Raw genomic sequence first — 121,884 nt, forward strand, 5'->3', positions numbered from 1 at the left:
TACAAAGACAGACCCGCCCTAATCATCTCCCTACTAAGGCTGCCCTCAGGGTGCAAATCAGCGGCTTTGTGTGCAGGCCCTGGGCTTGCGTGCAGGGGCTCCTCCTCAGAGGCGAGAGGCTTTGTTCAGAGTCGTGCTGTAATCACCAGGTGTGGGGAGAACTGCTGATCCGAGGTCTTCAGCCAGCACAGGAGGAAGTGAGCGTTCTGTCCCGAGCGCAGGGCGCCAGGCCACCTCCTCTGCCTCTGGGAGCCCCCGTCTGAGGTCAGCGGCACAGCCGGCGGGCCAGCCTCTCGGGAAGGAAGCTCGAGGAGGCTGGGAGCCTCTCTCAAAGGAAGCAAGAAGCAGAACCACAGGCAACAAGGACCAAGACTGTGCACGGGGTCTCGGAGCAGAAAAGCAGAGGTCAGCGGAACTAGATGCAAAGCCCAAGACACAGGCGAGGTCAGCCCAGCATGGGGGGTGTTGGCAGGAAGTGGATGGGGGAGCAAGCGGCCCTGCTGTCATCCCCCAGGGGACTCACCACACCTGATCTCATGAGCCCCGAGGGCCAGGGTGTCAGATTCAGGGACAGTTCACGTTGATCAAGCTCCCACAGGCTGTAACACACAAATACAGGTCAGAAGCCCTCTTACTGATTTCTGAGGAAAAGTTCAACTGTCAAAAAGTAAAAAAAAAAAAAAAAAAAAAGTAAACCAAGGACTTCCCTGGTGGCGTAGTGGTTAAGAATCCGCCTGCCAATGCAGGGGACATGGGTTCAAGCCCTGGTCCGGGAAGATCCCACATGCTGTGGAGCAACTAAGCCAGTGTCCCACAACTCGTGAGCCCGCGAGCCACAACTACTGAGCCCGCGTGCCACAACTACTGAAGCCCGCACACCTAGAGCCTGTGCTCTGCAACAAGAGAGGCAACCGCAATGAGAAGCCCGCGCAACACAATGAGGAATAGCCCCTGCTCGCCGCAACTAGAGAAAGACCGCGCACAGCAATGAAGACTCAACGCAGCCAAAATTTAATTAATTAATTAATTAATTTAAAAAAAAAAAGTAAACCAAAAAGAGCATTTGACACAATCCAACATGCCTTCACGATAAGAACTCTCAGCAAAATAAGCTACGAGGACATATTGTACAGCACACAGAATATAGCCAATATTTTATAATAACTATAAATGGAGGATAACATTTAAAAATTGTGAATCACCGTATCGTACACCTGTAACTTATATAATATTGTATATCAACTAGACTTCAATTAAAAAAAAAAAAAACGCTCAGCAAAGTAGGAAGAGAGGGGAACTTCTCTCAACTCTGATGTTTTTCCAACCCCACAGAATGCACCACAGCAGGGGTGAGCCTCATGTCAACTCTGGGCTCTGGGTGGTGATGACGTGTCCACACAGCTTCATCAGTGGTAACAGATGTACCCTGTGGTGGGGTGTTGATGCTAGGGGAAGCTGTGCGTGCGTAGCGGCAGGGGTATGTGGGGAATCTCTGCTTTCTGCCCAATTCTTTAACTGAGATAGAGTTGACGTTTAGCATTGTGTAAGTTCAAGGGGCATGACACGGTGATTTGATGCACTTATATTGCAACATGATTGCCACCGTAGCGCTGGCTAGTTGGCTAACACCGCGGTTGCATCATACAATCATCGTTTCTTCTAGGGGTGGGAACAACTTTCTGCTCAGTTTTGCTGCTATGATGTTGTTCTTTCCTTAAAAACCTTACAAAGGCTTCTCATCTGCCCCAGGAACCTGTGGGACCCTACAGCCTCTGGCCAGTTTTCCCTGTGACATCATCTCCAATCACTGTCCCGGGTCCACTCAGCCGCAGTCATGCTGGGATACAGGCACACCCCTCCCTCAGGGCTTTTGTACCTGGAATTCCTCCACTCTACATGGATCACAGCCTCACTTCCTTCAGGTCTTGGCTTCGATGTCACCTCAGTGAAGTCATTCCGGGTCACCTTTTCTTAAATTGGGCCCCTCCCCCCATACTTCTTCCCTCCCTCCCAGATTTAGTTCCCTCCTTGGTCCCTGTCACTAGCTAACCTCCTAGCTATTTTATTTATCCTATTTATGGTCTGTTTCCCCCGCTAGAGAATAAGCTCCTCAAGGGTAGGCACTTTTTCCATGTCGTTTTCTCATAAACACTTGTTGGATGAATGAAGAAGTGAAGTGTACAGTGGATGAGAATGCTTGTATCAGGAGATCCTGCAAAGCCACCAGAGAGCCAAAGCCCCAGTGGTACTGAGTGAGCTGGACCAAAGCCAGGGTTACTCTCTGACCTTGGGTAACAGTGTTGGAGGCCCTCACCCATCGAGGCAACTGAAAATCCTAACCCTCTGTCTCCTTGACTCCACTTTTTTACTCTTCCTAGGTTCCCAGCCCCTCTTTGGTTGGCATAGGCTTTCTTTTCTTCCTTCCTTCCTTCCTTTCTCTTTTTTCTTTCTTTTCTTTCTTCCTTTCTTCCTTCCTTCCTTTCTCTTTTTTCTTTCTTTTCTTTCTTCCTTTCTTCCTTCCTTCCTTTCTTTCTTTCTTTCTTTCTTTCTTTTTCTTTCTCTCTCCTCCCACCTCTCTCTCTCCCTTCCTCCCTCCCTCCCTTCCTTCCTTCCTCTCTCTCTCTTTCTCGTTCTTTCTTTTTCAGGAACTGCCAAAGTTTTCGTGTTTAACAGCACAACTGACCAAGGTCCAAGATGTGAAGTTACCGTGTTCAGGAAACCTGGGGGGGCAGGGGAGGGAAATCACTCTATAAACTAACTATATCACATGTGCTGAGAAAAATGCACGCTTTAGAATATAAAACATGTCCACGCATAGTAGTTAGCTGCAAAAGCCATCTGGCTTCTCTTGGCTTGTGGAAAGGGCGCTCCAGATTCCAGCGTAAATGAGCACCACTCAGCTCTTCTGTGCAGCAGGGTCTTGTCTTCACCATCCAGCTCTTCCCCCCCAGCTCGTATCACGAGGGCTGCGATGTTTTTCTCCGGGTCATCCATGCGACCGCTCATGTCCTCAATTCTTCCAATGATCTGGTTGGACTCGGTCTGCCATTTACCTTGCATCTGTTGCAGGAGCGTCTGCACCACTGAGGTGAGATCCTGCACAGTCTTGGGGTCAGTCTCGGCCACCTCCCTGGTTCCTGGCTTGGTGGTACTGTCTCCGACCGTCACCTCCACTTCTGTGTGTCCCCACAGACTGGCACAGGCCTTCTTAAGAGATGCTCGACTTTACCGCGTCACTGACCCGGAGTCACATTTTTTCTCTACATCTTGCATGAACTCTGCCGTGAGCCACTGTGCTGACTTTGAACTCCAACTCTCAGGGCCAATCCTCCAGTAAAACGCCTACTACGCCTGCTTCCATCACAGAAGTCCCTGGGCCCAACGTAGCAGACGGAAATAAAAGGAATGCCAGAGACGTCGCAAAACAGAGGTGCTTCACTTAATCCATTATCCTGGGAAAATGAAAGAGCAAATTTTTTTTTTTTTTTTCGGTACGCGGGCCTCTCACTGTTGTGGCCTCTCCCGTTGTGGAGCACAGGCTCCGGATGCGCAGGCTCAGCGGCCGTGGCTCACGGGCCCTTCCGCGGCATGTGGATCTTCCCGGACCGGGGCACGAACCTGCGTCCCCTGCATCGACAGACGGACTCTCAACCTCTGCGCCACCAGGGAAGCCCAAAAGAGCAATTTTTAAAAGTAGAGTTTTATTTTTATACCTTAGGAAAAGCTAACTTTCAGATGGATTTAAAAAATTAAATAAAAAAAGAACTTCCCAACTAGCACAGGAAACCCAAAGATGGGGGAGGGGGGAAAAGAAATACATGTTTGCAAATTAAAAATGTGAAATGAGGGATACTGTAAACAAAGCAAAGGGTAAATTATGGATTTGGAAAAACAATAGTCTCAAGGCAAATGACAAAAGTGTGTGTATTATATAATTCCATAAAGAACTCTGACACATTCCATTAAAAGAGACAAGTCACCAAAGAGCAAATCCAATGGCCTACAGATATGTCCGCCTTAGTTTCCAGGGGAAAACATATTAAAGAAGAATAAAACGTCATTTTATTGCCCATAGACTGGGAAAATTAAAGAGGTAGAAATGGAACTGTGGCAGCACTTTAGGAAAGCAATCTGGAAAAATCCATTACATTTAAAAATCCATATACTTAGACCAAGCAATGCCACTCCTGGGAATCTATTCCAAGAAATTAAAGCACCAATACATAAAGGATTAATGTAATATAGCAGTGTTCATAGTGGCCAACACACACACACACACACACCAGGGAGCAGTGAATGTCCAACAACAGAGAATGAGTGAATATATTCTGGTGTTTCCACACCATGGAATGTTATGTAACCATTAAAAAGGGTTAACCAGCTTTGCTCCAGTTAACTTAAAGGAATTCCATCACTCAATACCTGAGAAAAGCAAAATTCAGGAAAGTGAATCATATGATCCCACGTTTGTCAAACTGACATACAGGAAGGATGTTTTCCACATACATGTTTATAAGCAACGGTCTGTATATATTTGTATATGACAGTCATTGCATGGGGAAAATCTGTAATAGGTTGCTGACATGGGTCTCATGGGAGGAGAGGAAGGGAGAGGTGAATGCAGATAAAAGGGAAACAAACAAGAAAGAGGGGAGGAAAGCGGGGGCCCCGATAGCATAGCACCATTTATACTTTCCTGAAATCTACATATGTGAACACACAACTAAACTTCAACATAGTTTAAAATAGACACACTACCAATATCCCTCTCACTCTCTAAAATTGTAAACAGATCGAGCAAGAGACTATGAGTATCTCTGCCAAGACTGGATGTCCCTTGTATTTTCAAGTTTGTCTACACTAATATGCCGTAGCTTTTGTTACAAGTAAAGGTAATATTAGAGGGGGCTTCCCTGGTGGCACAGTGGTTAAGAATCCACCTTCCAATGCAGGGGACACAGGTTCGAGCCCTGGTCTGGGAAGATCCCACATGCCATGGAGCCATGAAGCCTGTGCACAACTACTGAGCCCTCATGCCACAACTATTGAAGCCCACACGCCTAGAGCCCGTGCTCCACAACAAAGAGAAGCCCCTGCTTGCCGCAACTAGAGAAAACCCACACGCAGCAACAAAGACCCAACGCAGCCAAAAATAAATAAATAAATGTATTTTTTTAAAAAAAGGAAGTTTGAAGATAATATTAGAAACAAGAAAATCAAGGGAGGTTCCCTAATACCCACCAACACCCTGTCGTGGCCTGTGTAGCTGTACCAAATCCCATCTGGCCTCAGCCCCTCTCCCTGCTTTACCTCCTGCGTGTTCCCCGACAGCTCCCAAACCTCTCTCCCGTCCAGGTGCTAAACAAAGGCTTGTTGAATGAAGACCTGCTGTGTGCCCCCTCCGCTCTCCCGGCTCCGCCTCCGTCATCCCCTGCCCACTCCCTGCACCAGCCGCCCCGGCTTAGTCACCGTAGCTGGACCTGCACGCGGGGAACCCTTCCTCACGTGCACCCGACTCACTTTCCTGATTCACCTGAAACACCGCAGCCTCACCTGACTCCAGATTCGAGGAGCTGCTTCTCGTGCTATCTAGTTCTGCTCTCAACAGATCGCCCGGCTTGTGGGAAGCCCCAGCCGGCGCAGGACAGGTAAATCGAGAGACAAGATGTATTCATTCAACAAATTGAGGCTTTACTGTGTATCAGGCCCTTTTCTAGGCCTGGAGGCTAGAGCAATAAATCTCTACGTCCCAGTGGGGAGCACAAATGGGGAACACGGGCGAGAAGGAGGTGATGGGCCACACGGACGGAAGAGGGCTCCCGGCCGAGGGAACAGCAGAGGCAAAGGCCTTGATGGGAGACATGGGAGACATCCAGGAGGGACTGGAGAACCCCGGAGAGCCTTCCTGGAGGGGGTGTCTGAGCTGGGCCTTTGAGAGAGAACAGAGTCATGCCAGGCAGGATTAGGACAGCAGTGTGAAGGGGCGGGTGGGCTTGGGAAATGACTAGTCCATGGCACACCTGGAGCTGGTTTGTGGTGCGTAACGATGAGAAACAGGGACCTCCCTGGGGGTCCAGTGGTTAAGACTCCGCAATCCCAATGCAGAGGGCATGGGTTTGATCCCTGGTCAGGGAACTAAGATCCCGCATGCCCCACGGCACAGTCAATAAAATAAAACAGAATAGAATAAAATAAAATATAAAATAAACAAAGCAGGAATGCATCAGGATCCAGGTCTCCTGACTCAGGGTCTGGGGCTGCCACAGCCTCTGAGGGAACCCAGAGAACAAAACCACTACCCACGTCCCCAAATTAACTTCCACCGATTTTCAAATCACCATCTGTCCAACCAATTGCCAGGAAGCTGTGGTCCCTGAGGGCTGCTCCTCGTGGCTTCAGAGGTGAGGCAACTGGTCCTCCTCCAGTGACACCAGCCCCAGAGGATGTCCCTGGACTGTAGAATGCAGCTTATGACGTGCCAGGAGGAGGTTAAGACCGTCCTATCACACTCACCAAATGGATAAAAAGACTGACACCACCAAGTACTGGTGAGAATGCAAAGCAGCAAACTCATACTCAGCTGGTGAGTGCGACTGGTCCAACCACCCTGGAGTCCACTTTACTACTGTCAGTGCTGAGATGTGCCCTGCGGCCCAGCGACTCCACTGCTGGGTGTGAACCAAACAGAAACGTGTGCACATGGTCACCAAAGTCCACATACACCGGACACGGCCTGGGTGCTTGTCAAGAGCAGAACGGAGAGGTAACTCGAGGTTTCTTCACATCGTAGGACCTTGAGTAGCAGCCAGAAGGAGCGGATGACCGCAGACAAGAAACTGAATGTTTCTCTCATGCCCGTAATGCCCAGGAAGGAAGCCAGACAGAAACCAGACAGAACTCAATCCACAACCGAGAGAGTATTACTCTCTTGGGGTCAGTGACTAGATGGGGCACGAGAGGGTCTCTAAGTGAATCCAGCTCACCCCAGCTGGTCAAGCCATGACCCGGGAGAGGCACCAGACATTCATTCCAGTCGGACTGTGCCGGATCCTCCAGCCCCACCTGAGCCTTTCCTGACGCACCCCACCGGAACTCCTGACCCACAGAAGCCTCAACAATGGACAAAAACAAGCAAACAAAAAAGGGATCTTGTTTGAAGTCACTACTTTTTTCAAGAGAGCAATTGATTATCGAAACAGTTTTCATCCTTGAGGGGCTGCTGAAGACAGGGACCAAATCTTTCTTGTATTCAAAGTGATGTTAAGAACATTTAATAATATTTAATACAAACAATACTGTATGTTAATATACAAATAAATAATTTTAATCAATAATAAATAATAATATTAATTATTATTATTAATATTAATATAATAAATAATATTATTATTAATTATTAATATTAATAAATAATTTTCTTTTTTATTCTCTAAGTAAACTAAACAACATATAACATTAAAGCCTCTTACCAACGCATGTAAGATGCAGCATGCATTACTTATTTAATTACTTTGATAATTCCTGAATAATTTAATATTTTGAAATCGTTGGGTGATTATTTCTCTGATGTGGCTGTCACTAGTTAGATGAGGGCTCTGTCTGAAACATGATTTAACAGTAGGGAACTACGGCAAACTCTTCTTGAGACTTCTCCACGAAATTTGAAGTCGTAAGGTGTTTCAGCATTCTTAATTTCAGAATAATTTCAGTATTCTTAATAAGTAGTGAATGTCTCTTGATATTAACTATGCTGTTCTTGGCTCTGAATCTTTCTTAATCCTTGTAATAATCTCAGAGATTTTAAAATATAGTCAACATCCTTATCATCAAGTATATATAAAATAAGTCATTAGTGTGTCTAATTAGTTGGCATAATTTTGTTAGTTTTTGTTCATCTTCAATCCACGAGGCTAAAACATCATGTGGATGAGTTTCCATTTAATAAATGAAAAGATTTAAAAGTTTACTCTAATTTTCACTTTTGTCATTAGATAATAAGTTCATTATCATAGAATTAAACAATCTAAAATTCTCTCTTGGAATTGATACTTTGTTTTTTTTCTGATAGTATGCCATATCTCTTTATTTCTCTTTCTTCCACTCACTTTTCAGAGTTTCCCTTACTTAGTTTTCTTTTTAAATAAATTTATTTATTTAATTTATTTATTTTTGGCTGTGTTGGGTCTCTGTTGCTGCACGCAGGCTTTCTCTAGCTGCGGCAAGTGGGGGCTACTCTTTGTTGTGGTGCACGGGCTTCTCATTGCGGTGGCTTCTCTTGTTGTGAAGCACGGGCTCTAGGCACGAGGGCTTCAGTAGTTGTGTCTTGCGGGCTCTAGAGTGCAGGCTCAGTAGCTGTGGTGCATGGGCTTAGTTGCTCCACGGCATGTGGGATCTTCCTGGACCAGGGCTTGAACCCGTGCCCCCTGCATTGGCATTCAGATTCTTAACCACTGACTGCACCACCAGGGAAGCCCCCCTTACTTAGTTTTATGTTCAGTCACTTTTTATCATTGGCTCAATTAATCCAGCAGTTCTCAAACTTTTGTCTCAAGAGATGAGCCCCCTGACATGTTTACTGTATTAAAAATTAAAACTAAAATGTTAAAAATATGTTTATTCTTAGTTTATTTAAAAACACAATAATAAGCCCATTATAAATGAACATAAATAACATATTATTATGAAAAATAGCTATATTTTCAAAAACAGATTTAGTGAGAAAAGGATTCTGCATCATCAGTGCCAATATTGACACAATAAAAAAGGCAATTCATATCTCTGTGTTTTTATGAAAAGAGTTGTGAACTCACCAGAACCTCTGAAAGTGTCTCAGAAGATTTCAGGATACCACACTTTGAGGACCAGTGAAATGATCTACAAGCTTCAACAATATCTTGTAAAGATATTGCCTTTTCTATTATAACACATAATAGATAATGTATAATATCATTTATTAAATCCAAACTCCTAAAATTTTTCATTTATTTATTATTTATCTAGCCACTCCCATTTTACAATTTTTATTAAACTCTATAGAGCAGGATTGATAGAATTTTTAAACTGCTTTGTCATCCTAGGATAACAGGCTGCCTATCAAGTTTTAAGTCTTCATCCAAGTTCCATTATTTCAATCCCAGCTTTCAGATATTTTATTTCATTCTCCCTACTGTTTATTTGACCTGTGCTAGTAAATATAAAATCTATGAAGGAAAGACTTAAAGCAAGTTACCAGATTTGCAAATTTGTTTCTGTATTTGGCTATTTGGCTGAAATGCTAGACTTTCTCCGTAGCATAACACCGAGCACTGTTTGTACAAAATCCATTAAAATTTTCACATAAATATTTATGATTGAAACCATTTTTCTTGAGCACTGACCATCAAATTTAATGTATGATTTTAGATGTTGTTCTACTAGCTCCACATAACCCGCAAGGCCCACTAAACGATCTTCCAAGTGTTCAGTTTTGCAGTTTAAGTACAGTACGGTCAACCCTCTATATCCGCGAATGCACAGTTGGTTGAATCCGAGAACGCGGAATCCGTGGATGCGAAATCCGTGGATACGGAGTGCCCGCTGAACTACCCATTTTATGTAATGACTTGAGCATCTGCGGATGGGTCCTGGAACCAATCCGCCATGGATACGGAGGGACAACTGTATTACTTGTTTGTGGGGCCTACAGCCAGATGGGGAAAATTCGTGAGCACTCTGGGAACTAGTGACTGCACGGCGCTAGAAGCCTGGCGGGCCTTGCAGATCCGGGTGGAGAATGCCTTGGGGGCCCGCAGAGCCAGGGGAAGGCCACGTGGTGGGGGTGTGCAGTGGAGGAGTGCTTCTTCCACAGTGAGCACCTCAGTGAATAAAAGGCTCACTGTTTGGACCTTCACCCACCAACGTCGTGGACCCAGCAACTGACTTGGAGCTAGATGAGACAGACAACTCCCTCGGGAGCTCACGACCAAGGAGTGTGGTGTGGCTGGGGAGGATGGCGAGCCAGCCTCTGCAGACCAGTCCCACCACCTCCAGAGGGTGAGGGGGCTGCTCGGAGGGAAGTGGGCTCCCCATCTCCCAAAGGAAGTGCAGGGTCAGAGCCTCAGAGCGTAGGCCCGCCAGAGAGACTGACCAGGGTGAGGGTGATGTGGACCCCCAGCGGAGATGGAGTCACAGCTACAGGTGGGGTCTGCCCCTGGCCTGAACCCTCGGGTCCCCACTCCCAGACTATTAAGGAAGAGGAGATGATGGAGGATGGCCGGCTCATTGTGCAGAGAGAAAAATGATGGGGCTGGAAATGGTTGGGGCCCTTGTTTGCTGGTTGTCTGAGACTCCTTTGTAGGAGTTTTCTGGAGGATTGTGGCCCTCTGGACTGGTTACCGCCCCCCGCAACCCTTTCCCCATCCCCTGTCCAGCCTCCTCCAGGGGAGGAAGGGCCTGGTCTTGGGGTGGTGGGACCCCACCCACATCACCCCCTTGGGCCTTAAGTTACTGAGTGATGAGGCCTGGTTTCCCAGCGCAGCCCTCTTGGGTGCAGTCAGTGTGATGGGCGAGGCATGGGGTGTGGGTGGGGCCGGAGGGGAGCTAACCCTGGCTGGAGACAGTGGGCAGGTGGATTGTGAGGGGAGGGGACCAGCAGAGGACCAGTTCTCAGCGCCAGGGAACCAAACTCGGGCTGGGTTGGGAACGGTGAGATGAGCATGCAGACAGAAGGGAGACGCAGTAGGTCCCCTACATTCGAAGGGGTTCTGTTCCGAGAGCACGTTTGTTAAGTCCAATTTGTTCGTAAGTCCAACAAAGTTAGCCTAGGTACCTGACTAACACAATCGGCTATATGGTACTGTACTGTAATAGGTTTATAATACTTTGTGCACCAGTATATTATGTCTGCTGAAATAAATATAGGTTCTAGGGATCCAAAGAAATCATAAAGACCACACATAATATTGATCTCAGTTTTAACAAATGTGGTCACAGTGAAGTAGTTGGATTAAAAAGATGATGTCTGATTTTTATCTGTCAATCAATATCTATAATATCTAAAGTACATTCCTATTCAAAATTCTTCAGAGTGAAAATGGGTCTGATGAACCCAGAGGCAGGACAGGAATAAAGACGCAGACGTAGGGAATGGACTTGAGGACAAGGGGAGGGAGAAGGGTAAGCTGGGACGAAGTGAGAGAGTAACAGGGACATATATACACTACCAAATGTAAAATAGGTAGCTAGTGGGAAGCAGCCGCATAGCACAGGGAGATCAGCTCGGTGCTTTGTGACCTCCTAGAGGGGTGGGATAGGGAGAGTGGGAGGGAGACACAAGAGGGAGGGGATATGGGGATATATGTACACATGTAGCTGATTCCCGTTGTTATACAGCAGAAACTGACACAGCATCGTAAAGCAATTATACTCCAGTAAAGATGTTTAAAAAAAAATTCTTCAGAGTGAAATTATTTTATGGCTTTAAATATAATTTTTAAAGAAATATTTTATTCTAAGTTCTGCACTAGTACCAAAGAAATGAACACTTCTATTTTTTACTAGTACTGTACTCTATACAGTACTGCACAGTAAAGTACACAGAAGCACAACCACTTGTAGAGGATGCACACACATGACAATGTATGCCAGACATGTGAACTAACTTACGAGACTGGACATGCGAACGCACGTTTGCATCTTTGAAAGTTGCAACTTTGAAAGTTCGTATGTAGGGGACTTACTGTAGTTGAAGACGTGAACCAAAGTAACAGTGGAGCCCGCCCACCTTCCAGCCCTGCTCCCATAAACACACACACACAGGGCAGCTCTCACCCTGCCCAGAACTCAGAACCTCCCAGGAACACGCGCTTCCCGCAGCTTGGCCTCCAGCCCTGGGTTCCCTCAGGAAGCCTAAAACCTTGGCTACGTGGTGAGCTTGCAGGATCTGGGTTTGTTTTCTGTCTCCTCCAACCTCTCTCCAAATCTTCATCCCATCCAAGTTCAGGGATGAGGCTTAAAGCCTTAATAAATAGTATCTTGTTGTTTAATCTGTGTCTGGACCTGTGAGCAGCCCTGGAATCAGCCTTCTGGGAGTTCAGCCGGAGGCCCATTCCTGGGCCCATGCCAGCAGCCTGGGACGTGTGGGCAGACAGACAGACAGACGAACAGAGCACAGCAGTGCTCTGAACATTTCCAAGATAAACTGTATTTCTCTTTAAAAACAAAGCAAAGCAAAAATACTTGTCTGTGAAACTTGTCGTTGATAACGATAGAAACTTTACAGCCTGACTCATACGTTTTCCAAAGTTGTAGTCTGTGGTCGCCTAGGAGATGCGCCACCCAGACTCCCCTGGGAGGAAGGACGTGCTGTCCAGCTGGGGAAAGACTGTCAGTCCCCAGTTGTCTGCTCCTCCAGGACCTCAGCCTGAGAGCAGCCTGGCCACCTGGGGTCATGCCCTCCAGGGCAGCCCTGGCAGGTGATGGGTGAGCTGGGCTTTTTGGGCTCAACTCCAGAGCTTTCTGCTGGGGTGGCCCAGGCGTGGTCAAGTCTGCATCAGGGTTCTCCCTGTGCCAGTCACTGATGTCCTTCCTGTCACTGGTGTCAATCCCTAATGAGCATCTCCATTCCAACTCCAGGTCAGCATCCGTTTCTGCAGAACCCAGCCGGGACAGCTGTTTTCTCCTTTCAGTAGGTATGTGATTTACAAGAGGGAGCAAAAACCTAGGCTGCAATTACCCATTGATGTTGATCTTACTCTTGTCTAAAGTTGTAGTAAATCCATCATGGTTGAAGACGTGTTATTCTTTTTAAACCACGAAGTAGATTCTGTTTAAGAAGTTGTTTTTTTTCTGCGGTACGTGGGCCTCTCACTGCTGTGGCCTCTCCCGTTGCGGAGCACAGGCTCCGGACGCGCAGGCTCAGCGGCCATGGCTCACGGGCCCAGCTGCTCCGCAGCATGTGGGATCTTCCCGGACCAGGGCACGAACCCGCACCCCCTGCATCGGCAGGCGGACTCTCAACCACTGCGCCACCAGGGAAGCCCTGTTTAAGGAGTTTTTGAGGGAATTCCTTGGTGGTCCAGTGGTTAGGACTCCGTACTTTCACTGCCAAGGGCCTGGGTTCGATTCTTGGTTTGGGGAACTAAGATCCTGCAAGCTGCATGGCATGGCCAAAAATAAAAGTTTCTGAATAAAATTGTTTCAAAGTTAAAACTTTTTCATTTCCTTTATTGTCACATCAATCAAGTATTTCCTTTAGGAGTTTTAATATTTCAGATGCTTTATTTGGACAATGGACTCATGATGTTTTCTGAAATTTATCCTTGTGATGTTTGAAAATATTCTTTATTCCAACCATTAGCGTTAACAGAACAGTATAGCCATTCCTGTGAAATATATGCTTAGCGTTTTAACTTAATAATTCAAGTTTTGAGCACTGTTTGGGTCTAACAGTTATAGCAATAGCAAATATAAGCTGCTCAAATTTTTGGTTGAAATAATCAAATTGTTTTTCATTTTAGAAATGAAAATTTTATATTGATTCTTGCACAATATAGAAAGATGCTCCTGGGAATTCCCTGGCAGTCCAGTGGTTAGAACTCCATACTTTCACTGCCTGGGGCCCGGGTTCGATCCCTGGTTGGGGAACCAAGATCCCACAGGCTGTGTGGTGAGGCCAAAAAAAAACGAAAAGAAAAGAAACATGCTCCTTGCTGTTGCCATGTTATCATAGTACCAGAAAATTCAGGCTGGGACTTCCCTGGTGGTGCAGTGGTTATGAATCCGCCTGCCAGTGCAGAGAACAGGTTTGAGCCCTGGTCTGGGAATATCCCATATGCCGCGGAGCAACTGAGCCCGCGCGCCACAACTACTGAGCCTGTGCTCTAGAGCCCGCGAGCCACAACTACTGAAGCCCGCGCACCTAGAGCCCATGCTTCGCAACAAGAGAAGCCACCGCAATGAAGAGCCCGCGCACCGCAACGAAGAGTAGCCCCCGCTCACCGCAACTAGAGAAAGCCCACGCGCAGCAATGAGGACCCAATGCAGCCAAAAATAAATAAATTTATTAAAAAAAAAGAAAATTCCTGGCTGAAGTCTATTTTTCATATCATTCCAGAAGATTTGTGTTTATGATTCAGAAGATTTGTGGTTATATTTTCTAAAAGCTTTAAGAAATGTATCCAAACTTTGTTGTCTCTTCACTTTATGTGCTTATTGCCATATTTTACTCTAAAATCGTACACGTATAAACAACAAAGCTCTGCACACTAACGGTCCCAAGAATTTCAAAGCATCAGCAGTATGATCAAAGTAGAGACAATAGAACGAAAATAGAAGCAAACAGCAGTGATGCGATTTGAAGAGCATAATTAACTGGTGATTCTCCTGATCTCAGAACGCCTGCCTGCCTGGGAGATGGGGCCGTGAACACTGGTCACATTTACTTGTCACAGGAGGTCCTTTTACCGTCATAGCATCCCGTGGCATTTGGCTGATCAACTAAGTTTATGTTAGAATTTTTATTAGTAAGTGATTTCACTTCTCACTGCGGTTACTATTACACAATTTACTAACTGAAACATTTCAATAGTTTGTCAAAGGCATGTTTACACACACACACACACACACACACATATACACACACAGTTACTAGAACAAAGAACAATGAAAGTGAATCAGATTGGCAACTTTGCATGCTTTCAGAAGTAAAGTAAAAATCTCCCTTGCTTGCATTCCTGATTAAAACCTAAATTTGCCCCCCGGTCACCCTTCCTGAGTTACCCACCCAGCCCCTGCTTCTCCACCCTCCCTGCAGTACCCACAGCCTTGTCCGACTCGACCTGCCCCCCTCAACTCCAGTCCCTGGCTTGAGATGATTGCTCAGTGCACCTCTCCTAAGCGGGGCTGATCAGAATCCCTTTCTGAAGAATTTGGGGTTGAGACCGCTGGCTACTGGCTCTCTGCTCTTCTGCCCTGTCCACGGAGCCCTGAGGGGAAGGAACAGAGAAGCAGACTCCTCCTCCAGTCCCAGGCTCTGCTGGGAACCCGAGAGCTACACTGGTTTCTTTATCTACATTCCTCTTTTATGTTTCTGCTTTATCACATTTGATGTTGGGTATGTGCTTATCGACATAGTCCTAACTAAACATCTCCTTAGCAAAGCTCTCCCACCCCACATGCCCCCCCCACTTCTCCTCGGTAGTGAGCCCTGAGGTCAGAAATCCTTCTGTGCATGCTGCATACTTTATTTTTTAAAGCAATGGTGTGTTCCTGGGGCCCCTGTTTAGCCTGTGTGTACGGGATGGGATGCAGGTCTGAATTAAGGGCTTCTAGTGGCTTCTTTAAAACATCTCCATAAGGTCCTACCGTGGGGATATAATTTTAATGATATTAAATATAAACAGCTCAAAATTGTATATTGATTATTAGCTTCAATTAACTTCAATTCCTAGTGGATGCAACCATCTGAACAGGGCCGAGTTATGAATGATGTCTCATGCACTGGCTCAGCTGACAGAGGATACACCTGTCCTCACCTGGATGGTGAGGTGACCAGCAGGAAGGTCGAAGCACTGCTCCCGGAGGGTGCTGAGGCCCACGAGGCACCTCAGCGACAGATCCTGAAACTAGGAGCTTGGGCACCTCAGGACAGCCTGGGCAGCTCGCCCTCTGCTCCATGGAATGTTGGCTGTTGTCAGGTACTGCACGGGAAAGGCTGCCAGCCTTGGTCCAGGTGTGTTAGCCCTCCCCATTGCTTCCCTGCTATCCAAAAATTTTATACCCATTGATTCTTCACAGAAAGTTTATAGGAAGTGAATTCTCCAGGCGACAGTTAGATAAACAGCTCTTACAAAGGTGTAACGGTCCATCCCTAGAACTGCAAAGCTTGCATTCTGTTCACCTAAGCACCACCTGCGGACTGGACAGAGGAGGGAAGGGGGAGACCCCAGCACTGGGCCGGGGTCGGGGAAGGGTTGCCTATGGCCAGCTTTGATCTCACTTTACTTACCCAACACACACTGAAATAGTGCTTTGTAGAACCAGGCAATCTTCCAAGCTCTTTCCACATTTCAGTCCTTCAATCCTCTTAACAACCCAGTGAAGGTATATGTTGATGTTATATCTTCACTTTACAGATGAGGAAACCTAGGCAGGGGACATGAAGTGGCTGGTCCAGGGTCCTACAGCCTGTAAGATATTTATCCCAGAGAACTACTTTTCAGTGAATTTTGGCACATTGAATCTTATATCCTATTTAAATACTCATGTTTAAAGAGAAAGGAAGATAGAGAATCTTTCAAAGAGGTAAGGAATCATCTCCACATGAATTTTTGTGTGTATGTGCAAACTGGCTTCATTTGCTCTTAATTTTTGAAGGCTGCAGACTTTCACAGGGCCTAACATGCACCTGGGCCAGATTTTGAAGTAGGGAGGGAATTAGGTAGGTGTGCACAGTTGGGAGCATAAACCCAAGACCCCATATTTTAAGGGTTTCAGGAAGGGGCCAGTTCCTCTCCGGAGATTTTCTCTGCTGACTGCCTCAAGGTTGGAGGTTCTCAGGGTCCCTGCCTTCAGAGGTCATTGTGCAGGGATGGGCCTGGGGTGGGAAATGTAGCTCTGGAGGTGAGGGATAACCTGAGAGCAAATACGTTAAACCAGTGAACATACAGTGCATGATAGGACCTGAGATTTCTGACGTTCTCAAGCACGTGGTTTATAAAATGATTTCGTTAAGACACCTCTGAGGGAAAGGTGACAAATAAGTTCCTTGTCGCTTGAACGTTAATAATCGGGTGGAAAAGAAAACTCCCTTATGTGATTTAAGGTAAGTCTGAGGTCACACCGGCAGGACACCGGAGGTGGGAATCAAGCGTTCTCACTAGAACCTTGAAAGAATGCAAAACTGAGTCTGCGAGCATTGGCAATTCTCGGGGAGGATGGTCCTGAGCTGTCATCAGCTTCTCATAGAAGCCAAGCGACCCCAAGAAGTGCAGGATCCCTGCCCTACACGACGTCGTGAGGGACCCTGAGCAGTAAACGCAGAAGGGTTGGGACTTGGCAGCGTGACCCCTGGCTTTGGAGGGCGCGGGAAAGGCCGGGCTCTGGGAGATGCTCCCTTGCCCTCACCGCAGGCCCGGGGTCCACTCTGCACAGGGATGCCCTTGTCCCTCCCGCAGCCGGTGTTGGCGACCCGCTTCCCCGAAGCCCGTCTCCTAGCGGGTCCAGCCCGCGGCGCGCAGGCTCGCGCGCTCCCTCCCGCCTCCATCAGCAGCTGGGCACTCATTTTCCCGGCGGAGGGAGCGCGCCTGCCGCGCCAAGTGCTGCGGCAAAGAAGATGCGCTGACGTCGCGGAGGGCCGGCAGTCGGCGCGGAGCGGCCGACGCGCGCGTGCGGGGTCGCTGCGGGGCTGGGCGGTAGGGTATTGGGCCGGGCCGGCGAAGGGCGGCGGCCGGCGCTGTGCAGTGCCCGCGGGGAGACCGAGGCGCCGAAGGGCGGGGATGAGGGGCGCCGGGGCCTGCACCTCTGCCGGGCGCGCGCGCGGCCCCGGGGGCGCCCAGTGACGGAGGCGGCGGCGCCCCTGCCCGGCAGCGCCGAGCCCGCTTCGCCAGGGAGCCCGCTTCGTCAGGGGGCCCGCTTCGCCAGGGAGCCCGCGGCCGGCGGTGGCCGGCATGAGGAGCGGCCGGGGCCGGGCCAGGCCTCGCTGACCCCGGCCCTGCGCGGCGCCTCCCCGTTTCCGCCCGGCCTCTCGGCATGAGCGCCGGCTCGGGCCCGGGGCCTCGGCTGCCCCAGTTCGGCGGCCGGCGGGCGCGCTCGGGGCCGGCGGGCCCGCGGTGCTGATCGCCGCCCGCCCGCCCGGCCGCCCGCGCCGACCCCGGGGCGCGGCCATGGAGGTGGTGGGCGACTTCGAGTACAGCAAGCGGGACCTCGTGGGACACGGGGCCTTCGCTGTGGTCTTCCGGGGGCGGCACCGCCAGGTGAGCCCCGCCGGCCGGGCCGGGCGGCCGGCGGCGCCTGAGGCGCGGTCGCGGCGGGTGCGAGGGGGCGGCGGCGGGTGCGAGGGGGCGGCGGCTGGGCCGCGCCGGCAGCGCACGGACCCTCCCCGGTGGCCAATAATTGCAGACCCAGCGGAAAACCGGCCGGCGGTCCGCGAGCCCGGGGCTTCCCCGACTCGGTGTCGCCTTTCCCCACGCGGGGCCCGGACGGCCCCACCGGCCTCAGTCCCCGGGGCTGGGCGGGGCGCGGGGAGACCCAAATCGACCCGTAAGCGGGCTTAGCTTTTTTTTTTTTTTTTTTTTTTTTTAAAGCGTCTGCTGTTTCGCAAACAAGCCCCCAGCAGGTTTTAGGATCTAAAGAATTTGGAAAAGCACCTCGGGAGTGGAAATAATCCTGGAAGGCTTGGGGCAAGGGGCAGGTCCAAAGGGATGGCCTGGTTGCTTAGCCGATAAAGTAATAAATACTACGGACTTTATCATGAGAGTAACTTAAAACTCAAGGGAAAAAAAATAGCGAAAACACGTTTAATCCTACCTAGCTGTCAAATCCTGTTTTCAGTTAACTATACCACCTCCGAGGTTATCCTCCATAACTTTTAAATAGTTGTAAATAAACTGTGTCCTTTTTCCACTTAATGCTTGTTACTACGTGGTCTTCATATTTATTTTTACTGGCTATCTTGTAGGACATTGGCTTGCTACACCTTTAATTTATAAAATAATTTTCCTGTTAGAGATTCGGGTTGTTTTCTATTTTTCTTCTCAGTGCTGTTACATGAATTTGCTAAAAACATCGTTATGCTTATAGATTTTTTTTTTTGCTGTTGCATTGTTTCTGTGGAATAATTTGCAGGAGTAACTGTTTTTTCTTTCCAGAAAACTGATTGGGAGGTAGCTATTAAAAGTATTAATAAAAAGAACTTGTCAAAATCACAAATACTGCTTGGGAAGGAAATTAAAATCTTAAAGGTATGTTTCTTTATGTGATATTTCATACTAGATTAAAACTTAAATGGATACATGATGACATCCTTTGCAATTTTGGTAGTTGGCCCCAAGTTTGAGAATGTTCACCTGTCGCTTTCATTTTTTGCATGCTCAATTTTTTGAAACATTGAGTACTGGGAAGCTGTTTTTAAGAATAGATGTTTGTGGCTCTTGGCCAATGCTTAGAGGGATTAGATGAAAACTGCTTTTAGCTTCTCATCCTTTCTTTCCCTTAGTTATTGCCTTATTGTTTGAGAAGAGGCAGGTCCCTCTTACACATTATTTATCTCTTCTGCTGATTCCTTTCATGTTATAGTTAATTTTTTGGGGGGGGGGAGAAATGGGGGCAGTTGCAATCTTTCTTCCTTATAAATTGAACAAAGTTACTTTCCTTGGAAGTGGTCTTTTTATTTTTATTTATTTATTTAAAGTGGTCTTTTTAGATCACTCACAAGCACTGTTATCCAAGTGGGATGCTTTGAGGGAAAAAAAGAGTTCGTGGTCAAATAAGTGTGGAAAATCCTGTTTACTAAATACTTCTTGGAGAGTGACAAAGCACTTGACTCATTAAAGAAAGTCGAAAAAAATTATACAATGAAGAGACCAATTTAGGTGTGTTTAACCCAGTGTTTCCCAAAGTAATATAAACATGGAACCTTCATCTAACATTCATCAGAACTACTATTCTCTGGACAGCTCTTTGGTAAGAATTATAGCTTGTTGAAGTATACTTCGTGTTCTTTTAGGCAAATGGTGCTTTTTAAAAGCACTTTGGAATTTTATGCCTTTCTTGTTGTATATTAAATCTGAAAGACTAGCAGAAAGTATGTGGTCATACTAACTCTGACCTTTATTTTGTAAATGAGAGTACTCACCTTGTTAAGAGTCTAAAAAATTAGGACAGTAAAAAAATATTTAGGCCCCAAGTAAAGTTTGATCAGGCACATTTGTTTTTATTCTTCAGTAGACTGAATTGTTTTAATCTAGTAACAGAAGTATGGTATACTAGAAGTAGTATAAATGGATATATATGTGTGTGTATACTTAATTTTATTTGTGTATTGAAATATTATAATTATTAGAATAAATACAAATATTTTGAATTCTCGATTTTCTTAACAGGAACTTCAGCATGAAAACATTGTAGCGCTCTATGATGTTCAGGTACCTTATTTTGGATTTTTAAAGAAATATTTGTATGTTAATAAAGAACTTAAATTTTTTTCTATTTCATACAAATCTAAGTGAATCTTAACAGAAATAGAAAATTGCCTTATTCTTGTTGAAAAGATATATAGCTTGAGCTGTGTGTTTATTAATTAAGAATTTGTTTACAATAGCATAGGGCAGAAGGATAAAATAAATAATGGGCTGCATGAGTAAACTTACTGACAGATAATATACTATAGGAGTAGTGTTGTCTTAGGTCAAGTCCAGATCTAGCATCTCTGTGATAAATGTAGAAAGGACTATTTTGAGCTATTAAAAAAATCAGGTAGAGCTTTTTTCTTATTGCAAAAGCAACATTTGCTAATGGTGGAGATATTAGACAATACGTGGAATAAAAACAAAGAAACTCTGCATATTCATCTAGATTTGTCTGGGATTATCGCCATGGCATGCAGTAGAGTTGCATTGTATGTGGAGGTGGGAAGGCTGGGTTCTGAAGTTACTTTCTGTTTTTTTTCTTTTAATAAATTTATTTATTTTATTCATTTTTATTTGTGGCTGTGTTGTGTCTCCGTTGCTGTGCTCGTGTTTTCTCTAGTTGCGGTGAGCAGGGGCTACTCTTCATCATGGTGCACGGGCTTCTCAGTGCGGTGGCTTCTCTTGCGACTCGCGGGCTCTAGGTGTGTGGGCTTCAGTAGTTGTGGCTCGCGGGCTCAGTTGCTCTGCAGCATGTGGGATCTTCCCGGACAAGGGCTCAAACCTGTGTCCCCCTGCACTGGCAGGCGGATTCCTAACCACTGCGCCACCAGGGAAGTCCTCAGAAGTTACCTTCAAAGGCAGCATTTCTATATAGTCAAAATTACCCTTGGAAATCCTTTTAAAAAGGCCAACTTTGGAGAGGATTCCTGTTTTTTGGGTGGAGCACCAGAGCAAGTAGTTGGCTTATATTTGGGGGCCATATTGTGTTTTATAAATCCCTGAATACTGGAATCACACTTGGCCAGTGATATGCACCCAGTGAGAGCCCCAGGGGTCTGTTACTGATGAGCACGCGTGAGGTTTGAGGGGCTACGGTGGCCAGGCGTTTGTAAGTGCAAGGAACAGAGGAGCAAAGCCGTGAGCAGAACGAAGTCCTTGCTCTTAGTGTGCTTAATTTTAGCGGACTGCTCTCTATATGTCCTTTAAAAATATATATATATAGTCGTTTTTCGTGTCATATCATACCACAGAGTATTTATATTTAACTAAACCCATGTTATAAGATGTTAAGGTTTTTCCCATTGTAAAAAAAAAAATGCTACGAGGAGAATACATACCTGCTGAAGATACCCAATTATTTCCTGTAAGTTGAGTTTCTAGAATTGGAATTACTAGGAAAAATAGCATGAACAGTTTTAAAGTTTTTGATGACAGTGTGTGATTGTTCTCCAAAAATGTTGCAGTTTAAACTCCACACACAGAATATGTGCGTGCTGTGGGTATAGTTTATTACCTATTTAAATAGGTGTAATTTACTCCTTCATTTGAGAAATTTCAAAGCAGCCTAGAAAGAAAGGGGAGAAAAGTTTAAAGTAAAACTGATCTGATGTCAGAGTCCCTATTGAAATGTTGGTTCTCCTCAGAGCTGTTTGTGTGGTTGTTTTAGTCTCTGTAGATAGAGGGCACCACGTGGTACAAGTCAGCGCCTCGTACAAAAATTGTTAAATAATATTAACTCTTAATTTCCCATCTTTTGAGAAGTGCAGAAAACCCTGTCAATTTCCGAGTAGGTCTTGCTTTCAGGGTAGAGAGTGTAGTTGGATTTTTTCTATCAGAATGAGAAATATTTAAAAGTACTGGTTTTGGCTGCAGAATGAGGTAGCATCAGGGAGAACATGTACTCAGAAACCAGAATTAAGGAACAGTTGGGAATGTCAAGGTGACTGCATGAGAATGTTTACTGTTTTGTGCATTGTGTACTCCTGGAACTAATTTGTAAAAATAAACTTAAGAACCATTAGTCGAATGAATCTAGTCTTCAGCATTTGGCTGTCAAGTAAACAGAGTTCGGATTTGCTTCCTGGATTCCGACCGTTCATCAAGGGGTACAGGGTGTTGGCACCATTCTCACTGGCCATCTCTTGTGGAGGTCCACCTCAAGTTTGTGTGCACTTTGATGAATTGAGAACTGTTGACATTGTTTGTAGTGATCAGGTTTCAGTTTGGATGACACTTAAAAAGAAACACATTTTCCCTAATTACAAAAGTAATATATGCCCACAGTTAAAATATTCCAACATTGTCAACACAAATAAATTGGAAAAGACATGGCACTTCCCAGAGACAACCACTGTTTGTTATGTTTATTTTAGAGTTTTCTAAATAGATATATGAATCTATAATCAAGTGGGAGGAGGCCGGGCTCCAGTGAGGGCGGGGAGAACAGGTCAGCTTCCCCTGCAGATGCGGCCTCTGGGAGGAGCTGACAGGAGGGACGAGCTAGCATGAGGACCTGGAAGAAGGGATGTGGTGGGAGTGCAGACGGGAGGTAGGAGTAGTGCTGAGTGATGCAGGAGAGGGTGGAGGGGCCACATGGGGTGGATCTCTAGTTTGAGGACAGTGCAGAACCATTTGGGGGGTGATACCATGTCTGTTTTTCAGAAGATACATATCTTTGAGCATTCTGGGCATGAGGTAAATATTGTTAGTTGGGAATACTTCCCTGCATGAATGTCAGTGATCTGGATAAACATCCACCTCTTGGTAATTTTTAGTATAGTGAGAAAAAGATGCATTTCATAGAGGGTGCTGGCAAACTGAGACAAAATGAAGTTGGACGTCTATTTTCATCATTTTCCAAAATAACTTTTAGATGAATTAAAGGCTTAAATATGTAATCTAAGAGCTAGAAAGGTATTTTATATCAAGATAAACTCAGAAGCCATAAAAGTGGTAGGGACATACAAAATTTAAAAAAAATTATTTCATAGCAAATAATATTGTGAACAAATTGACAGCCATAAAAAGGAACAAACTTGATAGTTGCCATAACATATGAATCTCAAACGTTATGTTGAGAAAAAGAAGCCAGCTATATACAGCTATTGTGTGATTCTGTTTTTGTGAGTTTCAAGAGGAGACGGGACTCAGCTAGGGTGATAGAAATTGGGGAAAGCAGATCAGAGGTTGCTACTTGGTATCAGGGACGGACAGAAAAGGGGTATGTGGGAACTTTCTGGGCTGATGGAAATGTTCTGTATTTTGACTGGAAGCGTAGTTATGTGGGTGTATACATGTGTCACAAGTCTTTGTACACTTAAATCTATACCACAGTAAAATGCAAAAACATGGAGTTGACGAATGGCAGTTTGAGAAAATTTGTACAACCTGAAAGGTGACGGGCTGACACCTAAAATGCATAAACCTCGCAAATTAAGGAAAAGACAACCCAAAGAGGAAGTGAGCAAAGGATACAAATTGTTGGTTCTTATAAGAGAAATAAAAATGGCTAAGAAATACATGATATTCATGAACAAGTAGGGAAATGTAAATTAAGGTAACAGATGTCACTTCTCAGCCTTCCGGTGGGCAAAATTAAAAAGTGCAGTAATTCTTACTGGTGGGATTGGGGGGAGGTGTAAGCTATTCTCCTGTGTCACTGGCACAAATGTGAACCGCTAGAATGTTTTGGGGATGCTGTCTGGCGACACCTTGCCCCCATGCCCTGAAGAATAGTCCCGACACTGCGGTCAGAGCCCTCCCCCCGTAGTACAGGTAGGGCGTGTCCCTCCTCTGTGCGGACCCCATTCCTGTGAGTGAAAGCCCAACCCCGTTGCCCCTGGCTCTGGCTCCCCTGCTCTGTGCTTCGCTGCTTGTGTTCCGTCCACTCGGGCTTCCTTGTGGTTCCTGGAGCGCCGTGTCCCCTACAGGGAGACTGTATGCACAGGACGGTCTCCGTGTCTGTAGCCTGCACAGGCACGCCCCAGCCTCCTTTAGGTCCTTCTTCAAGCGCTGTGCTTTCAGGGACGCTTTCTTTAGCCACCTAAATAAAACTGCAGTCCCTCCCCAGCGCGGTCTCCCCTCCTCCCAAGCACCTATCACCTCTAACGAGCTCTGCAGACGTATTTCTTCCGTTTGTTGTCTTGCGCCTGACCCTCCCTTCTTAGAATTGAAGACTGGGGAGAACAGGGCATTTAACTCTGTTGGCTTTCTGCTGTATCCTCAGGACCTGGAATAGTGTCTTGTATATAATAGGTAGTTAAAAAATCTTTCAATGAGGAGAAATATCTGTCATCATTAGAAATACACACCCTTTTATTAAGCAACCCAGACTCCTGGGCATCTGTCCCAGAGCCATAAAAGCTTGAGAATTAGGATGTATGTCCAAGAACCAATATAGCTTTGCTTATAATGGCCCAAACTAGAAACAAGTGATGTTCCTTAGCAAGGGAATAGCTTAATAAATGGTGATATAGTCACACTATGACATATAACACACTTATGAAAAAGGGTTGTCTGTATGTAGTTGACCTGGAGGGATTTCTTTGGTGTATTACTGAGTGAGGAAAGCAAGGTTCAGACATCTATATATGATATCCCATTTTTTCAAAGTAAAGTATGTGTATGTTTAACCTATGATTGTATGAGTAAAAGAAAGATATGGAAGGATATTAAAATTTAAAAAACCTAGCATGTACATGCTTCCTTTGGGTGTGAATATGTGTACAAGTATTATAGATGCATGAAAGCAAGACCACTGAGATATTAATAGCGCTTCTTTCAGATGGTGAGATTAAGGTGATTTTTTAACTTTCTTCCTTCAGATTTTATGTATCTTAAGTTTTTGCAATAAGCACATACTTTTTTTTATAATCAAGAAAAAAAGCAATTTTCTTCTTTTGGGGAAAGGGGAAGACCTACTTTTGCTTTCTTTCTTTCTGTAATCCTTGGGCAGTCTTCTGATTATGAATTAGCATTCCAGGTATTTTTATGCCAGTTAGGGAGTATATATAGAGAGAGTATTAGACCTAATCATTATGGTTAGAGAAAGACATATTCTCCATTATAAATTAATAGGCATACGAGTTTCTTAAAGTGTGTAAAACACTGGCTACTCTGTGGAGAGTGGGCACGGGTGGATATGGGGCCACCATGCTGCAGGTGTTTGGGTGGGTGAAGGCACCGGTGGAAATGGGGAGGCCTGGACAGACTGATGGAACGTCTAGGAGGCCGGGTTGATAGGACTTGGGTACTGTAGGAGGTGAGGAAGAGGGAATCAGAGTTGGCAGCTCTTTGTCCTTTGTGCTGAAGTGGTTTTCCCGGCCCTCTGGTCTGCTCCCTGCCCCTTCCTTGGGTTCCATTAATTTGCTAGAGTGGCTCACAAAGCTCAGAGAAAACTTACCAGATTACTGGTTTATTATAAAAGAATGTAACACAGGAACAGCCAGATGGAAGAGATGCTTAGGGCAAGGTATCCACCCTGAGTGGGCCACTCTCACCAGATTTCATCATGTTCACCATCCTGGAAGCTCTTGGAAGCCTGTCCTTTTGGGTTTTTACGGAGGCTTCATTATAGAAGAGGAATTTCTGGATCATAGGCTATGCATAGGCCTAGCTTATACTGCCAGCGTATTGGCTTACACTCCCACCACATTTCGTCAGTTTGTCACGCCACATCCTTGCCAGCACTCAGCAGTGTTAGCCATTCAGGTGATGAGGTGTCTTATTATGATTGTGATTGGCGTTTTCCTGATGATTCCTGATTTGAGTACCTTTTGTAAGTTTATTAGTCATTTAAATATCTTTTTGAAATTACTGTAGAAGCTTGTTTTTCTATTGGGTTGTCTTTTTGTTATTAATTTGTTAGAGTTCTTTATATATTGTGGATATGAGTCGTTTGACAGATATGGGTGTTGTGAATGACTTACCCACTCTGACTTGCCTTTTTGCTATCTTAACCGTTTGTTTTGGTGAGTAGAAATTCTTAATTTTAATGTAGTCCAGTGTATTGTTTCTTCCTTTTGTATTTAGTGCTTTTGTATCATATTTAAGAAAACTTTGCCCACCCTAGGGTCATGAGGATATTCTTTGTTTTTCCCCAGAGTCTTTATTGTTTTATCTGGCACATTTAGCTCTATAATCTACCTGGAAATGAGTTTGTATGTGGCGTGAGGTAGGGGTCACAATTCATTTACTTTTACAAAGGGGAGCCAGTTGATCTGTTGCTGAACCGACATCCTTCCCTTCTGTACTGTCATCTCTGCATTGCGAGCTCACATGTGGGGGCCTGTTTCTAGACTCTTTTCTGTCCCCTTAGCCTTTACCTCACTGTCTTTTTCAGTATAGTTTTATGATATCTAGTATCATACTTGATATCTAGTAGTATAAATTCTCCAACTTTTATTTTTCTTTTTCTGCATGATATTTAGTTATTCTTAGCCTTTTGCATTTCCACATACATTTTGGAATCAACTTGTCAACTTCCACACATGCACAAAACCTCCTTCGATTTTGATTGGGACTGTACTGAAACTTAAGGAGAATTTCTTTGTGGAAAGCTTTTAAATTATAATTCAGTTTCTTTAACAGATACATACCTTTTCAAATTTTCTACTTCTTGTCAGTTTTAGTAAGTTGCGTTTTTCCTCAAATTGTTTTTTTTGTTTGTTTTTTGCGGTACGCGGGCCTCTCACTGTTGTGGCCTCTCCCACTGCGGAGCACAGGCTCTGGACGCGCAGGCTCAGCGGCCATGGCTCATGGGCCCAGCCGCTCCGCAGCACGTGGGATCTTCCCGGACCGGGGCACGAACCCGTGTCCCCTGCATCGGCAGGCGGACTCTCAACCACTGCACCACCAGGGAAGGCCCCTCAAATTGTTTTTCAGTGTATTCGTTTCATGCAAATTTTGGCATACTGGCATTGAGTTGTTCATAATGATATCCTTTTTTCCCCCTTCTTTTTAGAGAATAGGTGTTTTTTTTTTATCAAGTTAATAAGGACTTTGAGTAGGGAAATGTTAAAATGAAATTCATTATGTTTGGTTTTGTTGGTGGAAGTTCTGGGGAGTAGTTGAGGATGTGGATGTCTTAACATTAGAAGGAAGGGTAAATACATATTCAGCTTTGGAAAACCCTTGGTGTGGTCTGGCTCACAGGTATGTTGGCCTCACTTCTCAGCCTTTCTGACCCTACAAGCATTTCTTAGTTCCCTGGGCTCCAGTACCGTTTCAGTTTTGATTTGTATATAGATGGCTTGATTGGTTTTGCTAAAAAACGAACGTTTTTTTTCTCCTTCCTTTGCTGACTCTTCCGGGCTCTTGCAGCTCCTCCTGCTGCAGGTTACTCTGGTGCTTCATGTAAAGGACGGGCCTTTACGCAAGCGGGGTGTTGGAGAGAATGATTGAATCTGTGGAGATTTTCATTGCTTCAAAGGTGGGCAAAGGAAGGTCTGCCCGAGAAGTCAAAGATGTTAAAGTATTTCTGCCTTATTTATTGAATGAGTGAGTGAATGTTTGGGGAAACTAAGTGGTTATGTGTACCCCCAAAATTGTGAAAACCAAGATGGGAATGTGTCTTTGTCATATTGAAGGAACAGAAGTTCTTTGTGTCTCCTTAGCCTCCCCTTAGGCGTCCCTCGCTCTCTTTCCTCTGCAGTAGCTAGGGTATGGAGCTCCTACATGATTAAACAACACTGGTTTGAGATCAGATTTTTGTATTTTATACTTGAGAAGAAGAAAATTTTGTTGAAAGGTATGTTTAATGATTTCTCATGTGATAAAATGTCTTCCCTTTGCCAGCAATTCCCAAGTAATGTGATTGCCTTCAAATATACAGAAAAACAAAGAACTAAGCATCCTGGATCATGTATTCCAGAACTCAGATTGTGCATTTAGTGTTGCTAGGGAGGATTTATCAAGTCATTGCTCCAAATCGTAAACTTTTCAAAGTGGAAGTGCTTCCTTGAGGACCAGAGAATCCTTCCTTTTTTCCACAAGCGGTAAATTTACCATAACCATAACCAAAAGATGAATCTTTCTTCCAAAAGATGAATCTTTCTTTAGTTCTTTCCATGAATAGAATTGAACTTTTTGATGACTACATTAGTGTCATTGAAGCTGAGGTGCTATGTCATTGTTTTGGGGATTTTAAATTTCACTTACGAATGGATTTTGTGAGTTCATTTTACTTGTTTAAAATGGACACATGTCCTTTTTTTATTAACTGTCATTATTTTTAAAATTTGTGCTTAATTTTTTCTCTAATCTAAACCATATTTAATATGTTTACTTTCAGGAATTACCCAACTCTGTCTTTCTGGTGATGGAGGTAGGTAGTATACAGGTTTCTGTTTAATTTATTTCAAATTTCTTTTGATTAATAGGTACTTCAAAATTGATGGTAGGTTATTTGAAAATTTGGATTAATAAAGTTGATTCAGTGATTTAGATTCTATTTTATAAGGAATATAAAATTTTTAAATGTTGATTCTATAATTCTTATAATTTGTGAGACTTGATTTATATTATATACAAATGTATTTTTAATTAAAGTTAACTGAATTGAATTAAGCTTGAAGCAGTGTCTTATTTTAATTACTTTTTCTTTTATATATCAGTATTGCAATGGTGGAGACCTGGCAGATTATTTGCAAGGTAATTTTTTTACTTTGTCAGTGCTCAGTGTAGTAATGTGGTCTGGTTAGTCTTCATTTACTTCTGAAATATGCTACCCCTGTTTTCTGTACTTGTATAGAAACATTCAGGAAATATTTGTGTATGTGTAATTGTGGTCACTTTGCTGACTGACTGTCATTTGTTGTGGTTTTGCTCCTAAACTTTGCTTGTGTATAAGTACTTGTTTATGTGTGCCTCTCTCGGACAGTTTGAGAGGTAGGGCCTCTCCCCAAGAGAGAAAAACCAACAGAATTTCTCTTCAAAAGATGCTAGTGGGCTGCTGTCAGTGAACCTTTAGTCCATTTCATTTACTTCACAAAAACAAAACAAAACAAAGCAAACCAGAATGGAAGAATGTATCCAAGAATGTGTTTATTAATGTGAATGTTGCTCGTAAATTTTTTAAAATGTTATAAGGGATTAAGTGTAACCTTGAAATTATTATGTGGCCCAGAGGTAAGATATTTTGTGGCCCAGGGGTAAGATTTTAGTACTGGATGTTGCTAGTATCTAAAGTGTATTCATGTAGGACAGTAAGTGCTCAAATCAAATTGTGTCCCTCAAAAGTGCTTTTTAAAACGACGTTAGGTGAGGCCAGCACCTACTTTCTCTCCCCTTAAAGATACACGGGGAGTAGGCAAAAAGGGAGAGGCTCGTCACGCAGCCTAGAGACAGGCCATGACAGTTGCTTGTGAAAACACTAAGACAGCAGTAAATACACACACAAAGGGTATGGACAGCTTACAGAAGAGAAACAACATATTTCAAATGTTCAAGTAAACGAGGAGTGCAATTGAAAATGAGATTTTAAAAATCTTTAGAATATATTGCTGAGGTTTGGAAAGCCATGTAGAAATAATGTAAAGAACACAAGGATTACTCCTTCTAAATACAGCTGAAGCTCCTGTAGGCCCTTCTGTGATCCAACTCCGGTCCCTCCCGCTTAGAGACAGCCATTATGCTGAACTCAGGAGTTTAGTCCATGTGTGTTTTTGTATTTCTCTGAGATTCTTTTTAAAAAAATTCTCAGTTTGATGAAAAGATTTTTCAAAATGTCATTTCCTAGTGGATACCGTGCAGAGACAGGCACTTTCTTCACTGCTGGGGGAGGGGAGTTGGAGCTAGAAGACACCTTGCCTTTACCTTCTGGTCCGCCTCTGAATCTTGAACTCCTTGACTGCTTAGTGATCCTGATGAAAGCTCCTTTCCCTGGGGTCAGGTTGAGGGGCACCTTAGCCGTTTAGAGCCCTCATTGGAATATCAGTTTCCTTCTTTCACAGAAATCCTGTTGGACTGACATAGGTGCTGATGCTGCTGTAGCAGATTTGTTAGCTTCGACAGCACTTTTGTCTGTGATGTTGAGCTCTGCATTGGATATTCCAGAGCAATAGTGCTAGAACAGGAGACCCAAGAGTAAAGAGCTTACCAGAATGCTGCAGTCAGGCAGGCAGGCTGGTTTGCAGTAGTTCTGTTGTTCATATAACTTAATCACTATGCGATTTTGGTCATTATTTAACCTCTCCCTGGTCTCTAGCTGCCAGTTGAAGAGACATGTAAACTAAATTTGGTCCTTAAGGAATTGTCTAGAATTAAAGAATTGTCTACTCTTCAATATGGTACCATGGACCACGTGGGACTGTTGAGCTCTTGAAATGTGGCTAGTCTGAATTGAGATGTGCTGTGATATAAAACACACGTTGGATTTTGAACACTTCATAGGAAAAAAGAATGATTATATCTTAAGTTTTTTATATTGATTATAGGTTGAAATGATAATATTTTGGAAGTAGTAGATTAAATATATGTTAGTCCACCAGTTTCTTTTCATGGTTGAAAATGTGGCTACTAGAAAACTTGAAGGTACGTATGTGACTCACATTATATTTCTGTTGGAGAGCACTGGTCTGGAAGGTCTGGCGGCCGGAGGTCTGGATGGTCTAATGCCGCTAAATCACAAGACAGCTATTTAGTCCTTTTATTTGCTTTGATAAATAAAGTCCCTTTTCTGTCGAAAGATAGAAAACAAATTCTATCAATTGCAAGTTTTAAATAAGACAAATTGTAGAGTAGTTGGTAAGCTGTACTTTAATTCTAGCAGATATCTTCAGTGTGGCAGCCACAGCTGAGCCTGCCCTGCTAGGGCGAACTGCTCAAGAGTTCATTCATCTGAGAGTTTTCATGATAGCTGTGCCTTTAAAATGTTAAACTTTTAACGTGAGAATTTCAATTTATGGGATTGTGTTGAGAGTAGGCATCCTGTGTTCATAGAAATATGTGAATTTTTTACTGTCATTTGTGCCCAGAAGCAGCCTAAACTAGGTCATTAATTTTTCCCCACAGGAACAGTGTTAGAATTTGGACTCTGAATCAGATAAACCCTAAGTCTATTCCATAGTATGTCATGGGGCAGTGATACTGGTTCTAAGCAGCCGTAGTCATTTAAAGTAGCAAAATTTTTCTAAGCCCTAGAATGAAAATGTAAATGAATGAAATGGAAGAAACTGTACCATCCTTTTTTTTTTTTTCCTCCCCCCGCTGTACGTGGGCCTCTCACTGTTGTGGCCTCTCCTGTTGTGGAGCACAGGCTCTGGACGCGCAGGCTCAGTGGCCATGGTTCATGGGCCCAGCCGCTCCGAGGCATGTGGGATCCTCCCAGACCGGGGCACAAACCCGCGTCCCCTGCATCGGCAGGCGGACTCTCAACCACTGCACCACCAGGGAAGCCCTGTACCATCCATTTTTAAAATTTTATTTATTTATAATACATTTAATTAATTTATTTATTTTTGGCTGTGTTGGGTCTTAGTTGCTGTGCACGGTTGCTCTCTAGTTGCGGCGAGCGGGGGCTACTCTTCCTTGTGGTGCGCGGGCTTCTCATTGCGGTAGCTTCTCTTTTTGGGAGCACGGGCTCTAGGCGCGTGGGCTTCAGTAGTTGTGGCTCACGGGCTCCACCAGGCAGGCTCAGTAGTTGTGGCGCACGGGTTTAGTTGCTCCGTGGCATGTGAGATCTTCCCAGATCAGGGCTCGAACCCGTGTCCCCTGCATTGGCAGACGGATTCTTAACCACTGCGCCACCAGGGAAGCTCTACCGTCCATTTTAACTGTTTCAGTGTAATTTAAGTAAGACATTACAAAAATAAAGCTCTAGTTGTTGATTTGATGCTCCCACTAATGTGCAGTCATTTATGTGTTGCCACCTTCAGGAAAGTAGATCTGGAAGAATATACTCCAGAGGTAAACAGTGTTCATTCATCTCCGGGATGGGATTAGGGAAGATTTCACTTTTCATATGTTTTAGCGTATTTGGATTTTTATTTTTTAATAGCATCAGGAAAAGAACTCCAAAGAATTTTAAAAAGTAGATAGGTTAAGAACTACCCTCACAGAAAAAAGTATTAGATAATTTTTTTTAAAGTACATTTATTTATTTATTTTTGGCTGTGTTGAGTCTTTTATTCATTGTTGCGCGCGGGCTTTCTCTAGTTGCGGTGAGCGGGGGCTACTCTTTGTTGCGGTGCACGGGCTTCTCATTGCTGTGGCTTCTCTTGTTGGGAGCACGGGCTCTAGGTGTGCGGGCTCAGTAGTTGTGGCTCATGGGCTCTAGAGCACAGGCACAGTAGTTGTGGCGCACGGGCTTAGTTGCTCCATGGCATGTGGGATCTTTCTGGACCAGGGCTCGAACCCGTGTCCCCTGCATTGGCAGGTGGATTCTTAACCACTGCACCACCAGGGAAGGCCAATTTGGTAATTTTTAAACCAGGGGGATTTAGTTTATTTGAAGATGTTAAGGACATAAACTGTCACTTAATGTGTCATTAAAATGATTTTTAAAAAATAATTAATTAATTAATTAATTAATTTTTGGCCGTGTTGGGTCTTTGTTTCTGTGCGTGGGCTTTCTCTAGTTGCGGTGAGCGGGGGCCACTCTTCATCGCGGTGCGCGGGCCCCTCACTGTCGCGGCCTCTCTTGTTGCGGAGCAGAAGCTCCAGACGCGCAGGCTCAGTAGTTGTGGCTCACAGGCCTAGTTGCTCCGAGGCATGTGGGATCTTCCCAGACCAGGGCTTGAACCTGTGTCCCCTGCATTGGCAGGCAGATTCTCAACCACTGTGCCACCAGGGAAGCCCCTAAAATGATTTTTAAAGTAATATTTCACTTGTTCTGAGTGTTAATGTTATTTCTTTCTTAATCTTAAGTGCATATGGAAAGGTTATAAAGAGCATATTCTAGAGTTGTATGGGCAGGAAGTATGTTCACAAAGGCTTTAAAATGGGGCCATGGATATTAAATCCCTAATGTAGATTCAAGGAATGACTTTTAGAATCACTGTCTTGAAGTATATATTTGTGTACTGCCCACATTTGAGTACTTATGTGCCAGACCTTTTTCTAAAGTCTCTATTACTAAATATGCTGTCTTGCTTGATTGTTACAACAGCCCCGTGTGGTTAGTCTATTTTCAGCTTTTTATAGATGAGGATGGGCACAGAGGGGTCATCTTCCAGGGTCACGCAGTAAGTGGAGGAGCTGGGATTTGAACAAAGGCAACCTGACTCCAAACCAAGCTCTGTTCCATTACGTGCTCCAGTGTGCGCGTAGAAACACTGCTGTTTGCTGAACAGTGACTACCCTCAGATCATTCCTACCACCTCTTCGTAGTACCGAAGACATGGCTTCTTACGGGTGTCTTTAGTTAGGAGAGATGCTGCAGTGAGGCGGTGTGTTGGCAACAGGGAGATGGGAGGAGACAGGTGTAGGGCCACCAACCCCGGCAGGCCCACGTGGAAGGGATGCCCAAGTCTCGCCATCCAAGCAGTTCACCTGTTTTTAATTCGTGCTCAGGTAATGGTTGGAATTAAATGTGGACATTTATTCCAGGTATTTGACATGAAGGGGCCTTATTTTTGGCTTGTGGAGGAGACTCACATTTGTTGAGCACCTCTTGTTATGCTCATTCTTCCCAGTAAAAATGCGAGAGGAAAGCCAAAGAGGAACACCAGTGAAAATGAAAGATGCAAGTGTAAATCAGTTCTCTTGACAACAGATTGATTAAAAATTTTGAGATATCCGCTCTCTCTTCACAGACTTAAATTGTTAAAGTAAAAACAGTGAGAAAATGCGAATCCCAGTTCCGTACTCCCTCAGTGTTCTCCTCAGAATGTGCAGATGATACTTGAATGTTGATGGAGCGCCTTTTCTCCCAGCTAAAGGCACTCTCAGTGAAGACACCATCAGAGTCTTTCTGCATCAGATTGCAGCCGCCATGCGGATCCTGCACACCAAGGGGATCATCCACAGGGATCTCAAGCCCCAGAACATCCTGCTGTCCTATGCCAATCGTAGGAAGGCCACTGTCAGTGGTATTCGCATCAAAATAGGTACCTGGCTCTGTATTGTCTCATGCAAAGAACGTTTTTGGGACTTGGTATTTTTAGATAATTTTAGTTCAGCTTTGTTAGAATGATGGACTTTGTTGAGGCACTTTTAACATTTTTATTGAGTTCAGTGAGGTACATTTGGATATGGGAACCCTTTACATTATTGGCAGCAGGCACTAGACGGGGCCAAAGACCCCATGCTAGGAGCTCTGAGTGCGACTCCCAGCAGGAAATCCTGCTTCTCCTTATCACAGGGAAGCTAATGTATCATGGTTGCTGGCAGCAAATTAATAACCCTGATTCTTTACAGCTTGTTGGATTTTAACGTGAGGGACCTGAGAGATCGTTTAGTTCAGGCTTCTTACTTGGAAGTTTTTTTAGCACTCTCAGGATTATTTGAAGCAGTTTATAATGCTAGATTTTTTTAAAAGTTTTTCTCTTCGTTGGTGGAAAAATGATTATTTAGCAGTATTTTAAGAAATCTCTGATATTTTATGGGTTACATCGGGTATCTGGAGGAGGACAAAAACAGCTCCAGTTCTATACTGGTATTGATATTGGATGAGAGCTGTATTAATGGATCATGTGTTATAATTAGCATTTTCTCTTGCGAAGTGTGGCACTTCCTTCTTGGTTACAAAACTAACAGAGCAGTGACTTGTGCAGTTGGTGATGACTACTGTTTCCTAACTTGTTGAAAGTGAGGTAGCTCTCTTTGGTGGACAGTCTTATTCAGTAAGCTTTAATTTCTCACAGTTCTTTTGTACCCTCCTATATCTTTAAAGAATCATATGATCTGTGTTAACTGAGCAAAGATATCATTTGATTTTCTCCTTTTTATTTTGTGAAATAGCGGATTTTGGTTTTGCTCGTTACCTACATAGTAACATGATGGCTGCAACGCTGTGTGGGTCTCCAATGTACATGGTGAGTGAGTGTTTGCATCCTTGTGTGTTTACAGCACAGCAGCATAAGCATTGGAATTTAAGTATAATACTTGTTTCCAAGTAAGATGTGATTTTATATATAGTCTGAGTTTTTATTATATTACAAATGTTAATTCTATTACTGATAATGATATAATGCAGACGTCTTTCACTTTAGTATAGCGGACTGTGAAAGTCTGTCATCTTTGCCCATTGGCATTTATTTTTTAACATGATTAGTTAGTTATTATCGTAGAAATCTCCTGTTAGATTAAATTGAAAACAAAAGTTGATGAAATATGGTCATGCTATACATAATGTATAATTTTAGGAATACTTAAAAATAAACCTTTTGGGGCACGTACCTCTTCAGCTGTAGGGTGTAGTCATCTTCTGCATGTTGTCTCTTTAGACAGTATCCCTATATTGTAGAAGTGTTTTCCATCAGTGTCACACTTAACAGCTGAAAAAATCTTAGTTTTCCTCTTTATCCTCTCCTGTGGTTACTGTCAGGTCTAATAGGGTGAAGCTGTGAAACTTCTGAACTAATGTGAGGTGTTAAGCCTGGAAGTTCCTTAATTCTGGAACTTCAGAATCCTGTGAAGTAAATAAATGTACCTATTTCAGTTTTAATTTAAAATGGTTTTATGTTCAATTAGGGTTTCTTCTAATGTAAAACCACTTCGAGCTAAGGGAACTAGTAATCAAAGTGCAAAAAAAATTTTTTGTATTAGACTTACTTTTTCCTGATCATAATCTTACTGCTTATTTAGTAAATGTTATAATTTAATATAATTAAATACTATTTTGCACTTCTTGAGTGTGAAAGTAGTTCAGCCTTGAGCTAATAACCTTGAGGATAGACAGTGCTTGGGCTGATTATTAAAGGGAGGTGGCTCAATAAGAAATTTATTAAGGACAATAAATAAAAATGTTATGCCTGGAAAATAAAATTTCACTATCTTTTAAGTGTATTTGACATTCCTATTTAATGCTATGCTTGCCTTGATTGATGGTATTTTTAAAAAGCAACATCTAATGAGAGGGTGGGAAAATAGCTGTGACAAAGCAGCAGAGAAAAAAAAATTTTATTTTTTTGGCTGCTCTGAGCAACATGTGAGATCTTAGTTCCCCGACCAGGGATTGAACTCACGCCCCCTGCATTGGAAGTGCGGAGTGTTAACCACTGGACTGCCAGGGAAGTCCCAAGATAGTTTTCATTATTGTATTTTGCATAACAGATTTTCCATTATTTTAAAAGTTTTCAAATGACAGGAATAATATAGCAAACACTTGTGTACCTACCATCCGTATTTAACAAAGTTAACATTTTGTCATGTTTGCTTTGATCTTTTTTTTAGAAACAAATAAAGTATTTCAGAAACGGTTCATGTGCCCTCCGTAGCCTTCCTTTTTCCATTTCCCACTCTCCTACCCCAGAAGTAACCTCTATCCTGTAATTGGGGTATATTTTTCTTTATTATTATTTTAATACTCTTTTTGTAGTTTATGTGTCCATAATATTATATAGAAATGTTTGTTTCTGCAACTTGCTGCTTTTCATGCGCCGTTGTTTCTGAGATTTACCAGTAAGCCTCAATGTAAGAATGTGGTTCTGTATTCATTGCAGTATCATTTGATTAGGGCAATATCACAGTGTGTTGTTTTTATTTTTGTGGTTTTGTTAGGAGTATGACCTTTTCCAGCTAATTAATCCATACATATTAATTATGTAAATGACCTAATGCATGTCTCTTGAATTGTTTTATCCCCAGGCTCCTGAGGTTATTATGTCTCAACATTATGATGCCAAGGCCGACCTGTGGAGCATAGGGACAGTGATATATCAGTGCCTTGTTGGAAAACCACCTTTTCAGGTACCTTGACTTTTTTTGGATGTGCTCAGTTTGGGGATCTTCTCATTTTGCAGTTGCCTTTGACTTATAAAATGGGGAATACAGTTGACCCTTGAACGATGTAGGAGTTAGGGGTGCTGACCCCTTGCAGTGGAAAATGTGCTGTAACTTTACAGTCGGCCCCTTGTACTTGCCGTTCTGCATCCGTGGGTTCAGCCAACTGCAGATCGTGTAGTACTGTAGTATGTATCGAAAAAAGGTTCCTGCACAGTTCAAACCCATGGTGTTCAAGGGTCACCTGTACTTTGAAAGCAGTGTTTCTGTTTCCTCTGTGACTTATTTTGATTTTGTTAACAGGCAAAACTGCTGTAGTGAGCCAGAACATCTTTCGCTTTTTCCTTTTTTATCTGCCTTCCCTAGTAGTTGGACTGGGCCTGGGGCCGCTTAGGTTCCCCAGGCTCATAAAAGCTGGTGCAGCTTAGCTAACAACCTGGTGGGAAATAGGTGTGAACAGTGATGTCAGCGCTTCCTGCTTAGCCTTGTTTTGGGGTCCTGGAATCCACGTGAGGGCTAGGGCAGGTCTGGGAAGATCACTGGAAACTGTCCCCAGCTCTCTATTCCTGTCACTGCTGGGTGAGAGGTAATTATTTAGGCTTTATGGAAGTTACTTTGAGTAGGTCTTCCTCTCCCTTAACATCCTGCCAAAAAGAGGCCTCCTAGGGTATAATCACAATGATTCCTCTTGAGTTCATACTGCCCAGTTACAAAGAGGAGTTTTGAATCTGAAAACTGGAACAGAGTGAAATTATTTGCCCAACATGGTTTTTAAAAGTCGGTGACACAGCCAGGTTGAACACTTAATTTCCCAACCTAGTTTGGGCATAGAGACAGCTTCACTAATTCAGCAGCGCTTATTATGAGGGTGCTGCGCGTTACTATGGCAGAAGAGTAGCAGTCATCTGAGTTCTCTTCCTTGAATCCCTCAGAGGTAAAATACACCCTGATCTTACACAGTAAAAATACACCTGTGGGTAGGCCATGTAACCTCCAGAGTAGTGATTTTCAGGCCTTTCTGAGAATCTGACCTCAGAAAAGGTACATTATTATGCCCAGATGCGCAGAATTCACGTACAATTTCAGAAGTTTTTTAAGTTCCTGGTGCCCATCTATGGCTCCTTCAGCATTCCATGGCTTTCAGGTTCAGAGTCTCTGTTCTATAGCAGAATGTGAGCTTTGATCATATGATTTGGAATTTTTGCCCTTAATTGTTTAGGAAATTAAACCTTTTTCTTCCCTTTTTTTTTTTTTTTTTTTAAAAACAGGCTAATAGTCCTCAAGACCTACGGATGCTTTATGAGAAAAACAGAAACTTAACGCCTAGGTATGTGTTTTGATTACACTGGGTTTTACCATTTGTCGGTGCAGTGTTATCTATTTGAATTCTATGTGTTTTATGTTTTTCCGTTATTGAATCTTTTTTCAATTAACAGTAAGGAGAGCTTTCATTTTAACAGGAAATTAGAAAATTACTAGTGTATCGTAGGTGCCTGTGTGCTGTATCATTTTCTTTCTTTTTAAAAATGTTAAGTTTATTTAAAAGAAAAACCTACAGAAGTTATATGTGTTCTTTGAGGGGAGGGAGATGCAAACAGAATAGGTGTGCATAAAGTAGAAAATAGCTAGGCTTTCCCCTAGAAAATAGCTAGCTCTAAAATAGCTAGAGTCCCCAAGTTAGATGTAACGTATTTTGTTTAATCAGATCCCTGTTTTCATTTTTTTGGATACTACAAACAGGCTTTACTGAGGAGAGATTGTGTATGTGTGTGCGTGCGTGCATGTATACACACATTTGTGCATTCCTTTAGGATGGACTCCTAGAAATGGAATTGTTGGGCTTAGAGACACTCTCTCCAGCTCGGCTGGCCCTGTTTGCACTGCTGAACAAGCATTGCGCTCCTTTCCTGCGTTCTACCAGCAGGGGTTGTTACCAGTCTGATGCCTCCCAAGCAGGGCCAATTAGCTCTTCATTTAACTTGCATTATTCTCTTTACTAGTGAGGTTGGCTCGCTATTTGTTTAACATCCTTTTGTAGTTTTTATTCTGTGAATTACATATTCCTATTACTCACTTTTTTTTTTAATTGCCTTGTCCTTTTTTATTGGATTTCAGGAAGCTGTGTTATGTCTCACTTGTATTTATTTAAGCTCTGCCCTTTTGCAGATGGAATTGGAGGTGGCTGTTTGTCTAACAGAGAACTCTGTAGCAACCGTTAGTGCTAGGTCGACATTGTGTTAAAACTCAAGATGGTCTGTGCTTGTGAAGTGCTGTGTTCTTGCAGATATTCCAAAAACAGCAATAAGAAGCACGATGCAAGAATCTTCCCAAATTGATGCTGTTTTTCAAAGGCAGTTGCTTAGTGTTTGTTTGTTTGTTTGTTTTTTCCTTTAAGGAATGAAGGTCTACCATGGTTCTCTTGGTATAAAATGTAGTGTTTGTGAAACTGTATATACATTTTCATTTATTGTAATGAAGGCGAAAGTCGTGTAGTTAATATATAAACTCACCACTTAGGTGGTTTTTTTTTTCCTTTCCCCCCCCCAGCATTCCCAGAGAAACATCACCTTATTTGGCTAATCTCCTTTTGGGTTTGCTTCAGAGAAACCAAAAAGATAGAATGGACTTTGGTAAGTAATATTTTCAAATTTTGTATGTATGCTAGTTTCTAATTTTATTTTTGTGTATTCAAAAAAGTTTTTTTTTAATTTATTTTTTATTGAAGTATGGTTGATTTACAATGTTGTGTTAGTTTCTGGTATACAGCAAAGTGATTCAGTTACACATATGTATACATTCTTTTCATATTCTTTTCCATTATGGTTTATCACAGGTTGTTGAATATAGTTCCCTGTGCTATACAGTAGGACCTTGTTGTTCATCCATCCTATATATACTAGCTTGCATCTGCTAATCCCAAACTCCCACTCCATCCCTACGCCCCTACCCACCTTGGCAACCACATGAAAAGGTTTTTTTAAAAGACACTACAGATGTTTCAGAAGAAAATGAAAATCAGTTTTACTTTTCTTTCTATCTCTTTGTCTTTTTTCTTTCACATATTTTGTAAATGTATGGAAGGTATATAAATAGTTAATATAATCAATAATTTAGAAGCTATTATCCTATTTGTCGTTTCACTATTGGCCGATGTTTCTCATGGTCACAGAGCAATCTCAGTTTAATTTCTCCCTCGGAAAGATAAAAATATTTACCAAACTACATGACTAAAGTTTAATTCCAATTTTTACCACACTTTAAGAAAAGATATGTTTAGAGTATTTCATCTTTCCGCCATACAGAAACTATTAGAGCTACTGTCTACTGAGAACATTTACGGGGACAGTGAACCGAGTGCTTCCGAGTGGGAGGTAGTTTAGACTAAACCTGACTTCAGCTCATTCCTGATTGTGTATTACCTGGAGAACCTCCGTGCTGGGCTGTGCCATTCTCCTTGTCTGCTCTGTGCTATTTAGTAACATACAATTTGGAGACTTAATGAAGAATGAGATGGTCTTCGTGAGGTTTTAAAGAAATAACGCAATTATACATACAGGGAAAGAGTAAATTAATGAACTGCCATGTACTCACTTACTTATTTATCTTTATCTAATTAGCAGGCTTACTGTGTAGGTTTTATCCTTGGTGAATAGCTGAAGAAACTAAAAATCAAATTAATAGCTTTTTTAAAAATGTGAAACCAGCTGTAGGAATATTTCTTCTGGGACAGGAGAGTAGAGTTTATTATACAAATCAGCTGTCTAAGATTTCCCATTAGGACAGGTAAGAGCCATAGTTCACAGAGCGATGAGCGAGGGCCTGGTCACAGTTCTCCGTGCCCTTGTCTGTTTGAGGACAGCACACACTAGAGGACACATCTGCTTTAGTCGCCTCAGGGGTGCTGTGCTGGTAATGGACACTCTGAGAATTCACACCATTATTTTAAAATTTTCATTCATTAAGAATTACTTATAATTTGATGGGTTTTATGGATGATTTATAAAGTAACGTGCTTTTACATTTAAAGGAAATGGAGTCTATGTAAAGAAGTTAATAATAATTATGTATGATCTCAAGGATATTATGTTGACTACATTGATGAGGTTAACCTATCTGCAAAAATCAACATCAGTTTAATGGTTGCATTCTCATTTTCATTATAGAAGCATTTTTTAGCCATCCTTTTCTTGAGCAAGTTCCAGTAAAAAAATGTGAGTACCCACTTTTTACATTTCTACTTAAAGAGTGAATGCAAGCTTAAGGAAAAATTAGTATTTGGTATTATAAAATTAATTTTTTATGTGCTTCTCAAGATTTCATTGAGCTTTTCTTAAATATTTGTAGTTGTGTTTATTTAATTACAATTCTGTTTTTCCTTCCAAGTCCAAATTGAAAGAGTTTAGTAATTACTGCATTTTTGGTTTCACCCATGGGAGTTGTAATAAGTAGGTGAATGTAAATTTTTGGCCAACACAAAGCTGTAGTAGTTGTGACAGGTTTGCTAGTGGACAGCTCGTGTAATCGCACTCCATTCGTCGGTGTTTCTCCCCCAGCCTGCCCGGTCCCGGTGCCCGTGTACGCCGGCTCTGCCTCTGAAGGTCCCTGTAGCAGCTCTCCATCCTGTCGCTTCGCCTCTCCACCTGTAAGTCCTGGTTGTATTAAAGGTAACGTTAGAGCCTGTGTTATTGCATCTGCTCACAGAGCCTGCAGATACGGCGTGGGTATTCTCTTTATGTGTGGAGTTTCCTAGCGCAGCTGAGGCCTGGGCAAAGAGTGCTATTGTTGAGGCCCTCGGTCTGGACTCTGCCTTATCTGGCTGTGCACACTCCCCTCTGACTGGTGGACGCAGTACTCTCACCCTTTCGTGACCAGTGAGGTGGGGAAAGATGTCACTGTGACATGTAGATAGGTAGTTCGCATTTGTTTCATGAATGTCATAAACACCGGTCTGGACAGTTATCGTACATAGAACTTGCAGTGGTGGACGAGTGCCCTCTGAGCGGACTTCACTGCCTTAGGCCCCGTAGTCATGGTGACTGGCCCTGTGAGCCGGCTCCACTGCAGCCTCTTCCCTCCCCAGGGCTGCCCGAGCCGTGCACCCCATGGCCATCTTCCCTGCAGTCTCAGTGCTTCTTCCTGATCCTGAGAACTTACGGCCACTTCTGGTCATTCCTTCCTTCTGCTCTGCTCTCCCAGGTCTTGCCTTTCCGACTTCTGTGCTTTTCTGGACTTTCCCCCACATCTCTCTTGCTGCCTGAGAGGGCTGTGACCTTGAGACTTTTCACAAGCCAAGGTCCAGGGGCCGTTGTGTCAGCCACTGCAGGTATTTTCCAGACTGGCCTGGCAGACGTGCATTTCTTGAATTCTGCTGGCAGAAGGGTCGGGGAATTGCAGAGGGAGCTGGTTGGGTGATTAGCAGCTTGAGGCTTAAGAGTCTGGGGCTTGGGAGCGTCCACATCCCTGACTTGCCATATTACCTATGACAGGTGACTCGGTGTCTCTGAGCCTGTTTCTCATAAGTAAAGTGAGTATAATTTACCCACTTCATAGAGTTTTTTAAGGATAAATGAGCAAAAGCACCTGCTCCAGTGCCTGGCACACAGTAATACTCAGGAAGTGGCAGGTGCAGTTATTCTTACTTTCCAGGGAAACCCAGTACCCCACAGTGAAAGCAGATGCTGCGGCAGCCTGTTGCGAACGGATGAGCCCTAAAGCTGGCAGGAAGCCCTTCTGCACAGCCCTGCAGGCTCAGACCAGATAGACTAATAAGACTTACATTACATTCCCATGAATTTAAAAAAACTAAGAGGGGAAAAAAGTGGTGTGTATTTCCAGTTTCAGTCTGGAATATAGGAAAACACTGGATTTGGAGCGACTGGGGAGAAATGCAGAGGAACTGCAGGGAAAGACCGAAGGCTCTGTTTGGAGCCGGGCAGGACCAGCCTCAGCGCTGGCCCTGCTGCTTGCTCACTATATCCTACAGGGCAGGTCAGTTCCCAGGCTGAGCTGAGCTTCCTTGTCTGTAACGTAGGTTACAGAGGCCTGGTTAACCTCTGGTTGAAGGGGAGTGGGTGGTAGTATGTAGTGAGTGCTTGATAACTGTAGCTACCATGATGGAGCACATATGTGATACAAGGTGACACGCGGTGTGAAAAGCAGAGATGGTGCTGGAGAAGGACAGCAGGGGAGAAGCTGAGTGTGGGAAAGCCTGGGGGATGGTAGGACCCCAAGGGAGGAGAAAGAGAGGGGCCGCCAGGAGGGACGCAGCTGGGAAGTGCTTTGACTGGACAGAGTGTGCTGGGCTTTTGTTGGATGGGGATGCTTTGAAAGGGAGCGCAAGACAGCAGCGTGTCTTGGGCCGCTGGGAAGAGTGGAACAGGTGCTCGCAGGAGGAGGGGCGAGGGGCGGGGTAGGGGAGACATACTTAGATGCTCAGAACTTTGGTGGAAAAACCTTTTTTAGAAGGCCTTTATGACAAGCTAATGCTTGAAGTGAAAATAACAAGGAAATCTGGAAATAAGAGGAGAGCAGGAATAATATAATGTAATGTAATGTAATGTAATTTCCAGTTAGTGAGATTAGAAAATGGGATGATTTGTTAGGCCTTGCTTTCAACAGTCTGCAAAAGTGAGAGGACTTCCTATAGGCACTGCCTTCCTTCCTAGGGCTGCAGCAGACTCTTGTACTGAGGGTGGATGCATGCAGGCATGCCCACGTAACATTCTCTTTTTTACGTTCTCACACAAATATCCAGCCGCTACTGTTTGTGTTCTCACACAAATATCCAGCTGCTACTTCATTCCAGAGAAATCTTTGAAAGGTGAAAAACAAAAACTCTGTAACAAAAAGCTCAAATCACTCTTTTAGTTAGGATACTGGGTATAGGCTAAATGCTACTTAGATAATATCTCTTGAATATCTATTGCTTTAGTCACATTTATTAAATGCCTACTTTCTGTGAAGTTTTGGTTGATACCAGTGGAAGATATGACCAGGTCCCTTCACTGAGGAGCTTTTAGTTTAATTGTGTGGAGAAGAGGCAGGTAAAGCATCGCTATAGAAGCATATGTATACACGCCTTTACTGCCTGTGGGAGTGTGGATGAGGGGCATGAAATCAGACTAAGAAGCCAGCACAGATGCTCAGGAGAGGCACTGAGCTGAATTTTTTGTTTTTGTATTTTGTTTTTTTATTTATTTATTTTCGGCTGCGTTGGGTCTTCGTTGCTGCACGCAGGCTTTCTCTAGTTGCAGCGAGCGGGGGCTACTCTTCGTTGTGGTGCGCGGGCTTCTCATTGCAGTGGCTTCTCTTGTTGTGGAGCACGGGCTCTAGGTGGGCGGGCTTCAGTAGTTGTGGCACATGGGCTCAGTAGTTGTGGCTCGCAGATTCTAGAGCACGGGCTCAGTAGTTGTGGTGCACGGGCTTAGTTGCTCCGCGGCATGTGGGATCTTCCTGGACCAGGGCTTGAACCCGTGTCCCCTGCACTGGCAGGCAGATTCTCAACCACTGCGCCACCAGGGAAGCCCTTGAGTTGAGTTTGGAAGGAAGAGTAAGCACGGTGAATTTGTAGAAGAGTGGTGTTGTAAGCAGAGGAATCCCTGTGGAATGGTGACCCGCTGAAGGAATCTGTAGCCGTCCTTGGCCATAATGTTTATTAGAATTAAGTGAAGTATAAGTTCAGCTCGTTAGTTTCCCTGGCCACATTTCAAGTGCTCATAGCCACATGTAGCTGGTGGCCACCATGCTGGATAGAACAGAACTCTCCCATCGTTGCAGGAAGCTCTGGTTGGACAGGCTTCTCTGACGATTCAGTCTGTAGGGTGCAGAGAGCATTGGTTATGTGCTGAGGGGAAAGCAGAGCCAGAAGGGTAGGGAGAGGCTGTGTCTTGGCAGAATTTGGGCACCGAGCAGAGGAGGCCAGACTTTTTGTGGTGAGCCATTTGAGAGATCTTAAGTGGAGGCGTCATCTGATCCACTGTGTTTTAGCAAATAAATTCCTCTGTAAGCAGGTGGAGGATTGGATCGGAGACAAGAAGAGAATCCTCTCTACTAGATCAAAGAGAACAACCTGTGACCATTGCAGATTTTTTGGTTTGGTTTTGGTCTTGCTTTGTTTTTATTGAGAATGAGGGCCTGAAGTTAGTCAGAAGTAGGAAAGGGGAAGACGAGGGGCCAGGAAGTGCAAGGTGAAGAGTTTGTGGCGCTTGGCGATTGCTTGAACTTGGGACCTAAGGAAGAGGATGATCTTGATGGGACCCAAGTGGGTGGACTTTGATGGAGCCACTCAGCGAGGGAGCACAGAGGCGACGCGCTGGCGGTGCAGACGCGGGGGCAGCCTGGGAGAGGCAGGGCTGCAGTCGTCACTCTGGCAGTGGTAGCTGAGGCGGGAAGGTGAGAGTGACCCCAGGTGAGGCTACGAAGTGCGCCGAGTGGAGGCCCGGGGTGGCCCTGGGGAATCCCGCAAGCCACTCCTCTCTGTCAAGGGGCAAAGGAGACTAAGAAGCAGTGGGGAAAGCAAGAGAGTAGGGTCACTGAATGGAGGCGGTGGGTCAGGAGGAGAGCGGCCCACAGTATCGGAGTCGCAGAGTCAGGTCACTTAAGGCATAGAGGAGCCTCCGGAGAATGCAGCCACAGGGGTCCCCGGTAGGCTTAATAAAGGCGGTTTTGGTGGAGGGTTGAAAGCAGGAAGTGGATTATGGTGGGTTAGGCGACACACAGGGGGTGAGGAATTGGGGTCAGTGAAGACTGAAGTTTCAAGAAACATTGTTAAGTGAAGAAGGGAGAGAAGATGGTAATTGAGAGGGCTGATTGATTTGAGATGTGGAAAAATTCAACATGTTTGTGTGCAGAGGGGAAAAAAGCCAGAATAAAGGGAGAGGGTGAAAGTGTCAGGAGCAGAGGGGAGTGATCTGGGTCCTTGAGGAGGTGGGGAGAATTAGTGGAGAGATTAGCTTTGAATGCAAGAAGCATCTCTTCCACCCAAGTGGTTGTGGATGAAGGTGATTTTATAAATAGCAAAGGAGGAAATTGAGAGAGTTCCTGCCTGGAAAGAAATGGCACTGGAAAGAAATCATGGAGTTAGATACTTGGAATCCAGCCCAGCTCAACCGCTCTTCAGTTGGCAGATTTCCTAATCTTCTGAGTTTTGTTTATTTATGTATGAAATGGATTTCAGAACAGGGCTGAAGTTAGATAATACATGGAAAGCTCTTAACAGTGCCTATAGCCCATGGTAGGTGCTCTGTAATGTTAGTCCTAGATCTTCCTCTCTTTATAACCTTGAAGCGTAAGTGCTCTTCAGAAGGTGATAAGGAGAATTTATATCATGTGTATGTCAAACACACACACACACACACACACACACACACACACACAGAAGTGATAAGGAGATCTGAGACTGATTTCATTGCTCAGTGACATTCACAGGAGCAGTAGCAGTCTAACCCTGGGGTTGAAAGAGCATATTATGTAGTATTTTCCTTTTTCTTAAATAGAAACAAAGGTTAAACATGGTAATGGGGACGTAACACAACAAACTACGAAGTTCATTGTTTTAGGAAACTATTGTATGATGAAGACATTCAGTTAGAGTTGTCACTAGTGTCCTTGAAGTGGGCAAGTGTCAAGAGGTCTGTAGCTACTTACGCCCACGTATCTTTAAATATCTTTATATGCTTTTCTTCCCTTCCTGTCCTGTCTCCCACAAATCAACTCCTTCCCTTGCCAAAAAAGAACACAAAAGGAACACGCCCACGCCTGTAAGGTTTTCTAAATCTCTCCTTCTGGAAGTGTAAATAATCTCTGTGCTTAATGCCCTTATCCTTACTGTGAACATGGGTCTCTCGCTTTCCCTTTTATAATGTTTTCTTCATTGGAGATTTAAAACTTTGTGTGTGCAGGATGTCATTAATTTAAAGTCCCTGGACGTTTTGTTTTAGTCATGAAGTAAACAGGTATTGAGTATCTGCTTTGCTAGGCCGTGCGCTGAAACGGGGATGCGGAGATGATAAAAACTCCCCTCACCCATTTCAGGAGAGGCAGCTTGTACGTGTGATAACTGGTATGATGGGGTTTTTGCTGTTGTTGTTGTTTTGGTATGATGTATTTTTAAGTATCATTTTTAGAAAACATTTTAGAAGTCATTATGGAAAGACACTTTAAACTGCTTTTCTAAGGGAAAGATTTTCCAAAGAGATTTTTTTTAATCTTAAATGGAATTGAACTCTATGCCACTTTCATGAAAAAAATATTCCTTAGTCTGATGGCTATTCTGACTTGCATTTTATTATGAGGCCACTTTTAATTTTATGTTGTTAATTTTAGTCCCTTCCAGATGTGCAGCATATTCAGGAAGAAAGCTTACCCTCCCCACCGTTGGGTCCTCCCAGCTCCCTCCAGGTGTCCAAAGATTCCGCCAGTACTAGTAGCAAGAACTCTTCTTGTGACACGGATGACTTTGTTTTGGTTCCACACAACACCTCGTCAGACCACTCATGTGAGAATCTTTTCTGCTTGTACACATTATATTTCTGAATTTACTAGACTAGCATTTTTTAACCTTTATATCACGCTGTCTTGTGTAGGACACCTTTTCAAATGGACATTTTATTTAGTTGATGGAATCCCGAGAACTATCTACCTACCTTCCTGTAATCTGCTCAGTCATCTTCTATAAGACAGTAACCTTGGATTCTGAAGGTAGATGAAAACTTTGTAGGAAATGATCTCAAATTCTGTTTGTATCCAAACAGAAAGGAATAGAGAAGCCAACATAATGAGAGAAATTAAATTTAAGGAAAGGAATTAAAGGAAGACCTCTTCTGGAAAAAGCCTGAGAGTCAAAGGGTCTTAAAAACAGTCTGGATGGTGCTTCAGGAGCTACTGGCCTGAGTTCAGGAATGAGCCTCATAAATTTACAGGAAGAATTTGTATAAAGGAAGCAGAATCCAAGCTGACTGAATACAGTCAGGGTTCTGTGGAACAGTGAAGGGCAGCAGAAAGCCCACAAAAAGAGAAGTTAGACAAAACCATGAAAAAAGAGGGAAACATGGTTTGGAAATTCAATTACTTTCAACAAGTGAATAGTACCCAGTTGACTGTGTGCACATGAAGAAAGTTGGAGACGTTTGTATCAAGAGGTCTCTAGCTGTTTGTCAAATACGTATTTAGTAGCTGCTTACATTCACCCCTGCGCTGGCTGTTGTGAAGGCTGTGGCCCTAGACCAAACATGCTTCGGGGCTGATTGGCTGGGGCAGGGGAAACACACGCGGCACATAAGGCAAGCGGCGGGCCCTGATCGTGTGCTGAGAGCTGGCAGCTGCCTTTAAAAGTCATCCTGTGTGGTGGTTTTATTTCACTAAAAAGGTAATTAAAACTTTTTAAATTGTGAAATATTTCTAACAAAATAACGCGGCAGATACTCAAATCATCCACCGTGCTAATTTTATTTATGTCAGCATTTTGACATACCTGTTTTAGATGTCTTTTTAAAGGTATAAAATGCTGTAGGTATAGCCAGAGTACTTGCATCATTCTTCTCTTGCCAGAGATATATTCTTCCTCTTGATTTGTAATTCTAATATGCCCCTGTATCCATAAAGAAGATATAGTATTTTTATGATTTTAGTTTCAAGTAAATGTTATATAGACTATTGTTTTCTGTAGTTTGCTTTTTCATATTTTTGCTGTGTATCTAGATCTGTATCTAGGTGTGTATCTAGTTCATTTTAATATATGATATTTATAGTACAACTAAACCATAGTTTATCTATTTCCCTACTGATTATGACTTGGAACATTTCTATCTTTTTACTGTTCAAAATGTGTTATAACAAATGTCCTTGTGCCAGAATTTCTTCCAGGTGGATGCTCTAGATATGTACAACTTCAACTCTATAAAACATTGGTATAAGCAAGTTGTAGCCACTAACACCTCTGTCATGCTGCCCCAATGTTATCATGGTGCCTTCTAAAGATTTCCATCGTTTTTTTTCATATTTAACTTTACCTGGAATTAATTTGTGTAGGTGGAATAAGGGCTCTATCAATTACCCTAGCATTAGTTATTGAATATTCTGTCCTTTCTACACGGATATGCAGTTCCAGACTTGTCATATCAGGCGTATATAAAGGATTTGTTGCAGTGTGTGTGCGTAGATGGGGTGGAAGGTGACGGTGGGGAGACTCCTAGAATTCTGTGGAGTCACCAGGCTATTCTCAGCCCCCTTTCCTCCCCCATATAGTTTAATTTCAACTTGAAACTCCTACAAAAAACCATCTGGGGATTTTGATCAGCATTGTATTGATTCTCTAAGACCTATTCAGGGACCTAGAGAATTGTCTACTCAAGAATGTTTGTGTGTTTGTTCCTCCACTTAGATTTCTTTAGTGTGTTTTGATGCATGTTTATACTTTTCTATGTAAGGGACATTCGCACCTTTTGTTTTATTCAAGTTACCTTTGGTTTTTTTTGTAGTTGTATAAATGTTGTCTTAAAAACATTTCTTTTTTTCCAAAACTGCTCCTGTCGAGGTCTTTTCATGCTGCCAAATCCCAGGGGTCATTTCTCAGTCCTCATCTTTTTGATGTGTCCACAGCATTTGTTATGGTTGACCACACCCTGCCATGTAATTAGTAAAAATTTGTTATTGTGAAGTATATCATATGTATAAGATAGTTTTTGTTTGTTTGTTTGTTTGTTTTGCGGTACGCGGGGCTCTCACTGCTGTAGCCTCTCCCACCGTGGAGCACGGGCTCCGGACGCGCAGGCTCAGCAGCCATGGCTCACGGGCCCAGCCGCTCCGCGGCACGTGGGATCTTCCCGGACCAGGGCACGAACCCGTGTCCCCTGCATCGGCAGGCAAACTCCCAACCACTGCGCCACGAGGGAAGCCCAAGATAGTTTTTTAAAAGATTTAATTTTTCCTTTTTGGTCACGGCACACAGCTTGCGGGATCTCATTTCCCCAACCAGGGACTGAACCTGGGCTACGGTAGTGAAAGCTTGGAATCCTAAGCACTAGTCCATCAGGGAGCTCGCTAAGATTTAATTCTTTAGGGCGGTTTTAGGTTATACAACAAAATTGAGAGAAAGGTACAGAGATTTCCCATATACCCTTATGTACCCCTTATTTCATAGCTTCCCCCATTGTCATCATCAGTCACCAGAGTGGTACATTTGTCACCAACGATGAACCGACATTGACACATCGTAATCACCTAACGCCCACAGTTTACTTTAGAGTTCACTCTTGGTGGTGTACATTCTGTGGTTTGGACGAATGTATAATGACTTGTTTCCACCATTGTTATTATACAGAGCATTTTCACTGCCTTAAAAATCCTCTGTGGTCTACTTACTTATTTCTCCCCACCTAACCCCTGGAAGCCACTGGTTTTTTTTTTTGTTGTTGAAGGGGACTGCAGCTCCTGCATTGTGGGTGGGACTCGTGGCTCATCTGTACAGCTCCCCCTCCCCCTCTCCTACTTTTTTAAAAATTGAAGTATAGTTAATTTACAATGTTGTGTTATTTTCAAGTGTACAGCAAAGTGATTCAGTTATACATATATGTATATATGTATTCTCTTTCAGATTATTTTCCGTTATAGGTTATTACAAGATATTGAGTATAGTTCTCTGTGCTATACAGTATAGGTTCTTGTTGGTTATCTGTTTTATATACCAGTAGTGTGTATATGTTAATCCCAAACTCCTAATTTATCCCTCCTTATCCCCTTTGCTAACCATAAGTTTGTTTTCTATGTCTGTGAGTCTATTTCTGTTTTGTACATAAGTTCATTTGTATCATTTTTTTAGATTCCGCATGTAAGTGATATATGGTATTTGTCTTTCTCTGTCTGACTTACTTCACTTAGTATGATAATCTCTAGATCCAGCCATGAAGCTGCAAATGTCATTTTTCATTCTTTTTTATGAGTAATTTCCATTGTGTATATGTACCACATCTTCTTTATTCATTCATCTGTTGATGGACCTTCAGGTTGTTTCCATGTCTTGGCCATTGTGAATAGTGCTGCTATGAACATACGGGTGCATGTTATCTTTTTGAATTAGAGTTTTCTCCAGATATATCCCCAGGAGTAGGATTGCTGGATCATATGGCATCTCTATTTTTAGTTTTTTGAGGAACCTCCATACTGTTCTCCATAGTGGCTGCACCAATTTACATTCCCACCAACAGGGTAGGAGGGTTCCCTTTTCTCCACACCCTCTCCAGCATTTATTATTTGTAGACTTTTTGATGGTAGCCGTTCAGACTGGTGTGAGGTGGTGTACCTCATTGCGGTTTTGATTTGCGTTTCTTTAATAATAAGCGATGTTGAGCATCTTTTCATGTGCCTGTTGGCCATCTGTGTATCTTCTTTGAAATTTCTGTCTTTTAATTGTGCATTTAGACCACTGATGTTAAAAGTGATTATTGCTGTACCTGGATTAGTATCTACCATATTCATTACTGTTTTCTGTTGTTGTCCTTGATCTTTGTTCTTGTATTTGTCTTCCACTCTTTTTCTACCTTTTGTGGTTTTAATTGAGCATTTATTATGGTTCTGTTTTCTTTCCGGTCTTAGCATATCAATTATACCTCTTTTTAATTTTTTTAGTGGTTGCTCTAGATTTGCAATATACATGTGTAACTAATCCGAGCCCACTTTCAAATATGCTATACCATTCATAAATAGTGTGGGTATCTTATAATATCAATAACGAAATAATCCTAATTCCTTCCTCCCATCCCTTGTATCACTGCTGTCATTAATTTCACTTATATATAAGCTACATAAGTATGTATGTATATGTACACATAAGATATATAGGGAAGCATACATAGCTGAGTACATTGTTGCTGTTGTTATTTTGAACAAATTGTTACCTGTAAACAGCTCATGGAGCTCAATATCAAAAAAACAAACAACCCAATTAAAATACAGGCAGAAGACCTAAACAGACATTTCACCAAAGAAGACATACAGTTGGCCAAGAGGCACGTGAAAAGATGCTCACCATCACTAATTATTAGAGAAACGCAAATCAAAACTACAACGAGGTATCACCTCACACCAGTCAGAATGGCCATCATCAAAAAATCTACAAACAATAAATGCTGGAGAGGGTGTGGAGAAAAGGGAACCCTTTTGCACTGCTGGTGGGAATGTAAATTGATACAGCCACTATGGAGAACAGTATGGAGGTTCCTTAAAAAACTAAAAATAGAACTATCATATGACCCAGCAACCCTACTACTGGGCATGTACCCTGAGAAAACCATAATTCAAAAGGACACATGTACCCCAGTGTTCATTGTAGCACTATTTACAATAGCCAGGACATGGAAACAACATAAATGTCCAATGATAGGTGAGTGGATAAAGAAGATGTGGTACGTATATACAGTGCAATATTACTCAGCCATAAAAAGGAATGAAATTGGGTCATTTGTAGAGATGTGGATGGACCTAGAGTCTGTCATACAGAGTGAACTAAGCCAGAAAGAGAAAAACAAATATCGTATATTAACGCATATATGTGGAATCTAGAAAAATGATACATATGAACCTAGTTCCAGGGCAGGAATAGAGACGTAGACATAGAGGATGGACATGTGGACACGGTGGGGAAGGGGAAGCTAGGACAAATTGGGAGCTTAGGTTTGACATAAATACACTATCGTGTAAAATAGATAGCTAGTGGGAACCTGCTGTATAGCACAGGGAGATCAGCTCGGTGCTCTGTGATGACCTAGACGGGTGGGATGTGGCGGGGTGGGAGGGAGGTCCAAGAGGGAGGGGATACATGTCTACATATAGCTGATTCATTTCATTGTACAGCAGAAACTTAACAACATTGTAAAGCAATTTTACTCCAATTAAAAAATAATAATAAAAATAAAAGTTTTTATTTTACCTTCACTTCTTCCTTCTTCAGTGTTCTTCCTTTCTTTATGTAGATTCAGTTTTCTGATCCATATTATTTGCCTTCTCTCTAAAGAACTTCTTGCAAGGCAGATCTACTGGCAACAAATCCCCTCAATTTTTATTTGTCTGAGAGTCTTTATTTCTCCTTCATTTTGGAGGATAATTTTGCAGGGTACAGAATTCTAAGTTGGTGGTTTATTTCTCTCAACACCTTAAATATTTCCCTCCACTCTCTTTCTGCTTGCATGGTTTCTGAGGAGAAGTCTATGTAATTCTTATCTTTGTTCCTCTGTAGGTATGGTGTTCCTTTCCTCTGGCTTCTTTCAGGATATTTTCTGTATGTTTGATTTTCTGTAATTTGAAAATGACATGCTGACATGTAGTTGTTTGGGGCATTTACCCTGCTGGGTGTTTTCGGAGCTTCCTGGATCTGTAGCTTGGTGTCTGACATTAATTTGGGGAAATTCTTAGTCATTGTTTCAAGTATTTCCTTCTGTTGCTCCTCTTAATTCTCCTTCTGGAATCACCATTATGTACATGTTACACCTTTTATAGTTGTCCCACAGACTGTGGATATTCTGTTCTGTTTTTTGGGTTTTTTTTTTTTTAAGTCTTTGTTCTCTTTGTTTTGGGGTTTTCAAGGGTTCTCTTGAAATAATACTCTTGCTCAGAGATTCTGTCCTCAAACATGTCCAGTTTACTAATAAGCACACCAAAGACATTCTTCATTAATGTTACAGTGTTTATCCCCAGCATTTCTTTTTGGATCTTAGGATTTCCATCTCTGCTTACCTTGCCCATCTGTTCTTGCATGCTGTCTGCTTTCCCCATTAGAGCCCTGAGCATATTAATCATACTTGTTTTAAATTCCCTGTCTGATAATTCCAACATCCCCACCATGTCTGGTTCTGATGCTTTCTCTGTCTCTTCGAAGTGTGTTTTTTTGGGGGGCTTCCCTGGTGGTGCAGTGGTTGAGAGTCCGCCTGCCAATGCAGGGGACACAGGTTTGTGCCCCGGTCCAGGAAGATCCCACATGCCATGGAGCGGCGGGGCCCGTGAGCCATGGCCGCTGAGCCTGCGCGTCCAGAGCCTGTGCTCCGCAACGGGAGGGGCCACAACAGTGAGAGGCCCGTGTACCGCCAAAAAAAAAAAAAAGTGTTTGTTTTTTTTTTGCCTTTTGATATGCCTTGTAATTCTTTCTTTTTTTGTTGTTTAAAGAAATAAGATTCTTTTTTAAAAAATAAATTTTTTTTTTTTATTTTTGGCTGCGTTGGGTCTTCGTTGCTGCACACGAGCTTTTCTCTGGTTGCGGCGACCGGGGGCTACTCTTCGTTGCAGTGCGCGGGCTCCTCATTGTGGTGGCTTCTCTTGTTGCAGAGCACGGGCCCTAGGCGTGGGGGCTTCAGCAGTTGCAGCACTTGGGCTCAGTAGTTGTGGCTCGTGAGCTCTAGAGCACAGGCTCAGTAGTTGTGGCATACGGGCTTAGTTGCTCCGTGGCATGTGGGATCTTCCCGGACCAGGGCTCGAACCTGTGTCCCCTGCATTGTTGGCAGGCGGATTCTTAACCACTGCACCACCAGGGAAGTCCTGTAATTCTTTCTTGATAGGCGCACATGATGTACCGGGTGAAAGGACCTGCTGTCAATAGGCCTTTAGTGATGTGGTGGTGAGGAGTGGGCGAGTCCTGTGATTGGGGCTCTGCCTTGCGTTGAGCCTGTGCCTCTGGGCTGTGAACTTCACAGGTGTTTCAGATTCTTCCTCTCGCCTCAGGTGGAACAGGAGGACTCCAGGGGCCTGGAGTTGGGTGTTTCCCGCACCCCCCCCCAATTAAATTACTGAGTTTAAAGTCACTTGAAAGCATCCCCAGACTTCCCTGGTGGCGCAGTGGTTAAGAACCCACCTGCCAGTGCAGGGGACATTGGTTCGATCCCTGGTCAAGGAAGATCCCACATGCCGCGGAGCAACTAAGCCCGTGCGCCACAACTACTGAAGCCCACGCACCTAGAGCCCATGCTGCACGACAGGAGAAGCCACCACAATGAGAAGCCTGTGCACCGCAACGAAGAGTAGCCCCCGCTCGCCGCAACTAGAGAAAGCCCACGCACAGCAACGGAGACCCAACCCAAACAAAAACAAAAACAAAAAATCCTCAATAAAGAACTTAAAAAAGAAAAGAAAGAAAGCATTCATTCCCCTCTGGTGGTTATGCTACCAAGTTGATATATGATTAGGTTCTATCACTTCATTTTATTTTTGATTTCTAGGGCTTGTTCTTTTCTTTTGACTTAATTTTGTTTCATAATGATGTATGATTCCAAACTCAAAGCTACAAAATGAAGAGGTGAACTCTTAGTGAACTCCAGCTTCCAACCCTGTCCCCTCTGCCCCGTTTCCTCCGTAGGAAACTGTTGTCTTTAAAATCGACTCCTTTCTTGCCCCTCTCTTTATCCCCTTACCCTGATTCATTTTCCTTTTATACATCTTATCACTGCCTGGTACTATTACCTTCTTTCACTACTAGAATGTAAGCTTCATGAGAGTAGTGACCAAAGTAAATGTGTTTCTCAGTTCCATGTAGGGCCATTCAAAAGGATATTTGTGATTATTTTTTTCCTTTTTGAGTATTTTGAGGTTACCATAGTTTATTTTATTTTTAAAAATTTATATTATTTGGTCAACACTGCTATTTCACATCAACACGTATGAATTATACCTTTGCAGCCATGTAAAGGTCACACAGGGCAGTATGATCTAGTGGGTGTAGAGGCGACAGGCCCCTGTGTTCTGAGCTGTGCTCTATTCCCTTAGACGAGTGATATCTGAGCATGAAGATGGCCTGTGGCATCTGTGTCCAAGAGGCCCCAGTTTCATGACATCTTGTTCAGCTACCCGTGCAAGACACAGGAGAGTGTCATGCAGGAGTGTGGGTGCTCCAGCATTAGAGTGAATTAGACTTCGGATACAGGCAGCTGTACTAGAACGTGACACACATGTTCCTAAAAGTCACCACACCCTGCAAAGTAGTTCAGTAAAAACCACAGAGTTTATGGGCAAATTAGGATTAGGAGCACAACACTCAAAACCTTTGTCCATGGCACATGAAAAGGAACATGATAAAAACAGCACAGGTTTTGCACATGGTAAAAGGTGAAGAAAAATGTATACACTGCAATACACTTACCCTGAAAAGACCTGATGCTGGCAGCCTGTGAATCCAGCTGGGCGCAGTGTTCCGTGCTCACCTGTTGTTACTCATGGGCAAAATCACGACATAAGCAAATGGCAAATTCGTACTGTGATCAGATTGTTTCCTAATAGTCATGTTGGAACAATATATATACATTTTTTAAACAGGTGGTATAGCAGAACTGACTGTATTTTTCTCTTTTCCCTTTAGATGATATGCTGATGGGCACTGCTGGCAGACGTGCTTCTAATGAGTTCTTGGTGTGTGGAGGGTATGTTTGCATATATTTCACTAAACATTTTTTCATATTTTTTGTGTGTGTGAGTAAATTATAGAACTCTGTGTTCTTGATGTAAAATTTACTTTGTTTCACAATCTATTCTTTAAAAACTTTTTAAATTGTGTTAAAAGACATAAAATCTGCCATCTTAACCATTTTTCAGTTTGAGTTCAATAACAGCATTAAGTATATCCACAGTGTTGTGGAACAGATCTCCATATACTTATTTTTTTAAATATACATTTATTTATTTATGTATTTATTTGGGGCTGTGTTGGGTCTTCATTGCTGCACACCGGCTTTCTTTAGTTGTGTCGAGCGGGGGCTTCTCATTGTGCTGGCTTCTCTTGTTCCAGAGCACGGGCTCTAGGCGCACAGGCTTCAGTAGTCGTGGCACGCGGGCTTAGTAGTTGCGGCTCACGGGCTCTAGAACACAGGCTCAGTAGTTGTGGCGCACGGGCTTAGTTGCTCCGTGGCATGTGGGGTCTTCCCAGACCAGGGCTTGAACCCATGTACCCTGCATTTGCAGGCGGATTCTTAACCACTGTGCCACCAGGGAAGTCCCTCCGTATACTTTTATATGGTTATATATTATATTGTTATATTTAGATCTTTAATCTATTTTTAGTTGATTTTTGTATACGGCATAAGATAAGGGTCCAGTTTCATTTTTTGCATGTGGATGTCTAGTTTTCCCAGCACCATTTGCTGAAGAGACTGTCCTTTCTCCATTGAGTGGTGGTGGCACCCTTGTCATAAATCATGTGTCCATGTATGCAAGTGTTTGTTTCTGGGCTCTCTGTTCTGCTCTACTGGTCTATAGATCTGTCTTTATGCCAGTGCCACACTGTTTTGATTACTGTAGCTTTGTAATATGTTTTTTAAAAAATTTATTTATTTTTGGCTGTGTTGGGTCTTCCTTGCTGCGCGCGGGCTTCCTCTAGTTGTGGCAAGCAGGGGCTACTCTTCGTTGCAGTGCATGGGCTTCTCATTGTGGTAGCCTCTCTTGTTGTGGAGCATGAGCTCTAGAGTGCAGGCTCAGTAGTTGTGGTGCACGAGTTTAGTTGCTCTGCAGCATGTGGGATCTTCCTGGACCAGGGCTCGAACCCGTGTCCCCTGCATTGACAGGCAGATTCTTAACAACCGCGCCACCAGAGAAGTCCTGAAATATGTTTTTAAATAAAAAAGTATGAGACCTCCGGGAATTCCCTGGCGGTCCAATGGTTAGGACTCAGTGCTTTCACTGCTGTGGGCCTGGGTTCAGTCCCTGGTTGGGGAACTAAGATCCCACAAGCCATGTGGTGCAGCAAAAAAATAAATAAATAAATAAAAAGAAGAAGTATGAGACCTCTAATTTTATTCTTCTTTTCCAAGATTATTTTGACTATTCAGGGTCCTTGCAGATTCCACATGAATTCTAGGATAGATTTTTTTATTTTTCTATTTATGCAAAAATTGCCATTAGGATTTTTTTTTTAACATCTTTATTGGAGTATAATTGCTTTACAATGGTGTGTTAGTTTCTGCTTTATAACATAGTGAATCAGTTATACATATACCTGTGTTCCCATATCTCTTCCCTCTTGTGTCTCCTTCCCTCCCACCCTCCCCATCCCACTCCTCTAGGTGGTCACAAACTACCGAGCTGATCTCCCTGTGCTATGCGGCTGCTTCCCACTAGCTATCTATTTTACATTTGGTAGTGTATATATGTCCATGCCACTCTCTCACTTTGTCACAGCTTACCCTTCCCCCTCCCCGCCATTGGGATTTTGATAGGGATTGCACTGATCCATATAAAACACTTTGGGTAGTACTATTGACATCTTAAATACTAAGTCATCCAGTATATGGAAATGAGATGTCTTCTTTAATTTGTTTTAGCAGTGTTTTGTAGTTTTCAGCATACAAGTCTTTTGTCTCCTTGGTTAGACTTACTCCTCAGTATTTTATTCTTTTTGATACTATTGTTGGTGAGATTGTTTTCTTAATTTCCTTTTGGGATTGTTCATTTTTAGTAAATGGAAATACAGCTGATTTGTGGGTGTTGATTTTGTATCCTGCACCTTTGCTGAGTTTGCTAGCTCTAATATGTTTTGGGGTTTTTTTACATGTGAAATCTTTAGAGTTTTCTACATTTAAGGTCATGTTATCTGTGAACAGAGATAATTTTACTTTTTCCTCAGTTTGAAAGTCTTTAATTTCTTTTTCTTGCCTAATTGCTCTGGCTGGGAATTCTACGTTGAATAGAAGTATTGAGAGTGGCCATTCTTGTCTCATTACTGATCGTAGAAGAAAGGCTTTCTGTCTTTCACCATTGAGTATGCTGTTAGCTGTGGGCTTTTCATGTATGACCTTTATTATATTGAGGTAATTTCCTTCTGTTCCTATTTTATTTAGTGGTTTTATCATGAAAGGGTGTTGGATTTTGACAAATGCTCTTTCTGCATCAATTGCGATGATCATGTGATTTTTGTCCTTGTTCTGTTAATGGTGGTATACTGTAAATCCCATTTGGTCATGGTGTTTGATCCTTTTAAGGTGCTGTTGAATTTGGTTTGCTAGTATTTTGTTGAGGATTTTCACATCAAATTTCATCAGGGATATTCTCTAGTTTTCTTGTAGTGTCTGTGTCTGGCTTTGGTACTAGGGTAATGCTGAACTCATGGAATGAGTTGGGGAGTGTTCCCTCCTCTTCAAATTTTTGGAAGAGTTTGGGTGTTTGTGTTAAGTCTTTAACTGTTCGATAGAATTCACCAGTGAAGCCATCTGGTCCTAGACTTGTCTTTGTTGGGAGGTTTTCAGTTACTGATTCAGTCTCATTACTAGTAATGGGTCTGTTCACATTTTCTTTCTTCATGATCCAGTCTTGGTAGTTTGTGTATTTGTAGGATTTTTTCTGTATCTTCTAGGTTATCAGTTTGCTGGTAAGCAATAGTTCATAGTATTCTCTTAAAATCCTTTTTATTTCTGTGGCATTTTTATGTCCCTTCTTTCCTTTCTGATTTTGAGTCTTTTCTCTTTTATCCTTAGTTAATCTTGCTAAGGGTCTGTCAATTTCATTGATTTTGATAAAATCAATTTCATTGATTTTATTTTAAAAAAATAAACCAACTCTTAGTTTCCTTGATTTTTTTCTATTGTTTTTCCATTTTCTCAGTTTTCTTTACCTCTCCTCTAATCTTTATTATTTCCTTCCCTCAAGTGGAAGACAACCAGAATCTTAGAAAAAGAGTTCTGAATAAATCAAGATGCATAATCTGTATATGTTCTGCCATCTACCTGTTATTTCCTTCCTTCTGCTAACTTTGAGTTTAGTTGTCTTCTTTTTCTAGTTCCTTGGGGGATAGAGTTAGGTTGCTGATTTGAGATCTTTTCGAACATGAGATACAGACTTCATCTTAGCACTACTTTGACTGTATCCCATAAGTTTTGGTACATTGTGTTTTCATTTTTCTTTTTCTCAGGTTATTTGCTGATTTTTTCCGAGATTTCTTCTTTGACCCATAGGTTGTTTAAGAGTTGTGTTGCTTAGTTTCCATGTATTTGTGGATTTTCTAGTTTTCCTTCTGCTGTTGATTTCTAGTTTCTATCCTGTGTGATTGATTGGAAAAGATACTTTGTATGATTTAAATTTGTTAAGATATGTTTTGTGGCCTACCATGTGGTACATCCTGGAGAATGTTTCCAGTGCATCAGAGAAAAATGTGTTCTGTCAGTGGGGGGAGTGTTCTGCAGCGTCTGTTAGGTCCTGTTGTCTGTGGCGCTGTTCAGGCGGTTGTTTCTTTATTGGTCTTCCATCTGGTTGTTCTATCCATGATTGAGGGTGTGGGTTCAGCCTGTGATTATTTTTGTAGAATTGTCTTTTCTCCCTTCAAGTCTGTTATGTATGTGCCTCATATATGTGGTAGTGCTGATGTTTGGTGCATGAATATATATAATTCGTATGTCTTCCTGGGTAATTGACCCTTTTATCATTATATAATGTCCTTTTTTTGTTTCTTATAACAGTATCTGACTGAAAGTCTATTTTGTCTGATGTTAATGTAGCCACCCGTGCTCTCCTTTGGGTACCATTTGCATGGAATATCTCTTTCCATCCTTTCACTTCCAGCCTAACAGGGAAAGATTTATTACTGCCATTTTGTTACTTTTCTGTATGTCTTGTGGCTCTTTTGTCCCTCATTTCCTCTCTTACTACCTTTGTATCTTGTTGTTTCTTTCAGTACTGATATGCTTTGATTCTCTTCTCATTTCCTATTGTGTATATTCTGTAGGTATATTCTTTGAGGTTACCATTGAGATTATATAAAATAATTTAAAGTTATAACAATCTATTTGAAACTGATAACTTCAATCACATATAAAAACTCTACTCGTATAGAGTATAAGAGTATACTGCCCCCCACCTTTATGTTACTGATGTCCCTGATTACATCTTTATTCAGTGTACCCATTAATATCTAGATTTATAATTTGGGGGTACTTTTGTCTCTTAGATTCTTTTTTTTTTTAAATATTTATTTGTTTATTCATTCGTGCATGCATGCTGTGCTGGGTCTTAGTTGAGACATGGGGGATCTAGTTCCCTGACCGGGGATCCAGCCCAGGCCCCCTGCATTGGGAGCGTAGAGTCTTAACCGCTGGACCACCCAGGAAGTCCCTAGATTTTCTTTTTATTTAAATATGAAGTAATGGTTCCAAAAGTTCTAAAGTGACACTTTAGAAGATAATCATATTGTTTGTTTAGGTAACTAAATATATAATCTCTTTATCTCTGTAAGGTTGTAATTGGGCAAAAATGGGAGAGATTGTGGCTTTTTTAGAATTACAGAAGGGCAAAAGAAGGAAATAACTCATCTTTCTTAAGGCCCAGTACTGTCCCTGATGTTTTAAGGTATGTTGTAAATTGAATTGAAAGTCATCTAAGGACATGCTCTTTCTGAATTTATGAAAAGCAAGGAAAGAAACCAGCTACACTACAAAATGTGGACCTCAGATGGGTTATGTGCAGGGAGAGTCACACAGTGTATAGGGAGAGTCACACAGTGTATTTTCAGTCTGCATCAAAGTCCAAGTTCCTTGGGAATGCTTACTGCACTCATAACTTTGTAAACATTCCAGTCATCTCTACTCTTGAACTTCCTGTTCTTGTACCCAGCATATTTTCCTAGAAGTATTTTTCCTCTTGCATGAGGAGTGAAGAGCAGAGGGTGAGCAGATGAAGCTGCGTTTTGTGGCCTGTGGCTCTTCCTGTTGTTGCAGAGGGGCCTCTGTCCCCTTCTTCTTACAAGCCTTCCTCCTCAGTGTGCATGTGCAGACCAGTAGACTTCTGTAAAGGACAAGTGTGGTTTTTTTGGCTTTATGTATATTTTCAAGATGATCATTTCTTATTCACATTCAGAAGTGATCATTTGGCTTCTTACAGAACTTCCTCTAAATACCACCAATGCGTCAGATGAAAGGAAAGCGGTCTCACTTGTATTTCTTTCCTTTTTCAATGAATGGTGTCTGCAGGCAGTGTCAGCCCACTGTGTCCCCTCACAGCGCAGCCACCCCCATTCCCGTCCCTACTCAGATAAGGAACTACCAGCGCATAGAGCAGAACCTCACCTCCACTGCCAGCTCTGGCACAAATCTGCATGGCTCTCCAAGGTAAGCTAGCAGTTGCTTCCTTTCCCAATTCTTCTTCCTTTCTTTTAAAATTGTTGTTGTTGTGATTGAAACATCTGTTAATTTCCATGGTCGACTTAGACTCTTACGTATGTGTATAATGGAGATGTACAAAATTGAATAATAATAAATTTTTTTGTAATGGATCTATTTAAATGATATTTAAGCTTGGCTGGGTAATTAATATAGTATGATATATATATATATATATATATATATTTGTCCACAAGTATAATTATTTTTAAGAATTGAGGAAGAACTTGTTAAAAAATGAAATCTCACCAGTTTTAGCAGACTATGTACATATTATTTATTTCTCCCACATCCTAAAACCCCACTCAAGTAGAAAAGGAATGACAAAGGTATAAGCCCACAAAGACAAGTAAAACGAGAATAAGTATTGAGTGGGTGACCGCTTCCGACGCGTTTCTGGAAGTGAGAAAGAGAACAACGGAGGGGTGCCTGCTGTCGCCACCGGGCAGGGTAAGTGTGTGAGCAGGCGGGGCTCAGGCAAAACAGGGCAGCCGGAGTCATAGCTCAGGCGGGGTGGCCAGACGGAGGCGGACGGCTGACAGCAGGAAAGCTGCATCTGGAGGAAAGTGCATGAGTGCAAAGAGAGGAAAACTTACGTGAAGAACTAGTACCTCAGAGCTAGGTTAGAGACTGCATCTGTAAATAAGAACGAAATGCTACTGAAAACAAGCGAAGTAAAAAAGACCTCTTGGACATTACAAAACAGAATAACTGAACTAAACAAAAGTAAACGTTGGAAGACAGAGTTGAGGAAATATTTGAAATAGATAATCAAATCAAGAAGATGGAAAGTGTGAATTAATAATAATCTTCAAGGATTAATTAGTTTAGGCATTCTAGAAAGAAAACTATAATAGCGAGGAAGAAAATTTCCAGGAAATAATTATGAAATTTTTTTCCAAAATTGGAGGAGACAAGATTTTAGATTAAAAGGACCCACCAAAGGAATAGCTCAGTGAATGGAAAAGGATCCTCACCGTCTTGTGCGATGTAAATTAAGAAAACTTCTAGGAAGAGTATTTGGCAATACCTGTGAAAATCAGTAATGCATATATCCTTTGACCCATCAGTCAGCTTCTGGTAACTTATTCTAAGATATATATTCCTTGCCTGTGTATAAAATCGTATGTATACAAAGTGGTTAGTTGTTATAATAGCAACGGATGAGCAATAAGCCCAGTGCCCACCAGTAAGGGACAGATTTATTCTGATCCATCTGTGACAGTGGAACACCTTCCAGAGAGAGTCAGGAAGCTCTCTGTGTGGTGAGGTAGGGCGGTTTCCAAGGTACATTGTGAAATGGAAAAAGCAAAGTGAATAACAGTGCACTAGCAGTGGTTCTCAAAGTGTGGTCTGCAGCTCCATTTCAGAGGGTCCATGAGGTGGAGACCGTTTCCATGGTAATTCCAGGATACTGTTTGCTTTCTTCACTGCGCTGACACGTGCACTGTTGGTGTGAACGCTGTGATGGGAAAGCTGCTGGTGCCTCAGGACAGGTCACGGGAGTGGCTCCCGTTCTGCTGTTAGCCCTGGTCTCCTTACCTCCACACACTTATAGTACCTAGGAGTGTCTTTAGTGAAACAGTGAAAGGTATTATCTCTCTTTGAAAATCTCCACCTTGAGTGGAAAGTAGGCATAAAGCACCTTTGCTGCACATCGGAGTAGTGGTCCTAAGGAAAATCCCTTGTATGGTTGTTTTCATGGTGAGCTGACTTTTAGCCACTTTTTCATGGAACACCTGGTGCTTGAGAGGACAGCTGTGGCTGTGGTGTTGACAGCCATTTTGTCAAAAGTGAACTAAGTTGGTGGTGATATTTTGATATGAATGTGACTTTTTGATATTGTATAATGCGTCAGCGTTCGGAATATCTGCATAACTCTGTCAACCAGTATTTTCCAAATGACCAAATTTTTTAAAAAGCATATGTAGATATAAGATCCATTCCAAGTACAAGATATTTTTGCCAGAGAATGGAGTTTAATGGAACAGAGTACAAATTTTACCGATGTGGTTTCAGATTCCATATTGCAGCTGATCTTAGAAATGACCACTTGCTGAGTTTTGGGGTGGCATCAAAGAGGAGTGTCACAGTATCTGAAAGGCTACCAAAGTGCTCCTCCTATTTCCAGTTACAAATTTATAAGGCAGTGTTTTCTTCATGTACTTCTCCCAAAATAACACATGTAACAGACTGAATGTAGAAACAGTTATGAATACCCAACTGCCATCTCTTGAGCCAGACGTTAGAGATTTGCAAAATAATGTCATGCTTCTCAATAATTTGTTTTGGAAAATATTTTTCATAATCTTGTGTCATAAGTTTATTATTTTTAATGAATTAATAATTACAAAAATTTCTCAGTTTCAACTTCTAGTACCATAAAAATCAATAGATATAATAAGTTGCATAAATAAAAACTCTGGTATCTTCAGTAACTTTAAGAACATAAAGGGGGGCTTCCCTGGTGGCGCAGTGGTTGAGAGTCCGCCTGCCAATGCAGGGGACCCGGGTTCGTGCCCCGGTCCGGGAAGATCCCACATGCCGCGGAGCGGCTGGGCCCGTGAGCCATGGCTGATGAGCCTGCGAGTCTGGAGCCTGTGCTCCGCAATGGGAGAGGCCACAACAGTGAGAGGCCCGCGTACCGCAAAAAAAAGAATATAAAGGGGATCTAAGACAAAAATGTTGAAAATGATTGGTATGGAATCTATTACCTTTGTTAAAACAAGATGAAAATAAGATTATATATTCAGTTTGCTTGTTTTTGAATTAAGGAACTCTGGAAGGATACATTAGAAACTAAAAATAATGGTAACCTTTTGAGCAGGATTGAGGAAGTGTTGGGAATTAGGTAGACAGATACAAGGATGGGAGGGAGACCTCACTCTGTATAATTTTATAGGTTTTATGTTTGTTGCATATCACTACGTTCCATATGTTTAAAAAATCTACTCCACGGCATATTGTTAGGAAGTTTTAGGAGAAAAGATAGAAATAAAGTCCTAGAACCTGCCGGTGAGGGAGTAATATTATTTTTCCCTTTAGATCTACGGCGGTACGAAGGTCTAACACCAGCCCCATGGGCTTCCCCCGGCTGGGATCCTGCTCGCCGGTGCCGGCAGACGCAGTACAGGCGGTCGGACGAAGACTCTCCACGGGGTCTTCCAGGCCTTACTCACCTTCCCCTTCGGGTAAGGAGAATTTATAGCAGTTGTTTCCAACCTTTTTTCATTGTGACCAGTGCGACATGACACTCCCTTTAGGAACACTGGCTCACGATGGCAGTGAGTCCCAGCTGACTGGGAGCCACATCCCGCCCCTCCAACCCTACCCTTCTCTGATTCCCTCTTGAGAATCTCTGTATAAAGCCATTAAGACCGCTGTCGGAAACAGGATGATATAAATGGGTCTTGCGGATAAAAAGCATCTCCACTGGGTTTGGGCTCTAAACACAAACTCAGAAACCCTAGGTGAAAGTACATAAAATGCCTACCCTACTTGGCACTAGGAGTTAGGAGGATTAAAAGGCAGTAGAGTACGTGACAGCGCTGGGTTACGTCCACCAGAGGCCTTCCCGCTGCGGGGGCGACCGGGTGGCAGCTCCACTGCGGATCCTCCCACCTCTCCTGGACACCGCGGGGAGCAACACGGGGAGCTCGAAAACAGCCGCCCAAGGCACAGAGGGAGGCCACAGAACAGCCAATCCCAACCCAACAGGGAGACCTCGAACCACATTTTCAGGGGCTTAGCTAAGAGAAAACGCTCCCGCTTCAGAACACACGCGAGAGAGGCCAGGGCAACAGAGATCCAGAGACCGTGAGCAGCGGCCTCCTAGCGGCGACGTGGGGGAGAACGGGAGCGGGGAGGGCAAGCGTGCACGCGCACACACGCACGCGCATCCAAAGGGGGAGGCCCTACGCCCTCCATCTCCGCCCCGGAGTAGGACTGGGAGGGAGGGGCGCGCCTCGGAAGCAGGCGGAGCGAGCGGGACCGAAGCCTCGCCCAGCATCCTCGGTTCACCAGGCGAAAACCACAGTGATAATGTATTTTAAAAGTTAATGTCACCACTTCCCTGTGGCAGTGGTTTGGACACTACTCTTAAATGAAAAATCTTATTCAAGCCAAGTCTTGGCGTGTCCTCGCCCCCTCAGAGGCCCCCGGGCTCCCCGGAGTTTGCGGACGAGGCCCCAACACTTGCTCTCAGGGACGCGGCCCTCCCTCGGGGTCGAGTCTCTGCCCACTGCTCCGCCGCTGCTGGAGACGCACGCGTCTCGTCTACTTGAGCGCCTGGAAGCCTTCCCCGCCTCCCACCCTTGCTAATTCGGGTTCGCGGCGGTAGATGCAAAGAAGGGGGCTGCAGAAATGTGCACGGAGCGCCTGGGCAGCTGCTGGGAGGGAGGGCGGGTAGGAAGCAGGGACCGCAGGGCGCCCTTTCTGACCACCTTGTAGGCCTGACCCCCGGGGCAGAGGGCTGGAAGGAGGGGTGGGCAGGCTCTCGATGGCCAGTGAGTTCTGAGGAGCGTCCCCAGGCACAAGCCACCCAGAATCACCGTGACCCACACAGTCAGGCTGGGCCAGCCCGGGGGCAACCTCAGTGGGAGGGGAATGCGGCAGGTGGACAGGCAGCAGCTGGGCCCCGGCAGCTCCACGCCCGAGACCTCCGTCAAAGGTTTGCCTGGCTCTTACCCAGTCTCTGCCCTCCGGGCAGGTCCTACGGTGCTTTGATCTCAGCGTGCCCAGCACGCTGTGGCTTAGGACATGTGAGCTGAACTACATCTTCGCTAAATTGTGTCAACTGTAATGTACGATCTGTGCATGTGTCGCCTTTTCCATGCTATATTAGTTGTGAGCCATTTCTCCCTGCTTTACCCTTCCCTTCTTCACAGTTGGCACCATTCCTGAGCAGTTTAGTCAGTGCTGCTGTGGGCATCCTCAGGGCCAGGAATCCAGGAGCAGGAACTGGTCAGGTAGGAGATGGACTCGCAGTGTTAATAGTTTAAATCCCATCGTAAGTGAATTCAAGATATGTTTTTCCAGTCTTAACAAACCAACAGAGTTTACGTGAAGTATTTTCTCTGCTCTCCTGTCTTTTATGCTAATGTGCTCTAGTGTATCATTGCCGGTTGGTTATCGCCTACGTATAGGATTCTTTTATGAGACTAAGTCCTAGGAATTACACAACTTGGCTAAACTCTGGTTGTTGTCCCACAGATAATGAAAATCAATCTAGAAAATGAAATTTCATTACTTTAATACTGGTTTTGATAAAAGCTACCAGTTAGCATCAGATAAAAAAAAACTAATGGATGTTTATTTGCTTTATTATATAAAATATACATGCCTGAAAAGATCTGCGCAAATCACACTTTGATAAGTCAAATTTTGTATGTGCATTTGAGGAGTTGGGCAGTTAAAGGAATGCTCTGTTACTTAGAAAAGCACTCTTGGGACGTCTCTGGTGGCGCAGTGGTTAAGAATCCACCTGCCAACGCAGGGGACACGGGTTTGATCCCTGGTCCGGGGAAGATCCCGCATGCCACGGAGCAGCTAGGCCCGTGCACTGCAACCACTGAAGCCTGCACGACTAGAGCCCATGCTCCGCAACAAGAGAGGCCTGTGCACCGCAGCAAAGAGTAGCCCCCCATCTCCGCAGCTAGAGAAAGCTTGCGCGCAGCAGCAAAGGCCTAACGCAGCTGCAAAAAAAAAAAAAAAAAATCAATCAGAGGTTTTTTAGAGAAAAGAAAAGCACTCTTTTCTAGGTTTAGTGTTTCATATTTTGTGTTTCTTTAAAAATAAAGCTTGATTAACTTTCTCCAGATCATAACACTTTGTCAGTGTTTATTTGTGTATGTGTACGTGTATACACACATGTATGGCAGAACCCAGTTCTGAAAAGTGAAATGGTAGATTTAGGATGAGATAAGCCAGGAGTGGTTGGCAGCAAGAGCTCCTGTTTATTGCTACCTGTTTGGGGAAAGGTGATGGTTATCAGCCACTAAGAAGGTTTGTGTGTCTTTAACGTTATTGGTGGTAGTTCAGCTTGCAAGAAACTCCAAGGAATTTGTAACTGGAGCCCCAGGCTTAGTGAATGTTAAGTCAGCAACAGCAGGGTTTGTGGGGGGGAATCCTCTTGTTGTAGCCAGCTGTTCATCGTATCAAGACCCCATCCCCCAGAGTCCCCTTAAGAGGCAATAATATCTGTGGACAAGTGTTTTCTTTGTAGAGAAGATGGACACTTTAGGTTTTAAATGAATTTCGTGAAACTGACAAAAATATGCGTATGCTTGTTATTTTTAGACAAAATCCAGGAAAAGTATATTATCGTTCTAATTTTCTTTCCAACATTCTTTTTTGAATAAAGATCTATTCTAGTTTAGCTTGAAAAGTTTCTTTTAGTTGCTATGTGAGAAAAGAGAATAATTACATTGATACTACACACATACATGTCGATATAAAGAGTGAAAATCATCTCGTTCCATGTAGATTTTTGTTGTTTTTGTTGGCTTTACGCGCTCTTTAGCTCTCTGTGGTGCTGACTAGACGTTATGTTAATTGAGTTGTGTGCCTGCTGTTGGTAAAACAGCCGACAGACCCGTCGTCACTAACCCCTGTGTCCTGGGAAGGCCAACGGCAGTGTGCTTGTCACTGTTGGTAAAGGATGCCAAAAAATGTCTCTTGCCAGGTAAACAACTTTTGGAATATCTCACAGGAAACAAGACATTCATTGGAACTCTCCTTGAAGAGGTGTCTTCTTAACTCGCCAGTTTTTGCCCTGCACTTCTTCTTCCCTTTGGGTTAACGCTGTCTCTGTGTCCTCCGCAGGCTCTCCCGTGCCGCAGCCTCCGTCGCCCCAGCCACTCTTGTTGGGTGCTAGACTGCAGAGCGCCTCCACCCTCACTGACATCTACCAGAGCAAGCAGAAGCTCAGAAAGCAGCACTCGGACCCCGTGTGCCCGTCCCACGCCGGGGCTGGGTGCAGCTGCTCCCCCCAGCCCAGTCGGCCCGGCAGCCTTGGGACCTCTCCCACCAAGCACGCGGGGTCCTCCCCGCGGAGTTCCGACTGGTTCTTCAAAACTCCATTACCAACAATCATTGGCTCCCCTACTAAGGTGTGTTTATTAAGCCCTTTTGTAGATGTTGTGACTTTGCTAAATTAACATTTATTAACTGGGGCATTTTGTTCCGGGTGGTCAGCTGAGGTCCAGCAACGGACCACAGGAGAAATTGAAATAGAGAAGTTGGTTACTCACCGGTCCTGGAAGAAGCACCCAGATGCCACACGGGGAAGTCAAGTCAAAGTGCAGAGAGAGACAGGACCTGGGCACATGCCTTTATTAGGGTCTGTGGGTGGAATGCTCTGGGGTTCCCGGGCCAAGGCTGGATGGGTCAATCCAAACCAAAAGAGCAGGGTTCTGATAAGTTCCACGGGGGTCTTGTCTAAGGGGCACACAGCGGGAAGGCCCTGGGAGACGGGGGGAGATCACCAGGCTTGTCAGGGAAGTCGTATCCGGAACGTACATTTATTTGCGACTCTGTGGGCTGCTGTCTAGGGCGTGTGCTTGTACGAGGGGCTGGTGTCAATTTAAGGTCCCTGCAGGCCGCATAGCCAAGCACAGTGGATGTGGAAGCAGCAATACCATGGAGCAGCTTAACTCTCAGTAGTAGGTCATGCACTAGTATCACAAGTACTTTATAGGCAGCATTCAGGAAGAGGATAGCTGCAATTTAATCAGCACCTGCCGTGTACCAGGCGAAGTGTAAGTCCTTTACTTGCTGAACGCTTTATATACACGTTCCCATTTAATCCTGAAAAAAGGAAACAGGCCTAGCGTAAATGAACTGTCAAGGTCACAGAGACTGGAAGCAGAAGAGCCGGGATTTGAATCCAAGACTGACAGAGTCTGGAGTCTCTGCTCCAGCTACTGTGCCATGAGCCTGACGGTTCTGAACATTCCTACGTCATAACAACCAGTTTACATGTGTTCCCTTAGACCACGGCTCCTTTCAAAATCCCGAAAACGCAAGCGTCTTCCAACCTGCCAGCCTTGGCCACTCGCCGTGGGCCTTCTGAGGGGCAGTTGAAGGATGGGAGTGACCCACGGGGATGCTCTCACTGTCTCTCAGTACAAGGAGGGGAGAGGCACAAGTCCGAGCAGCAGGTCAGGGCAGCGTTTGGCAGGTAAGAGACGCCATTTCCTTCCAGCCCTAAACATGGAAACGGTAACAGTGCATCCATTCCTATCATAAAACAACCAGACCCGATTAGCAGCTGGTTTATGCCAGTGGTTAATGACACTGTACACGTGTAAGGAACTGCATACACTTAGAATCTCTGAAAACCATAGCTGTTGCCTATACCTGTGGGAGTCCAGAGCTCTTCCTGAGTTTCCTGAGTAGTCTGTTTCTGCCTTTTTGTTTATTTTGGGTATTGAAGTTTATCTCTACCTTGAATTGTTCGGTCTCTATTTTTTGTCTCCTTGTTCTCTGACTTTCCTTTAACCCTTTTATGGCTTGGCTTAAATCACCCTTATTACTGATAAGTCTGGATTTTTTTAAAGTATACATTTACGTTATTATCATTCTTCTTTTTAGATCTGTCAGTACTGGGAAATTATCAGATCAACCAGTAAAAACACCTTTAGGTGGACATCAGGGCAGCACGGACAGTTTAAATACAGAACGACCAATGGATATAGGTAAGAGAAGTCCGGTTTCTTTTTAGGCAGGTAATCTGTTTGTTAACTTTCCTATTGCTGCTGTAACAAATTACCACAAGCTTGGTAGCTTAAAAACAACACAGATGTATTATTTTACAGTTCCGGAGGGCAGAAGTCCACAGTGGGTCTCACTAGGCTAAAACCGAGGTGTAGGCAGGGCTGGTTCCTTCTGCAGGCTCTCGGGGAGGGTGCACTTCCTGGCCTTTTGCAGCTTCTGGGGGCTGCCCTCATCCCTTGGCTTATGGCCCCTTCGACCGTGAAAGCCAGCAATGGCCAGTCTAGACTCAGACCTTCTGCCCCCTTAGTCTACACTTAAAGGACCCTTGTGATTACATTGGACCCACTGGATAATCTCTTTAAGTTCAGCTGATGAGCAGCCCTGGTTCCATCTGCAGCTTTAGTTCCCCTTTGCCGTGTCACATAGCCTATTTACAAGTTTCAGGGCTCAGGACGCGGGCATCCTTGGCTTGGGCGTGGGGGTAATTACTCTGCCCATCTACTTCTGGTGACTGTTCACGAACCTGTTGACCAGATTGCTTCATCCAGTCCCTGTCATCTCATCGAAGTTCTTAGGAGCCTGTCAAGATAGGGACATGTTCAGTGTCTTGATGATCGGCAGCCCATGAGTGAGAAGTTAGATGCTGACCAAGATTGCTTTTTATCAGTAGGATAACTCTGGCCAAAGTTGCCTTACACATACGAACTCTTGAGCATCTCTTATACAGCAAGCCCAACCTATAAAGAACCATAGGTCACTGAGATCCCTGGCTCTTTCATAGCTGTTCCAGGGAACTTTATGTCCATGGACCCACATCTAGATTACTTTAGACTGCTTATCAAAAAATGAAAACAAAGGGCTGGCTCCAGACCCTAACCCAGGCTTGTTTAATCAAGTTTTCTGGGAAAGGAGTTTAGGAATCTGTGTCTTTAACAAGCTCCCCACGTGATTATGATGTCCACTTAAATTTGAGTCAGTATTGGAGCCTCTTTGTTCTTGTTTTCTCTGTCATTCTTTTACCGTCTCTCCCATGAGCCTCCAAAGGAGGAAGTATCTAGACCAGCAAACACCCGAGTATGGTTTCTGTGCTGTAGGGCTTGATATTTCACTCCACTGTCATCTTGCTGGCATGGTTTCTGAAGAGAAGTCTCGTGTCATTCTTACCGTCGTTCCTCTTATAAATGAGGTGCTTTTTTTCTTTGGCTTCTTTCAGGACTTTTTCTTTGATTCTCTGCTGTTTGAAGATGAAATGCACAGGTGTAGATTGTTTGGCATTCTAACCGCTTGGTGTTCTTTAAGCTTCCTGGACTTGGACGGTTTGGTTCTGCATTTATTTTGGAAATTTCTTGGACATTACTACTTCACATATTTCTTCTGTTTCTTTCTCTTTCTCCTTTTCATATTCCTGTTGCACATATATTATATCTTTGTAGTTGTCCCACAGTTCTTGGATATTCTGGGATTTTTGTTGTTGTTGTTTTAATTCTTCTTTCTCTTTGCTTTTCAGTTTTGGAAGTTCCTATTGACATATCTTCAAGCTAACTGATTTTCTTAACCATGTCCTGTCTGTTGATGAGCTCATCAAATACATTCTTCATTTCTGTGTCAGTGATTCTGACTTACAGCATTTCCTTTGAGTCTTTCTTAGAGTTGCCATCTCTCTGCTTTGTTACTCATTTGCTCTTACATGTTGTTTATTTTTTCCATTAGAGTTCTTAGCATTAATCAAAGTTATTATAATTTCTGGTGTGATAAGTCCAATATGCATGCTGTATCTGAGTCTGGTTCAGTGCTTGCTCTGTCTCTTCAAGCTGTGTTTACCTTTTAGCTTGCCTTTTAATTTTTGTTGAAAGCCAGAAATGATATTACTGGACATAGAATTGAGTTAAATAGTGTGAGGTGTTTTTTATGTTTATCTGGCTAAGAGTTAGGCTGTGTTTAGTGTTTGCTGTAGCCATAGGTATCAGGGTAAACTTTTCTCTGGTGTCTTTGTCTTCCCTGTTGTCTTTGAGTTTCCCTAGATACCCCTTCTTAAATGCTTAACTCTATATTTTCTTCTAAGAAAATATAAGCTATAAAACAGCTTAGGGACTTCCCTGGTGGCACAGTGGTTAAGAATCCGCCTGCCAATGCAGGGGACATGGGTTCGAGCCCTGGTTCGGGAAGATCCAACCTGCTGCAGAGCAACTAAGCCCGTGCGCCACAACTACTGAGCCTGCGCTCTAGAGCCCACGAGCCACAACTGCTGAAGCCTGTGCACCTAAAGCCTGTGCTCTGCAACAAAGAGAAGCCACCGCAGTGAGAAGCCTGTACATCAGCCCCCACTCTCCACAACTAGAGAAAGCCCGTGTGCAGCAACGAAGACCCAGCACAGCCAAAGATAAATAAATAAATTTATAAAAAAAGCAAAAACAAAAACAGCTTAGCTCTTAGTTTCTCCACATTCTCACCAACGTTTGTTATTTGTGGTCTTTTCGATGATGACCATTCTGACAGGTGTGAGGATGTCTCATTGGGGTTTTTATTTGCATTTGCCTGATGATTAGTGATGTTGAGCATCTTTTCATGTGCCTGTTGGCCATATATATTTTTTGGAAAAATAACTATTCAGGTCTTCTGACCATTTTTTAAATCAGGTTGTTTCCCCACATATTTATTCCCAGTTCTTGGTTTCCACCTTTTCACATTATCCTCAGGTGTGACGGCAATTCACGTAGAAGTAACTGAATTGTAGGCCTTGGGGAAAAGGAGATTCACAGCTGTGAAGAGATTACCATAAAATATTTTTAATGGAGATCTGTATTGAATTTTCTGTTTTTAAGAGTAATAAATGCTTAGTGTAAAAAACCCAAATCTAATATAAAAGTAAAGGTGTCCCTATAAAACCCACCCTCTGATACATGACACATTTGGTGAACTTTTTATTGCAGCCCCTGCAGGAGCCTGTGGTGTTGCACGGGCTCCTTCTGTGGGAACAGCAGCGAGTCCCAGGGCTGTGCTGTTCACGGTAGGGTCTCCTCCACACAGGGCTGCGACCCCCGCTTGTACCCACATAGTCCTTCGGACAAGAACCACCTCAGGTGAGGATTGTCTTAGTTCCGCCTTGCGCTCGTGTTTGGTGTGCAGATTCTGATAATGGCTTAATGGTGTGACGTTTTTTTTACCAATGACGTGGAGATAACGATTTACTTTACCTTAAAAGGTTATGAAGAGTAGATGAGGGGACTTCCCTGGCAGTCCCGTGGTTAAGACTCTGCGCTTGCACGGCAGGGGGCATGGGTTCGGTACCTGGTCGGGGGACTAAGATCCCCTATGCCACGCTGTGCGGCCAAAAAATTAAAAAAAGAGTAAATGAGACAATACCTGTGGGGAAAAAAAAATCTGCAAAACAAAAGGTACTAGGTTATATATTTGTAATAATATATATGTAATTTTATAACATTATTACATGAATGTGACGTCACAGTGAAGCAGCTATGCATGTTGGTGCTTCTTAGCTTATATTGAAGGCTTATGTTAGTACATCCAGTAAATTTTTTGAAAATGATAGATTGTTGTTTATTTTTGGTTTTGTGGGTTTTTTTAGAAACCTAGGTTTCACCTTTTTTTTGGTACTTTGAGTCCCAATCTTTGCACTTAATCCTATATCCTACTTCTGGATAGGCTGATAGATTGGTTTTATCAGCCATAGTCTATAAATAGGTAATTGGTACCAAAAATTAAGAAAGTATTTAGATTGGACTTGAGTTATCATTTGACATCATATATTATACCTTGTGTCCCTTAAGTTCTCTTATGCTAAATCAGTTACTAATCAAGATACAAGTAGATTAATAAGCAAAGGATATAAATAGATAATGAGAGTGGAAAAAGAGCTAATAATAATCTTGATTTTAGGATTATTAAGAGTATTAAATAATAAGAAAATACCACTTTGAGAAAATAACTTTTTATACCTGTTAACTAAGCCAACATTTAAAAAATGTAATGCCCAGTGTTGTTGAGGCTTAGTGGGATCTCTGCGCTCACTCACGGCTGCTTTAGAAAATAGCGTGGCAAGTCTTACAAAGAGCTATAAAAATATTTATAGTAATATTTGATCTGTGGTAATCCCATTCTGTTTATAAGGCCACTTACAACAAAGTGGTCTTATAAAGTATTTATCACAAATAACTCAAAAGAAGGAAGGATTTCATTACAATGTTATTGGTGGCATTAAAAAAATCAGAAATAGTATAAGTGCCCCCACATAAGCATTGGGGTATAATTTTAGTGAAGCGTACACATCCGCTGAGTTTTATCACCGTGAGGACTGTGGAGCAGCAGGGAGAAATGTGTATGTTAGAAGTTTGTTTAGAACAGAATTTAAAAGTAGCTGTGCTGATTCTGTAAGGAATGAAGGTGAGCCTGGGAAGATAAAGCCTGTTCATGTGCTCAGGGAGGGGTCGGGGGCCTTCCTTTTAACGCTTCCTCGCCCGTCTCCACAGGGGGCTCCAGCGGCTCCGGAGGCTCCCTGGGCTCCACCGGGGGCCGTGTGTCTGGGGGCTCCCCGCCTGGGCTGTGCTCGGGGTCTCCCCCTCTGGGAGCAGAGGCAGCTCCCAGCCTGAGACACGCGCCTTGTGGTGCTTCACCCCCCAGCCTGGAGGGGCTCGTCGCCTTTGAAGCCCCTGAACTGCCCGAGGAGACGCTGATGGAGGTGGGAAGAGACCCTGTGACGTGTCACTTACGGGGACCCCGAGGAGAGTGTTGGTGACGGGAGGACAAAATCCCCCTAACCTTTCCTATTTGGAACATTGCTCATATATTTTCAGAGTAATGTTGACAGTGACACTCATTCATAGCAAGCTTTGGTTGACAGGAAGTGATGCATACAGATTTTGTATTCTTAATTTCTTTATCTGAAGTTTATTTACTACTTACAGGACTTTTAAAACATAATGTTTTTCCTAAAACCGTAACTTTTTATTCTCAAAGCTTGCTTTTCTTCATAAGATAAAAATGATACACTTAAACTTAGGTTTAAAAAAATAAATTAAGATGCCAAATCAGTCAGTAACGCTGAGGAATAAAGCTGCCCGGCAGACTGGACAGTTGCGTGTGTCCACCAGTACCTTTTCCCTCCACGGAGCCAGGTCTCCAGGGAAAAACACATCAGAACGTGAAGTGTGCTGAGCACAAATGCAGAATAGAGGTGAATTTTATGATTCCAGAGCCTCTGCTGCTAATTCCTCAGTGTCGACTCTAGGACAGTGTTCCATAGACTGCACCTCCTCCAGGTCAACTAAAGAACAAATTCTCTTTCCATATTTCTGTTGTGTGTGAAGGAAAATTAAGTATTTCACATAAAAGTTATAAAGTACTGCATGCAAAATTTTAATAGTGATTCTGTAGTAAGTTTAAGTTGTAATTTTGAGAATATGTATAAGATTGGAAAAGCAATCTTCAGAGTTTTTTCAGTCTCCATCAATTTAGGCATAAATTATGTTCCAATATGTATTGGAGCATATAGTCTGATATGCTGTCATAGAGCAGAGAGACTTTCAAAAGTTGATTGGTTTATTCTTCTGTCTTTAGTACACTGATTCTCATCCCTTTTTAACCATAAAAGGAGAGTGAGAAGCTTAGTCTTATTTGAGATTTCAAAATACATTTATAGCTAAAAACAAACCTCAGAACATAAATTTTAGAGTACCCATTTTTAATGCGCTGCTACTATGTCTATACTCCACTCTTTCACTGAAAAGATCACAAAATTTAGAGCCTTGGTATTAGGAATCACTGTTAACTGAAGAGCCGCCAGAAATTAAAAAAGTGTCTCTGAAATTGTAAGTCAGTAGAATTCATTAAACTATCAAGAAGTGTGGTTTACTGCACAGAATATCCTTACATTCCTATATCTTGGTCTATATTTTGTCATGTTTCTGTCTCATGTATATTGATTTAATTTTTCCGTGTTTCATTTTTTTCCTGGTGCAAGTACAATGACCTCATATCTTTGAGGCTGAATTTTGTGGGTGCTCTCGTACATCCATACACACAAACATATGACACACTCTTGTTTGGTTTCATTTGTGTTTATTTTTCTCACAGTTTTCTGGAATTTAAAACTTTCATTCTCCTTTGATCATTCTGACATTCATAAGTATAGAAAACATTAGCAGTGGCCACAGTTTATGTGCAGAAATGAGTGTGCGCCTCTCCTTAACCTGCAAGTTTCTAAGATGATTGGCTTTGCCGCAGCGAGAGCACACAGACACCTTCCGCCACCTGAACGCAATGCTGTTGTTCACGGAGTGTGTGCTGGACCTGACGGCCGTGCGCGGGGGAGACCCAGGGCTCTGCGCGTCCGCGGTCTCCTTGTACCAGATCCAGGAGAGCGCGGTGGTGGACCAGATCAGCCAGCTGAGCAAAGACTGGGGGTAGGTGCCCCCTTGCTGTCCATCTCCAGAGGCTTCCTGCCCTCTGTAAACTGGTGTCCAAGCTGGGGGCCGTGTCATCCACTGAAGGTCATGGGCGTCTCTGAGTTAACTCATTGTGCTCGATTTCACTGTGTGAGCCAAGACTTGGAGGTTCTGCAGCCTTGGTGTTTCCTTTCCTGTAAATTGTGCTGTTAAGATATTTGATGATAAAGAGATTGTATTTTTATCTGAGTGCACCCATTGTATTCAAAGTACACATGTCTTTCTCCATGCCGGCCCTTCTCCCTTCAGGAGGTGTTCATGCACTAGAAGTGTCAAGGGGAATGATGTTCCCTTAGAGAGACTGTTGTGATGGGGCACTGGCCTGTCGGTTCGCAGGCTAACGCTCTGCTTGCTGTCTCTGGGTGCAGGCGGGTGGAACAGCTGGTGTTATACATGAAGGCCGCACAGCTGCTGGCAGCCTCTCTGCATCTCGCCAAAGAGCAGATCAAGTCCGGGAAGCTGAGCCCGTCCACGGGTGTGAAACAAGGTACAAGCGGAGCGTGACGGGGCTGCTTTTCCCCTTACACTGGGAAGGGGAGTTTTTGGTGAGGGGTCACCATGGTATTAAGCATGCTTAAATGGGAAAAGATGCTGGCTTTTCTGTTTTTTGGTTTTGCCATTTAGCCGATACAGAGAGCAGTCAGAATTACTTTATTCTCAGTCTTCACTAAGAGAGAGAACATGTGGAAGAATGATTTCCAGTCACTTTTTTCAGTGATCATTTAGTGTCGCTTTCCATAAATTAGCAGGAAAGTTGCTTGTCACTATGACTCTGTTTCTGGAGGAAAATTAAAATTCTCATTTCAATTTTTTTCCAGTTGTCAAAAATCTGAATGAACGATATAAATTCTGCATCAGCATGTGCAAGAAACTTACAGAAAAGCTGAATCGCTTCTTCTCTGACAAACAGAGATTTATTGATGAAATCAACAGCGTAACAGCAGAGAAACTCATCTATAATTGTGCTGTAGAAATGGTAACCCTTTTTAAGGTGTAATATTGCATAGTAATACTACTTGTCTTTAAGAGCACCTTTTGTTTTTTGTTTTTCTTGGCTGCGTTGGGTCTTCGTTGCTGTGTGTGGGCTTTCTCTAGTTGCAGTGAGCTGGGGGGCTACTCTTCCTTGCGGTGCGCGGGCTTCTCATTGTGGTGACTTCTCATTGTTGCGGAGCACAGGCTCTAGAGTGCAGGCTCAGTAGTTGTGGCGCAGGGACTTAGGTGCTCCGCGGCATGTGGGATCTTCCTGGACCAGGACTCGAACCCGTGTCCCCTGCATTGGCAGGCGGATTCTTAACCATTGCACCACCAGGGAAGTTCCCTAAGAGCATCTTTTGAAGTGCACACCTACTTGACATCATCCTTTTAAAAAGAATTTATGCCCCACCACTCCCAAGTCCCAGGTATTGTGGTACCTCTTCCTGAAGGAGTGATTACACTTAATTAACATGCAACAAACATAAGTTATGTTGGTTACCTACCACATTTGGTAAAAGTTTACCATACCTCTTAAAAATTGCTAACATTAGGCATGATCTAATCTTTTTATAGTTTGCATCTAAGAGCTTTCACTGGATCTCTTTCTTCATTTTCTATTATTTAAGGAATTTGGCTTGATAAAACATTACAAAAATACTGCTTTTATTACCCAATCTGCAGAAATTCACGTGCTCAGATTCCACAACTGACCTTACTTAAGTGTAGACACACAAAGTATAATCTACTTTTCCAACTCTCTGGTTATATTAGTGGAAATAATTTGTTTTCTGTATCTTCGAGGAAAAATTGCTCTGAAGGAAACATGAAATTAGGGACTGTCAAAGAAGGAATTAAGTGGGGAAAGATTTAATTACTGGCCAACCGTATAGTTTTTACCATATTAACATAGTTGAGCTTCCTTTTCCCTCTCAAATTTGTGTACTTGGAATTGTACTGTTACATTACCCCCTTGGTCTTATTTTGAAAGCCATCATAATAAAAAGGCGTATGAAAATAGTTTGGGAATATAAACTGTTGATGAGAATAATATACATTATATTGCCCTAAACTGTTGATATGAATAATATGCATTGTATTGTTTTGTACCGAATTAAGACTTCATAAGACAGATTTTCTTTTAGAAATTTGTGCCAGGAAAGACGTCCTCTTGTACGGAGTTAGGGTGCTTCTGTCTCTTCTGATGACAGAGCCACGTGCCTCCAACAAGTCTCTCCTTGTGCCCTGGCTGCTGAGCAAGCTTGGAGACACTCAACTTATATTTAGTTATTTCTCTCCTTCCTTTTCAGGACTTGGATTTTCTGTGTCCATTTTATTTATCATATTGTATGTGGCTTTACTCTTTGAAAGAGACAGAGCATACTGACAAGTAAATTAGGATACTGGATTACTGACAGTCTGGGCAGTGAATGATTAAAGAGAAAATCAGGATGCTGTTGGGGAAACAAATGCTCATAACCCCGTGAATGACACCATGCCCGTCTTTCTGGGGAGCCCTACCCACCTCTCCCCCTGCCCAGCTCGCTCCTGCTTCCTATGGCTCTGCCTCAGCATCACTTCCTGGAGGCGCTCCCTAACCACTTCCTCCATAGTCGGGTTAGGTGCCTCTCGCGTGTGCTCCGTACCATCCGGGGCTTCCTCCTGTGATGCCAGGTACCCCTTGGAGTTCACAGCCCACGCCTCCCTCTGGACTGTGAGCTCACCTTCATCGTGCACTCTGGGCCGACACTCAGCAGGTGCCCAGTAAATACCTCTGAATGAATGAATCCCACACACCAGAAAATTCTGTAACTAAAAGGAAAAGCTGATAAGTGGCTTTTAACGTCATTTAATTATTTCATTGTAACAAGATCTACTTTAGGGAAATGCCAGGTTACTAGTGTGGAAGTGTAAGTTTAAAATAAACTTTTTAGTGAAGTCATAGAAGAGCCAGTTTAGAAGTGCAAATATCATGAGTTAGGAATCTCTGAGTTCCATAAGGTTATGTTTGAATGCAGAGTAACTCTTTTGTCAAGAAGCTCTTTTATGTCGCTCACCCAATAGATTATATCATTTTGTCGAAACGTATTAATTTTAGACAGACTCCATTTAAAGCTGCATTGCCTGAATGGATTCGTATTTTCATGGAAGAGCTGAGAATCTTCTTGTTTTTGCTGACTGGTTCCAGGTTCAGGCTGCAGCCCTGGATGAGATGTTCCAGCAGACTGAAGATATTGTTTATCGCTATCATAAGGCGGCCCTTCTTTTGGAAGGCTTAACTAAGATTCTCCAGGACCCGGCAGATATTGAAAATGTACACAAATGTGAGTTGACTTAGAAAGCAGGGTGCGTGTTGGTTGCACTTTCATTGTCTCCTCCTGGTGCAGTAGACAGAGCGTGGAGTTTGGAACCGTGCAGGATGAGGGTTGCATCTTGGCTTCCCAACCTCGGGCAAGTCACTCACCCTTTCTGTGGTCCCCGTCTCTTCTTCTACAAGATGAGGAACAGTGCCTGCCTTGCCGAGCTGTTGTGGGGATTAGAGAGGTTGCTTGTACAGAGCTGTTGGCTTTTGTCATTAGTCTTTAGATTTCTACACTGCGTGACTGTATTGGTGGGTGTGTTTGTGTATGCAGAGACCTTTGCTTTTATCATTAAACAATAAGAAAGGCAGCTGTTTTAATCCTCGTTGGCTTAGTGACCGAAGAGCCCTGTGAAAACCCTGTGTACTGCAGATTTGGTGTACAGAACGGAGTGTGGACACTGGTAGGGTACCAGGATGGTGTTTCCACTTGTCAGATATAAGACCAATGATGTTTTTTGTTGAGGAGGAGGTGTGGTCATACCACATTTTGAAGAGCCACAAGGGGCTGGCAGTTCTAAGATTGTTTGCAATTGTGAGCGAACTAGCTGTTAAAACCTAAATGTTCTTCATTTGACGTGCTAATCTAGCTTTTACCACTGTGCAGCGCTAAGCTAGACGATTACCAGGCAGAAAGAAGAAAAAATACTCAGAACTGTTAACTCTGGGGCAAAGATAGAACAGAGGTGAGGGTGTAGGTGGAGGGTGAGAGATTCTTTTTCATTGGTTCTTCTTACCTTGGTTTTGAAAATATAAATGATTTTTATTATGAATTTATTTTATTTCTAGATAAATCTCGTATTGAAAGGAGATTGTCGGCACTCTGCTACAGCACCTCAACCTTGTGAGCAGCAGCAGGCCTGCCCCCAGGACTAGGGGTGGGTGTGAGGCGATGCCTTTGGGAGCACAGCTTGGATCCTGTCGCCCCACCCCCAGGAAACTGTAGGTTCCTACACGGTGACCACCAAAGAGCAAGCAGTGATTTCAAAAAGGAAAAACAACCCCAGAACTACCTGCCTTATCAGCGAAGTCACCCCTTCCCTTTTTCTTTGTAGAAGCAGAAACAAGAGTATTCCACTTGGCTTTCAGTTTGAACTTGGTAAATAAATGTACCTTAGAACTAGAGTTGTCAGTACAGTTATTCTTAAGGGTAATTAGGAATGAAACGATGAGTGGCTCTTCACGCCAGTCACCAGAGCAAAGTGTGGGGTTCCACATGTTCACTGAGGCGAAAAAGTAAAAAGCCACGTCTCATCCAGGCGGTTTGATACTCGGGGTAAGTTTATCTGAGTCTGAGCACGCATCCATAAACAGCTCAGGAAGAAATAGCTTAAGGAGTGAAAGGCGTCTCTTGGAAGAGATTGTGAAATCTTCAATTTGATCTAATATGGACACATATTAATAATCTTCCAAAATCTTTCATATTGCACTAATTTATTAAAACAACTGTGTATTGGATTTTGCAATTTAAAACTAACTGAGGCACAATGGACTTGTTTAAAATATTTTACTTGATTATATACACGTACCCTTTCCAGAATTCACAGGTGATTTCTCGTGGACTTTTAAGTGGTAAAAAATTTGTGTTGTGTGAACCTTTGCATTTTCTTAGCCTATTCATCTACACCTACAGGTTTTCTCAGTGATATTTTTAAGTTGCTCGTTGTCTGCTTTTGTTTGCATTTTTTACTGTGCATGCAGAATGTGCATTCATGCCTATGACCTCTAGGCTTACTAAAGGCTAGGTTTATTGGGGCAGTATTAGAACAAGTGTCAATCCAGAGATACTCTCAAGAATTGTAATAGGGCCAAAACAAAGTTGGTGACTTAAAGGCTTATTAGTGATGTGGAATTTTACATGAAGTTAGTGAAAAATGAGGTATGTTTTCTCTTAGGAAAATGGGCAACTCTTTCCAGCCTGTGTGCATTTTCCTGTTAGTCCTGACAGTTCACCAGGTAGCTAGTCATGGAGAATGTGGGCACTTAACACCCCTCAAGAGATGGTGCCTACGTGGTAGGTTATTTCGTTCCTCTTACTTACCTGCTTGAATACTTGAATAAACCATTCTCCAGTTTTAATCCTTTTAGATAATGTAACCTGAACTCTGACAAATTGCACAGAAGCTCTTCGGCATTAATTTAGTGTACTGATAAAAACAAAAACATGGTTTTTCTTTACTTTGACGAAGTAATGTAATTTTTACTTTATTTATCTGTATGAAATTCCAGCAGTTAATTTGAACATTTATTTATATGATGTTTATATTTTTAGGTCTTTAATACAGTGTTTCTACCTCTTATTTGTAACTGCATGCATTATTCATGAAACTAGGTAAAACTCACTGAATTGTTGTGTCATAGCCTTTTTATTATTGCCTGTACAGATGTATATTAAGGTAAATAAAACTGACCAGGTGTTTCTAGGGTGAGGCTGGGTCCCTGTGATGTGGCTTGTCAGGCCAGGTCCTTCCTCAGTGAGTTTGGAGCCTTGATGGTTAACACCTGTCGCCCTGCCCCAGGGTTTCAGATGCTCGGTGACGGTCCTGCAGGCTGCCAGGAGCATGGGCTGTGCGGCGGCTTCCTGCCCTCCCTGCAGGGGCCATAAGCACTGTCACTGGTGATACTCCATTTTGTATGATTTTTTCGAGTGTAAAGGGCAGTTTCTTGTATGTTCTCTCAGTTACCGCCCGTGTCATCTCACTGATCCTCCGAGGGGGTGGGTACATTCCGGTCCCTCCTCCGCTCTCCCGCTTGTTTTTTAAACACAGGATGAAACAGGTTCACAGCGAGGAAGTGCTTGGTCTGCAGTCAGTACCTAGGGAAGTGGCCGGGCTGTGCTTTGTGACCTCCAAGTGCATTCTTCTGCTTCTTGTACGACAAAGGTCAGGTGATAGGAGGTATGTGTGAGACCGTGAAGTCTGAACAGCAGAGAAGAACAAACTGTAAACTCGTGATTAATGGTTCTGATTATATTTCCATTATCAAGGCCAATTGTTTTAAGAGATTTTGCCTTGATTATAGCAATAATAAACAAATGCTTTATGTTTCCACGTGTATCTTTTGATTTTGTATCATCTATTTCATAAAAAAGAGAGAAACCAGCTCACACATTCACGGGTTGACACCGGGTCTCAGGCGAGCCTGGAAGGTGGCGGGTGCACAGATGCACACGGGGCTAATCTGTGAGCGTGCCGAGTGGCCGTTCCTGCTGTGAGGATTCGCCTTAATGGCGCCTGCGCCGGGCCCGTGGGATGCTTCCCACATGCCCGTCTCCTCAAGGGGGGGTGTCTTTCTGCCCCTCCTGGGGTCCAGGAGAGGAGCCCGGAGAGGGGGTTACTGTTCGGGCCCAGTCACCTCAGTCCCCACAGGTAAATAGCAGGGGAGTCGAGCTGGGCACCGTGGGTGTGAAGTCACTGACTTGGCTCTAAAAAGCGCTTGAGGTGACGGAGGAAGATTTGCCGCTTGCACCGTGCGCCTCCTGTAGCTTCTGTGGGCAGTCCTCACTCCTGCGGGAGCAGAGTGTGGTTCTGTTGTTCCAGGGAGACTGGCTGCCGCCCAGAGAGCTTGGTGTCTTCCCTCCGTTGACGGGCGCAGCCTAGGAGCATCCGTATCCACCTCTGCACGCCGGGAGACAACTGACACTGGGTCCTGGGCCCTGGGTCTTCAGCCATGGAAGTCCTGGGCCCTGCCCAAGTCTCCGCCTTGTCTGTCACAGCCCTGGCCAGAATGCTGTCTTGGGGAGAGGGGTCAAGGTGGCATCGTCCTCACCGGAATCAGAGGGAGTCACATCAGAAGCGACCCGCCTGGGGAAGCACCGCATGGCGGGAAATGACAGTCGGTCCCTGAAGTCTCGGCTTTTGTGGACAAGGCAGAGCCAAACAGGTGAAGGGTCACAGGGGTCAGTGCCCAGGGGTCAGTGCCCAGACTGCTGTGGAGGAGGGAGGCGAGGCTGGGAGCTGCCGGCAGCACGGACCCACGCAGAGCAGAGCGCCCGGCAGAGCCTCCAGCTCCCCTTGCACAGAGGGCCTCGCTCGGCCGGTTGTGAACGTGCTGTCCTTTCTGAACAGCCTCCTGGCGTGGATCTGAGCGGAGGCTGCGGCAGCGATGGCCGAGCCCTGGGGCTTCCCCTCGCCCTCCTGCTCCCAGGCTGTCCTGTCTCTGAGGGTTTGCTCGCTGCAGGCTGTTCTCCGTTTCCTTGGGTGCAGCTGTCTTGGTCTCGGACTCCTGTGCAGAGCGGTGCGTCCTTGGGCACTCTCCATCCCTAACCTCTCCACACCTGTCTGCGTCCGGCTGGGAGCTGGTCAGTGGTGGTGAGAACGGAATGAGTTACTGGGCGTGAGGTTGTTTGAACAGCCCCAGCCGTGGGCGGTGGGCAGCCTGCAGCTCCTCTCTGTTAGGCTTGGTTTAGGGCGAGGCCCAGTTTCAGGCTCTGTCTGGACACCTTCTGAAAGGACCAGCCCCGCCGCCGTGGCCGAGCCCTGGGCACCTGCTTTCAGACATCCTTTCCCTGTGGATTGATCTGACCCTTGTAGTTCAAGGTTTGTGGCAATCTAATATTTATTACTTCATTAGATCTTCGTACCAACCCTCAGTGGTCTCATTTCACAGAAAATGGAAAAGGCAGACCTGGCAAATAATTTCCAAAGAGAAAAAAGCCAGGGCTGGGGTTTGGCCAGCCAGACTGCTGGGCGGGGCCTGGGCCCACGAGCTGCTCATCCCACACACGCGCCTGGAGCCCCGGCCCTGCTCACCCCTCGGCCTTCCAGCCTCTCCTTTCTGCTGATGCACTTTTATGCTTCTCGGTGCGCAGGTGTCTCTGGCTGGACTCCCCCGGCCAAGCGGCAGGCAGCAAGTTTTGAGAAGCAGGTGAGGTTAGCAGACCTGCCACCCCCTTGGGGGCTGGGGCAGGAGCCCAAGAGCAGAAGCTTTGAAACCACCCTCAGAATCCCCAGGGGAAGGGCTTCAGGGACACACGGACAAATGGACACTTTGCAGGTTCCCTGCTTGTTTGTTTATTTGTACGAGAGCCGCTGAGGTAGACCAGCAGGGATTCGGCCCGTCCTGGGTGGGAGGGACCTCAACCCCAGGTTTGCCAAGGGGACCCCTGCAGGCCCTGGCGTCCTAAGACCGGCTCTTTTGCTGATGGCGGCACGTAGGGGCCCTCTCCCGGGGACGTAAGCCAGCGCCCTCCCCTCGATCCCTCAACAGGAGATGGCACGTGGAGCCCTGTCTTCGTCTTGAAGCACTGAGGCCCACCCAGCTGCCCCTTCTCCCACCTGCTGCCCTTGGGCCCCACCCCTGCTGCAGGGCGAGGTCGGAGAGGGAGATGGTGGGCCGGGCAGGGGCAGGTCACAGGTGCCTTTGCCCAGAGTGTCGTCTGGGCGACAACAGGACTTCTGCCTGGCACACCGAGCTGCGGCCAGAGGCTCTGATGGGGGCCCAACGGGCCTGCCTCTGTTCCAGCTGGAGGGTTTCTGTGAAGATGGTGGGTGAGCGGGCTGTGCGCTGAGAATGAACCACAGGGCGGGCGGCTGATCTGGGGATCCTCGCGAGGGCAGGGTGCCTTCCACAGAGGGGAGGGTCTGTGAGGTGATGAGGATGCTGGTCCAGCGGGATGACAGGTTCTCCTTCCCTGTCGGGAGTGTCTGTCGTGGGGGGTGGCGATGTTCATGTTTCACTCTGAGCTTGTTAATTTTGTAATTCTTTAACAAGGTGATTTCGGTCCAGGAAGAACTCTAAAACTCAGGTCATCAGCTAGGAAAGGTATTGGCAGTAAACACAACAGATGAGGGGAGTTATGGTGGGGGAAATGCTGGGAGAAAATAAGGAAATTCCCCCCCCCCAGAGCCCTCCCCCTGCCCCCCCCTTCAGTCTGAAGGCTTCTTGGAGCAGCAGAGTAAAAAGCCCCCTGGCACAGACGGGCCGAGGGTCCCAGTCTCTGGGCTCACAATGGGGGGGCGGATCTAAGCCCCGGGAGGTGGGTGCAGGGTGGTGAGCGAGGCTGAGGCTGGGGGCCCTTCAGCAGTCACGGGCTGGTTCCTCAGCACGTTGGGATTTTGGAGACGTGAACGCTCCTTTCCACTGAGAAAGTGCTAAAACAACAACTCTTAGACAAGTTGGTGCGGAGCACACATCAACATTTATTCAGTCGCCGTCAGAGGAGCCAGCATGTGACAAAAGCGTGTCAGTTCAGAAAGGATATGAAACCTGGGGGGGATTCTCGGGAAACAGATGCCTGTTACATAAGCGGCTTGTTTACTCGTGAGGATCCCAGCTTCCTTCCACACGGTCATCTGTTCGTCTGTAGCGTCGTGTCAGAGGAAATCGGACAGGACGCCCAGGGCACCACGCGGTGCCCACTTTCTCCGTTCAGGGCCCTACGGCGGCACCTCTGGCAGCTGCTCGGCTCTGCTGTCGTGCCACGGAAAGTAGCCGGGGCCGATACGATGCACCTGAAATTTGAGTTTCTTGTAACTTTCACGTGTCACAAAATAGCCTTTTTTTTTTCCAATCCACTTAAAATGTAAGAACCATTCTTAATCTCTAGGCTGTGGACCGGACCTGGCCTGCAGGCCGTCGCATGTGGCCCCGGCACACAGATGCACCGCGGAAGAGCCGGGCATCGAAGCACACACGGCGGCGGACACAGGTCACCAGGGATACGTGCTGCTCGCCCTGCTGGGGTCAGCTAGCACGGATGTGGACAGTGTTCCCGGGTCAGCAGCACCTCCCCAGCGACGGTTCTGCTCTTAGACGTTTCATCAAATGGCTAGTAAACGCACAGAATGCAAAATCTGTACAATTCTTAGTTTTGGAACATTTTGGGGAGCACATATTTTTTTGCTTCTTTGACAAACGAGGTACTTCTCACTCTTGCTGTGTGGCCTTGGGCAGGTCCCCTCACCCTCCTGGGCCTCCATTTTCCATCCTTTGAAGATCAGAGTAGTACCTTCTCACACAATTCTTGTGGGGAAAATGCCCTTTGCACAGTGACGGGCACTTGAGGGCCTGAGGAAAACCTAAGCACAGGAGCTCACAGGGTCCCCAGGTGCCCACTTGACCCTGACCCCCAGAAGCCCAGCTCCCTTCTGATGGAAGCAGGGAGGTGAGTCCTATACCCACTTCCTCCAGGAAAACTGCCCCAAGGAGCCCCCCAGGCCCCTCCTGGGGCTGGTGAGACCAGCCTTTCCCTTGAGAGTGGGTGGGGCATCGGGCCCCAGAGGAGAGACACAGGGACCCTGGGGGAAAGGCTGCCCTTGGTCTCCCTCTGACTTCTTCCCCCAGGGACCTTCACGCTCTTGTGTTGAGGGCGGCCCTGGAGGGTCTTTCGTGGGCGAGAAGAGCCAGGCCTCCAGCCAACCAGGGTAGAGAAGGAAAAATCCCAAGTTTCTCTGTGATTGGATTCAGGGTGAGTACCTGGAACGCACACAGGGAAGAGGGGTTTGGTGTGAGGCAGGGTCTAGGGAAGGCATCTCCTCCTCTGTGAGATGTTTCCTAGGCCAGAATCTGATGGATAAATTTCAAGGAACTGTAATGTTTGACTTCAAATGTGGTCTTTTCTCCAGCTTTGTTTGTTATTCAAAACTGTTAAGCACCTGCTGTGCTGGAGGTACAGCAGCGAGAGAGAGGCTTGGCTGCCCTCACAGGGTGTACACTTCAGACAAGACTGATAAACACACAGGTATGATGAATGCCGCAAAAGAGAGGTGGACGATGTTATTGCTCGTGGGGGGGCTTGTGGCAGGGGTGATGGGACCAAAGGAAAAAATGAGTGGCCGCTGACCAGGTTAATGAAGGATGGGAGGATGTTCTAAGAGCAGGGGACTAGCACGTGCAAAGGCCCCGTGGCAGGGGGAGCCTGCAACAGCAAAGGCACCGAAGACACGGCAGTCATTCTCTGTCCCAGCACCATTTGCTTTTTGCAGCCCAGTAACCAGTTTCTGAAATTACCCCGTTTCTATTTTTACTCGTTACTCTACTCACCTCACTAAAATGTCAGCTCTCTCAAGCCAGGAATCTGTCTTGTTCATAGTGTCCGTAGCTCCTAGGACAGTGCCTGGCAAAGAGCAGGTGCTCAACAAATATTTGTGGAAAATGACAGTGACATTGATGGTGGTGGTGGTGGTGATGATGGTCATGGTCATGGTGATGGTGACAATGATGGTGGTGATGGTGGTGCTGGTGGTGACGATGGTGCTGGTGGTGGTGGTGATGGTGCTGGTGGTGATGGTGCTGGTGGTGACAGTGGTGGTGGTGGTGGTGATGACAGTGGTGATGTCCGCATTCCAGGCAGACGCTGTGTGCAGTCCTGTGCCATTGCACTTCCAAGAATCTCACGTGTGTGAACTTGTGTGAACCTCGCAGCCACCTGTGAGAGACGGAAGTAACTTGCTGAATCTCACAGTGGTCGGTGCCTGCGTCAGGATTCATCTCAGGCAGCTCCCCCGAACACACGCCCTGCCGCACCGCCGCAAGATGCAGGTATAGCAACGACTCTGCTTGCGCTCAGAGCCTCTTCTGCGCGTGTCTGTGCACGTGTGAGTGTGTCCATCCCATGATGGACACAGGCGCTCGGCAACAGCCCTGCCTGACCAAAGGTCGGCGTGTGGGGACAAAGTGAGCGGCGAGGAAGGCTGGGGGAGGCCCTCTAGCAGCCGTAAGAAGGTTCGAAGCAGAGGGGGTGGCCCGACTGAACTGGTGGGTTGGAGAAAAGATGGAAGGCGGCATAAATGGCTGCAGGGACATCCACTGAAACATAGAGGAGGAAATGCCTGCTTCGAAGAGGTAGGGAGCAGCGAAAACCCACAGGACTTGGAGAGGAATAAGATGTGGGTGGATCGGGTGGGGTGCTCCGTTGCTAGACATCGTGTGTGAGCTCACGTTTGCTGTGTAACAGAACCACTCCAAAGACTGGCTTACCACAGTGAGCACATATTATTTCGCATAATTCTGTGGTCCAGTCGGGTGGCTCTGCTCTGGCTCAGCGTAGCTGGTGCTCAGTGGCCTGAGGTGGCTCACCTGTGCTTGTGGGTTTGCTTGACGTTCTGCCGTCGACTGCCGGCCCAGCCCTGTTCAGAGGACCAGCCCCAGGCGCTCACCCCTCAGCCCTGTGGAGTCAGATCTCCCAGTGTCCCGTGGACCGAGTCCAGGTTCAAGGTGGGGAAGCACGGCAACGACCTACCACGAAACCCTTTGCTCACCCGGGAGGGGGGGCGGGGGGAGGAATCCCTGTGGCCATTTTTGCAGCCTGCCACGAATGGAAAGGACTCTGGCTGATTTAAGCAGAACGGAATTGGTGAAAAATGACTGTTTGTAAAAAGAGTTTTGCGGCGGCCTGGGAACAAAATCAGAAATCAGGGCACAGGACGTGCAGGACGGGTGTCGCTGCGCTGCTGTGACCCTGTGTCCGTGCTGCTCCGGGGGGTTGATCCTGCAGCAACCCTGCCTGGTGTCAGAGAGGAGAACACACACACAGACACACATGTACACACCCAAACACACACACGTACACACACGTACACACACACACACACACACACACACACACACACACACACACACACACACACACACAACCACCTCGCTCCTCCTGGGTCACACGCAAGACCCCGTTTGCAAGGTGGGCAGAGCTTGTGCACAGCCATTGCCTTTGCGTGGAGAGGAGAGGTCCAGGGTAAGGGTCTATGCAGACATGTGGGTGGTGGTGAAGGCTGTGGGGAGACCGGGAAATCGGACATGCGAAGGTCTAGGGGTGGCCCGAGCGGATGACCTCAGAGTGGGCGCACAGCGTTGCGTTTCATGCCAGTGGCCACCAGGGGGAGCGCCGAACAAACCAGGTCGTGGAAGACTTGTCCAGTGGTCGACCAACCTCTGTCCAGAGACCCCAGTGCTTGTGCCACGAGCCACAAGCAGCGGCCCTGGTGCCTGCCCTGCAGCAGCCCGGCCTCCAGGCTGGCCCCCACGTGGTCCGCAGCAGCCCGCAGCCCGGGTGGCGTGGTCACCAGCACAGCAGTCGTCCTCCTGTGGCCTCCCCTTCCCCGTCTCACGCCCCTGAGCTCGCACTCCCCGGTGAGGTCCTGCCAGGAGCCTTTATCTCGGCCCTGCCTTTTCGGGGCCGGGGCCGGAGGCCAAGACTGTGCTTCAGGCCCCTCCCCACCGCTACACCGCAGATGGAGGGCCGAGGGCTGCTGGCACCAAGGAGCCTAGGGGGACTTTTATGTGTATCTTCTGACCAGGGGCCATCGTGGATGGTGTCTGAGACCTGAGAACCCAGATGGCCAAGAGCTCACACCTAGCCAGCGGCTCTCAAATGCTTTGCGGTGTTTGTAGAGGATGTGAGAGGGGTGTCGAGAGGAGAGATGTGGGCTGGGGTCTTGGCCAGGCTGGTGTAAGGGGACCTTGGCAGAAAACTGGAGACACCGTCAAAGGCTAAGGGCAGGGGGAGGGCACAGCCGTCTGCCTGAGGGGTGGAGTCTCCTACATCCTGGGGGTGGAGGGGTCGGTGGCTCCCCCAAATCCACCCCTCGAGGGAAGGGGAGAACTCTGGACCCCGCTGTGTGGGAGGAACCCTCCCTCAGACCCGCAGGCAGGGAGGCTTCCCTACGCCTCGCCTGCACGGCACTGAGAAGGGCTGACAACGTGCCAGTCTGTCTCCCAGGCCTGGCCCGGTGGAGCCCAGATGCACAGCTTCCCTGCCGTGGGACCCACTCCTCTCTCAGCATTCCAGGAAGTGACAGGACCTGCTCCCTGTGGAAGGCCCTTCTCCTTTTTATATTCGTAAGTACTTTGTGTTCATTGCAGAAACCTTTACAAAGGCAGATAAATGAAAAGAACAAACCTCCCATCATCCCAGAGATTATATTAACATTTTAATTCATCTGCCCACATGATTTCCCTGTGCAAACAAAATCTTCTGTAAAAATTGAATTGTAGGGACTTTCCTGGCAGTCCAGTGGTTAAGACTCTGTGCTTCCACTGTTGGGGGCCTGCGTTTGATCCCTGGTCAGGGAACTAAGATCCCACATGCATGCTGCAACTAAGAGTTTGCATGCCGTGCCTAAGAGTTTGCATGCCACGACTAAGAGTTTGCATGCCACAACGAAGAAACCCACATGCCACAACTAAGGAGCCGGTGAGCTGCAACTAAGGAGCGCACATGCCACAACTAAGACCCGTCACAACCAAATAAATAAATTAAAAAAAAAAAAGTACTTCCTACACCTACCCAGGGTAATACTTTAAAAAAAAGAATAGAATTATACAAAATATACTATTTTAAAACTTGTGTTCCTTATGTATGAACACATTATGAACATCTGCCCTTTTTACAGATCTGCAGCTGTTTCTTGAATGGCTGCGCCTTCATTTGTTTAACCGGTCCTGACCTGTCGGGCCTGCGGGCTGCTCCAATCCTGTGCTGTTCACCAGTGATGCCCCAGTGAGGCTGCTATTACCTAATGGTTCCCTCACTTCTTTGGTCTCATAGATAAATTGCTCTGCTGAAACTGCGCCCGAATCCATTGCCTATCTCCCGCTCTGTTCAAGCCCGTGGCTTCCAGGATTCAATCCTGTTTTCCCTTCTTTGGCTCTCAGTTTCACCCCGCAGGGGAGCCCATGTCTACGATGGGGCTCTGACCCAGCAACACTCCCATGACCACTGGACACTTAGCTTGGACGTCGCACAGACACCTCGAAAGCTACATTTTTCTTCTTTTGGGCAGAGAAAATACTCTGTGTAATATGATCATGATAGATACAGCTCATGATACATCTGTCCAGACCCACAGAATATAGAAGACCAGGGGTGAGCCTCATGTCAACTCTGGGCTCTGGGTGGGGATGACCTGTCCGTGCTGCTTCATCAGTGGTAACAGATGTACCCTGTGGTGGGGTGTTGATGGTAGGGAAGCTGTGCATGCAGAGGGGCAGGGCGTGCACAGGAGCTCCCTGTGTCTCCCCCCCAGTTTTGCTGTGCCTAAAACTGCTCTAAAAAATAGTCTTAACTTTAAACAATGAAATAGGCATGCAAAAATATACGAAAATACTTAACACCTGTGTTCCCTCCACCCAGCTTTAGAAATTACATACCTAGAAAGCCCTTGGTGCATTCTCCGCCCCCCCCCCCCCCCCCCCCCCCGCTATCTATTCCTCTCCCTGCCCCAAAGGTAACTGCTGTCCTGATTCGGCTTTGTCATCCTCCACCCATGTCTCAGCAAGTCTAGCCTTGCTCACTTAAAGCCGGAGCTGGTTCACACCTGGACAAGTGCTGGGGCCACTTCCCCTGACCCACTGCACAGGGCCTCCACCCAGCTCTCCGAGAGTCTCTGCCGGCTCTGTCCCTGCAGGGTGGGGTCTCTGTGAGGGCGAGGGTCGCCTCTGCCCTTTGTCCACCGCGGCTCCCGCCCCAGTACCCGGGGCAGGGGGCTCAGTAGAGGGTGGGGTGTCCATGCATCTGCTACGTTACTGGGTCCATGTGGATGGGATTTTTTTTTTTTTTCAGTATTTAACTATATTTTCTGATTAAAATAGAAAAAAAAGGGGGCGGAGAGTAAGGGCAACGGAAATTACACTGTGCTGATACAGAAACTTTAAATTCTAGTCAGAGTTAAGGTCCATGTTAAAGGTCAACTGATGGTTCCAAGGAAATAACATGGAGTCTGGTTGAGACATACATGAGCTGAGTGTCATCATTAGCCGCAATAATGGAGGAAAACAGCTCTCAGCGAAATTGGAGTCCACACCTGTCAGGCACGGGTAGGGAGAAGTCTGCAGAAATGGGTTCTCTCCATGCCCCCGTGACAAAGAAGGCTCCTGGTTTGATGGGAAGAGTAGCTCTAGTTCCCAGATGGTGTCCACAGCTCAGAGCCGAGTCTAGCAGTGGAACTGAGCGGAGCACGTAGGCACACACACGACGTAGAATTGACCATCTTCATCATTTTTAAGTGCACAATTCAGTGTCATTAAGTTTATTCGCATTGTTGTGCGTCCATCGCCACCATCATCTCCAGAACCTTCTCATCTTCCCAAACTGAAACTCTGTCCCCATTAAACCCTCACTCTACACCCTCCCCCAGCCCCTGGCACCCCCCCACATCCCACCCTCTGTCTCTGTGGATTTGATGACCTCATACACGTGGAGCCATACAGTGCCTGTCCTTCTGTGACTGGCTGTTTCACTCAGCGCAACGCCCTCTGCGTTCATCCTGTTGGAGCAGGTGTAAGAATTTCCTCCCCTCCCCCTTATTTTTTTAAATTTTTATTTATTTATTTATTTTTGGCCGTGTTGGGTCTTTGTTGCTGCACGCGGGCTTTCTCTAGTTGCGGCGAGCGGAGGCTGCTTGTTGCGGAGCACGGGCTCTAGGTGCGTGGGCTTCAGTAGTTGTGGCACATGGGCTTAGTGGCTCCGCAGCATGTGGGAATCTTCCCGGACCAGGCCTCGAACTCGTGTCCCCTGCATTGGCAGGCGGATTCTTAACCACTTCGCCACCAGGGAAGTACACCCCCTTTTTTTTTTAAACATTTTTTTTAATTTATTTATTTAGTTGCACCGGCTTGCAGAAGGCGGGCTCCTTAGTTGCAGCTCTCAGGCTCCTTAGTTGCAGCTCACAGGCTCCTTAGTTGTGACATGAGGACTCTTAGTTGCGGCATGCATGCAGGATCTAGTTCCCCGACCAGGGATCGAACCTCGGGCCCCCTGCATTGGGAGCGCTGAGTCTTATCCGATAGATCACCAGGGCAGTCCCCAGGATTTCCTCTCTTTTTCAAGGCTGGATGATGCTCTGCTGTAGTTAGCTGTGCAGATGGTTTTGACCGGGCCGTGTTCCCTGTAGCGGCTCCGCGGTCCCAAGAGTGGCTGCCGGCTCCTCCCCAGCATCACCAGTATGGACTCAGGGGAGACCAGCATGTGTGCCAGTGTGGGAACGGCCAGCTCTCCAGCCACGCCCTAGGGCCTGAAATGCCTCCTCCCCTTGGGCTCTGTCTGTCCTTCCTTGGGGCACTCTGGCCCTTCACCCCGTGGAGACCTCGCTCCAGGTGAGGGAGAGAACTGCTTCCAGCATCTCTCTGCCATGGAGACGGGCAACTAGAAAGTGCAGCAATTTTAAGAGTCAAGGAAGTCGTGCACCTGAGGGGGGCCTGTGGCCTTTTCCTTTCCCCCCCAACACTCCCCCAAAGGTGGAGTCCCCACCTCTCCAAGCCAACCGAGGGGGGCTCCGAGAGTCACCGAGAGAGATCGGGGTGCCTGCAGAAGGGACATCTCCTCACCCAGGGGGCTTGCTGAGCTACCCTCTGTGTCATCCGAGATGATGGAGCTGGAAAAGAGAGCCAGAGAGAGACAGCCGGGCAGAGGGGGCCCCATTTGCACAAGAGGATGTGTGATTTTCCTCCAGCTGACAGCACTCCAAGGAGGCGCGCCCGTGGACCATCTCGCTGATACCAGGGGAGCTGCCAGCCAGGTGAGGGGACCCGAGGAAGGTGCCCTGGAGGGTGGGGCTGGAACTGAGGGTGCGGGGAAATCTCTCCTTTCCCGGGACCTGTGTGGTGGGCAGGAGCTGCGGGACCCCTGGGAGTCCCCAGAGGCCGTGGGGAGCGCCAGGTAAGCAGAAGGACACTGCCCTGGTCCCTTCTCCTGTCAGCCCCCGCACCAGGGCCACGGAGCCTTGGGGGACAGAGCCTCGGGGGACAAGGCGGGATGAGACCTGTCCCCTTCCTGGGGCCACAGACTGGAGCTGAGCTGGCGGAGGCTGTGCGCTGGGATCGAAGTGCTAACTTAGTCTGGACGGAGCTTTGGGCACGGGAATTGACCAGGAAGTGATGGAGCCGCTTGCAGTGTTTGAAGGGACAGAAAGGTTTGAGGAGGCACAGCTGGAAGCAGGAATTGAAAACACATTAAAAAGCCATTTCAGGGGCTTCCCTGGCGGCAGAGCTTTCAGATGAGCAGGGAAAGGGAGGAACCATGAGCATCAGAGAGGAGAGAGCGACATGAAGAGTGGACACAAAGGTAATGGGAAGAATGCGATGGAAGGTCCCAGCCCTTCTAGTAAAACAGAGAGACTGTCAGAGGGCGTCTAAGACAAACCCTCCCTCTGTCATTTATGAGAAATGCATGTAAAGCCGCAGGCTAAAGAAGGGCTGGAGGGACTTAGGTGCTCAGACCGGTGCAAACAAAAATAAGGCAGGACCACCCAAATTAACATCAGATAAGGTGGCCTTTAAGATCACAACAGAGGAAGAAGAAAAGCAAAAATTATAAAGGGGATCAAACAGTCATAAACTTGTATGAACAAAGCAAAATGTGGTTAAACACACAGAGCAGAAGTATCAGAATTGCAAGGACAGCTGGGTAATATACCCAGGAAAAGTCAATACATTTGATTCAATAGGTGGAGATTTTTACATCTATGAACAGCAATAATACATCTCATTCGTATGTCCCTGGAACGGCTACAGAAATTATCTATTTGACCACAAAGAAGACCTGAACCAATAGAGAAAAGCAGAGAAGAAGGCCATATTTTTATCATAATCTGAGAAAACTGGCAGTAAATAATAAAGGTGTGACGAATATAATGTTAACTACTTTGATATTAGGAAACACACTTATAAAAAACACTTAAAGAGGCCATCAAGAGGGAAATTAAAAATTATTGGAAAGTGGTGAAAGTAAGAATGTTACATTCTCAAAACTCCAGGACACGGCAAAACCGTATATTCAGTGGGAAATAAAGACAAAGGCCATCAGTATTAAAATAGGAAAACAAAAGTCAAAGGACCTACTTACCCAGTTTAAGTACAAAAAGAAAGTAGGAAGATGGAATTGATGAAGAACAGAAATGAATCAGAAACCTAGCTTCACGCTTCTCTTAGAAGATAAGTGCGGCCTGGTCTTTGCAAACACCCATGAGCAGAAGAATCCGAGCTCACCCTGACTTGCACTTTCTTTGTGAAAGAAAAATGAGATACAGAAACACACAAGGTTAAGGTTCAGAAAGGAGACATAATGACAGAGTCAGGAGATTAAAGCATTTTAAGGAAACTATTCAACACTACAGCAAAAATTCGAAAACCTGGAGGAAATGGGGAAGCCCAAGGGTGTGAGCCTTCGAAGGGGGATCAAGGAATCGATGCCAGGTGAGGCCTGGCTCTGTCACTTACCAGCTGTGTGACCTTAGGCCAATTACTTAGCCTCTCTGTGCTTCCATTTCCTATCTATAAAATGGACATAATAATAGTTCCTACCTCTTTGCAGTTGTGATGATTAAATGAGCTCAAATAGGGGACGTCCGCATTATTGATAAAATAGTCTCTTGATGGGCTCAGAGTAAATAATAATACAAATCTTACGAGAATGTCCCGAGAATTAGATGAACCACATAGGACGGGAGAGAGAACCCTCCTCATTCTAACTAAAACAGAAGAGTTCTCGCTGGCTATACTAAAACTCACATGTAGCAAAAGGCACCATAAATCCAGTCCACGGACAAGTGACGGATCAAGGAGAGCACTAGTGACTCAGCAGCTGTAACGGCAAGAGCTCTTAAACGCTGACAAGGAAAACACAGAAGAGAAGTGGGGCGAAGGCCTGTGGCCGGCACAGGTGTGACAATGCACCAGCCCACCCGCCGGGGTCAGGGAACAGCCGAGAAGCGGCAAGAACGCAGGGCACTGGCTGCCTGACTGGACCAGAGCCCGGACAGCCTGCTGGCCTCCAGGGACCGCCTTGCAGAAATCCATCGGGCAACACGCATGAAATCAAAAATGCCAACATTCCTGGGATTCTGTTACAGAGAAATAAAAACACCCGTAAGTTCAAGGAGGCTTATGGAGCATCGGTCAAAAGCTGCAAGCCAGGTGGCTTCCCCTCAACAGGGAGCATTCTGGTCCTGTGCACATCAAACGTTGTTGATATTAATACTAAACAGCTGCGAGAGGGGACAGAGTGGATCCCGCCGTCTGAGGCAGCGGGGGATCAGAACCCGTGTCTGATGAGCCCCTGTTTTAAAAGCAGCGACAGCCCCCAGTGTGTCATGTACATTTAACTTTATCGGATGTTATATAAGCATTGGGAAAAACACAGGGGGCGCACACTGGAATTTTACGGGGTGCTGACAGAGGGAGAGGCAAGCCAGTTATGTGTGAAAGGAAAGGGCGGCTCTAAAAACTAGTCATCACATTGTGCAGGTTCACGGAATTATGTTTGTGTGATCACCATGCAGAAATAAAACGGAGAGATTTTCGCCCTTGTTAGAATAAATATCAGACTTGGTGTGCGATGGGGTGCACTCGTGTTTGTCAGGAATCGGGGTGCGGCTTCCCACGCTCGAGAAGCAGGAGTGTCAGGTGGCCCGGGCCTGCCCCCCAGCAGGCGGGGGCTCCGGGCGGGGTCGGACCAGGCGCCCAGCTCACCGTGACTTGCACTTTGCCGGGCCGCGCAGCCCTGCCCACTCCAGCCCCGGGTTGCTCTTTGTTCCAACTCAGCCCTGGCTTCCTGGGTGCTTCCTGGGAGCCTGCACAGGGGAAGGTCAGGGTCGGGTGACAGTGGGGGACCTTTGCAGCATCCCTGGGGGAGCTTCCCTCTTCCTCCCACTGACTTCCCGGCATGCACACCTGCAGCTTCTCCGACCCAAGTCTCTGCCCTCAGGGCAGATAGAGGGGAAGGGACCCCCGGGGATCCTTCCTGCGTTTTCCCAGACATGCAGCCGGTCCATTCTCCTTGCCGCTGTCCGGGGAGAAGCTCTCTAAACAGTATATGAAATCCCAGTGTCCTCCAGTGGCTCAGCGCTGCACCCAGGAACCCAGGACGGCGGCGGGGGGGACCCCGAGGTCAGAGCTGCTGGGCGAAGCCGAGTCCAGCCTGCCCCACCCACACTGTCCGCCTCGCTCCAACCAGGCCCCAGCAGTCAGCCCTCTAGGCCAGTGAGCCCCAGCACTGTGCCTCACCCGGAAGCTTATACGGGAAGTTTACATGGCGGGATCTCAGTGGGGAGGCGACACCCATGGTGCCAGGAGGGGGGCATCCACCAGGCGACAGCAGGGGAGCCGGTGCCGGACTGGGAAAGCAGTGGGGACGACGGGAGGAGGAAGGGCAGCCCGCCTGGAGGCTGAAGGGCTCCCGAGGCAAAGACCTAGTGCCAGTATGACGTTAGGAAGACGAGCAGGTTAGCTTAGGTCAGTGGTGCAGCTCACTGAAGCTTACCTCTTTCCGTGGATGATTTTGGAAGGAATTTCAGTTTCCAAAGTCCTTTCACGCATGTCGCCTCCTCAGGGTCCCACACAACTGCTCGTGATTCTGTCGCCCGTATTTTAACTGATGGGGAAACGGGGCCCCGGGAAGGTAAGCGTCTTTCCCGGGCCTCACAGCTGGGGACCCCTGAGCTAGCACTCGTTTACCCTGTGTGCTGCCTCCAGATGACATTTTAAAATAAAAATCTTACTTTTGAATTGTTTGGGATTTACAGAAAAATTACCAAGACAGTGTGGAGAGTTCCTGGGTCGTCTGCACGTGGATCCCCTATTGCCGATATCTTGTTTGTTGTAGCTAGTGAACCGATGCTGGTGTGTTATTAACCGAAGCCCATGCTCTCTCCGGGTTTCTTTGGTTTGTGCCGAATGTCCCTTTTCTGTCCCTGGATCCCATCCAGAGACCACCTTCCATTTACTGTCCCATCTCCTCAGACTCCTCTGGGCTCAGACTTCCCTTGTTTTGGTGACCTTGATGGTTTTGAGGAGGGCTGTTCAGGTATTTTGTTGAACTTCCCTCAGTTTGGGTATGTCTGATGTTCATCTCATGGTTAGACTGGGGGTTTGGGTTTGGGGAAGCAGACCACAGAGTGGAAGCGCCGGTTTTTATCACGTGGTATCCAGGGGACATGGGGTCGCCATGACCTTGACCTTGAACACCCGCTGAGGTCATGTTCATCAGCTTCTTCCGTGTAGAGTTACTCCCCTGACCAGTCCACCCTGGCCTCTTTGGAAAGAAGTCACTACACACATCCCACACGTAAGAAAAGAGGGTTACACTCCACCTCCTCCTGGGGGGCGTGATCTACGTAAATGATTTTCAGTTCTCTGTATGGGAGATTCCACATTTTCCTAATGCATTTTCCTATTTTCTCAGAGCGAGGGTACAGAATATGACATACATATTTTTATAGCTTCATTGAGATACAATTCAACACCATGTTACTAATTTTGGTGTACAACTCAATGTTTTTTTAGTTTTTTGTGCAGACATCCCCACAACCTAATCATGAACACGTTTGTCCCCCTAAAAAAACCCTGTACCCGTTAGCAGTCAATCCTCACCCTCTGCCCCCACCCCCTTTTCTCAGCCCCAGGCAGCCCCTAACCTACTTTCTGTCTCTATAAATTTGCCTTTACTGGACGTTTCATATGAATGGAATCAGTCGTACACTACGTAGTCCTATGTGTCTGGAGCATAATGTCCACAAGACTCATCTGTGGTGAGGCATGTATCCAAACTTCCTTTCTTTTTACGGCGTAATAATGTTCCATTGTACAGATACACCACGTTTGGTTTATCCATTCATCAGTTAATGGACATTTAGGTTGTTTCCACTTTTTGGCTCCTATGAATCATGCTGCTGTGAACATTCATGTACAACTGTTTGTGTGGACACAGGTCTTCCTTTCCCTTGGGTGTAGACCTAGGAGTGGAATTGCTGGGTCATATGGTAGCTCTGTGTTTAACTCTTTGAGGAACTGCCTGTTTTCCAAAGTGGCTGCACCATTTTACATCCCCACCAGCCGTGTAGGAGAGGTTCAATTTCTCCACCTCCTCGCCAACACTTCTTATTGTCTCTGCCTTTTTTTTTTTTTTTTTAATGGCCATGCTAGTGGCTGGGAAGTGGTATCTCGTTGTGGTTTTCTCTTTCATTTCCCTGATAACGAATGATGCCAAGCATCTTTTCATGTGTTTGTTGGCTGTTTGTATATCTTCTTTGGAAAAATGTCTGTTTGGATCCTTCACCCATTTTTAAATTGGGTTATTTGTCTAATACTGACAAACGATAAAAGTTGAGTTGTAATAGTTCTTTATATACTCTAAGTCCCTTATCAGATACATGATTTGCCAATCTTTTCTCCCAGTCTGTGGGTTTTGTTTTCACTTTCTTGCTGGTATAATTTGCAGCACAAATGCTTTGACATTTTTTTAAAATTAATTAATTAATTAATTAATTTTTGGCTGTGTTGGGTCTTTGTTGCTGCACGTGGGCTTTCTCTAGTTGTGGCGAGCAGGGGCTGCTCTTCATTGCAGTTCGAGGGCTTCTCGTTGCAGTGGCTCCTCTTATTGCAGAGCACGGGCTCTAGGTGCACGGGCTTCGGTAGTTGTGGCTCGCGGGCTCTAGAGCGCAGGCTCAGTAGCTGTGGCGCACGGGCTTAGTTGCTCCGCGGCATGTGGGATCTTCCCGGACCAGGGCTCAAATCCGTGTCCCCTGCATTGGCAGGCGGATTCTTAACCACTGTGCCACCAGGGAAGCCCACGCTTTGATGTAGCCCAATTAGCTGTTTTTTTCTTTTGTCACTTGTGCTTTTGGTCTTGTTATCTAGGAAACCATTGCCTGACCCAAGGACATGAAGATTTACTCCTATGTTTTCTTGTGGAAGTTTTATAGTTTTAGCTCTTACATTTAGGTCGATGATCCATTTTGAGTTAATTTTTGTGTATGGTGTGAGGTAACGGTCCACGTTCATCTTTTTGCATGTGGATATTCCGTCATCCCAGTGCCTTTTGTTGGAAAGACTGTTCTTTTTCCTCACTGAATTGTCTTGGCAGCCGTGTCAAAAGTCAGTTGGCCACACGTGTAAGGGTTTGTTTCTGGACTCTCAGCTCTATTCCATTGATCTGCTTGTCTGTTTTATGCCAGTATCATGATCTCTGCAGCGTTGTTATACTTTTGAAATTGAATCCTTCAGCTTTCTTCTTCTTTATCAAAATTGTTATGGCTCTTCTTGGTCCCTTGCATTTACACACGAATTTTAAGATCAGCTACTCCTGAAAAAAAAAAAAAGGCCAGCTGGGATTTTAACAGGAATTGCATTGAATCTGTAAATCAATTTGGAGAGTGCTGTCACCTTAACAGTATTATGTCTTTCAATCCACAAACTTGTGATTTCTTTCCATTTATTTAGATCTTTAATTTTTTTCGACGATGTGTTGCAATTTTCAGTGTATAAGTCTTACACTTCTTTTGTTAAGTTTACATTTAAATTTACTTCTTCTTTCTGATGCTGTTGTAAATGGAATTGATCCTTCCAGTCGGCATCTTCCTCACTGTTCTTCACAGCTGTTCCTCCCCGTCGTCCTTCCTCTTTCCATCCATTCACTTAGCCTGAGGAACCAGATCCCCAGGTTGGTTGGAACCGTCTGCGTAATGATAATCAGAACGTTCAGAAGGAGGGCAGGAGGGCACCCCCGTGGGGAACGGGCATGGACTACGTCACTTCCTGTTGGGGTTGCTTTGGCTGCACCTCACTTCCGGGGAGACGGCTTGCATTCGGTGAGTGAGCCTGGGCTTTGGTGGTTTCAAGGGCTTCTTCTGCCACCTGTGAGCAGTGAGAGCCTGGACCAACGTTCTTACAAGTCTCTGGTCCCCCTTATATAAAATGGGGAGAATAACACCCTCCCTGTGGAATTGTCACCAGAGGCCCCATGCGTTCAGTCACGGCACAAGTGACTGCTGCCTGAGTGCTGGCCGTGATGACCACAGGCAGCCCCGTATTTGTGGTGCGTCCCTGGAATAATGCCTCACGTCACACCTGCTGTCACCTGATGACTTCACGTTTGCCACTACAAACTTTTTATTCGTTCCTTAGAACAATTTCTCATAAGGTTTTATGCCATCACCCTAGTTCCTTGGCCACTTGAAACATGTAAACTGAATTCTGTGTCACAGGCCAATATAAAATCTCTCTCATATTCACATCATTACCATCAATCTTCCCAGCTTTATATAGTTACAAAATATAATTTTATAAATCCATATATATGTTTGTAACTTGTAGCAGATATTCAACAATAAATAATATGATTTTCTTATAGCAATTTCTTAAAGGAATAAAAACACAGATCAAAGGGAACTCCTCCCAGTAAACTGTTATCAGTAACTGGTGAGTCACTGGTTCCCCAACTTCACCTGGAGGCATCAGAATCACCTGGAGGACTTGTTACACCACCAATGGCTGGGCCTCATCCCAGAGTTTCTGATTTTGTCGAGCAGGTGGAGCCTGGGAATATGCATCTCCAACAGGTTCAATTACAATTTTATTTTTTCTTTTAGTTTTTTAACTTTTTATTTTATATTGGAGTATAGTTGATTAACAATGTTAGGACTTCCCTGGTGGTCCAGTGGTTAAGACTCCGCGTTTCCAATGCAGGGGGAGCGGGTTCGATCCCTGGTTGGAGAAGTAAGATCCCACATGCCACGCAGCACGGCCAAAAAATAAAATAAAATCACACCAGAAAAGAATTGTTCATTAAAATAAAGTTTCCAAATATTAAAAAACAAACAAAAAAACCCAATGTTGTGATAGTTTCAGGTGTACAGCAAAGTGATTCAGTCATATATATACATGTACCTATTCTTTTTCAAATTCTTTTCCCATTAGTTACGTTTTTAATAGCACCTTAATAACTGCGAAGACACACGACCTTGTTTCCTGCCTCTGTGCCTTTGCTTTTGCTGTTCCAAGCCTAAATACCTCCCATTCAGCTCAGACTCCGTTTCCCTCCCTCGGGACTCTCATCTGAGGCCCTGTAGCATCTTGTGCATATTCCAGCCACTATAGGGTTCATATTATTTTGAAACTTTCTGTTTATTCCGTCATTCACTTATTGAGCACCTACTATGTGCCAGACAGTGTTCTGGGTGCTGAGGATACAGCAGTGAACAAAGCAAATTCTAGCTGGAGGGTGGCAGGTGACAAAATAAGTAGACAAATAGCATCTCAGAGGGTGATACATGGTCTGGAGAAAAATAACGTGGAGGAAGAGGAGGAAGCGTGATGATGAGGGCTGTACGGGAGGGGCATTCCAGGGGGAGGGAGGGGGGAGGGAAGAGCACCTCTGCAGGGGCCTGTAGGGAAGCAAGGCTGGTGGGTGAGGGTGGCAGGAAGTGCCCAGTGGGAGGAAGCCCAGAGTCCAGGTAGCAGGGGCGGTGTGAGAAGTGGCCAGATGTGTCTTCCACACAGGCCTCCATCCCCACTGAGCAGACGCCCAGCAAACATCTGTTATCCCAGAGTCCTCTCTGCCCAAGCATCTCTGGCTCCGTGGGTGACCGACCTCACCGGGGAGGTTCCTGGCAGTCGGTACTGGTCCGTGGCCCTCTTCTCTGCTGTTCAACAAGTGGGCAGACCCACGTATTGGTGGGGCCTCGTGTAGAAAGCCCCGGCCTGCGATTCTCCAGGCTTAGAGATCTCACCTTGATGGGGTGTCCTCGGGTAGCTGCGTGCACGCTCACTGTGACTGTGCCTCCCCCGCCCTTATGTAATCAGGGAGGTCAGGAGGACAGCCGCTGGTAATTGCACTTGGAAAATCTGGAAGCAGTCAGGTCAGGTTGAATCAATCAGCAGCCCCATGCCCGAGGCAAACACAGGGGCTCCTTTGGAAGATTGGACCCGGCCCCGCCCAAGCCTCCACAGACACATTCTTGCATTTCTGAGCAGAACAAAAGCAGACAACCCCAGGCCTAATCCCCCAAACTGGGAGCAGAGGGCTGGATTACTACACCCCACGTTTGAAAACTGTTTTGTTCTTGTTATGCAAACTTCCTGGGCAGGGACTCCAAGGGCCCAGGGGGCGGGGAGAAGGGTCCTTAAATGCATCCTCTCTAGGCTGATGCCCATTCCTGGAGCTCCAGCCCCAGGACAGCCTGTGTCGAAGGTAACTCTCTTCCCCATTCTCTTCTCCTCCTAGAAATCTCTAGCTGCAGCCTGGCCAGGAGCGGCTCCACCTCTGTGGCTGGTCCTCCCCACACCCAGGAACATCTTCTGAGGATCCGCGGCTGGCTGCCCCAAGGGCCTGAAGCTCACGTCTGGCAGCTCTACCACCCCTGCCACAGGGAGGTAGAGGCCCCGGGGACCCTTGGAGCAGGGGGACCCAGGGGACGGTGGGTGAGAAGCCTTGATTCAGTAACCCAGACGCAGCAGAGTCCTGTAGTTAAAGGCACGAGCGGCATGAGATAGAGACAGAAGCGGGTTCAAATCCTGACTTTGCTACTTGCTAACTGGGAGACCAAAGACAGAGCACTTATTGCACGTCTATTGGCCTCACTTTCCTCATCTGTAAAATGGACTCGTAACGGCTCCTTCTTGGTGGGCGCTCCTACAGAGCGAGGATTTTTGTGAGGATCAAAGGGGATGATGACACCTGGGAACAAAGTGGCACAGGTGAAGCAGGCGGGATGCAGGGGTGTGGGAAGAAGGATGGGTCCTGGGGGACTAATTCCAGCTGCTCCCACTGGGACATCAAGCGCAATGTTAGCTACTTCCCGGCGCCATTAATCTTTGTAATGACTGAGAAGCGACACTGCTATTAACGCTGCCCACAGAGGAAGCTCATTCCCAGAGACCACGTGGTTCTGAGTGCTGAGCTGGGGGCCAGCCCTCCCGGGCTCCCTCCCACCAGCTCTTCTGCCCTGAGCCGCCAGGCCTTGGTGGCCGATGGCCAGAGGCTGCTGCCCTGGTTTGCCCACACGAGGCTGGGGAGGGAAGCAGGACCTTCCTGCCGGGCTGTGTGGCTGGGGTCACGAGTGGCCTGGCCCATGGCAGGCTGGGCCGAGGGATCTCAGAGGGCTCCCTCCGATTTCCCGTCGGACCTAGGGAGGGGGCCGTGGCACCCCAGGCTTGGGGCGCCCTGGATGCCAGCAGGGCCCTCCTGTCCGTGCCGAAAGCCAGGGTGGGGGTCAGTGCTGCCGAGAGGGGAGGTGATGGGAGGAGTCAGAAGCCACTTGCTGGAATTCAAGCAGGATTTCATACATATATACATATACACACATACATACATATACATCTATAAATTTATGTATACCATGTATGGTAATATGTACACATATACCATATGTATTATATATACCATATCTACATATATGTGCATCTACATATAGGTAGATATGGTATTTAATTTTTTTGCCAAACGGAAATAGCCTTATTGTGGTTTTTTCTGATGTCAGAGGTTACACCGTGTCTGAAAGTGGGTGGGAACCTCTTGGAGGACAGGAAGAATTGCTGGGGGAGAAGGGAGAAGGAACGTTTACTTTTCTCTGTGTCCCTTTTGTATCTTTTACATTTTCCACCATGAGCATGTTACCTATTCAAAAAGGTAACAAACATTTTTAAAAAATGCAAGTTCACTGCAAAAAAAGTGAAGCCCTCCAGAAGATGAAAATGAGGATCACCTCTAATCCACCCCCAACCTCCCTCCCATCCCCCCGCAGTCACCACGCGGGGTGGCGGGGGGGGGCAGGGGCCGCCCCTCTGGGCTCTCGCATGAACAGGCATGCACACACCTGGGGTATCTGTTGTTCTGGAAACTGTTTTGTTTCTTATGCCTCATGCCCGGGACACATCTGGTACAGAGAGTGCCCTTATAAAGGTGCTGAAACACTTGTCCATCTCTGTCCTAATTACCGCACGATCACCTGGCACGTGGGTGCAGCAGACATCTTTGAAATTGTCTCCTGCTGATGGACACTTAGGATGTTTCCAGTATCTCTCTTTTATGTATAAGCCTGATGAACTTTCTTGTTCATGAATGTTTAGGAATGCGCTCATTTCTATGAGCTCCTGAACGTGGACCTACTACGTCACAGAGAAATAGATTTTAAAGGTTTTTGCTGGGCATAGCCAAATGCCTCCCAGCAGAGCCATCCCACTTCGCCAGCATGGTCTGCTGTACGGGCAGCTTTTTTGTGGAAATCTGAAGCTCTGTGAGTCGGTCTGTCTCACAGGTGTTACAGGCACACACGGGTTTAAACACCAAACCTGGTTCTGTCTGGGAAGCCGCCAGTGCTTTTGAGAATGTCGGCTCAGCCAGAAAGGTGGTGTGAGAATCCTGATGCTGGGTTTTCTTTAATCAGCGTGGGTGTGGAATCACGACCCGTGTCCTTTGATCTGGAGACTGCCCTGGTTGGGTGTGCAGAGCACTTGGAGTGATTGCCTGCGAGAGTCACCAACTCTACACGAAGGTAGAGGTGGGCATGGGCCCTGAGAGATGCCAGGAAGGGCCTGCCCCCAGCACCCTGCCAAGAACCCACCATCAACAGCTGTAGACACCCTTAGGACCGCAGGTCACTGCTGCCTGGGGTCCTCACCGCGGGGGTCTGTCATCTGCTCAGGGAGGGAGTACACCGATGGCCAGAAGAGTCCAAGACAACAGGGTTAGGGAGCTGAGAAGGCAAAAGGAGGCCATTTCTCGGTGCTCCCAGGGAGATCTTCCTCTTCCTATAAAATTACCAGTGAGGGTGGGTGCTGCCCTGGGGACCCCGGGTCCCAGTGGGTGGCCGGGGAGCGCGCGCCCTCCTCCCGGCTCCAAGGAGCTCTCTGTCCTCAGGAACCATGGACACAATCAGCGAGGTGGTGCAGCGGGCCAGAGCCGCCTTCAACGCGGGCAAGACGCGCCCGCTCCAGTGCCGTGTCCAGCAGCTGGAGGGGCTGCGGCGCCTGATCCGCGAGCGCGAGAAGGACCTCGTGGGCGCGCTGGCCGCCGACCTCCGCAAGGTGCGCCCCGACTGGCCACGGGCAGGAGAGGGCTGCGTGCGCCCAGGACGTGGGCTGCGCGCCGCGGGACAGGCTCTGCGCCCGGCTCTTGACACTTAGCCCCCAGAACACTCCGGGCGCCTCAGGACCCTTTTACGGAGGGGAAAGCGCAGCCGCTCAGACGGGGCGTGCCGGCTTCTCCTTGCGTCCTGCGGCGCCCCAGGTCCCACGCGCCAGGTCCGTCATCCCCACTCCTGGCTTCACGCCCTTCTCCACCCAGCCCAGCACACGAGGCCACCCCTTTCCGGCCTCTTCTTTCCTTCACCTCTCAGCCCCGTGCGGGCCGGGTTCTCCACACCAGGGAACAGCCCAGCCTGGCTTCGCGGAGGGCAGCCTGCTCTGCTGGGCGTCCTCCCTCCCTCCCTCCCCGTCCTCTCCTACCCCTGGGCAAAATCAGACCCCTCCGAATACTCAGCCCCTCCCCCTCGCTGCCGCCAAGTCGCTTGGGCCTGCTTCCACCCTTCCATCCGCCTGGCCTTGGAAGAGAGCAGAGGGGCTGTGGAGCCCGTCCCCCTACCGTTTCCTGGCCTTTTGCCACTGTATTTTTTTTTTTAATTTCTCAAGATTTCTCATCTTGCAGCAAAAAACAAAGGCAAGAAAACCCAGTGCTGACCTCACGACTTCTGTCTTGCTCTGCACAGCCAAAGTTCACGGAAGAGCTGTGTGTCCCACTTTGCACCCCTCTCTCGGAAGCCCCCCACACTGGCTTCCTCCGCTGGCTGAGGGTCTCTTGGATTTTCTCCTGACTCTCTTTGGTGGCCTCTTTCCTGAAGCCACTTCATCAGGGTGGTCTTCTTAGGGCTCCGTCCTGGCTTCAAGTCTCGTTTTCATCGCTAAGCCTTCCCGGACAGCCCTCAGCTCAGTTACCCCCAACTCACTGAGTGACCCTCAAATCACTACTCAGGTCTGGGGTGCCCGAGGGCACCTCATGCTCGATGTGTCCAACCTGTCTGGGCCCCCAGCAGTGGCAGAAAGGGGCCCTCACAGACCCACCACTCGAAGGCTAATCCTCAGCTCTGCCCCCTTGTGCCTTCTTGCCTGGCCCACTGGGCTGGGGAGCCCACGGTGAATGGCCCCCTTCATGTGGGCAGCAGAACAAGCCAGGCTGTGTCCAATGGGCCCACCTGGAACATGAGGTCCAGTCATGTTTCCATTTTGCAGACTGGGAGACTGAGGTCAGGAGGTTCACTCGGGGTCACAAAGCTGGGAAGCAGCGAGCCAAGGACCACCGCCAGCCCTGGGGCCTCTGCTCAGAGCCCCGGCTGCGTGGCCCTCACCCTGGGGCCAGCAAGCCTCACGGAGCCCTCTCGCTGTAGAACGAATGGACCGCCTACTACGAGGAGATCGTGTACGTCCTGGAGGAGATCGACTACGTGATCAAGAAACTCCCTGAGTGGGCTGCGGACGAGCCCGTGGAGAAGACGCCCCAGACCCAGCAGGATGAGTCCTACATCCACTCAGAGCCCCTGGGTGTGGTTCTCATCATCGGCACCTGGAACTACCCCTTCAGCCTCACCATCCAGCCCATGGTGGGCGCCATTGCTGCAGGTACTGTGAGCCCCGTTCTGGGTCGGGGAGCCAGGAGGGATCCCTCTTCTCCACTGCGGAGGGGAGGGCCTGGGGTGGGGGGCGCAGGCCTGTGCGAAGAGGCAGCCTGGGGTCAGGGAGCCATAGGAGGGTCCGGCTCTCACAGGAGGCTGTGGGGACCAGGCTTCCCGGTGCCCAGGCCCAGCCAGGCTCAGATGTCCACACAGCCTCACCGCCCACCATGCGCCCTTGGTCCCTGGGAGGGCAGAGCAGGGGGGTGGCCCCAGCATGGCCCTGATTCCGTGTGCTCTGCAGGGAACGCGGTGGTCCTCAAGCCGTCGGAGCTGAGTGAGAACACAGCGAGCCTGCTGGCCACCATCCTCCCCCAGTACCTGGACAAGGTGACAGACTCTCCAGGGCACACGGAGAACGGGGGCGGGGCCATGTCTTCAGGGGTTGAGAAATAGTGAATTCTTGCAGCCAGGGCCCAAGCCCCGGGTGGGGTGAGGACAGCTGGCCACTCCCACTGGGGTGACTGGAGCCCCAGAGCCGAGAGAGGGGGTCCACTTGGTGGCGACGGCCCGGCCACGTGGGGAGGGGGCTGTGGTCCTTTCTGAGCCTCGCCTCTGTCCTCTCTCGGAAGGATCTGTACCCGGTGATCAGTGGGGGTGTCCCCGAAACCACGGAGGTGCTCAAGGAGAGATTTGACCACATCCTGTACATCGGGAGCCCCGGGGTGGGCAGGATCGTCATGATGGCTGCGGCCAAGCACCTGACCCCCGTCACGCTGGGGCTGGGGGGCAAAAACCCCTGCTACGTGGACAAGGACTGTGACCTGGACGTCGCCTGCAGGTGAGGGGCTTGGCCTGGCTGCCCCCCAGCTCAGACGGACGGCAGTTCACTCTGAGTGCCACTGACGTGGCCCCTGCCCTCAGGGCACCCGCGGTCCTGGCGGGAGCTGGGGCTGGAGGTACCATGCTCACAGAAGAGGTGCGGGAAAGGCTTCCCGCAGAGGAGGGGTCCAGGACAGCCCTGCCCGCCCTCATGTCCCACACACGTAGCCTTCTGGGGTGTGGGGCCCTGAGCACAGTGACACCTGGCCGTGCAGGGCTCAAGGCTGTGAAAAGAGGGGGATAAAGGCCGCCCACGCCAGACACCCCCCGCCAGTCAGTGATGAGGTCACCGCAGGCCCTGTGAGCACGTCCAGGGTCATGGGATCTAGAAGCCAGTGGGGTGCTAAGGGGCCCCCCTGGTGGACAGCTCACAGCAGAGCCCCTCGTGCCCTGACCCTGGGCTAACTGAGCCAGAGGCCTGTTCCTGGGGAGCCCCCCTGGGCTGGCGATATGTCATCTAACCTGGGGTTTTTACAGACGCATCGCCTGGGGGAAATTCATGAACAGCGGCCAGGGGTGCGTGGCCCCCGATTACATCCTGTGTGACCCCTCGATCCAGAACCAAGTCGTGGAGAAGCTCACAAAGTCCCTGAAGGTGAGTGTTGGCCCCGGGGGCGGGTGACAGGCTGCCAGGTGGTGACATGGACGTGGACTTGAGAAAAGACTGGCTCATTCTTTTCTGCTCATGAAAATAATCCACACTCGCTGTCAATAATTTGGAAAAGATTAAAAAGCATAAAGAAGAGGGAAAAGCTCCACCCAGAATCCCACCACCTGACTTGGTGTGTTCCCTCCATTCTCCTTGCTGTAGACGCACGCGTCTGGTCCCGTGTGATGTCCAGACGCTGTGCGTGTATTTCTTTCAAACAACACAGCTGTCTTGCAGCACTTCGTGTGCCAGGAAAGTCGGGGGGCGCCCAGGGTGCGGCAGCTCCGTAGTTCTCGGGGTCGCTGTGCCATTGACTGCTGCCCCACAGGGCGGTGCCCACGTGTGCTCCCAGATTGGGGTCACCAGTGACCTCACAGCCTGTGGCCGTGATGAGGGTCCACATCCTCACCTGGAGGCTCTCCTCCACAGGAGTTCTACGGGGAGGATGCCAAGAAGTCCCGCGACTACGGGAGAATCATCAACTCCCTACACTTCCAGAGGGTGATGGGCCTGATGGAAGGCCAGAAGGTCGCCTACGGGGGCACCGGGGATGCGACCAGCCGGTACATAGGTGTGTGCGCTGCCCTTCAGGAGAGCACCGCCTGCCCGCCAGGGCTGCCAGGGGCCCCGCGAGCGGGCGGCGGGTGGGCACACACCCCTGAAGAGCAGACGCAGCCCCATGGTGTGTGTCCGTCACTTTCACCAGTGGCCCCGGGTTGGCTCTGGGCCTCTCGGCGGGCAGGAGCTGGACACAGCCCCTGGGAGGCCCCTCCCCAGCCCAGAAGCCCCTCCCCTCAAGGCCTAGAGGAGGCTTCACCTCCTCTGCATCCCGGCAGCTTCAGCAGAGGCCACAGGAGCCCCAGGTGTGCCGAGCGGGAGGGGCCCGCAGTGCCTGGGCTGGAGGGTCAGCAGATGGGGCCCCACTTGGCCCCCAAGTTGCCAGGAGGCTGAAGAGCTCCAGCAGGGCTCACGTGGCTAGCGGGGCACAGGGCCCGCCCCCTGAAGTGTGGAGCCCGGGCTCCTCCCGTATAGGTGAATCCAGGGTTCTCTCCGTGGTCCGCCGGGATGGAGCCTGGCAGGAGGAGGCCCCGTGCCTACCCCGCCCCGCTAAGCCTTGCCGCCTTGTCTGTAAAGGGCTGGGTGAGAAACCAGACGCCTGGGCTGGGGTCTCTACACTGGCTGACGCCGGCTTCTTCCCTGCTCCAGCCCCCACCATCCTCGTGGACGTGGACCCCCAGTCCCCGGTGATGCAGGAGGAGGTCTTAGGGCCCATAATGCCCATCGTATGCGTGCGCGGCCTGGAGGAAGCCATCCAGTTCATCAGCCAGCGCGAGAAGCCCCTGGCCCTCTATGTGTTCTCCCTAAACGACAAGGTGAGCCGGGGGACCCTCCTCCAGGGTCCTGGGGCCCTGGGCGCGCTGCTCCTGCAAACAGGATCCAGGGGTTCACAGACCTGGGAGCAAATCCCAGCCTCACTGTTCACCGCAAGCCGCTTAACCTTCCTGAGCCCCTTTCTTCTCAGCTCTGAAATCAGGACAGAGCGTGAATGAGATGATGATGAGCCCCTCGGTGCCGCGCACGCCGTCCTGGGAACTGCTGCTCTTACCATCTCCCCACAAAACTACGTGGGGAGAGTGGAGAACCCAGCCTGGGGCTCGGGGCGGGGAGCGGCCCGGCGCCAGGGCTCTGCCTTCACCAGCTCCCGCGTCCTTGCGGCTCCAGGACGCGGCCCGGGCAACGGGGAGGGGGAGGGGCTGGGTGTCCCGGGCCGCAGGCTGAGCCCCGGGGCTATTGCAGGTGATTAAGAAGATGATCGCGGAGACTTCTAGTGGCGGGGTGACGGCCAACGACATCATCGTCCACACGACCGTGCCCTCGCTGCCCTACGGGGGCGTGGGTGAGTCTGGGGCCGAGCTCACGGCCCACTGCCCCCCGCGGGTGTCCCCCCACCCCCACCCTTGGGCTGGGCCTCAGACTTCCACTGACCTCTCCCTCTGCTGGCACATCCATCAGCCACATTCAACCTCGAGACCTTAGAGGGTCCCAGAGGTCACCTGGGGCCTGAGAGAGGGCGCACGCGCCAGAGGTCGCAGAGCCACCTAGTGGCGGGGCTGGGATGAGGCTCTTCCTGGCCACTGTTCCTGGCGTGGATGCCTCGGCGGACACCCCAGGGATCGGGGGCCCCCAGGCCGCTCGGAGAAGGGGCGCAGGAGGGGCGTCGGGGTCTCGGGGCCACGCTGAGCTGGCTCCTCCCGCAGGGGGCAGCGGCATGGGGTCCTACCATGGCAAGAAGAGCTTCGAGACCTTCTCCCACCGCCGCTCTTGCCTGGTGAGGCCTCTGCTGAATGAGGAGGCCCTCAGAGCCAGATACCCCCCGAGCCCGGCCAAGGTGAGTGGCGGGGCGGCAGTGCGGGGAGCCGCTGGGCCCTGGGCAAGGGCCTCACCACGCCTCGTGTCCCCCACAGATGCCCCGTCACTGAAGCTGCCCTGGCCTCGCTGTGCTGCGCCCTTGGACGGCTGCTCCTGGCACCCCTCTTGCTCCGAGGGCATCCTCGCCTCCCTCTCTAGAGTAGAGACCAATAAAGTTTCCCAGCAGCCCAGGAATGTGCGTGCGTGCGTGTCTCTGCAGCCCTGCCCCCCACCCTCTCTGGTTCCCCCCATTCCCCTCCACCCCCCGGAGCCTCACTTTAGCCCCAGGGCCCCTGGACTTGGGGACATCAGCTCCATTTCAGGTGTGTCCAGTGGAGGGGTGACCGTGGAGGCCAAGGTGGGGGTCCCTGGTGAGACCCGCCGTGGGTGGTCAACATGACCCCTTGGGTGACTCCAGAGTGATGGTCCTGGGGCCGGAGGATGGGTAGCCGGGGTCAGCCCCAGGACCCTCAGTGCCGGCAGCATCTGGGCCCTGGGGGTGCCTGAGGGGCCAGGACAGGGTCCAGCGACAACCATGGGAATCAGGGCGTGGGCCAGAGCAGGAGCCCGGAATCAGGCCAGGGGGAGAGCGGGGCAGCTGGGGAAGACTGGCCGAGGCTGGCCGCTGGCTGCTACCTGTGCCTCGTCCCCTCCAGGAGAAGCGAAGGGGGACCGGGCAGAGGGTGAAAGGCCCTGTGTCAGTGGATGTCTACTGTGCACACCTGCTCCTTATTTTGCAAAAGTCAAATAACTGAATAGTAACAAAACCAAAATCTTCTCCAGACCTGCTGCCCCTGCAGCTACTACCTCATGTCCTTGCCCTCCTTCCTCCTGCCGACCCGTCCGGCCGAGCCCGTCCGTCCCCTGCTCTCTGCAGAAACCACTCCCGTCCATCCGGGCTCCAACCCGTGTAGGCAGGCCCACCGTCTTGGCCGCAGCCTCCCAAGGCCCTGCCCAGCCACCCCTCCTTGCAACACCCTCCCCCTCAACTCTGGGGTCCCGGGACCCCACACTTCTGTTCTCCCACCTCCCCGGATTCTCCTCCCACATTAAAGTCTCTGGCCCTGGCCCTGAGCTCCTGGCGGTTTAAGCTGTATTAACGGCAAAGACCATATCCTGCTCAAAGGTGTGCCCCCCCGCCCCCCCCCCGCCCCCCGGCTGGATGCGGGGGAGGGAGTCTCGCCGGACCCGCCCCTCTCTCCTCCACCCCTACCCACCAGCAGCCAGATGAGGAAACCAGCCGAGGGAAGCAGTGTCGCCTGGGCTCGCTGCGCCACTCACCGGGGCCGCGTCTCGGGAGCATCTGCTCCTTCCTGAAACCACGGAAGTGTCACTTGCAGTGGCACTTGAGGGTCTCCTCAAAACCCTTGCTTGAGGATGTGTCGAGAGAGCTGGAAACGCTCAGCTTGGGGAGGAGACGGCTCGGGGTTTCCAAGCACCTGATCTGCCTTGTTCCAGAGGGAAGATTAGCACCTTCAGGAAAAATCACCATCATCTCTTTCTCTTTCCTCCTCCTTTTCTTCCCACTTACTATCTTTATAACAAGACAGAACGATCTAAGCCGTTTCACTGTGATGTCCCAGACCTGACGCGTTCTGGACTAATCCTATTTCCAAACTAGATTTAACTCAAAAGAAAACAATGGAAAAACCCCTTGATCTTGCCTCCACCCGGTGATCCCATCTACTGTTTTCTCTTTCTACTGTTTTTTCCTGGGCTAAGGAATGGGCTGAAAAAATATTTGCACAACGGATTCATTCTTTCCAAACAACTGCCATCGTCCAAAACGTAAATGGCCGAGAGCCCTCCCCACTCGCGGGCCACCAGCTAGAGCAGGTGACGTTCCAGGTTACTCCTCACAAACCGCCGTCACGCTGGGCCGAGGGCACGGAGGGCACCCTGTGCTTCCCAACGTGACTCCCCGAGTCTCAGCCGGATCGCCACAAGCTTAGCAAAGCATCCTTTGTTTCCACTGTGTGGAGCTTCTGGTGTTTAGATTCTCAGACATAAAACAAGCAAACCGTCTGTTGTGGTCACAGTCCCTTCTTTTGTTGTCGTGACAGAACAGAAGGGAAGATTTCCCCCGCTCGTTTGTTCGTTCAGCCACTATTTTTTGAGTGGACTGTCCTGGGTGCTGTGACAGGGCGATAGGGTCTGTGCTCTCGAGGAGCCACGTTCGATTGGGGTGACTTAGGAAAGGCTGGGTGCTGCGGCAGCAACGGGCTGACCCCAGGACAGCCGTGGGTAACCCGACAGGAGGTTGGCCGGGCTCTGCTCCTCGAAGCCCCCTGCTAATGGAGGCCCCCCCCGGCTCAGGGCAGGCCTTGGGGGTTCACTGAAGCAGGGGAGGGGGAGGCAGAGGGTTGCCCACGGGTCGCCGCGCTCACATCCCGTCTTGTACCCCACCCCTGCCAGCTGAAAGGGTGCTGGGAACCGCAGAGGACCGTCGCCATCGGGCAGCAACACGGACACAGATGCTAAACACGGGAATAAACAGACGGGAAAAGTCCATGTATCACCCTCTGAGATGCTATTTGTCTACTTATTTTGTCACCTGCCACCCTCCAGCTAAAATTTGCTTTGTTCACTGCTGTATCCTCAGCACCTCCGGTGATGGAGGATCTCCCCGCAGTGAGAGAGGCCGATTGGAGGAACTGACTGAGGGGAGGTAGGCCACGGCCCCCGAGAGCTACCCCGACCCGCAGGGACTTGTGTCCCCACCCCCCATCCCAGCCTCCCTGCTCCCTGCACCCCACTGCCCGGACTCCACCCGCAGCCTCTGGCCAAGGTTGAACAGCGGGGAAATGTACCATCTCCCACTCCCATGGGCCGGCATCACCCTCGGGCAACCGCAGGATGGCCCTTCTCTGACTCTCCTCCTTTCCCCGAATGTCTCCGGAGTCACCCTGATGGCTTGGACTGACCGCACTGTGGACCTTGGTGAGGGTAGCAGGTGCCTCGTGGTCTGTGCCAACTCCATCCCCTCCCCCCTCTGTAACAGTAATCCCCATTTCGTTCAGACACTCACCTCTAAGAAAGGTCACTTTGTCCCCAGCTCAGAGAGAAATCTCAAATAGTCTAAACCAATCGTTCCTCAACCCTGGTGGCATGCTGGAATATTATAATAATTTTAGGAACTTCTAAAAAGATACTAATGCCTAGGATCCTGAGCTTTAAAAGCAAGTTTTATATAGACTTTATTTTTTAGAGCAGTTTTAGGTTCACAGCGAAACTGAGCAGAAAGTACAGAGATTTCCCATATGCCCCCTGCTCCCACCCACGCACGGCCTCGCCCACCAGCAGCGTCCCCCTGCCCCCACCCACGCACGGCCTCGCCCACCAGCAGCGTCCCCCTGCCCCCACCCACGCACGGCCTCGCCCACCAGCAGCGTCCCCCTGCCCCCACCCACGCACGGCCTCGCCCACCAGCAGCGTCCCCCTGCCCCCACCCACGCACGGCCTCGCCCACCAGCAGCGTCCCCCTGCCCCCACCCACGCACGGCCTCGCCCACCAGCAGCGTCCCCCTGCCCCCACCCACGCACGGCCTCGCCCACCAGCAGCGTCCCCCTGCCCCCACCCACGCACGGCCTCGCCCACCAGCAGCGTCCCCCTGCTCCCACCCACGCACGGCCTCGCCCACCAGCAGCGTCCCGCACCAGAGCGGTGGGCCTGTTAACAGTCGATGGGCCTACATTGACATGTCGTTAGCAAGGGTCCTGAGTTAGTCTATGTTCCGGGGTGGAAACTGGGCATAAATATATACTATATAAATATATATATATAGTATATATATATATATATATATATGTTTTTTTAAGTTCTGTAAGTGATTCTAATATTCTGCCAGGGTTGAGCACCCCTGGCGGAAGCCACTACTGAAGTGTGCTTTCCCAGCCAGTGACTAGGTGAGGATGGGCACGCCACCCAGTTGTGGGCGGTAGGGTGTGAGGGGAGGTCTACTGGGGGTGGACTCTGGGAGAGGTTCCTCCCTGATGAAAACAGAAGCAGCAGAAGGGATGCGTCCTCTTCTTAGAAGTTGGTGTGTCTGGATGTGACACCTGGAATAGGGCAGCCACCTGTGACCATGAGGACAGCCTCCTCGAGGCCGAGTAGACCTGCTAAGAATGGGGGCTCAGAAAGATGGAAGCAACTTGACCCTGCCCTGTCTTTGGAGTCTTTGTTAATACATGATGATAAGATGTCCTTTTAACACAAAACATTTGAAGTGTGTTTTCAGTTATTTACATTTGAAAGCATCTTATTGATGGAAGGAATCAACCGCTTTGTCTGGGACAGACTCTACCCTCCTCGCCTCCCCTGGCTGGTTCCATCTCTCCTCTTCCTCTTGGTCTCTCCTCCTCCCAGCGTCTTCCCCGCAGGGCTGCTTGTTCTCCTACCTGAGACGCCCACTCATGCTTTCTGGCAAGTCCTTCCTCCCAGGCTCCCCTCCCTAGCCCTGCAGCAACTGCCCGCTGGGCCTCCTGATTCTAAAGCCCCGAGCACACCCGCTGCTCCCTCCGGCCACTGCTGACCCCGTGTTCTGTGCTCCGAACCAACAGGAGAGACAGGACTTGCCCCAGATCTACTCTGGGACTGTGTCAGCCAGGTTGAGAACAGGACACGGACTCCACTGCAGGTGTTTTCAACAGAGAGAGATTAAATAAAGGGAATCAGGGGGAACTCCCTGGCGGTCCAGTGGTTAGGGCTCAGCGCTTTCTCTGCCGAGGGTGCGGGTTCAATCCCTGGCCGGGGGAACTAAGATCTCACAAGCGGCGTGGCACGGCCAGATGGTAGATAGATAGATGATAGATGAAGGGAATTAGGTCTCTACAAAAACACAGGAAGGGCTGGAGGAGCAGGCGCTGGGCAAGGCCTCCAGGAACGGCTCCCAGGAAGCACGGGAAGGACACTCCTGCAGAGTTACTCCTCCACCTGGGGAATGAGACCCACCTCTGAACTCACTGCCACGGGCTGGGAGGTGGCACTGCCACCATAACCGCTCTTGTCCCCAGCCACGGTGGTGATGGGACACATGATGGCCACGGCAGAAACCACCAGGCGTCCATGCCCTTGCTTACCAAGCCAAGTTGCCAATCTTTTATGTCAGGACAGAACTGAATTCTCACTGAGAGCCCTGGCTGCAAGAGAGTCTGGGAAAGGTGGTTTCTAGCAACACAGAAAGCTGCCGGCAGGAAGGGTCATGGAGGCTGAGGGCCAGCTGACCTACGGCTTCTTGATCGCCAAGTGGTTCTAATTTCAATGCTTACGTCCTGGGGTTAGTGTGAGGATGTGATGAGATAATGCAGGGGAAGTGCTTGACACGGAGCTGTACCAGGGCCTGGTTCATGTTCGTCACCACTGCTGAGACCTCCTCCTGCTGCCTCGGTGGTTCTCCAAGCCTCACTCTGAAATGGGCTCGGAGGTCACTCCTCGGAGGAGGCCACTCCTCGGTGGAGAGTTTTTGCTTTAGAAAGTTTAGAGCAAATGGTCCAACAACGGCCAGGGCTGACCAAGGCCCCCTCGGCACCAGCCTCCCCGGACGTGCTGCCCCCACGCCAGCAACCACTGACTTTCCAGCCAGCACTGTTATATAAGCTGCATATTTATTTTGTTTCTAAGAAATTTTGAAAATACCAAGCAGGTGTGGCCTAAGCTGCTTAATTCCTAACGGCAACAGAGGTGGCTCGTGCAGGCGAGGCGGCCACAGGCAAAGCCGCTGCCCAGGCTCAGAGCCAGGCCGGGCAGGACAGGCGGCTCTGGGGGCTACCCAGGGTGGGAGCACCTCGGGAAAGCCACGTGCCCTCAGGGGCAGGTCCAGCGACTCTCACTGTGGGGCTGCCCTGTGGCCTCGGGTTCCCCGCCTGGGACTGAAGCTCTCTGCTGGGAGGGCAGCCTCCACCTGCCAGGTACTCCCTCCAGGCTGCTGTCAACTCCGACGACTGGCTGCAGCGTTTTAGCAAAGCAGGAGGGTAGAGGGCTGGGTGGGCAGGGAGGACGGGGGTCGGTGAGAAGATGTTCTCACCTCTCTGGTTTGACCCAAGCTTTTAGGTCGAAAGATGGGGAGAAAACTCACACCTTCTGTTCACTCACATGACAACGAGACCCTGCAGGTGCCAAGCTTTCCCAACGACTGCCTTGCCACCCGGGGAATGCTGCCCGGGCCTGGTGCCAGGGCGCCGCATTCACAGAACATCTTTCCTTTGAGCCAGAGCCAGACGTGAGCTCACGAGTACTCGTATGACCTTCCGGGAAATGAATGTTCATGCTCGTAGCTGTTTTGCTGGAGAAAGACGACAGCTCTCTGTTCCCTGAAGCCTGTCTGCCTGGTAGGTGTTTACAGGGTCGGGGGCTGGTAGAAATTGTAATGACCTGTCCTCTCTCTCGGGAAGGCAGAGGGAGAGAGGAGAGGAGACCAAGCCTGACTAGATACCCTGGCAGGAGGAGCATTTCAACACCGAGTTCTTCAGAGAACAGGCCAACAGTTGCTAGACAGACAGAGAAAAGTTTTCTTCCTCTTTCTGCTCCAAACCTGTGCTCAGCGTGATACAGGCAGGAGAGGCAGTTGCAGAGCACACGTACCGTGTCTCCTCTACACAACGTCCATGGCAGACATGGCGAGTTGATCGCAGAACTCGTTTACTGAACTGTCTGAGGTTCACAGCACAGCAGTGCAAGGTAACATCCATGAAGAGCTGGCAGGCTGGAGGAAAACTCTTGCCATCCCGGATGGAGCAGAAAGAAAGTGTGCTTTGAGATGACACAGACCCAGCCTCATATTCTGGCCCCGCCACTTTATTTGGGCAAGCTCTGTATTTCCCTGAGCTTTGGTTCTCTCATTTGTAAATTGGAGGTAAGCATATCTACCTGAAAAGGTTGGGACAAGATCAAATGTGATGATGTGTCTCATGCTGCTGGTCCAATTAGCACATAATCGAGAGACACCTCTACACACCCTCCTAAACTCAACACACATTCTGCAGGAAATCTCTACAGATGAAAATGCCGCGAGCCACGCTCATTTTCCTCTTGAATCCTTTTCTCCTCCTCCTCCTTCTCTTTCTCCTCCTTCTTCAAAAATATTTGTTATGCAACAAAATCTGTTATGCAGATTATTTAACCTACTTAAGAAAAGAATCTCAAGGATTTGTGCAGTGTTCATTGACCTAAAGGTAAATTCGGGGCCTCTAATAAGTTAGTCTCATCTGGTGCATACCCTTAGAACTTCAGGAATCAAGGACCAGGGTTTAACGAAGAAAGAAAGAAAAAAGACTCTAACGTCTATTAAATGCCTACGATGTTCCAGGCACTTCCATATATGTTAGCTCATTTACTTCTTGTGTCAGTACTTTCTGTGGGGTTTAAAAACATTTGTTTTTTAAATTTTGAATTGTGGTAGGGACTTCCCTGGTGGTCCAGTGGTAGAGAATCCACCTCACAATGAAGGGGACGTGGGTTAGATCCCTGGTCAGGGAACTAAGATCCCACATAGTGTGGGCAACTGAGTCCACGCGCCACAACTACTGAGCTCACACGCCTCAACTAGAGCCCACGTGCCGCAAACTACAGAGCTCATGCACTGTGGAGCCCGCGCGCCACAACTAGAGAGAGAAGCCCGTGGGCCGCGACGAAGATCCCGCGTGCCGCAGCTAAGACCCGATGCAGCCAAAAATAAATTAAAAAAAATAATTAAAAAAATAATAAATCTTAAAAAATAATTTTTCAATGGTGGTAAAATACATATAATCTAAAATTAAACATCTTAAACATTTCAGAGTGTATATAGCTCAGTGGTGTTAAGTATATTCACACTGTCATGCAACCAATCCCCAGAACTCTCTTCATCTTGCAAAACTGAAACTCTATACTCATTAAACAATAACCTCCCCTCCCCCTCCCCCAGCCCTTGCAACCACCATTCTACTTTCTGTCTCTATGAATTTGGCGACTCCAGGGACCTCAAATGATACCTCATCAGTGTGTGTCTTTTGGTGACTGGCTGGTTTCGCTTAGAATGATGTCCTCAATGTTCATACTGTTGATGTGTTGTGTGGCATCTGTCAGGACTTCCTTCCTTTTTAAGGATGAATAATAGTCCATTGAATGAATAGATCACATTTTGTTTATCCCTCAGTGGACACTTGGATTGCCTTCACTTTCTGGTTGGCTGTTGTTTTTTGTTTTCTTTGTAATTCTATTTTATTTTTCTTCCAGTTTTATTGATTTAATTGACATACAGCACTGTTTGTTCGAGTACAGCATAATGATTTGACTTACATACATCACGAAATGATTATCACCGTAAGTTTAGTGAACATCTATCATCTCATACAGATACAAAATTAAAGAAATAGGAAAAAATATTTTCCTTGTGATGAGAACTCTTAGGATTTACTCTCTTAATCACTTTCATATATAATATACAGCAGTGTTCGTTTTATCATGTTGTACGTTACATCCCTGACAGTTGTTTACCTTATAACTGGAAGTTCGACTACCCTCAACCTTCCCACTCCCTCCCCCCACCCATTGCCTCTGTTAACCACAAAGCTGATCTCTTTCTATGAGTTTGTTTCTGAAGTATAAGTAATCTACAACATTATGTTAGTTCCTGTGCACAAAAGAGTGATTTGATATTTCTATACATTTCAAACACCGCGGTAAGTCTAGTTACGCTATGTCGCTATGCAAAGATATTACATGGTTATTGACGGTATTCTCCACACTGTACACTTAATACCCGTGACTCATTGATTTTACAACTGGTGTACTTCTTAATCTCCCTCACCTATTTCTTTCCTCCCTTCACCACCCCCCCCTCTGACAACCACCTGTTTGTTTTCTATCTATAGCTCTGTTTCTGTTTTGTTATGTTTGTTTGTTTTGTTTTTTAGATTTCACTTAGCATAATGCCCTCTAGGTCCATCCATGTTGTTGCAAATGGCAAGATTTCATTCTTCTTATGGCTGAGCAGTATTCCATTTCATAAATATATACACCACATTTTCTTTATCTCGGGGCATTTAGGTTGCTTCCA

At 46.8% G+C, this 121,884-nt stretch overlaps 2 protein-coding genes and 1 pseudogene across 6 annotated transcripts; all 3 read left to right on the forward strand.

The window, feature by feature from the left end:
• Positions 1 to 9,929: 9,929 nt before the first annotated feature.
• LOC115856170 (pre-rRNA-processing protein TSR2 homolog pseudogene) lies at positions 9,930 to 10,280 on the forward strand (annotated as a pseudogene).
• A 7,076-nt stretch (positions 10,281 to 17,356) lies between these two features.
• Positions 17,357 to 83,653, forward strand: ULK2 (unc-51 like autophagy activating kinase 2). Of its 4 annotated transcripts, none has more exons than XM_030861301.3 (27): positions 17,358 to 17,951; positions 18,846 to 18,938; positions 20,079 to 20,120; positions 28,396 to 28,428; positions 28,718 to 28,754; positions 33,977 to 34,150; positions 35,004 to 35,077; positions 36,852 to 36,953; positions 38,255 to 38,313; positions 39,534 to 39,616; positions 41,150 to 41,197; positions 41,540 to 41,628; positions 47,310 to 47,481; positions 56,317 to 56,377; positions 61,904 to 62,041; positions 65,138 to 65,283; positions 66,979 to 67,059; positions 68,915 to 69,201; positions 70,084 to 70,271; positions 70,685 to 70,788; positions 73,738 to 73,887; positions 75,295 to 75,503; positions 77,048 to 77,226; positions 77,637 to 77,755; positions 78,087 to 78,259; positions 80,429 to 80,564; positions 81,389 to 83,653. In XM_030861301.3, exons 1-27 carry the CDS (start codon positions 17,862 to 17,864, stop codon positions 81,445 to 81,447), a joined length of 3,126 nt encoding a protein of 1,041 aa, XP_030717161.1. In that variant the 5' UTR covers positions 17,358 to 17,861; the 3' UTR covers positions 81,448 to 83,653. The 4 variants fall into 4 exon arrangements, with proteins under 4 accessions (XP_060146201.1, XP_030717161.1, XP_060146200.1 ...); XM_030861302.3 differs by having other exon boundaries at positions 17,360 to 17,951; positions 78,087 to 78,244; XM_060290218.2 differs by lacking the exon at positions 61,904 to 62,041 and having other exon boundaries at positions 17,357 to 17,951.
• Positions 83,654 to 89,283: 5,630 nt separating this feature from the next.
• Positions 89,284 to 112,997, forward strand: ALDH3A1 (aldehyde dehydrogenase 3 family member A1). 2 transcript variants are annotated; one of them, XM_060290417.1, is made up of 15 exons: positions 89,284 to 89,383; positions 91,245 to 91,375; positions 94,987 to 95,052; positions 104,532 to 104,680; positions 106,693 to 106,800; positions 107,166 to 107,332; positions 108,688 to 108,919; positions 109,214 to 109,299; positions 109,542 to 109,750; positions 110,269 to 110,386; positions 110,870 to 111,011; positions 111,647 to 111,813; positions 112,238 to 112,337; positions 112,699 to 112,829; positions 112,906 to 112,997. In XM_060290417.1, the coding sequence occupies exons 6-15, from the start codon at positions 107,171 to 107,173 to the stop codon at positions 112,918 to 112,920; spliced, it is 1,362 nt and encodes a 453-aa protein (XP_060146400.1). In that variant the 5' UTR covers positions 89,284 to 89,383; positions 91,245 to 91,375; positions 94,987 to 95,052; positions 104,532 to 104,680; positions 106,693 to 106,800; positions 107,166 to 107,170; the 3' UTR covers positions 112,921 to 112,997. The 2 variants fall into 2 exon arrangements, with proteins under 2 accessions (XP_060146400.1, XP_030718187.1); XM_030862327.2 differs by lacking the exons at positions 89,284 to 89,383; positions 91,245 to 91,375; positions 94,987 to 95,052 and having other exon boundaries at positions 104,643 to 105,004.
• Positions 112,998 to 121,884: the final 8,887 nt, after the last annotated feature.

The sequence above is a fragment of the Globicephala melas genome, chromosome 20 (genome assembly GCF_963455315.2).
Source record: "Globicephala melas chromosome 20, mGloMel1.2, whole genome shotgun sequence".
Lineage (NCBI taxonomy): Eukaryota > Metazoa > Chordata > Mammalia > Artiodactyla > Delphinidae > Globicephala > Globicephala melas.

What these genes read in the sequence shown, in the direction of transcription:
- ULK2 (XM_030861301.3), top strand. Translation starts at nt 17,862, where the DNA reads ATGGAGGTGGTGGGCGACTTCGAGTACAGCAAGCGGGACCTCGTGGGA. An exon ending in TGGTATTCGCATCAAAATAG is followed by an intron (nt 34,151 to 35,003) that starts GTACCTGGCTCT and finishes TTTGTGAAATAG; the next exon opens with CGGATTTTGGTTTTGCTCGT. An exon ending in TCATTGGCTCCCCTACTAAG is followed by an intron (nt 69,202 to 70,083) that starts GTGTGTTTATTA and finishes GTGTTCCCTTAG; the next exon opens with ACCACGGCTCCTTTCAAAAT.
- ALDH3A1 (XM_060290417.1), top strand. Translation starts at nt 107,171, where the DNA reads ATGGACACAATCAGCGAGGTGGTGCAGCGGGCCAGAGCCGCCTTCAAC. An exon ending in TGGCCGCCGACCTCCGCAAG is followed by an intron (nt 107,333 to 108,687) that starts GTGCGCCCCGAC and finishes CTCTCGCTGTAG; the next exon opens with AACGAATGGACCGCCTACTA. An exon ending in GGTGGGCGCCATTGCTGCAG is followed by an intron (nt 108,920 to 109,213) that starts GTACTGTGAGCC and finishes TGTGCTCTGCAG; the next exon opens with GGAACGCGGTGGTCCTCAAG.